This window comes from Coffea arabica, chromosome 7e (assembly GCF_036785885.1).
Source record: "Coffea arabica cultivar ET-39 chromosome 7e, Coffea Arabica ET-39 HiFi, whole genome shotgun sequence".
Taxonomy (NCBI): Eukaryota; Viridiplantae; Streptophyta; class Magnoliopsida; order Gentianales; family Rubiaceae; genus Coffea; species Coffea arabica.
The window spans coordinates 7,224,198-7,363,080 of NC_092323.1; the positions used below are offsets into that span (position 1 = coordinate 7,224,198).

Below are 138,883 nucleotides of genomic sequence, written 5' to 3' on the forward strand. Positions count from 1 at the left end.
CCGACAGAGAAGGTCCCACTCCACATTGAACACGTTAACAGATAAGAAAATGAGAGAGTCTCGAGTAAAAGCAGATAAGAAAATAACTCCACCAGCAAAAATCTCAGGTGCCTCGCGAGAAGCATCAAGCAAAAGAATATAACCCTTTTTGATAGTAGCTGGTCCAATTAAATTTCGTTATAAAAGAGGAACAGATTAAAGGCTTCCTTCTGCAGTTGCAATCACATTAATGCTAAACAGTTGGAGCAACCAAATTTTGCACGGTGGATGTATGAGACACGTTCATTCCGTCCATCGCGTGCACAATTACAATATGATACACAAGGTTCAAAACCATACGATCATGAAGTTTAGACGGAGGGGGAAATAAATAAATAAACCAAAATTAAGTCATAAGTATCAAATAAAACACTGTATAAGCTTCAACGTGGAGGTCTATGTCCTATCTTTCTTTCTTTCTTTCTTTTCTTTGGAAGATTTTGAGCAAAAGACAAAAAGGTAATTAGAAAAGGATAAAAGGGAATTTACACATTTCGGTGGCGGTGTGAGTGTGAGTGGCAAAGAGGCATGAAAGGAGCTCCTCCGCCTCATGGGAGCGGAGGGAGGAGGATGAGGAGAAGTCGGAGCGGGAAGCGATGGGCAGCACAGCATCCGCATCAAGATGAGATTCAGAAGGAATTTGTTTGGGCTTTTTTGGGCTGGGTTTTCTTGGAAGCCAATAAGGATCAATGGCCATCAGAAACAGGCATTTCTTTGGGCCGGGTACACCATCGGTATAATTTGATTTGATTTAGGTAGACCAGCTTGATTTGACACTTTTCCTAATTGCATCGTCCATGGTTCAATGATCGGCTTTAGCGCTGCAATAGTCTCCCGTTGAATCAGGATTTTTTTTCTCCAACTTCATTAAGTTTGAGATTTTTTTTCTTTTTGAAATACTATTAATACAAAAAAGACAAATACGTTTATGGACACAAAAAAAAAAGGAAGAACAAAGGTTTGAGGATGCAAGCACACACTTGGAAGTTGGGACACTGTTCCTTGGTTCCACCACACCACACCGTTTGACATTTTGACTCATTTATTTGGTGTTAGAGATAATTTTTCTTTATCTAGTTTAACCAATCACAAGATCAGACGAGATGAGATGAACGGGGTCCGATTTCTTCTGTTAGAGAAGCTGGAGATGATGAAATAAATCAGTACGTACTACAGAATTCATAGCCAAACATAACAGATCAACTTCACTTGTGATGGCAAAATTTCTACCTACAAGACCATCGTAAGTGGAAATATGCTAAAGGGGTTAGTTTTGAAGTTGCTACCTGCAAAAAGGGGTTAGTTTTGAAGTTGTCTCTCGTCGCTTGTAAATATGCTAAAATGCTCTCTACAAGACCATGATAATGATAATGATAGATAGTTGCCTACGCCAATTTGGTCATTTTGATTTTGTAAGCAATGCGGATATTTGATCATTGGTAAAGCGAAGAAGGTGGAATGAATATTCCCAAGTCAACCCAACATTCAATCCTAACTAACTCTTCACCAGTCAGTGATTGTCCCTCAAATAAACTCTCTCATGAACACTGCTACTGCCTTCTTCTATAATTCCTACCGGTCTCATGATTCATGAACACTTCCCCCTGAGTCCAGCACAAATCCCAACTAATTCTCTCAACCGACACGGAAGAGCCCCCGTGTGGGACCTCCACTTTATCCTTAAAACTTTGGACGCTCCAGATTAAATCCTTACTCCTCAATACTTCTTCATCCGAATTCCCAAACGCTTCCACCTATACCATCAAATCAAAATCTATTCGTAATTGGATCCCACACCGCCAATAATAAATGCAATCTCCAAGGGAAAGAAAACGCCCTCCCAACCCAACACCTGCACTACAACTGCCACCATCCTCCTCCTCCTTTCCATCATCACTTCACGACGGCCATGGAAACAAGAATCAAAGCTGATGGCGGAAACAAGGTGAAGTTAATGTGCAGTTACGGCGGGAAAATTCTGCCGAGGCCTCGGACTTGCAAACTTACCTATGTTGGCGGCGACACAAAGCTCCTGACCGTTGATCGAAACGCTAAATTCTCCGACATTGTCAAGAAGCTCAATTCTCTGTTCAATTTCAAAACCGACGATATCCTGATAAAGTATCAGTTGCCTGGAGAAGACCTCGACGTCTTGATATCTTTGACCGGCCATGATGATCTCGAGAACATGATGGTTGAATACGATCGTTTCCGTTTCCACAGGATTCCTTCTCCGCATAACAAACCAGTAAGGATACGCCTCTTTGTTTTCTCCTCCGCGAGGAACCCCGCGAATCCGACAGGTTCTAAGTCCGGGTCGGGTGCCCCTTTGAATCCGGATTATCTCTTCGGGTTCGATAAGCACTGCGACTTCAACAGTACTACAACTGACATGCAAGCCAGTAACAGTGCCACAAAATCCACACACGACTTGGAGCCTTGGAAGATTCCCTGCACGGTTCATCCCAGGAACATACCATCAAACAGCAGTCTGAACCCTAATTGTCATAATGCGAATGAGGTGCAGAAGGTAACAGCGCGTGATGGGCACGTGGCTGTTAGGGTAGCAAACCAGCTGCAATTATCAGCATACGGTTTTCCGGTGATAAGCGTTGGGTTGGAACAAGCACGGCAGCGAAGCAGAATATTAATGCCGGGAATGATGAAAGTGGGGATGATGAATGGTGATCGCCTGCAACAGCCTATATACAATTTTGTTCCGACGATGCCGTCGGTGCCGGAGTAGATGGACATAGTGGTGACTGCAGTAGATATGTCGTGTCACGATCCAAAGGTTACCACAAGACCCCGTTAACTTTTTTTTTTTTTCAATAATTTTTTGTTTAGTAGTTTTTTTGGACATGGAATGAGCAGATATGTAGTGATGAATGCGTGCATGTTGAACAGTTTTTTGGTAGCTTTAATTTTTCCCATTTGACAAAGTTTCGTACTACAAACTTTGTAATTGATTGATTCATGAACTGCTTTTATTAATGTGTATACCAGCTACATCAACGGGTTAGCAAATTGCAGTTTTACTATACCAAAGGATTTTGTAGTTAAGTAGCTCTCTGGTATAGCAGATGATCAAATTGTAGTATTACTTTCTGAAGAACCCATTAGAAACTCCCGCGGACAAGTATGATTTTGGTTTTCCATAAATTTGGCCAACTTATAATTTGGTCTTCACATGAATAATTGTAAATTAAATGGATGATCACCTGCTGCTGCTCTATCATTGTAGTACTAGTTTTGTATCTTTGGCCCCTTTTTTTTTTGAAAAAAAAAAAAAATGTTTCCGTTTGTTTGTACAGCAACCTACTCGTTATAAACAGTGTAACGTCTTCTTAGTCAAGAAAATCGTCCTTGTGAGAAACTTTGAGTATGAACCTAGAAAGTATTGGTCCATCCAGTATATATTTCAAGAACATAATCCTTTTGCGGTCGGTCGGTCGGTTGCTTGACTTCTTCAGTTTTTGTTTTATCTTTAATTTTTTCTTGCAAAGGAGGGGAAGGACTTAAGATCGGATGAGGTTGGGAGATTTGAATCCAAAAAAGTCTCAAACTTAGATTTGACTTCTTCAGTCTGTTTAAAGGTATAATTTTTCTTTTATTCATGTCAGTTTAGGCAGGTTCATGGTTGATTGATTTATTATGATATGACAGTATACCTCTTTCGAGATTTTGTACCCATAAGGATCGAGCAAGTTATTGCTAGCTAGTTTTCTAGTATACCATTTGGCACCGAAGGTCCTATGAGAAAAAAACGTCACGGGCTAAATAATCAAAGTCCTAATCTACAAGATGCAAAAGAACGTACTATAATCTTTTACTTCTATCAACGAGAATCGCGTCCAACTCTTGCTCCGCGTATACCATTCAACCATGCTCAAAATTTTGACCTCCTTTCCAACTAATCCAAATCCAATCCATAGTCCGCAAAATTTATCATGTTAAAAAAGTAATCGTGAACGTACTATTATGGATAAAATCCTTTTAGGCAGGAAACAGAAAAGAAAAAGGGAAAAAGAGGTCTAATAATAACTGTGAATGTACCATCACAACGCCTACACGCAATTGCCTGCTTGTTATGGCATTTCTACATTACTAATGGATAATTGTGTCACTATACAAACAGCTCATTAGTTTCTTTTACCATTTGCTTTGCTGGGTCTTGATCATAATACAAAGGCAAACTGTACCTAAACAGCATATAACGCAGTGATATGGGATTATGGGTTATGTTTGTCAACAACTCCACTATAGCAATCTAGGTCTAGCTAGCTACATGACGCAAGTAAAACAATAATAATGTATGTATATGAAAGGGCAGTCTTTTCAAGTGAAGTCTATACCTGCCGCATTCTCAAAGAAGAGCCTTCCACAATTTTGCAGTTCTTAATTCATAAACAGAATAAGTTTGAGGAAGCTTTTCAAAATTTGATTGAAGATTCATTTGGTCCACTGGATAGAATAAAAAGACTTTTCTCCATACATTCTTAGAATAACTGCACAAATGCTAGCCTGCTAGGCTTAGTGATTTTCATTCAATACATAGAAACATAAGCCCTTGTTTGGATTGCATTTTCTTGGATTTTTTGTAAAAAAATTATTGTAATTATTTGATGTATGTGAGGAAAAAAGTAATAGAAAAATGTGATCATGGAAAACGACACAATTTTTCGTGAGAAAATGGCTATTCATTCAAATGGGGCCAAACGCGGTAAAAATACTAATCATTTCAAGTATCTACGTTCTTACCTAGTTGACATATAAAGGGACCAAAATTTTCAAAAAAAAAAAAAAAAAAAACTTAAAAAACCAACATCTAAAATTTGCAACAATACAAACTTTCAGGACGAAAATTGTCTCTCTCAAAACTGAAATGACTAAAATTGCAATTATCCCATCGGTGAGTGTAGCAACCGGAGCCCACGCTGTGAGAAGCGTGCATGCACCTTACGGGTTCTGGGGCTTGGCAAGGCTGTCATCAAACTTTAGTGCAAATTTTCTTTGCTTTCCTTCTTTTGGGAACTCGAAAATTTGATTTTATTGCTTTCCCTTTTTGAGCAGGCCCATCTATCTTACCCCTGTTACGAGGATCCGGAAAGAAAGATTCAATTTAATTTGAAGATAGACGTGGTATATTCTATTACTACTAGAATATGATTTAGATTTGAATGAGCTGCGTTACAAAGGGTGAATGAATGAGAGAGTTAGTTGTCAGTACTATTCTTAAGCAGGTCTGGTTCATGTACATCATCATAATTCCCTGCTTTATGTGCATCATTATCTGGGCAAATTTTGCATTAAATTCCCTGCATCGTTATCATGCAGAATTTGCGACAATTGTATTAAGTAGAGATTACTACTATTACAGTGACTAAATGCACGTATTTATCTGGAAAGATTTCGAATGGCCATAGCGGCTTCCAAACTCTAGAGGGCAGAGGCGAAAAGAAAAAAAATGTTACCAGCAAGATGGAATAAAATGATTGAAAAGATACGCAGGATGACAGGAAAAGTAAAAAGGAAATGAGAAAGAAAGAAAGAGCGGAGTCGGAGAAATCATTATTATGCGGTGACGGCTCAAATTGGCGGACGTATTTCTTCTATTGGTCATTGGTCCCACTCCCACCCTATTAATTATTTTCCGTAATTACCACTTTTCTTTTTACGTAATTACTTCTGCGCCAATACCCAATAATATCCTATAAATAAATACAAAATCGGGTTCACTGCTCGTTTCTTGGCCGAAGTTTTCAGTAGTAGTTTCTTGAATCTTATATTATTCTTGGGAAATTGTCTTCATCATTGAATCCTTAACTCAGAGATGAACGAACCACCAAAATATGCTTATCCTTATCCCTCTCAAGGTACTCCCAATCTTTCTCTCTTTGATCTCATCATCTTCTTTCACCCTGGAGAAAATTAAACCCTGTTTCATTTTTATGATGAACTTCCAGATTTCTTTTTCTTATACGTTTTAAGTATTTATTTGTCATTTTATGGGTTTCCCTGAGACCAAGACCAAGGTTTTTTGTTTCATCGTTAACGCTTGCTTATCTATGATTTGATGTATAGGATATTACCAAGGGCCTCCGGTGATGGCACCCCCACAATATCAATATGCAGCACCTCCACCACCCAGAAGGTCACCTGGTTTTCTCGAGGGATGGTATGCTATATGAAAATTTCCCTTCTTTCTCTTTTTCGTGTTCCCTTTTCTACTAAATCTCTCTTTCTTTCTCTTTTTTCCCCCTCCGTGGGATATGTAAAGATTTAATTGTATAATCTTTGGGGGTTTGGCAGTCTTGCGGCGTTGTGTTGCTGTTGTCTCATTGATGAGTGCTGCTGCGATCCCTCCATCATCTTCGTCAGCTGAGCTGATCCAATTTCTAGTGATGTTAATAATTTCGTGTCATCCTTTTCATGATAACTAGGTAAAAACCAAAACAGGCAGGATGATGATTTCAAGTTGTGTTTTTTTTTTTGGGGTTAGCTAGGTATTACTAAAGTGATGTTTGGTTGGAATCCTCGTGTAGTCTTGGACCCTTTGAAGCCAGCTTTCAGTCCATCATCATGGTTGATGGTTGATGGTTGATGGTTGATGGTTGGATGGATGTGTGGCTGGTGGTGATTCCATTTTAATTTAATTTCAGCGGATTTGACTGCTTATAAATCATCTCTCATTTCCTTCACTCTCTTTTTTTCTTCTTCTTCTTCTTCTTTTTGTCTTTTGAGAGTTCAAAGTTAGGATCCTTTTTCCCTTCTAATTTTCCGCGAGCTACGGTCGGACCATGCGCTGCTGATTAACGTCGTCATTATCTGACCACAATCCCAGATTAGTCGTAATTGACAGCCCACTTACCAACAATACACTGCTGAAATTTGTACCCCGATATGGATTATGGTTTTGCCTCAAATCTTTTCTAACTTTAATTTTCGTTTAAATATTAATCTATGTGAACTAATAATGGTTTCTTTAACGTATGTCAAACATCTCCTGTTGTCCAAAAACAAATCAATAAACGTTTCTTGAATTGAGATAAAACGTTTCTTGGCACGGATGGGCACATTTGCTCTGTCTCATCTCTTGTTTGTTCAAAAAAGAAGAAGACAAATCAAATTTCTCTCTTCAGCTGCAGTTCTTCTTCAAATGCCTCTTTCTTCTAGCACAGCGGGCGTGTGATGTCTGGGCACCGCTGGTCCCTGCTGCCGTTGAATTGCGAATAACATGACAAGAATCATAACGTCTAGATCAGGCTAATTGATAACTCATTCTATATATACTCCATATTCAAAACAGTAAGGAAAGAAATTATCCAGTAGATGAAACCCTCATAATTTTGGGCGTGCGCATTCATGATTTGTGAGGCAAAACACTGTACTAGTATACTATGCCCCGAGCATTATGGAAACAATTAACGGCTCGATCTATGTGTAAAGATGTGCTTGCTTTACAGGTCATTCTTCCACTGAATCTTGATCTTGGAGCTTCCTTCCTAAATCAAGCAAGTACATTGCCAGAAAGTTTTAGGCCTTGTTTTGTTTTCTATGTTAAGGGTCACATCCCACCCTAATTAGACACGGTAAAAGGTAAATGTACAGCAGCAACACCACTCGAAGTTGGTAATTAATTACCGCGAGTATAACGTGCTATCAAAAAAGGACTTGGACAATTCTTGAAGTAAGCTTTGAGCATTATTATGTCTTTGGTCGAGAGAAATCCACGAAGTGTCGATTTTAAATTGATAATTGTGTTTGTGGTCTGTATTGTTATTACCTGGAGCTTCTTATCTTGTAGGTTGACTTGGTTAACATATGTGATAGGAGAATGTAACTTCGGTCAATCAAAGCACTTGACAAATCAACATGTGATAGGCGTTTGAACTTAAGATCAACCTGATAAAGTTCTCCACACTTGATTTTGCTAATTTTATGGACTCCTCAAATTGACCTGACAAAAAGAAGATCAATTCTCACGGACAGACTTAAAGAAGGTTTAACTATGTGATATATCATGGGCACAAAAACTAAATATAGAGACCAAAAATTGGAAAAATCCAGGAATATTTGTTTTGACAGGAAATTTCTTTTTGTTACCAAATCAGTTTTTTTTTTTATATGTTTAACTATATATATATTTATTTTACTTCACATACATAAGTCGTGTTACAAATAAAAATAGAGTATTTATTCTGAAAAAAAATTCAAATAATATGGGTTTGTGGTGCTTCACCTTCTTTGTGATCTGAAATACCCTACTCTCTAACTCTTATCACAACTAGCCCATGGTGACTTTGAACTTGATGGGGGTCACAGCTGTGAATCCGAACCCATTACAACCAGCCCGTGTTGAATGTCAAAAGATGGATCAACACTCTCTTAAGTGCATGCATATTTAATTACCGCCGGCCCATGTAACCAGCCCGCGTTGTTGTTATTGGTTGTTTTTTTTTTTTTTTTTTTTTTTTAATGGGAAGTGCAGTCTGCACAGCCCTTGTTGATTTTACACTTACGGCTCAGTAGGTGTTGAACTAGAATTACCACTTTGTCCTTCAAAAAAGAATTACTACTTTGCAGTATCTGGATTTGGTGCGGAAAAAGCACAAGGAAAATAAACAAATAAAAAGAAACAATTTTAGCGATTTAGCATTGTAAGTGTCAAATTTACACCACTTCTAAATTTAATTGGCAAAATAAAATTATGCAAAATTATTCTCTTCTCTTGAAAAACAAAAAAGCACTTTTCTAATGTTAATATACTCCTATTGCTTAATCTCACCTATAAATCACACTACATTATAATACTCCCAAATTCTCAATGATTGATCACTATAGGTTTGGTTATGCCGATCGATCGAGTAGTACTTTGGTAGTCATCCACAAGGGTGTGGGGTGAGCCAACCCCTTATCAGTAGTTTGCGAGTAACTGGGTCAAAGCTTGACTCGAAATTAGTTTGACTGAATTCGAGCTCAAGCTATTTATTTCGTGTAACGAGTCGAGTTTGAGTATCAATAGTAATTATTTGAGTGTTCGATGAGTTTAATTCGAGTATTTATGTTATTTATATATTCTATATTTTAATTATGTAATGAATATTATGGGTTTGTATTTTAATAATTTTACATGAAGTATGTTTAATAAAAAAAAAGTGATAAATGACAAAATAATTATATGATAAATCTAAAATATAAAAAATTAAAAACAAGAAAAGAAAAACTCGAGTTCGATTTTGATAGGGTCAACAGTTTACTCAATCTCAAATAAATTGACTTGAAATTTAAATTTTATTATATTAAATCGAGTTCGAATTCAAATTAATATACTCATTCGAATTTAAAATCGATTAACACGGATAGCGACCGAATTCAAGCACAGTGTAACTTGAATTCGACTCGGCTTAATAGCACTTTACTCATCTAAGATTACTGAAATACAATCAGATAGATATTGCCGGACTGGTACAGTTGTACATCACCAGGCGTCAGCAGAACCAATCAGAGTTGGCCCCCTCCACGTCACCAAACGACCCCACATGGCGTCAATGCAGCAGGATCTTATATCCTTCCATCCCCAGCCCCCAGGAAATTTTCTTCCGCTTCAAACTCAAATAGGTACTAGAGTATTTATTTCGAAATTTTAAGTTCCCACCCAAACACATCATCCACGCATCACATGACGCCACGCACTCCCCCAGGGTCAATCGCAGCCATTGGCACCACCTGGCACTGTCGGGCAATGCGGGCAAACATCAGAAACATGCAGGCCTTGAGATCAAACTTCAACGGCTGAGATTCTGCCCGATCTGCAGACCTGCAGATCTGGCTGCCTTTAAGAAGCGGTGATCCTCCTCCTGCTTTCTTCGTTCAAGCAAGGAGGGTCATAGAAACCCTCGCCTTTTAATAATTTTTTGCCTTTTTTTTGGTTTAAATATCTTTCCATTTTGATTTTCTGAACACATTTCCCTCCAACAAATTACTAGCTTTCGACTTTCCGGCCAGCGGCGGTTAAAATTTCCGGCTTTCTAGCCATGTGTTCCCGCCATTTTTTGGTCGGAGATTGACCGCCAGGGCGAAATTTCTTGAGCGACCCGTTTGATTTGAAATTCAATCCGCTTATTTTTTTTGGCTCCCGCCTCATATGGCTTCCGCCGTCTTGCCCAGCCGAAATGAGTCCTATTGGGCTGAACGCGAGGTTTGTATGAGGCAATTTCCAAACAACCGCACGAATCATCCCCATTTCTACCCGCGGTTGAATCCTAAACCTCATCCTAACCCTAGCAGGTTTCCAAACCCCATTTTCAACTCAAATTTCAACGTTAGCCGGCAAATCATTGATCTTACAGCTAAAACTGGTCTCCGGCAGCGCAATGAACCATCACCCAGGCCTCCTTTCCTGCCACCTTCGGCGTCGATCAATGATCCGCACTCCTTTAACCGGAGTGCAGATGGGCCTCTTCTATCCAAGGATCCGTTTCACCGAGAGTACGTGACATTCAAAGCGTCATCGTACTCGAAAAGAGAGCTGAAAGAGCTGAAAAATCGACTAATCTCCGACCTCGAACGGGTTCGGACCCTATTGACCCGAATACAGACCCGGGAGCTTGAGTTTAGACCCGGTTTTTGTAGGGCCCTATTCAGGCCGCCTGCTGTAGAAACAAATCACATACCAGTGAACCTTACATCAGATGAGAAGCAGAACCAAAAGAACCGGGCATCCGGGTCAGTGACCCGAAAGGGTAAGGGCAAAAAGAACCAAAAACTTTCGGGGCAAAAAAGGGCTCTTGCTTTAGGTGATGCTCGAGAAACAAAGCGGCCGTTTGTGATCCCAACTTCATCAGAGGCCGAGAAGGCGTCGGAAACGGTGATGAAGAAATGTAAGCAGATTTTGATGACACTTATGAAGCAAAAGCACAGTTGGGTTTTTAATAAGCCCGTTGATGTTGTTCGTCTAAGGCTTCATGATTACTTCAAAGTCATAAAGCATCCAATGGATCTTGGGACTATCAAGTCTAATTTCAACAAAAGGGTGTACAAATCACCCCTTGAATTTGCTACGGATGTAAGGCTGACTTTTAACAATGCCATGAGATATAACCCCAAAGGGCAAGATGTCCACGCAATGGCGGAGTCTATGCTTTGGAGTTTTGAAGAAATGTTTGAGCCCGTGTATCAGGAGTATGAAACCGGACATCGAAAACTGGCTGCTGAGAAGATGAACGAAATTACCAACTGGGTTCAGCTGGAACCGGTGATTGCGATGCCACAACCGATATTGTTGAGTTCGCCTTCATGTCAGAATGAGCAGATTCTGTTGTCTCCTGGATTGCAGAGTACAAGCGGGAAATTGCCAAACCCAAAAGCCAAGGATTCGAACAAGAGGCAAATGAGCAATGAGGAGAAGTCTAACTTGGGGTTGAATTTGCAGAATATGCCGCAGGAGAAGATGGAGCGCGTGGTGCAGATTGTCAGGAAGAGGAATCCTCATTTGGTGCCGGACGGAGATGAGATTGAACTTGATTTTGAGGTTCTTGACGATGACACTCTTTGGGATTTGGATAGGTTCGTGAGTAATCACAAGAAAGCTCTGAGCAAGATGAAAAGGCAAGAACTCGTTGACGGTGCCAATTTGATCGAAGAAGGACCCAAGGTAACGAATAAATGCCATAAGTTTGATATAATAAAGATTTTGACTTGTTTTAATTGGCTGATAATTCTTTAGTTATGGTAACAGTCTCCAGTTAGTGAGCCTTGTGAGGTGGATGTTGAACAGAACAACAAAGAAGATGCAGGGGAAGAGGATGTTGATATTGGAGAGGACATTCCAGCATTTGACTTTCCCCCTGTGGAGATTGAGAAGGATGTGGAGGTTGAGAAGGGTAATGCTGCTGCCTCCGTTCTGGAGGTTGAGATTGAGGACTGTGCTGGAGCTAATGGTGGATCCCGCAGCTCTAGTGGCGCAAGTTCTAGTAGTGATGATTCTTCTTCTGATGGTATTCTATTCTGCATTTATGTTTTTCTTTTGGCATATATAGTCCACAGAGACTGATGTTGGTGTTTGATACAATGTGTAGATTCAGATTCAGATTCTGGTAGTTCTTCAGGGAGTGATGATTCTGACGAGGATAGTGTACAGTCGCCTTATGTTGAAGCAAAAGGAGTCCCTGCAGCTTAATTCTGTTAATGGGTATGTGAAGATTTCAAGTAACAATTAATGGAAAAGTGAATGGAATTGAGAGGGTTTGAAGTGTTGGCGTTCTATCTTTGTTGGCTCCCCTTTTTTTTTTTTTCATTTCTGGGTTTGTGCATTTTGGTAATGGAGGAGAATTAAGGTAACTGTGGTTCTGGCTTTGGCATTGCTTGGCTCAAGCTGTAGCATTTTGTAAAAAGGATGGCCAGAATGTTACTTTAGGTTAGGATAACCGAGACATTAGTTAGACGTGACTGAATTAGGGTGTTACAGCGGAGGGGTATAGTCAGAGAAGTTGGGAAGAACTGAACGGTAGAAAGATAGCAGTAGCATTACTGAGTTTGGTAAAACTCTTTTTGATTTCTATACTGAATCACCACACGATTTTTAGTGGTGGAGCAGCAAAAGCAGTAAACATGTACAGGGAGTAGTGTACTCTGACTGGAAATATGCAAATGTAGTTCTCTCTTCAAAGATCTTACAGAAGAACCCTTTTGGCTTCCTTGAATTCTAATTAGCTGTTTTTAATAGCGTTCCAAACTCGTACTTAAATGAAATGAATGCCTTAAACGAGTAGTTTTCTTAAATTGGAACTGTTTGCAATCTCATGATTCAGAATCCAGAAATTATCAAGTCTAGTCTGCTTCTGTGCAAATATTGTTCAGGATGCTGTGTTACACACATGCTTGAATCTTTATCTTGATTAATTATGGTTTCCCTGAGTCAAAGAAGGAAGTCATGAAAGCAAAATGATACAAACATGTTGAGTATCCATATATTTCAAATGTGATGCATGGTATATGTTGGTGACTTTTTAAGTTGAGATACCTCAATAAGAATGTTTAGCTTTGCTCGAATTGTAATCCTTGGCTTCACAAGCAATTGAAGCTTAACCCAACAGTATTCCCTGTCAAGAATTTGTTATTACGTGTTAAAAGTACGCAAGTGAGAGTAAAACATATTATAGTATTATTCTTATTACAGGAGGACAGAAGGCAAAAAAAAAAAAAAAAAAAAAAAGTCGGGGGGGAGGGGGGTGGGGAGCATGAAGGAAATCCAGAACTGCAGATCAGAATTCAACCGGCAACTTTGCACAACTCCGATAGCCACCAACAAAAAGGAAATGCCAAGAAGCACGATGGCCAGCAAGCATGGGCAAGACGTTAAGAGATTCAAGTTGCCATTGATCTACCTTAAATTTTTCATTCAATGGAGAAAAAGGTAGATCAAAGGTACTACTGTCTTGCCACCCAGTTCTCTTCAGCTAAGAAGGGGGGGGGGGGGTTAAGGGTTAGGTTATTAGTTCGTGGCCTCAAGAGTTGTCGGCTTTTGAGGGCTTTTGAGGTTTATCTGGGATTAAGGGTTAGTAATTTAATTCTGAATTTTTCGTTGAAAGTTCTCTTCAGCTAAAGACAGGCAGTTGGATGGGCCATTAAGCCAATTGACGTCCTTCGGCGAGTCTCTTCAAAGAGAAGACACTAATGACAACAATCTCAATTTACATCTATTCCAAATTCATTCGTTTACAGGCATAATCCAATCAATAAAAGCCAACGCGAGTACCCAATCTTTTCAGACAATTCTGATCACCCCATCAATGAACAGAAACGCAGCAACTTCCACTCCTCCAGTTATCTTATTTCAAGGGGTCCAGTATGTGGTAAGAAACATCTAATGCGTAAAACATGATATGACTGAGAAATAAGAGCACCGCACCGCAAACCTGAACTAAACAAAACTCATTTAATAACCAGGACAAGCAACGCCAACTTCAGTTGGGGCTTAACCTACACAATAAAGAGATTGCAAAAACTGCTGTACTTCCTTTAATGAATCTAAAGCACAATACAGAGAGCTAGCTACTTAAGATCAATTGGGGAGGTACATGATGAACTAGCTAGCTGATCACTGTAAAGATAGAAGGAATGAATTGCGAGAGCATGAGAAAAGCGAGCTCTTCAGAAGCAGTCATTCGCAAGCGATGCCATAAATTTTCGCAAGTCTAACTTCCAATGCCAATATGAAAGCTCCTAAAAAAGTTGGTCATAAATTTTCATATTTCACAATGATCCCCTCCACCTTCTGAAAATACATGATGAACGTCCAGGGCATCAGGAACTTATTTCTCCATTACGAAGTCGAAGTACTCTGGAAACCAAACAACACTACCATGTTTGTACTCTTTCCTGAACTATGTCACTCTGATGTTGAAATTCTGCAATTGACTTTGACATTATACTACAACACTTCATCCCCTGCAAAGCTCATCCAGTATATAGACTTCCTAGTTTCAAAGTTGCATTACATCAAATTCTTCATCCCCTGCGTGGTTGCCTGTATCGCATTAGGACCCACAACTTAATTTGGTCCCACGGCGTCAAAGAAAACTTGGCGAAAGAAATAAAGGTAACAGGCGAGTCTTGCACACTGGTGCAGGACAGAAGACTGGTGCAGAAGGATTTTCTTAGAGAGAGCCAAAAGTGCTGGGGAGAGCTAATGCTGCAGCTAAGAACCCGTCATTAAATGGTGGTGATCTGAAAACCGGTCTTGATAAAACTTTTGCCATGTCTTCCTTTAATAAACTCCTCATACCAAGATGCGGAGGAAACTTTTTGTTCCAAGATAATCCATTCTCTGTTTTTGTTAATTGCCCTCTTTAGTAATTTCAAACTCAAAACAGGATTTTAGGGCAGTCAGCTCTCCAGAAGTGTTGCCACTCGATTTATGCTTTATTTTGGTCTTACCAAAATAAATTTAAATAAGAATAATGCTTCTTTAACGTCTGTTAACATCTTTTCAAACCTTTCTTTATCCACTATGGAGTTGCAGAAAGGAATTATCTCGGATGCTGTTATGACCATCTGTGTATTCCACGTAAGAAACAATCAGAAGCTAGTCGGGTCGAATGATTTCTTCAATTGTGAAAACATACTGTTCAATCTCAAGACCCAAATGGTCACGTCAATATCATTTAATGCAGAAGAGTTTAAAGGAATGTTCCCAACACCTGGCAAACTGAAAATAGAGACTGGTGAATGGGAAGCGCTCGTTCACATACTCACACAGTTAACATTACATCAAGATCAGGTTCAAAACCCCATCTGATTATGATAACAAAAAGTTTTCACCTTTTACTTTCACTGTAACCCTCCTATTCTCTCTCTCTCTCTAATTTAGAGCTCGCTTTGGGATCACAATTTCTCAAACTCAGCAAGACTCACTTTTTATCCAATTCTTTCACCAGACTCTGAAATGAAGCTTTCATTGACCCTATTTCAATCAAATTAAGTTTTTAAGTTCGTTAAGTGGTGGGGTGTCCATAGGTGGTGAAACACTTCTAGCGCTGCATCACCTGGTCCAGTTTCTTCACAGGAACTAAAGTACGGGACCCTGTGAAGACCATAACAGAGGCTTCTATTATTACCAAGTATAATTGTACATTTGCACACACAACTATAAATCCTTATCCAGAGAAGGTGTCCGAGGTAAGATTCCCACAATTTCTTGAGAAGTGTGCATATAATTAACTTTGATCATCCATCTTCAAGTTGAATTAATTGGGATTGTAAATTGCAGTTTGCAGTCACATCTGCTGTTGCAGAGGGCCCTGAAAACCAGGCATACAACTCTTTGTGCGTAAGAATTATATATAGACACCCAAGGACTAACGCTCAACCATCCAGAGCATTTTCTCGAAACCCTCTAGAAGGAAATTTCTTCAATTCATTGAGATGAAGTAGGATCACTTGTATAATCACAATAAGTCTGGAAGGACAAAAACTGCCTCTAAATCAATTGGCTAAGTGTACATATTATCCAAGTTACTGGTCTTTCAGTATATTGTTGCTTCCATCAGCCAAAAGAGTAGTACAAGAACTCATTCATGCTCTCAGAAAACCTTTGATAGTTTGGTTCTGCATTCAGGAAACACTTTATTTGTCTTCATAAACAAAGGCGTTTTGGCACTTAATAGCTGCATAGGAGGGCCAAATGCCTCTAATGAAAACTGACTAGCAAAAAGTAAGTAGGCAACAGCATTCCCTAGCGCATTCAGAGAGTGGCTAATTAAACCATCTGAAGAGTGGACGGTCAAGGGATTCTTAGCTTTGACAGAATGATCTCCACTCCTTGGGTGGTACTTGACCAGCTATTTTCCTGACTGACTGTTATCTTTGACTCTTTAACTCATTATTTTGCACAATATGTGCTAGGCTGAGCATTATGCTCCCTTAAGACTATCTCTAGTCCAAAGAACATTCAAAGACCTGCTAACATGGAATACTAACAAGTGATAGATAGTAACTCTAACCGGGGATGTTATACTTGCTAAATATGCTAGTGTGCCAATCCATGACCAAATCTAGCAACAAAGCTAAGCAAACCGCATTTGGAACTGGCTAGATATTGTAAAGATACTACACTTAGCAGCCAGGGAAAAACTGTTTAATCTCCAGTTTTACGGGTAACAAATTGGTTTTCTTCAGGCGGTCCCTTAAATTGTGCACCAAATGCTAAACTTAAAAACTTCAAGTTGCAAGCCATTTACAAATCTATTCTATTCCAAATTCAGCCTGTTCTTAGTCTATGCTTATCCTAATTTACACTGCAATTTTCTACTTCTAATCTGAATTACCCAGTAAATCAAAGATATCATTTTTGTCTAAGTTTTTCAATGATTCCGTTCATGTCGAATGTGGCTTTATAGGTTGCAGAAAAGAGGATGAAATTAAAACAGCAAAGTTAGCACCAACTAACACGACGAAATTCCTAGCACTCCATGAATTTGCCTTTGAGACATATTCAAGCACAGTCCATTAGATTCCAGTTAAAATCACAGGCTAGAGGTGCAGTAGAAAATGCTATGACTTCAGCTGGTTCATGGTTGTGCAGGGCAATTTCTAATAGGTATTTGTTCAGATGAACAAACTAGAAAATCAAGCTTTGGGAGCAGAAAATCTCACATGAATCATAAAATGCATGTGCTGATAGATAAAAGCCGAATAGCAAATTTTAATTGCTACAAGAAAAAAGAAGAGAAAAATCCTACCATTTTTGTTGGGTTGTACTCTTCAAGGACAAAGAGGACACCGGTAACGCGACGCTTGAAGACTACCTGAACCAAAATTACCCATCATTTTCTAGCTCAGAAACAGAAGAAAAACTGAGCGAGGAATCAAGGATTGAACCTGCAAGCACGAGAGTTCTTTTCATCACATCTGAACATAATCAACAAGTTCAGATAGAGATGCGCTGAGAAAAAGGAATCCCATATCTACCATAAGTTAGATAGAGCTGAAAAGGAGATCCAAGATTGCAGTTTGACTGCTTTAACAAGTTAACTACATCTATTTCAACACTAACAGTATAGTCTTGGAACATGTTCACACTGTTTAAGATAAACCCCCTCTGTTTCTAGGACAGAATATAAGGTGGGTATTAATGAGAAAGCTTAATGACAGCTGTTTTCTTCTATGAGATCCAAATCACAGATTTTTGAGGAAGCGCACATCCACAAGAAGGGTCACTTTGTGGGAGCAAATATACGTATGCAGGTGGGAAAGTGGATTCTGATGGATGGCTCACACTTTCACCAAACAAAACAAAAAGAGAAGATGCAGGGGTCCATGGCCTTGAAATCTCCTCATCTTTAGTTTAAATCATAGAGAAGTTTATTTTTGTACTGAGGCAATGAATAATATGTTATTGGAGCATGCTTATTACATCAAGGCATTGATTAGATTCTGGTGCGAGCAAATGTAGGATTGAGTTGGGATCAAAAGCTACGCCCGGGAAATTCAAGATAAAAGTAGAGAAGCTCCCAAAAGCATAACGTAAACGACCCACTTGCTACGTACTCCGGACACTCAGGGCTGCTTTTGTAGTTATCATGGGGGAGGATGGGAATCCATCTAGCCGGCTAGTGCACAATGAATTATAGTTCACTTGGGCCAAAACAGAGAACATACTTTGCCAAGTTGAATTCCCACAGAAGTACTATATCACACCATATATGTTACGTTACAACATACGTTGAAATCATCCCTTCATCTCCCTTTCTAAATTTCACTTCTTCTGGGTTAAAAAAACAAATCATAATATACCTCTAAAAAGCGAATGCAAGTCAATCAAACATAAATTTCAACCATGCAAAAATGGGTTGGATGCAATCACAAATCAAGTTGGATTCACCAGTCACATTCTTCTTTTTTTTTTTTTTTTTTTTCCTTTTGCTTTTATTTAAGGAAATCGACCTTGATCATGTAGCTAATTCTTGGAACATAAGTTGTTATTAATTTTTTAATTATGGTTAAAAAAAAAAAAAAGAAAGACAGAAGGCAAGAGAGAGGGTTTGAGAGTTCACAACTCTATCGTCTTATGCTAACACATTTAGCCCACAGAGGACAACTGTTTGTTTGACCATCGGCTTTAGGCCCTTCTCATTGAAGCCTGAAGGAGAGTTTGTGATCCAGATAGTCGACAAATGCCGTCATCATATCGATTTACATTTGACTAATGGACTTGCAAATTTCAGCACCGTGACCCAGAATAGACCGCCATCAAAATGATACAATCGCCGAATTTGTTGACAAGTTCATGATATGGACGCTCATGGTCATGGATAAGAAAACAACGAGAAGAGAAATCACAGGAGTATTACATACACAATACATGCATACACAATAGGAAGATGGTACTTCTTATCGGTATTGGATAGCTAGTTCGTTCTCACAGTTGATTGCATTCGTACAAATCCAGTCCTTCATTAGACTTCACATGCAGGATCACAGAATAACTCAGCATTTTAGTATAGCACTGTTCTCGAGAACAAGCAGTCTCAAGATATCCAGTAAATTATTTGAGCTAGACTAGAATTTCTCAAGCACAACCTGCCAATCATCTTGCTGGTGTTGATGATGCCCAAATTTCAAACAACTAGGACTTCTTCATGATTGACAATGCAGTCATTACCAGCGTTATATGTGTGTATCTACTAACTCGTTGCCCGAACGACTACCGCAACCACCACAAGCACCAGCCTGGACACCGGCTGCACCCGCAATCTTATTCCCACAATTACCACCACAGCCTCCTCCACAACCACTAGCATTCACGTAGGGCGCACCACTGATCTTATTGCCACAACCGCCACCGCACCCCCCACCACAGCCTCCGCTCTTAATCATATTACCACAACCACCCCCACAACCTCCACCACATCCCCCACCACATCCTCCACCACAACCGCCACTCTTTAGCACATTCCCACAATTAGCACCACATCCTCCACCACATCCCCCACAACCGCCACTCTTTAGCACATTCCCACAATTAGCACCACAACCACCACAAGCCCCACTCCTCACTTCACTGCCACGCCCTCCACTACAGCCACCACCGGATGCTCCTCCTTTCCCCATTGTAATTGCATTTCCTTGCGAGACCTCAACATCTAACTTCCCATCTTCTTGTACTGTAGTTGGAATAGTTTTGCTGACATCCAACGGACATTTGCTAACTTCTTTATCTAAAAATTTGTTTTCCTCCAAATTCTTGCCGCTGGAATTAATGCTGATATATCCCTCTTTTCTCAGTATCTCACCAAGTATGAAAGCCAGTACCAGACCAGGAAACAGCAACCACTCTTCATTAATCTATTTTTTCAACAGAAGATGCCGAGCATGGTAAGGCAAGGCAAGTTGAAAAGTCTTCACCTCAAATCTGTATAAACATTCATAAAGAATATAGTTTACCTTGACAGTTCCAGATTTGAAATCAAACAATGCCAATGCCTTGCCATAGGGGTCTTCCACAGAAAATTCAACTGCTGTCAGAAAGTCACGATCATTCCTTTGCTTCTCACAGTGCTTTGGCTCATATTCCAGCTTTCTACCAGGAAATAGTTTTACCTGTACCAAGCATGGAAAAGGTACGATGGATGCATGGTAAAAACTATAAAAACATCTTTCTGCCACAGGTTGAATTACAAAAGGATGTACCCTAGGTCTTATCTCTTGCTTACCCTCCAATTGTCACGTTTTTCCAAGCGATTCTTAAAGAGATCATATTTCTTAACTCATTCTTATATGAATCCCTAAGAACATTCCAAAAGGCTAAAACATAAAGACATATGGTATTTTTATTTTTCATTTTGGCACAGAGAAGATGGTTGTTTTTCATGGGATTTAGCTTAGCTAAATAGGTAATGGATTCTCTGTTCTTTGTTAATATCTTTGGTGTAGGAAAGAGCAAAAGAAAAAGCAGAGTGAAAAAAAAAGAAACTGGAAAATCTGAGGCTGCAATTTCCCTCAGGTATCATCGAAAAGAGCTAAACATATGAGAAGTTTTAATTTCTAGAAACTTGTATATAATCAACTATGAAGAGAGGCAAATATCATGGTAAAGCAAAGGAAATCACATGATTGTGCAATTCCAATGTATCTGCACTGAAACACCTGGAAAAAGGATAAATGCTTACTCTACGATCACCAATCAGCTCCAGAAGATATCCATCTTCATTGACAGTCCCTGGAAGCTTGACAGACCAGTTGGAATCTATCAGCAACCACTCTGTCCCAGTAAACTCTGCAACCCTGTTTGTGCCACCAGATTTTATGATGCCAATCACCTCTTTTTTCAACATGGAATCATTCTTTTCCTTTGACTTCTTGAAATCCCTAGAATAAAATAATGACTTATTTCAGATTATCTGCAGCACAGTTGAAATTCAATAAATGGAGAAACAAATAGTACTCATACTATCAGGACACCGTAGTTTTGCATCTTTAGTGAAGTTGCAGAATATAATACAAGTAAGAAGAATGAAGATACGCTTATGATAAATCTCAAAGCAAAATCTTCAGGATCTGCCAAGCATAGTATCTGGAAGAATCAGCATTGACAAGCTCAAAAAGTTCCATCAGACAAGTTTAATCAGTCAGTTCCTGGGCCAAAGTTCATGTAAACACATGTTGCAGCACAGTGTATGTCTTTGAATTTATTCTCAGTTAAATGCCAATATGAAGAAGACAATCCATGGGATGAACACAAAATTGGAGGTTAAATGCCAACATGAAAAATATAATTGTATGAGATGAAGTACAAAGCCAAAGAACTTGAATACTTGCAATATGTAATGGCAAATGATTTAAGGAATTTCTAATAATATGTACAAAGTGGAATTCCTTTTTTTAGTGGAGAACCTAGGCCCTTGTGCAGAAAGAAATTGTAGATGCTCCATAAACAGAAGAACTGTCACAAAAACAGCAAATGTTTTAAACTCATACCTCATTTGAAGGCTGATGACTTCTTTGCCATTGTCATCAATGATGCGAGTCCAGCTCTTAGCTAGATGTACCCTTCCTGGCAATGGGAAGAAGCAAGAATTTTTCGAGAATGGTAGTGAACGAATCAAGTGAAAAATGTGAGGTGCATTGGTTGGTACAGTAGTTGAAAGGGCAACTCGTAAGTAGATAGGCTTCGAGCTCAAATAATTAGAACTAGGTAACAACTCCAACCATTTTTCCATGGTAAGATTAGATAATGGGGACAATGAATCTTCCAGAGATATGGAACAGGAACCCAGAGTCTTGGCTGGCTTCGATATCGGTAAGTTGGAAGCTGAGTGGCACATAAGTTCAAAGAACAGATTCCCAGTAGGTTGACATTGAAAACAAGCAACCTGTTTCTCCCCAGCCTGTGACAAAATAGTGAGACTTCTCTTGGCGTTGAAGATTGTGTCAGGCTGAGTCTTACTAAATGAGACAGAAAGGCCTCCCTTATGTCCCTCGCTAAGGTTTTTCACATCCACAAACTCCAGCATTACCTGAAACAATTTAGAGATTTATTTTTCTAGGTCAAAGATTAAGTACAGAAAAACAAAGGCACCATGTGAACGTACAATGACAAATAACCTGGTTAAATGACCGCAAAAGGCCAATCCACCCCCAAGTTGGGAGCTTAGCCGAAGTCAAACTCTAAGGTAAATAACACCCCAAATATGCAAAAGGTGGAAAGATAGTTACACAAACTCAACAAGCTCAAACAGCATACACCACATGCCATTAGAACTATTAGACCACGTGATTAAATCCATACAAGTTAAGCTATCTGCAAGTTGGAGTGCAGGACTACAAGTTGCTCTCTTTCTCTCTCACGTCGGTCTGTGTGAGAATGTGTTTTTGTGAGACTGTTTTGGGTGGGTGGTTGGCTTCCAATGTTGACACCATTTGAATCACAGAATTTTGGGTAACTCCAATTACTGGTTCCTAGCAAGGTGATTCACTTTTACCAAATTCCATATGTTCCTTAAACACCAGACTCCTCACATCCTGCCAGTGCCATCATAGAAATATATCCAATACATACTACACAGATATGATGGCAGGTTGCAATGTGTGTTGTGTATATGCATATGAGTTGATGTATAAACTGTTAAATTAGCATAATCAGGAAGAGAAAAGGTTCATTCAAATTACCTCAACAGCTTTCAATTCAGAGAGATGCATTATTTTCTGATTCTCTTTTGATGGATAGTCCTTCAAATCAAGAGATGGATATGGAGTAGTCCTTAGAGGTAAAGGGGCATTGCCTTTGTGCATTGCCCCTGCTCTCCAATATCTTACACCATACATCTCTTCCCACTGCTCGGTAGTTCCAGAAAATCCAACATCCAACTTCTTCCCTTTTGTTCTGTCTGAATCTGTGTCATCATGCTCTAATACCTTCCCCATTATTTCCACAAGGTCTTTGCAATAAGAAGCTGGATGCAGTTGGTGGGTGTGCCACATAAGGTCAATCTCATAAGTAGGAACTGAGAAGCTCTTTATTGATCTCTCCCTGTTTCTCCTGATTAGATGCAAAAACCCTTTGTATCTAGCCACTGCTCCTTCTAGGTAGAACTCATTGCTCATATGCGGCCTTGCCACCTGGAATTTATACACATAGTAAGGCTGAGACAGACTGACCAATATCTAACTCATCATCTCAATGATGGCAAGATATTCTCCTCAAAATCATATAGTCCAGTAGTACGTCTCAGCCAAACTGATCTAGTGCAAAGAGGAATAGGACCTGACCTTTCAATCCAAATATCTTTTATACAATAGAATGTACATAACATTCAACAGATTGCAGATGTCTCGTTGTCATAGTGGGTAAAACAATAAACCTCATGGTTAGCAAAGTGGCATGTATTTAGTTACTCTATTCAACCCCTGAGTGAAAAGAAAAACCATTTTTGCATGAAACTCCTGTAATAAAACCCAAAACTAAGCAATATCACTTCAAAGTGCCGGTATACATTGGGAAGAATTTCCAATTGAGGCAACGTTATAGCATTATAGGATGTATTTCTGGAACCAAGAACCATGCAATGACTTAGTAAGGGTACAAGATTCTGAAAAGAAAGAGTTATCAAGGTTTTGTGCAATATAGAGGAAAGAGTGGCTACACAGAAATCTCCGGTTGCAAGGTTACAGTTTTATATATATAGTCTCACCCAAACCAAAACTTGTAACAAGGTTTTCCTCAGATTTACCTGGTAAAAAAATGGGCTTTGCCTCTTAACAGCAGCTAGCAGATCATATTTGGTGCAGTTTTCCAATCCAGATATTTCTTCAGAAAAAGTGTCTGAAAGAGCTTTGGCTGAATTGAGTTCAAAGGGCACATCTAGGTACAGATTCTTCCATATCTCTTCAGTTTTAGTTTTTGATGCCCCTCCAACAGTGGATACAACATTATGGTTGTCAAGAACACTTCCATAGAGTTCCTCGCAGTCAGATTTGTATCTAACCTGGAAGTAGGATTGTCAAAATTCCAACACGTTAAATTGGACAAGTAGCTCGGATGAGATAGAGAGTAAATTAAACTATACTCTGACCAAGAAGACATACTGGATTCAGCCTGTGGCAATGCCAAATCCATTCACAATCAAGAGGGACAACCAAAGGTCCTTCAAAGAATGGGGACACCGAATGCTTGGCCAGCAATGGAAGCCAATACGCATTATACCTGTCAAATTAAGTTCTCAAAACTGTCAAGTTGACACTCTTGAGTGGCTAATATTTATTCTCTAATAGATGTAACAAAATCCACAAGACTGTAAATGTAGCTTAAAAATGTATGACCCAGAAAAAGAAAAGGTAGAAAAACTTCTTCTCGCAACTCTCTTAGGCAATTATGGAATAATTTTAAGAACAATATTTTCTATTTGGAACACTTTTAGGACAAATTGTTCCCACGAGTAAAAGGTTATGCACATAACAGCGCGGAAAGGTTAGCACTTATCCTTACTGCAAAGATTTCCTGAACAATCTAGGAAACTTAGTGATTGTTTGGAAAAAATTAATCAAGAACATGGTCTCAAGCATGAAAAATGACACATTAAAACAATTCATTGTGGTAGCCTTTGAGCTCGAATGCGATATTATACCTATGGATGGCCATATCCAGAGCAGGACCTTCATAAAGCCAACGGTTCCTATCAACAGCCGCGAGAAACTCCAGCTGTCTTTTCGCCGCGGCAACAAGGTCTACATTTATCACAATATTCTGCGCTTTCTTCCACTCCATTTCCTGCTCTATCTCCATAGCTCTTCTCCCTGATTATCAAACTGTCAAATCAAATCACAAGCTCATCATCCTCCGCAGAAAATACTATCATAACTATAAAGACATCATCCATTTCGCGAAGATGATAGTTAAAAAGTATCAACACATCGCCCAAAGTTAAAAAAAAAATAAAAAAATGACGCCGGTTGAAATTTTTAGAATATGCCCGGAATACAGTTTGTCCCACCTGGAAAAGTTGAATTGTTGAATTGAATTGAGCAGAAAAAGGTATCGGCGGAAAGTCTCTCTCCTCCGGCGACCGTGAGTTAGAATCAATGGCTCACAAGCGTGATCGTGGCAATAACGTTGACGGTTCTTCCTCAGTGAAGAATGGTGTTTAGGATTTCGGGGTAATTACGGGGATGGTGCGACTTGTGAAAGTTCGGTATTTATAGTTATCCTAGCGTGTACGAACTCTCACACTTGACAAGTACAGGTTTTTATTTCCCGGACGAAATTGTCCTTCAGATTCAGAAACCGCGCCAATCAGAATTTCCAACAGTTCTCTTTTAGTAGTATTTATTATTTTTCAGAGTCAAAATAGTTCTTCTTTTCACTGTAATTTCCTTTACGATGTTCTGACAATTTCTTGGCCAGATTTTACTGGTAAGACCAGCAGAACAAGTTTCTTAAAAAATAAATAAATAAAAAGAGAAAGAAATTTCATTTGTTATCTCCGTTTAAATTAGTTGTTTTTGGATATATTTTTAAAAAACTTTACTGTAGTAATAGTGTCTATGAAAAACTTTTTTTTTGAGATTTTTTTGTTTATGTATTACTGGAGCATTATATTTGAAAAACAGGAAAATCCAAACGAAATTGAAGCGTGAAAAATTAAATGAGTTCTATGATTGATGTTGACCTGCTCGCTCGAACACCATACAATTATTGATTAAATCAGATATATTATATTGAAATTCTTGTGCTTCAATAGAGAATGGATAAGCTTTGAGGGGATATCATTGAGCTCAACTACTTATTCTTGCATTTTTTTTTTAAAGTTTTTGATAGTTCCCTTATTCTCAAGAGAGAGTGAATTAGATCCCACAACTATCCTCTTGATCTTGTGAAAAGAAAAGGTAAGCCGCAAGATAATATGAGGCGCAAGTCAACGCATCGCATTTTTCAAATCAAAAAGCAAATTTTCAATGTAGTTAATTTTACTTCATAACCAAGTGAATAAACACATAGATCATGATTCAGATATCATGATCCCTTACAAGATTTCCCGTCTTAGATACAAAAAACAGAGGTAATAATTTGTTCATTTGCTCCAAAAAAAAAAAAGAGAGGAAAGAATATAATAATCGAAACAACACAAGGAAGTTTGGTGGACGGTGATAATAGTCACCAAATTCATTTTCGGCATCTACCATTGTACTGGAGAAGCAAAGAGCTGTAAAAGGGCAATCATGGTATGTTGTACTGGTGGGTGGTACTACTACTGAACAAGCAAATGCAGTAGTACAATTGCGCAAGCAAACCACCAACAAAACAAACCCCAACAACCCACGATGAAAAAACCAAAAACCCCCGCGGGGGTCCAAAGACTAGCACCAGCATCAGCAAAACAGACTACGCTTGATGTGATGCATCAATCACGATAATCATCGAGGGGGAAGACAGACAAGACTGTTTTCTTCTTTAACCGTCTTCTTTTCTCAAGAAGCTCTCAACTTTTCTGGCGATCATCCGTTTCAGCTTCGACCACTTTTCTCCCTAAATTAAGCGAAGTGCAAAACAAACATGAACCAAGCTTAAACAAGTTGGTCTCATCTCTATATCACGTTCCTCGGACCTGAGGAATTAGTTAGCCAATGACGATTGCATGCCAGATTTGTTGCTTTTCTGCTTGTATCGGGTATCAACCAAAAAAAAAAAAAACAATGCACAGTGAGTACCATTTAAACATTGTATTGAAGAAATTTCGTGACAGATGCCAACAGTGATGTACAAGCAGTCTTAAGACGAAAGAATTCTGCAAATTGTCTAAACCAATAGGTCCAATGTCTTGCATGCTTGCCGCAAAGACTACGACTCAACATCAAATTGATTACCTTCAATTAGGTAAACTAACAAAAAATTCACCTTCTATAATCCTGCTACGTGCATGCCATTGCATGGTTATAACTTGAGACCAACTCACTTCCTGACCTCCTGATATTCTGTTTCTTGGGCTTCATCACCACCCTGAGGGTCAGACCCTCCAGAGGTATTCCCACCGCTACCTCCAGCCATATGCTCTCCAATCTTTGAAACGGCTTTATTTGCAGCTTCCATCTTTGCCTTTATTTCATCAACATTTTCTCCATCCATTGCTTTCCGTAGATCTGAGACTGCAGATTGTATTTGAGTCACCACCTCAGCTGGAACCTTATCCCTAAACTCTGTTAAGCTCTTCTCAATGCTATAAATGGTTGTCTCAGCAGAATTTCTCTGATCAATCAGTTCTTTTTTCTCCAGGTCCTTCTGTGAATGCAGCTCGGCTTCTTTGACCATCTTTTGAATCTCATCCTCAGAAAGCCCTCCGGATGAACGTATTGTTATCTGTTGTTCTTTCCCAGTAGTCTTGTCTTTAGCTGAAACTGTAACAATGCCATTGGCATCAATGTCAAATGTTACTTCAATTTGTGGATTCCCCCTAGGGGCAGGTGGAATTCCTTCAAGATTAAACTCCCCTAGAAGTTTGTTATCTGCTGCAAATTCGCGCTCCCCTTGAAGCACTTTAATATCAACTTGAGTTTGGTTATCAGCAGCTGTGGAGAAGACCTGAGATCAAAATAAACATAGGCTGAATAATTTGATCAAACCATCAAATTGTCCCTCCTGAAACATGTTTTATCTAAAGAGAAGTGCAATAAACCATTTTAATCATGGTACAACAACGGCTAAGCAACTCTAAGATATCTAAAGTTTTAACATTGGTAGGAATATTCTGCAATGGTTATTTCCCGCATAGCCAAGGGCCTAATTATGACCATTACATTGCCATACACAAAACGTGAGTTGATGCATCTCCACGACCAAAACATAGGTGGGAGATGTTGAATGGAACAAGTTTTGGCAATATTAATTCTAAAGATCTACCAATCAGTTATCCTTTTCCTTGCAACAACTAGAATTCAAACGTATGCAAGTAAACTCACCTGGGACTTCTTTGTTGGAATTGTTGTATTTCTGTTAATTAACCTGGTGAAAATGCCACCCATAGTTTCTAAACCAAGTGAGAGAGGAGTTACATCCAATAACAGAAGATCCTTCACATCACCACGTAGAATACCACCCTGAATGGCGGCTCCCATTGCCACAGCCTCGTCAGGATTGACACCCTTGCTTGGGCTCTTACCAAAAATTTCAGCAACTACTTGCTGTACCTTAGGGACACGGGTCATTCCTCCAACCAGAAGAATTTCATCTATATCTGTGGTGGAGACACCGGCATCCTTCAGACAGCTTATACAAGGGGCTTTAGTCCTTTCAATCAAGTGATATACAAGAGTCTCAAACTTTGATCTGGTCAAAGTCACATTAAAATGCTTTGCTCCAGAGGCATCTGCAGTTATGAATGGCAAGTTGATTTCAGTCTGAGATGTTGAAGAGAGTTCTATCTTTGCCTTTTCAGCAGCTTCTCGCAGCCTTTGCAGGGCAAGCTTGTCTTTTGATAGATCAATCCTCTCTGCCTTCTTGAATTCGCTCACCAAGAATTCCAGCATTGTGTTGTCAAAATCCTCTCCTCCCAAAAATGTGTCTCCATTAGTTGCTTTTACCTGTTTGCAGACGTTTAAACAACCAACATAAGACACATAAAGGAGATGCAGATCACATAAAACATGTAAAGAGAGTTTTTCCCCCCTTGGTAATAACATGTAAAGATTGATGATTACCTCAAAGACACCATTTGATATCTCTAGAATGGAAATGTCAAAAGTACCACCTCCTAGATCAAAAACTGCGATTGTCCCTTCCTTGTTGTTGACTCCATAAGAAAGTGCAGCAGCAGTGGGTTCATTAATTATTCTTTCCACAGTAAGACCTGCTATCCTCCCAGCATCCTTTGTAGCTTGTCTTTGAGCATCATTGAAGTAGGCTGGAACCGTAATTACAGCTCTGTTCACACTTTTGTTAAGGTAAGATTCGGCGGTCTCTTTCATCTTAGTAAGTATGAATGCTCCAACCTGGCTGGGAGAGTACGTTTGTCCATTAGCTTCAACCCAAGCATCTCCATTAGGTGCTCTGACTATCTTAAAAGGCACCATTTTCAATTCCTTTTGTGTCTGAGGATCATCAAAACGCCTTCCTATGTAACGTTTAGTGGCGAAAAGTGTATTTTGTGGATTGGTCACAGCTTGACGTTTTGCCGTAGCTCCCACAAGCAAGTCTCCTTTCTGGCTAAAAGCAACTACAGATGGGGTGGTTCGGGTTCCTTCGGCATTCTCAATAACTCTGGCAGTCTACACCAATCATTAGTGAACAATGAGTGAAACTGCTCATGCAAGTTATTCTGCAAGGCTAAAGAAGTATCAAGTCAAATGAGAAAGAAGAACTAAACCTTTCCCTCCATAAGTGCAACACATGAATTTGTGGTACCCAGGTCAATTCCAATGACATCATCAGCTAGTGGCCTTGAACTTAAGATGGAAAAAAGGAAAACGCATTAGCAGACCAGGAAAGTTCAAAAGGCAGAAATCAAGCTGTTGCCAGGTTGTGGTTACCTGAAGTATCTGAGACTAGTCAACATCCTTGACAAAGGAGAGGTAGCAGGGGATGCCTTAACATTTCCCACCAACTGCAATAGCAAAAGTATACATGATAATCTTCAGACAAATGCAAACATCAATTCTTGGAAACTCCTCAGATCTGCTTATTATTACAACCTGTTATTTGAACGGATTATCACGGGAACAATCCCAAGTACCATGCTCAAAAACCAGCACTAGCTTAACAGTAACAGGACAAAAGATTGAGGCCTAAGAGTAACCGAAGAGCATGCAAATAACAACTAATTCATGTAGAACAAACTAGGCTAAACCAATTAGATCTGCCAACCAGCTGATTATTGTTTCTCATAAAGCCTAATTAAACAATCCACTGTTTAAGAATTACAAGTCCCAATAAGCTACATGAAACTTACCACAAAAATTGCAGTCTTTCCCAATTCCGAAAGAGAAAAATTCAAACTTTAGCAAATTATGTTCCATACATTCATCTTTGATACCAACAACAGAGTAGAATCAAAATATAGCTCAGTAACTGAGGGTCTTTATTTCTCGTTTTGGATGCCTCAGAAGAGATATCCTTTTTTCATACAGAAAACATTGTATTAAATATAAAACTTAATTAATTAAAACAAGATTTCAACACTAAAAAAAAAAAAAAAGAAAAAAGAGAAAAAAAGGAACCAGAGCTGTCCGCAATACGCATATATATCATCGTGTGTAAGAAAAAGAAGACAAAGAAATTTAAGACAAATAGAAAGTATTGACAACGGAGGTAAAGACATATGTAGTGATCAAGAAAGAGGGAAGAAACTCACGGATCTCGAAGCAGCTAAAGCAGAAGTATGCAATTCCGGGCGCCTAAGGGCCGACCGCAGGAGTATCGAAGTGGCCATGTTAGCGGAGATTCGGTGTATGTTGTTCCTTGGTAGAAGTAGAACTACGTTCTTTGTTCTGGAGGACGGAAGCTATGTAGGGTTTAAGCCTGAGTTTGGGTATAGGGTTTAAGGCTGCCCATGTCGTCTACGAGGACACCTAAATGCTTGTGTTTTGCTTGGGGGAGAGGCTACTGAAGGTGGGAAAAAAAGAAAAAAAGAAAAAAAAAAGTCAAACCCGTTACTGGTGGCAATGGGTTGGATTCAACCCGAACCACGAGGCTACCCGACCCGATTTCCTATAACGGTAAGGTTACCTACAGCAGCTTTTTACGATTACTTAACAATTTTTTTTTTGGGGTAGCGCTTCAAAATGATCGACACAACCATTCATTACTTATCTCTTTATTAGTACTGTGCTTAAAATTTACAAGGCAAAATTGTGCTTCGTCTTCCATGAACCATCATGACAACCAAGTATTGAATTTTTTATTAACAGCAAGTGTTTCTCCATAGCTTATATATATTTTCTCAAAATCAAAGAGAGTCCAGTAACCCATGACTATACAAACTGCTGCATGTGATTGTAAACAATTTATTGAAGTACCTCAACCCGCGGGACGAAGTTATAGCAAACACTTGGATAGACATGATTTATGTAGACCATGTGATCCCAATATCGTTACGCCAACTCGCTAATCCAAGAATGGAATATGTGATAAAATTTGAGTCACGTGATCTCCAAGACCAGGTCTATCTAAGTTTTTGCCAAAAGTTACTATGATGTGATACATAACACTATAACAGCATTTGGCGGCTACAACATTTAACCAGGTACACTGAGATACAAGAGAAGATTTCAGAATTGCGCTTGACGACTCGACAACATGAGCAGATCTTCTGGCTTAATGTAGGTGTGATGATATCTACAGATGGGATGCTTTCTCACAACTCCTCTGATTTACCATCTCTCTCTCTCTTTTGCCTTCTTGACTTAAATATTCCTCTTCGATTGTTTCCTTTAGGATGAAAAGTCTCTGGATAACAACAGGCTGGTTCATCTGCTGCGCTTCTCTTATTTCAGTCTCTTCCTTGCTCAGATGGTAAGCATCAAGCATGATTTTAATCCACTTATGTAGCTCCTTGGGAGTACTGCCCCACCCCGTCCAAAAAAAAAAGGGAGAAAAAGATAGAAATGCCAAATATTGTCAAACTTAGAAAGAAGCAAAAGATCACGTAATATTATCACAACCTCAAAGAAAGAAATGTAGAGCTCTATTACGTGTATATAGCTTTTGGGTCCTTCATATCATGTTCGTCCCCAGGGGAGAAGGCTGTGGCCAGTGCCGAAAATCGCTCTTCAGGGTCGATGATGTTCAACAAATACTTAAGTAGCTTTATTTCTTTTGGAGCAATACTCCTCAGACTACTTTGAGTGGCCTTGTACAGTCGATACATTATATCTTTCACCTGTATTAGCCAAGACCACGGTCCAAGTCAAGGACGCTGAAATATTGAATAAACACTTAAACAAATAATAGCCAGGAAACACTTGACAAATATGGAGACAAGAAAAGATCTTGGATTACGAACGATTAGGACTGATATCTCCATATATTGCAGGCTTAAACTAGTGACACTTCAAATTAAGCAGGGTAAGACAATCCTAATCCTTTGGGTGTGGTGGGGACAAAATTGGGTTGATAACATCAATCACTGCATGTAAAACTGCAACGAGTGTAAAAATTTACCTCTGGTCTTTTAAATTGCAGTATCTTTATCACATGTGTTAATTCAAGGGAGTTTGGACTTTCAAGTGACTCCCTTGGCAAGATTGGCACAAGGAAGTTTAATTGCCGTTATAAAATCTAAGTGGAAGTCACTTTAAAACCCAGGAATAAGCAGGAGGATGTGCAATTTAAATTTCAAATATCACTGAACTTCGTTTAGCGACCTACTAATGCTCATACCTCATTTTTCATTGTAGGGGACTCCTTTGCCGATGCCCAAGCACTGTTTATCAATAGGATCAATGAAGGGCTAAGTTCTTTTGCCTTGGCAAGACTTTTGATCTTTTCACATGCCGCGTCCACTGACACTGACCCCAAGATGTCATCAAATTTCGCTTGTGCAGAATCTAATGTCTCCACACTCTCCAGGGTGTTATCAAAAGCACTGACAGCTGACAAGCATCTAGCCCCAAGTCTAGCCAATGCTGTTTAACCAATGATATGACAACATCATAGGTTGACAGAAAATTGGCATTATTTTGCTTCTGTTTATACAAGAACAATCCCCATCCCCTCCCACCTCGGCCCGAACACAATGAAACGCATCATGTTAGTTTATGTTGTGATGAAGTATCATGCCACTAAGAATTAACTAATTTAATGATAGATGCTTGCAAGCTAGATGAAATCATTAGTGGGCATTGCACGATATATAAGAATGACTATAGCTGTTCAAACTTGATTGCACTTCTGTTTTGAACAATATACAAACAGAGGTGCCTGGAGACTAGACCAAGCTCAGAAATCTCAAGGGGTTGAAGCTTTTGCACTCTTTACATGGGAAAGTTCCAAGTCAAAAGAATACCAATAAGACGAGAACCAAGGACCTTGTTTTCCATTCAAACTTTACTGAACTTGACATTAATTTTGTATTAGTATATCCCATGGGATTCCTAAGTCAGCATAAATCAATATGAATATGTTTGTCATCTAACAATAGACAAGTTTATCATGACCTAGTAACAGTATGCACAAGTCCATCGTCCATTTTTTGTCAGAATAAAGAACCTAATGACTAGAATTCAGCAATTGAGATGCAGCAACACAAGCAGTCCTAAAATAACCATCAGGTAGCTAAAATGTCAGGAAGTGAGTTACCTATTTGTCTAAATAAACATCTAGCTTATAAGATCATTACAAACCAAACCTTCTAATTTATCCTCTCAAGTCTTAATGATGAATGGAGCAACAAAGAAACATAACTCTTCGCAGTAGGACATGTTTCACAGCTCACTGTTTCATAATAACAATTAACAGATTATTTGAATTGAAAACGACAAATAGATAAATGACACTCCTAAATTTCTGTCAGTTGTTTAGATCATCAAATTATTTCATTCTAGCAACTTAGACGCACAAAATGCAAAACTTTTTACCATCCCGGTCTTCCAAAGTATCACATGTCTCGGAAAGCAGAGTAAGATAGCGGAAAAACTCCCCAGTGAAATCCTTGCGCCTTTTAGAAACGATTGCATTCAAGTCCAAGGGGCTATCTCGAATCTCTTTAAGAAGTTGAGTATGCCTTTCCATTTCATCATCAATCTGTAATACTCAATACCGATTAGTTCCAATACTCAAAACTGATTACAACATGCCTCAATCTCAGTTGAAAAGAAAAAAGAAAAGCATGATGAAATTCATCAAATACCTTCTTCACTTTTCTTGATAAAGTAATCAGCTTTTGCTTCATTTCAGAATCATTTTCAGCATCAGCTCGAGATAAGCACCGACTGTGAAACCTATCCCTGTATTTCTTCCACTCTTCCCTAAATACCAAATACTTCCTCCAATCTTTTGACTTGGGTTTTTCATTCAAGAATAGTTCGATAATCTTGTCACAAAATTGGGTCATTGTCAGGCCATCTGCAACTTCAACGTCAACTACTTCCTGTACGGATTCACTAGACACACTACTCACCAGAGTCCCTGAACCCAAAATGGAAAAAAGGGAAAAAAGAGAAAGACCCATTAATACCGTAAACCCAGAATTTTAAAACCAATAAAAGAGACATCTTTGGTGGAAAGAATGACTTTTTATGTGTGTTTTACTTACTGGTTATGGAAGTGTTTGTTGGTATGAATTTCTTGGATTTGGGAATGTGGGAAAGCTCCCAGGGTAGAAGAAGAAGGGAAGAGGACGTGGTGGAAATTTTGGGGGGATTTAAGGGTAATTCTGGGGCAAATGAGAAGAAGGTGGTGAAGAGGGATGTTTGCAAGCCTAATAGATTGCTCATGCTTTGCTTGGCTTGGTTGCCGGGAATGAAAGATGAGGGAGAGAGTTAGGAACAGTTGGGAAGAGTAGAAACTCGGACGATTAAACCGCCCCTTTGTTACGTCGTCGTGCAGCTGATTTCTACAAAACCCATCTAAACCCCTTACATTTCTGTAGATTCTTGGTTACTTGCTACGCAGCAGGTAGGGAAATCATAGAAGGATGTCGATCCCTCAATCTAAGGTCCCATGGACCGTGGGATGCCCATGCCTAAATGGATTTAACTTTTCTTTTCATAGCCCTTAACTCTTTTTTTTTTTGACACTTCCTTTAATAGCTGTATACGTATTTTTACTTGTGCTGGTGAAATATTTGCAGTTTTTAATTAACATCGTTAACAGTAGAAGAAATAAGCACCTCAGTATGGTAAAAGGCACTACAAAATCATTACTATCATCCAACACTTCTGATTTAAAAGATCAAATAAGGGTAGAGGATCCCCTTTTGAGTACAGGACAAATTGAGTTAAAATATGTTATTTGGATGCATTAGCTCAGGCCGAGCCAGTAGCCACCGAGGGAATCCTATTACATTATCAAAATGTTGGTGGCTTGTCACAACTCACAAACTTCAGTAATCAAAAGTTAACATCACAATCAATTAGCACTATAAATCATTATAGTCAAAACTATCCGATGAAACAAGAGTTTTGGAAACAAGCTCGAAGGGAGGAACCAGGGAGACCTGAGTGTTCCTAGCTAATGGTAACCTGCTAGTGCAACCGAAATTTTGTAGCTCAGGGAACCATGGTAATTTTCACGGTTTAGTCATTGAACAGAGCTCAGTTAATTCAGCTCTATGCAACCACCTAGTGGGTCACGATTGATGCCAGTTCTTTGCTGTTCTACACCACCGCATATGCTCTAGAAGTGTTGCCATAACCGCATTCTGAGAATGACCTTTAGGCGTTGGCGTTTTGGACAGAGACGTTAAAAGTACAGAGCATTAGCCATGAGCTGAATAACTTACAAAATCTAGCTGTAGATAGCTAATCAGCTAATGGACACTCTAATTCTCCGCACATTTTGCTTTAAACTGATAGGGCAGAATTTGCACCAGTAACTATGCCAAAATCACCACTTTTTGTTGGGAGTATAATTATGTTGATTGAAAAGGATGTCTTATGCATGTGCATTTGAGGCCTCATCTTAACTACTTTTTAAGGTAAAATTAATTGAAATGTACTAGAATCCTCAGCGTGGTAATTGGCCAAGTTGCCATTTTGGCAGTTCTATGTTACAAGTATTGCAGAATAGCTTGAATAGTAGTTTACATAAATCGACACAATAGCGTACATTTGTGAGCAAATCATTGAGCATTTCAGTGATCCGTCCATACATCTGCCAACAGAGAAAATTTTATCAAAGAACATCATGAAGTAGAAAGATTTGTCAGGATTGGTAACATAAGATAGATACAAAAGGGATGAAGCAAACAAGATGGCATATTCTCCTTTTTCGATCAAAACGATTAAAACCGGACTACTCAATGCTCAGTTGGAATGTGTAAACTTTGGAATAGCCTCCTCTATTAGGCCCCACCGGCTGTAGAAGTTCTTTTCTCCATCTCTGCGTCCTTTTAATTCCCCCCCGTCAAAGGCATTCTGAATAGTTGGGAGGCCAAAAATAACATAAACAAAAAGGCTCAAAACTAAGCCTTGTCTCAACAATTCTCTCCACATTCATCCAATATATTTCTTGGAGCCAAACAAGCTAAGGTTTACCGATGATGGGAGCTGCAAATAATGGCCATCGTCCTGATATAGCAATCGAAATAGGGAAACCGACCCACTTCACTGGAGGCGTAGAATTCTCAAGCCTTACATACACTATCATAAAGAAGAAGGAGGAGGATGGTAAATGGGTGAGTAAGGAAGTCGACTTATTGCATAAGATCACTGGCTATGCACCAAAAGGATGCATCACAGCAGTTATGGGTCCAAGTGGAGCTGGGAAATCAACACTCTTGGATGGATTGGCCGGAAGAATTGCCAGTGGAAGTCTGAGGGGAAGAGTTTCCTTGGATGGGATGGACACTAGTCCAAGTTTGATCAAAAGAACTTCAGCATATATAATGCAGGATGATAGACTCTTCCCAATGCTGACAGTCTATGAGACACTAATGTTTGCTGCCGATTTCAGACTCGGACCAATCTCAAGGTCAGAGAAAAGACAGCGCGTTGAGCAGCTGATCGAGCAACTTGGTCTATCCGTAAGTTCACCAGCCTCTCTTCCTTGTCTCTTTTGCAAGTTGAAGTAGTAAACGTTTGGACAGTTTTTTGCCTTTCAGTACCAGAATAAAATCATAAGTACGCAATCTAATGCTTGCATTTTTTCCTTGTAGACCACTAGGAACACTTACATAGGGGATGAAGGAACTCGAGGAGTGTCCGGAGGTGAACGTCGTAGGGTCTCAATCGGCGTTGATATCATACATGGACCTACATTACTCTTCTTGGATGAGCCTACTTCAGGACTAGATTCCACCAGTGCTCACAGTGTTATTGAGAAAGTACACGATATCGCACGAACAGGGAGCACTGTAATACTGACAATTCACCAGCCTTCGTCCCGTATCCAGTTGCTTCTTGATCATCTCATAATCCTAGCTCGTGGACAGCTAATGTACCAAGGATCTCCCAAGGATGTGACTCTCCATCTGGGGCGCATGGGGCGCAAAGTCCCAAAAGGGGAAAACTCCATAGAGTACCTGATTGATGTGATCCAAGAGTATGATCAGTCTGAGCTAGGAGTTGAGGCTCTTGCAGCATTTACCCTTACTGGGATGAAACCTCCATCATTATCTGCAGATGGTTTCTCAACTTCTACTGTCCTTCCATCTCCATCTCCAGCTCCACGTTCTGGTCAGCGGGCAAATGAAATGAGAGACAAAAGTGGAAAAAACGTTCGATTACAATCTGGAGCAGATGATGAATTTGATAATAGTGTGAGGAGTCCATGGAACACATCAAGGTCTTGGACCCAAAGTGGAATTATGCAAGCACTGATGTTTACACCAACTAGGCAACACCCGGACCATAGACTTCCAATGAGGTAAACGCCATAGTCTTCAATTCTCAATTTCTTGTTTCCAATTCCAATTTTCAAGCTATCTAAGTCTAAACTAAATTCATCCCAGTAAGAGCTCCACCATTGCTCTTAGCCTCTTACTGATTATGCTTATCTGTACAGTTTCTGACAAAATTTTAACGTCTAATTAGGGTCTCAAATCATTTGGTTTTTATAGTTTTCCCTTAATCTCTCTCTCCGCAATTGTGCAGTTCATCACCAGGCTACTACACCTCCTCCAGTGATATGCTTCAAGGCACTCCAACACCTCATAGCAGCGATTACACTGTGAATGAGAATGACTATCTGACCCCAGATGTTGCTCCAGACAAGAGGGCATACCTCCATCTAGGACCAAAATTTTCGAATTCCTTCTTCCTTGAGACTTGGATACTCATGCGCCGAAACTTCATAACCATCAGGCGGACCCCTGAACTTTTCCTTTCCAGACTAATGGTCCTAATAGTAATGGGCATCATGATGGCAACAATGTTCTGGCACCCTCCAAAAAACATGCAAGGAATTACAGACCGTATTAGTTTCTTCATCTTTACAGTCTGTCTCTTTTTCTTTTCTTCCAATGATGCTGTCCCTGCTTTCATCCAGGAACGTTTCATCTTTGTTCGCGAAACTTCTCATAATGCCTACAGAGCCTCATCATATACCATTGCTGGTCTAATCACTTACCTTCCCTTTCTTGCAATCCAGGCTGCAGCTTATGCTGTCATTGTTTGGTTCGCATTGAAGCTTCGCGGGCCATTCCTTTATTTCTTGCTCGTTCTCTACATGTCCCTTTTGTCCACCAACTCATTTGTGGTGTTCGTTAGCTCAATCGTGCCGAATTACATACTTGGCTATGCAGCAGTAATTGCATTCACTGCTCTGTTCTTCTTGTTCTGCGGGTACTTCTTGAACAGCCATGATATCCCCAAATATTGGAAATGGATGAACTACATTTCAACGATGACATATCCATATGAAGGGCTTCTGATGAATCAATACCAGACTCCAATTAGTTTTGGAAAAAATCCAATAGGACAAGAAGTAACTGGATTTGGGATTTTGAATTCGCTACATATTCGTACAGAGGAATCAAAAAAGTTGGAAAAGGTCTACTTCATGTTGGGATGGGCTGTCCTCTACAGAATTCTTTTTTACGTGGTTCTGCGCTTCTTTTCAAAGAACCAGAGGACATAAACAGTGACATCAATGGAATTAGAAGGATTGATCATCTTCGACATGTTCCAACACAGGATGTTAGCTGTAAACAACCTCCATACGAGGATCTCTCCTAGTTAACTTCCTGTGTTTTGCCCTTGCTATTGCATCCCTGAATTTCATGGTCAAGTCAAAATCAGCAATTGTAGACATGAAACACATTTTATCTGTAGCATTGGAGTGAGATCGTGCTCATGTAATTAGCTGAAATTGGTTTATTTTTGGTAGCCGTCATGGAAAATAAATATCTTTTATGTATACTTAATGTGGAGGTTTTCAGCTACTCGTTTTGTAGGATTGATTAACGATTTCACATAATAACATGCTAAGATTCTTGATCACCTCCGGTGGCAAAAGTGAAGGAATCACCCCACAATCATCTAGCTAAAAAAAGACTGGATAAATTACCTTTTATCCCCTATTGTTTGGTGTTTTCTCACATAATCTCCTATGGTTTAAAAAACCTATATATAATCTTTAATAGTTTGGATTAAAGTGTCACCGTTAGTTTTTTTTTTGTTAAAACTAACGGTCAATAGTAAAAAAATTAAAATTAAAATAATAAATTAACAAATTCATCCTTTCACTACTTTTTTTCTTCTTCTTTCTCTCACTCTCTCTTGGGGAGAGGGGAGGAGAAGAGAAAAGGTGATTTTGAAAACCTACACTTTGGCCTACAAAAGCTTAATTTTCTTTACATACAAAAGAGATGGAAGGAAAATAAAAAAGAAACAAAAAGGATGGAAGGGAAATACAAAAATACAAAAATACCAAATCTTTTTTTAAATACGAATATCATTATAGGTTTTTTAACTAAATCTTTAAGATTTAATCTTTCCTATACTGATATTGTATACACAGTCAGTTTTGGATGAATAATAATTATACAAAATTTGAATTTAAAATTCAATTTTTGCACATACGTCATGGATTCAATAGTGATAGCGTATATAAGATTTATTCAATCTTTAATGGTATTTTCTACTTCATATTTATCTATTTTTAATTTTAATTTCTTCTTTTTACGTTTGGAGGGAAAAAATGAAGTAATGAAAGAGTAAAATTTGTCAATTTATTAGTTTGATTTTCACTCTTTACTATTGAGAGTTGGTTTTAATGAAAAAGTTAACGGTGACATATTAATCTAAACTATGAGGAGTTATATATAGATTTTTAAATATAAAGGATTATATGATAAAACAATAAATCACACGAGAATAAAAGATAATTTACCCAAAAAACTACTAATAACCTGTCTGTCTGTAGACATTTTATCCACTCCTGAATTCTGAAAAAGAGTTACAACAGATGTGCAATTGAAAAGGGAAAATAGATAAAATGAACCAGAAAACTTCTTCTGAGATTGAATGTTACTTGTAAATCCAATATGGCACTGCAAATTACGATAGCAGATAGTTCCACACCCACCCATCATCGGACCACCCCACTTTTACGGACCCTTCACCACAGTCCACCAACTCTCTTCTCTCCTTCCCCACCCCACACACACACACACACACAAAACAACCACAAAAATCCAACCCCAAACACAAACAAACACATTTTTGAGACCAAAGAAACAAAAAAAAAAAAAAAAGGTTCTTAGTTACTCACGTAACAACTGAATAACGTTAAATTGCAAAAGGCTGATAAAAGAACAAGTATGGGAGTCCATGAATATGACATCATTCTGGAAATTGTTTTTTACTCCCATTTCATTTTTGCATCAATTTAAACATATTGACGATGATATTTTCCACGACAAAGAAAGTGAGCTGTGTCCGCACCTTTGCTTCTCTTGTGTCTATGACAAGATGGTGATCAATAATTCGTTGCTAGGGACAAAAACATGCTTAATTTTTCTTGTTCCTTGAGCAGTTCTCGGTTTTTAATGCTGATGAAAACTCAAATGCTGGATTTGGGATCCCCACACAATCCAATTCTTGCATATAACTAGATCAGATCAGGATAGCAGGATGCAATTAGGGGCCTTCGACAAATTTAAGAAGGCTTAAACTATTAAATATTGCTCATTGATGGGATTGTAATCAATTTAAAGGGCCAGAAAACTTAGACCAAAGGTATATTCTTTTTGCATTGAGAAAATGTCAATGCCCGGAATATGCCAAGCCTACGTTAAAAACAATGGTAGCATTATGCCCTTTTTGTTTTCCTCATTAATTTTCGTAAGCAGGATGATGTCCTAATACCTTGTTGAAAATTTAAAATAAAATAAATGTGTAGAACAAAGATATGGAATAAATGGTCTGGAGCTTCTGCACGCTTGGAGCATTTATCAGTAACTTTACTTCAAATTCATCTTAATTACTTACGTGGAATCTACCTCCAATGGAGACTAAGTTTCCTAATTACTCAGAATTTTTGGGACCTTTCTCCCTCCAGAATAACCATAACCAAAACCAAAACCTAGTATCCCGGAGGTTGAGCACACTTTGGAACATGTTTCCTAATTGCCCAAAATTCTCCAGTAGGGATTCATGAAAACAGATTTACTTTCCCGAAGAATGTGAGTTCACATGTTAGCGTGCATTAAAAATCGGCAACAGACATTGAGTTATAGAGTCAATTCACCGTAAAGGAATTATTTTGACCATTAAAAGGGTCGAGAATTTGACTTTTTTTTTTTTTTTTGCTAGGAAGTTTGGTGCTAATCTGATTAGCCCTCCTAACATCATCGTGTCCAAGCACTTTACTACTTTGAGATGTTAGCTAATATTTCGACACCTAGCTTATTGATCATGACGTTATTTAGTAATATAAGCTACCGTCTCTTAATAGTAAGTGTATCGTTTTAGGTTATGTGTCTTGTTTAATTTACCAAAACAAATGGAAGTTAATTGTTCTAAGGGCAACCAGAGTCTCCGGAAGGAAAGCATGCATCACTCATGCATGTATTTCCATTTTCTGAATCAGTCTCTTGCTATTCAAAGTCGGGATTTCCATGCAGAAATTGGCCAAAAAACCTATAAATGAAACCAAGAACCCATGCTTAAACCTCACCAGCAGCCCCCTCTTTCTCCTTTAGTACTGTCTTTTCTCTCTGGTTGAACGCTATGTCAATGTCGAAGGTTATTCTCTTGGCTCTTCTATTTCCGTTGGCAATGGGTTGTTCTGATGCCCTACCAAGTGACTTTGCTTTTAATGCTACCGTGTCTTTGTCAAGACCGGGAGCGTTCAGGAAGGTGATGGACGCCATCGCCGCGGCCCCAAGTGGTAGCGAGTCCAGGTACTACATACATGTTGAGGCGGGTGTCTACCAGGAGATCGTATGCATCTCCAAGGAAAAGACCAATATTGCTTTGATAGGGGATGGTGCAGATGTCACCAAGATCACCATGAACAGAAAGGTCCCTGACTTCGAAACTTGGGAAACAGCCACCTTTTGTAAGTACAAGGGCTTAAGGCTTCCTAGCTTTTCTGATTCATTAGCTTTCCTGAATATTCATAGTAAAGATCTAAAAAAAAAATTTTTTTGCGTCTTTGTGTTTACAGGTATATGGAATCTAAAAATAATATGGTTGTCATCGGATTTTGCATATGCTTTTAACGAATGTATCACGAGATAAGTCTGCCAAAACAATATATACCGGGATTTTGATTCTGGAAATACTTTTTTCAGCAAGCACTTGTCTCGATCGCTGTGCTTTAAGCAAATTGAGGACAATCAGTATATGTAGTCTTAGATCTGTAAGAGTTTGTTGCACGTACGGGATATAGCATGATTTCTAGTCTTTTATTTGTCAGGGTCACTATGCAGAAAACAAAAAAAAAATCTCTCTTTGACGAATAAAATGGAAAGTCAAACAATCAAAAACAGAAAGTCTGCCTTTTTTTTTTTTTTTTGAATATGGAAAGATGGAGGCCATTGGGCATGTTACAATTAGGTTATGAGAAACTACTCATAATACCTAATCACAATTACGATTCTTTTTTTAAAAAAAAAAGAAAAAAGAGGCAATTACGATTCTTAGTTTGTCTAACACGCATGCCTTGACGAGGATAGCAATTCTTAGTTTGATGTTGTGAGTAAATTTTGTTGATCTTGTTTTCATGGTTACATGCATGCACGTAGACGTAGGGGTAGATAAGTTGTAATTTCGCAATACGTAAAATGGTAGATCAATTACATTTATTAAATGAATACATGCAACCACATTTGAGTATATTGACTTTTTTTTTTAAAAAAAAAATATATATATATATATACAACAACTGCATGAATTGTACCAAAAGCCAATTGTGCCCGTTTCAAACCCCAATATTAGACGGGAGTGCTTCCTATCTACGATGTAAGAATGGGTGAATCTTGCTTAATTAAAAAATTAAGCTGAATTTATCAATACATCCGCCTATTTTAGTAATTCTTGTTTTACAGAGAGGTTAATATTCTAAATCTTACCGCATATATTATTCTGACTACTGCAGCGTAACACCTTTTTATTTGTTTCAGCTGTTTATGGTGACGGATTCATGGCCCAGTTTATTGCATTTGAGAACCCCGCAGGAGAGGGCAATCAAGCCGTAGCACTTCTGAGCGAAGCTGACCAGTCATCGTTCTACAGATGCCGGTTCCTTGGGTATCACGACACCTTGTACGCAAAAGCTGGGGCACAATTCTACAGAGAATGCGATATCTATGGAACCGTGGACTTCATCTTTGGTCACGCAGCAGCAGTTTTCCAGCTATGCCACCTTTATGCCCTCCCAGCCGCCAGCGAAATGATCACCTTCACGGCTCAAGGGAACAAGAATGATGGAAAGAAATCTGGATTTGTAATCCATAACTGCACGTTAACAACCGCCCCACGGGCACGGGTACCAGGAAGCAAAAACGAGTTTAACGGTGCATATCTTGGGCGGCCATGGACTTCCTTGTCCACAGTGATTGTGATGCAGTCATTCTTGGACAGCTTCATTAACCCTGCTGGATGGCTTGAGTGGCCCGGCCATTCCACATCCACAGTTACTTATCGTGAGTATCTGAACTCCGGACCGGGCGCAGCCACAGGCGGTCGAGTTCCATGGCCAGGATACAAAGTTCTCAGCCAACCCAGCGATGCTATGCCGTTCACTGTTGGCCAGTTTATTGTAGGGGATTCTTGGCTTCCAGAGACTGGAATCCCTTTTACGAGTGGCCTCTTTTAGTTTGAGCACTGGCGCAAGTTAGTACTATTAATTTATTTAATTATTCTTATCCTGCGAAGCATTCGGCAATAGGTATTTATACTTCTGAAATATGAAGATTAATTAAGGGATATTTGCAATTAAGTTATTAATACTAGCACAGGTTTTATTAGAGAATCGACTTCTTCCTCTTGGAAAGCATATGATCCAAGTTAAACAAATTCTGTTCGCAGTATACATATATATATACCCATGTTGATCATAGAGTCCCTTAAACAAATGCCTTGGACGGGCAAAAACAGATGCTGCTGTGCCTAAATCTGATCGATCATGATTTCGTCAAAGTGAAAGATTGAAGTGCTTTAACTAGTTTTGGGGCTCGTAGATTGGATCTTGAATCCATTGGCTTGGCTGTTTGAAAGGTGGCAGCTGGTTCTGAATCTTAGTTCAGGGTATTTTTTTAAAACTCTGGCCATTACCAAATGTCACGAATCAGAAATATTTAAGTACCGCAATTAATATTTGTCTTTGAATTCAGGGGGGTCAATTTTCATTGACGCAAGCCCAACGACTTTGAGCTTAGTAAGACAAGGAATAACTTTTTGAGACAGCGACCAATATGATTTCCTATGACTAGAGGTTTTTTCATAATCATTTGTCAACTTTCTGATTACCGTTCAGACTTCTTTGAGGAATCTCTAAGTCGTGAAGGAAACACCGTTGATCTCAATTATTAAGTCCGGAGAACAAGTTTGATGGTCTTACTCTTACGCGTAGGTTGCTTGACCAGGTAAAATACGACAATTACAGGACGGGTGCTACAAATTTTTGCACCATAACACATCTTTCAGTAGTGTTTTTTGACTGCATTAATCACTAATATGGTAAGAAGAGGAATTGGTACCACCAGACCAAATGACACTGAGAAGAGGTAGCACAAACATATTCCTTTGGGTAGAGAAGATTGGCCAACCCTTGCTCTCAGATGTTTACTGGTAGAGAAAGTGCACGATATAATTGTTAGACCAAAAAAAAAAAATTTCAGTCGGGCTCAATTTCCAATTTATATGGTTATAAATTGCCTACTCTCAGAAAAGAAATGTACAAAAATGTTTTCAGCAATTTCCAATTTTATGTACGATCATTAGCATAATACAAGAGTAACGCATAACGCTATTATTGTAAACTAAAGGAGAGAAAGAAGATTATTTTTTTTTATGGCAATTGACAATTGACATGAAGCAAAAGGTATTCATCCAGTCCAAGTGGCAATTAACAAGTAGGAATCGAATTTTATTTTATGAGTTAAAAATTGGCAAAGCTGATTTCCGTGACATTGCTTTCCAAGTAACAGACAAGGAAAGAGACGAATTCTCAATGAAAGTTTATGAATGACGGCCAAGGGTGGTTCCGCCCGATTACTTTAAGCCAGATTAATCAAGAATTATAAAATTGCAAATGAACCCGGCAACGTAACGAGCCAATCACAATCATTACCCATAATTCATCATTTTTTAGGTGATTATGTTTTGCGTTATATTCAGTTCAACCTTTCTCACTTACTGTCTTGTTCCCCATGCTTTTGTAGTGTACTGCCCATATTTGAGATTTTGTAGTCAGAGAACAATACCATCCACTCTACTTTCCTCTTCATGAATTCTTGATTTCTGTGCATTGCAAGCCCTTTTGTCTGCAGGCACAGGCAGTACCGTTCCAGGTCATTATTCTTGTCGTATACGTTAACTAGGGCAAAATGAAGACTAGTTCAGGAATGAAGATTTTGGTATGGAGAAAAAGGCTGGTGATCTTATAGCTGTTTTTGTAACAGCTGATCACAGAGATTGGAGATTTTGATTATGAATTTGATGACCCCATGGGGCTATTTCATTTGATGCTAAGAGGATGATGGGAGGGTTGGATAACTGGAATACAAGAAGTTTGGTCAACTGTTGCATTGTCTGCCTCTTCCTGTGTATTCAATCTGTTGTCGCACAACCAGGTATGCTTGTTTTTAATGTATCTGTGCTGTTTGGTTCACTATTGTATACTATATCTGCAGTCTGAATTCATTCTTCAACTCAATCTTTTGTCATTCTCGATTTCATTCTAGACTAAGAAATGTGAGAGGAAAGGGACTTGCTTATCTTTGGTGTTAAGTGAACTGTTGGAGAATCAATAATGAAGGATCTAGTGTTCTTGATGAAAAGCCCGGAAAGAAACTCGTGTCTCCAAGATCTTACAAGTCAGATCCTCTATGAGGCAATTTGGATTCACAACAGATCCGGAACGGGACAAACCCAATGATGGGTTGTGAATTTGATTCCCACATCACAATATTGTCCTTTATGATCACATTAATCAAGGCTATAGAAAAACAAAATAAAATTCGGGCAATGGTCCTGAAGCTAGGAACAGTTTTATATAGTTTCTGAAAATCAGAATGAACAGTTTGTCCTCAATATGCCTAGAAATCCACATCATTTATCCTTTTGGAGTTTCGTACAACAACCAGTGGCATCCAAAGGGAAAAGCAAGGACCAATTTCTTTGCAAAATCATGTGTTGCGCAATGGACTGTTAATTTATTCCCCAAATTGATGGACTAGTTAAAACAATCTGTCAGATCTAGTGTCTTTCAAGACCAACGCGTTTGTTCTTACTAATTATGGGTACTAGACAATTTTTGCTTTAAATCTTTAAGCACTAAAATGTTTAGTTTTCAAAACTTACTGACATGAGCAGCAATTAGCTTGTATGTTACATCAGTAATCACGTGAAAGACAAGAAACCTCCGAAAGGATTCATGGTGCTAATTACGTTTTTGAATGTCTGTAAAACAGGATTTGTGAGCATACATTGCTGTTCTGATAAAGATTTTGTTGAGCCAAATACAAGTATAAACTGGATACCAGATGATTATTGGTACCCTGATAATCGAAGTTGCCAAGACACAACGCCAGTGCAAGACGATACAGGCTACAATAGAGCAAGAGTTTTCGACTCAGGTCTTGGTCATAAATGGTGTTATAACTTGACCACAGAGAGGGATCAAGACTACTCGGTAAGGGGTACATTTCTTTCTGGGGACCATCAAAGGCGACCTTCAGGATCTGGCTTCAATGTCTCCATTGATGCCACGGTGATAGGCGTAGTGAAGTCATCAGGTGAATCGAAGGTTGAAGGGATTTTCAAAGCAACTAAGGACTACGTTAACTTTTGCTTGCTGCAGGGCCAAAGGGTACCTTACATTTCAAAGCTTGAATTGAGACCTCTAACTTCTGATTATCTGAACAGGGATCCCTCTAGTGTGCTCAACCTTATTGATAGAGTAGATGCTGGAAATGAAGGAGGGGATATCAGGTATAACATCATAAAATGTTACAAGCCTGAAACTTTCACCTTATACCCGAGAAAACTCATTCATTAGGAGATGCACACATTGCACGTAATTAAATCCAAGAATTTCAAATTTGGTTCATGTTTCTGTTACTGAACTTTAGTATTTATCGGCTCAAAATTTCAATTTTAGGTACCCTCTTGACCGGTATGATCGAATCTGGAGGGCAGACAAGTACAGTGATCCAATGGCAAACCGCATATCATCATCTAGTGTCAACGTTACCAGGTCTTCTCCCAACCTAACATTTCCTCCAATCGAAGTGTTACAAACAGCTCTTACCCATCCAGAACGACTGGAATTCTCTTACAACAACCTAGACTCGGACTACCACCGTTACGACCTATTACTCTACTTTCTAGAACTCAATGACCAAGTTAAAGTTGGGCAGAGGGTGTTTGATGTGTATGTCAACGATGCAAAGAAGACACAAGTAGATGTAGCGCTTAGTGGCACCTTTAGATTTGTCGTTTTAAATGTCACGGCCAATGGATATCTAAATCTTACCATGGTTAGGCTCTCCAACGGGTCACAATATGGACCTATAATCAGCGCCTATGAGATTTTGCAGGTTCACCCATTGATTCAAGAAACAGGCCGCGAAGAAGGTACAGAAATATGCCCGAATTTACGAGTTCAGATGTCTACCACGAAAACATGGCTAGATGCATTTCATTAGGAATTTATCGGCTTCAAAACCTTTATTTTCTCTCGCCCTTTCGTTTCAGTGGATAATATTATTGATGTGAAAAATGAGTTCTTGAGAGGCAATCCAGACAATGAGCTTCTTGCGAGTTGGTTAGGGGATCCTTGTCTCCCTATTTCATGGCCCGGATTGTCTTGTGAGCTTGCTAATGGTACCTCAGTCATCACCACGATGTAAGACTTTTCGCTTTCATCCACAATCTGGGTTAATCTGATACACAATACGGATTATATTTGCTTTGATTTTGTTGATAATCTACTCAGTCAATTTATTGCATTTCTCCCGCAGGAATCTTTCATCCAGTATGCTAGGCGGACCACTACCACCCAGCCTTACTAAGCTGTTCAATCTGAAGGAATTGTATGTTAATACTTTTTTTCCTTGCGAAGTCCTTTTATCCACCATCATGCCAAAAGCTTGAACATATTTCAATAACACTAAGTTTGTAAAAAAAAATAAAAAAAAAAATAATAATAATAAAGGTCTCAAGAAATCCAGCACGATGAAAGTTAAAGCACAGCGTAATCATATTTTTATTGTATATTAAAACCTTATCTTAGGTGCACGCTGTCATGGAATGATTTGGCATTCAAATGTTTCAGCCTCATTAGTAAAGCATTAAGCATACAGGCCTAGCATATCTGTTTCCATCTCATGGTAATATACAAGCTTCTCACCCAATCTCCCTCGCACAAGAAGCTTAATATACTTCTCCTCCTATTAGATATGGTAGGAATACTTTTAATAGAATTCAGGTTTTTTACTCAGAAAAGCCGCCGTAGAGGCTAATTTCTCTTCCCTAAATAGTCTATGCATATCCACCAACATACTTCTAATTAACAGGAGGACAATCAGCCATGATAAAATGCTTCAATTAGAGAGGCAATCAGCTCAAATGATTTGGAGGATATAAGTACATTGCTTCTCTTTTCATGAGCACCAGATAGGGGAGAGTACTTAGCACAAAACAAGTGACACCCAAACTTTTAAAACCATCAGTAAGAAATCTGCATATTTTCACTTTTAAAAGCAGCTAGGTTTTTATGTGAACAATTTGCATTTCATTTTCTAGGGATACAAGTCACACCAGTCTCGTGGGAAACATTACAGAGTTAGTAACCTCACTGCCAAATTTGACAACGCTGTAAGTTTAGTCGGGAATTGATTTCTTGTGTATTCTATTGTCAATATTAACTAGAAGAACCTTGTGCCTAACCTGAGGTTCTTCTCCTTCTGCCCGCAGACATTATGACAGCAGTCCGTATCTCAGCAATAGGCTTCCAGCCAGCCTTAGAAGATCCAATCTCACCACAGAGTATGATATCTATGCTTGAGAAAGCCAGTGTTAGCTATATAAAATCTTTTATAAGATTTAATTGATATGTATGCATAAGTGATGCTTCAGTGTGTGGTTGTGAAAGATTTCAGTCTCTGTGTGCAAGAGAGTCTGATTCATTTTCCTCCTCATTTCAGTAAGGACAAATGTATCCATCAGGCTTCCAGGCACTCAGCAAGGGGAGTTGTGATAGGCGTGGTTACGGGAGTATGTATCCTAGTTACCATTGCTATAGGGGCAATCTTGGTTTGCAGGAAAAAGGGAAAATTGATTTTCAAGAGGAAGTATGATGCAAACGGGTTATCAATGACAAAAAGTAAGCACATTAACCATCAATGTCGATAATCCAATGCAAAATAAGACTTTCCTCGCTGTAGTTAAAAGAATGCACACTGATTCTGACACATGTAACTTGAACTTTCAAGGCTATAAGCTTTAAGGACTAAGAAATGGTAGTTCCCTATATTCCATGTTTCTAGTGTATTTTAGTATTTCATTTTGGCAAAAAAAAAATAAAAATCAAGTAAATGGTTACGCCCTTACAATCATACTATTAGCTGGTTATAGTTTCATGAAAAGCCACTCAACTTCAATAATTTTTAGCAATTGGATTTCCAATTGAACTTGTAAAATGCAGATGCTGTATATTCAGTACCCAGCACAGATATCATACTGAGGTCCATATCCATCCAGAGTTTCACTCTACAGTACATAGAAGCAGCAACCCAGAAATATAAAACATTAATAGGTGAAGGAGGATTTGGATCTGTTTACCGGGGTACTCTTCCTGATGGCCAAGAAGTGGCTGTGAAGGTCAGATCTGCCACATCAACACAGGGAACACGTGAATTTGACAATGAGGTAACAATCTACTGGTATTACATAATTCCATGAACAACCCTCCTTGGCAATCTTCCAGTTAGTACAAGGCATGAGACCATGTTCACCAGTTGCAATAAGAGTGAATCCCTGTGAAAATCTCAAACTCCAATCACTTGAGTAAATTTCCATATTGCTATAGCTCTCAAGTTACATTGCATAATATTGCAACGCCATATTTAAATTCTTTTTCTTTTCCATCACCTCTTTTGAACTTGCCATGCATAACTGTTTTTTTTCAGATCATGTCTACAAACTCGTACTTATATGATATACTGTTGGCTGCATTTACTGAAAATATCTTACTGTTCTTTTCCTAGATGTCATCTGACAAATCTGAATTACAAATATTTCTACAGCTGAACCTGCTCTCAGCTATCCGTCACGAGAACCTGGTCCCGCTGCTTGGTTACTGCTGTGAAAATGACCAGCAAATTCTTGTTTACCCCTTCATGTCTAATGGCTCCCTACAAGATCGTTTATATGGTACTACCCAATAAAAAATAATAGTGGCAGTTTCAGCTCTTCTTTCTTGAGAACCAGAAAACTATGGCTCACATCCTTCTAATGTTTAACAGGAGAAGCGGCAAAGAGGAAAATCCTAGACTGGCCGACCAGGCTTTCCATAGCTCTAGGAGCTGCACGAGGCAAGTTACATGTAGCATTAGCATTTATTAAGAACTTTATCTTGCCAATCTTCTATCCTGATTCCTGAAGAATATAAAACAAGCAGCTGAAAATTAACGCATTCCAGGGATCATCCTTCAGATTGAACTTAGCCATACATGAACATGACAGCCAAATAAACTGGCTATTTTGTAGCAATTTGACTTTAGACGCCTACATGACACCCAAAAAACTGGCTATTTAATAGCAGTTTGACTTTAGATGTCTACAACACGACATCCTCAGAAGTCACAACTATTCCACAATCTAAACCAGAAGTTTTGACATTGGGCAGTTAGTAAACAACTTTTACCGGAAGATAGAATACAATAAAATGTATGCCTTTTTTTTTTTTTTGTTTGTTGGGGGGGGGGGGGGGGGGGGGGGGATGTGAGGATAGCTCATATGGTCCCTAACAGATATGGCCTATTCCTGGAAGTCTCCTTCAACATCAACATGCATTATATGAGATAAAATATTATTGACTTGTTCTGTTGGATCAGTAACCGATATAGATATGAATGTGCCTGCTGGCTGATTCGAATGTGAATGTGGGAAATGGAGAGTTACAGGAGCACAGTCTTATATGCATTTCACAAAATTCACGAATCCATAACCTTCTCCTTGTGGTCTATTTTTGTGAACTGCACCAGTTGGCCAGGGATCACATAATGACCACTCTGAGTTCTTACAGTTCCATATTCAATTCAGATCTGTGTTAGATCAGATAAAGTTGGCCCCACTTCCCCTTCCCCCTCTTTTCCTGCTTAATATCTCTGTTATTTGGTCTGAAGAATTTACTCTCATTCCAGGTTTAACATACCTTCATACATTCGCTGGACGCTCTGTAATACATAGGGACGTGAAATCAAGTAACATACTCCTGGATCAGAGCATGTGTGCAAAAGTTGCAGACTTTGGTTTTTCAAAATATGCACCTCAGGAAGGAGACAGCGGCACCTCTTTAGAAGTAAGGGGTACAGCAGGATATTTGGATCCAGAGTAAGTAGCAAAGCGACTCTTTATCCATTCTCTGTTTATTCCTAAAGAGCTATTTTGGGTGCGTCACTAACTAAAGAGCTATTTTGGGGTGTGTCACCGATTAAAGAGATTCCAACTTGTGTGCATCAGGTACTACTCAACCCAACATCTGTCAGCTAAAAGTGATGTATTCAGCTTCGGAGTTGTATTATTGGAAATTGTAAGTGGTCGTGAACCTCTCAACATAAACAGACCGCGAAATGAATGGAGCTTGGTTGAATGGGTATGGTTCAATTTCAGTTGACTTGCTGATAAAACCACCATGTTTAACATTGGCACTACCCAGTGAAAATTTAAGATAATCATTAAGGCAACACAGCATGTGAGCTACATCTCTTTGAATAAGGATAAATTCAACCAACTTAGTACAAACATGTGGTCCAGTCAACTTACCACTAGAAACTAAGCAGTCCTGCTAACCCAGACATAGTAGCTACTGAAAAAAGCATATAGCTACAGAGCTTGCTCCGATTGCTAACTCAATAGTCAATGATAGAAGCAGTAGCTTCCCAACCTCTATAAGCTATCCGCTCTAATGAAGTCATACATATCTAGCATCACCATCAATTAGATTGTGTCCCTCAATTATGCAATATTCACAATTGCAGGCCAAACCCCGGATAAGGAACTCAAGAATTGAAGAAATCGTGGATCCAAGCATCAAGGGAGGGTATCATGCAGAGGCAATGTGGAGAGTGGTGGAGGTGGCTTTGGCATGCATTGAACCTTATTCAGCCTATCGACCATGCATGGCCGACATTGTCCGGGAGCTTGAGGATGCGTTGATCATAGAGAACAATGCATCTGAATACATGAAATCAATTGACAGCTTTGGAGGATCAACTCGATATTCCCTAGAGAGGCCAATTGTTATTCTACCCACTCCCAACCAAACAGAAGCATCCCCAATCCTATCACAACCACCTCCTCCACAACCGAGATGACCATAGGATAAACAGGATTCTTCACTCAGAGGCCATTATCAGTGTAGCCATTTCTCTTCATAGTGACAATGGGAAACTGGAGGATGACACCTGAACTCTACTAATGAAGCGCGCTACTGAGTCTTAGCTCCAATCCCCTAAACTTGCAATCAATGTAACATTTGCTTACACTTCCTACCTTATGTATTGCGGGCACCAAGCTACTCCGGATGCTAGTAGACCACAAGACGACAAAAGCTTCATGAAAGTTTATATGGTAACTGACTGCATCTATATGTTACACCAGAAGATGATAGCACTAGTAAACAATTCCTCATCAATTATCCAGGCAACTGAGTAGATATCCTAATAGCAATTAGCACTTGGAAACATCACAAAGCATGATTTATTTATTCAAATACCTTGTCGAATAAGAGAAATTAAGCTGAATTTTCAGTGAATGTTAATTAAAGCAGTTGAATGCTCCAACAACTATGCAATTAATCATTCAAAATTAGACGTTTTTTTTTCAGCTCTAATGTCATCTGCATTGAACCGGAAAAAGTGAGCCATCCAATTTTCATAAATTGCTCAATTAGCAATGCCTATATAACCAAATAATAATAATACATGGATGGATATGCAAATATTGCTAGCAGTATACTCACAGGAGTAAACAGAAAAGTAGCAAGGTAAGCACTTGAAGGAAAGAACCGCATCGAATGAGAAACTGCTTACATACATAGAGGCAAATGCGTAATTTTATGTAGTGTACTGATATACAGATGGAAGAATGATCAATTAGGGGTGAAGAGAGCCGGATTGGCAGTAGCGCTACCAACTTGGACCTCGAGCAATTCGAGACGACGCTCCAGCGTATCAAGCTTCTCATTCAGAGTCGCCAATTTGCTTTTCGTTGTAGCCTCTGGAGAAGAGATGTAATGCAGAGAGAGAGAGAGTGTGTTAAAGCATACTTTAACTCAGATGACGCTGATCAAAAGAGAAAGGAGAAAGGAATAGAAATGAGGCAAGTAGGTAAAGGTAGGGATTGGGTTGTTTAGGTGAAATTGATTACCAAACTGAACGAGGAAGTCAAAAAGGCGACGGACGTTAAGGGAGATGTGGGAAATGAACTCCCGATTCTCCCAATCGGCTTGGACTGCTATCCCCACGTTCACCGCATTCGTGATTCCTCCAGCTCTTGCCATTGTTAATCTAGTTCTACTACTACTACCGCTTCTTCTTCTTCTTCAGTCTTGTCTTTAACTGCTTTCCTTTCTTGAGCTTCTCTCTCTTCTCTCAACTGATGAAATGAGATGAGATCTGCGTTTCCTAATTAATCTCCTGCTGGAAAGGAGACGTCAGCGCAAGGGTTACTTACGGTGGCTGGGCTGACCTTCGCTGGTTTCGTCGCGGTTCCTTTCGGGAGTTTTCTCACCCTTTTTTTTAAATTTTAATAATAAAAAATAACTACTACGCGTGGTAGCACGGATCATGGGTTCCTGACAGTCATGTGCATTTTGCACAGCGCCGTAACTTTGTTTCCCACACATATGTAACTTATTTTCAATAATGTGTAACTTTAAAATAAAATTTTATGTATCCCACACATGTTGTTAAAATCGAGATACAAAATGAAATCTAAACCGTACAAATTTTTTTGATCAAATCTTTACTGTGAACTGCTCAGGGACGGTCATTCTGATGACCGTACCTGCCCCATTTCCTGCTAGCACGCTCCATAAGTAACATACACAGACAAGAGAGAGAAGTTCCAATTTATTCAAAGTTACGACATTGTGATAGTAGGCTTTTCTTTCAAGGGCCGCTTCTCCTTTACATTATTGTTGTTGCTGCGTGTCTTACTTACCTAGGCTATGATCCTCAATGGTTACTGACCACACAATCATCAGGTATATTAGACTTTATTAATACGTACCCTCTTAAGTCTTAACTTGAGCATTCTCGTTCCAGCCAAAAAACCGTAAACAAAGCCACCGCAAAAATTCACCAATAAACTTTGGTAACTATAGTGCTGCCATCTTCCATGAAGATGGACAACGCAAATGCCGAACATTAAGGCAATGCCAAATTTATTGAATGTCCAATAAATCCAGTGACAATTACTCAATTTTTTGAGATGTACTTTTCTATCATAGCCCCGTCAGTTGTTATCCATATATCAAGTCTAGATGACAGAAAACTACCTTAAAAGTACAAATAACAATGCCCCTGGACTTGTAGATATCTTAAACCCCTCAAAAAAAAAAAAAAAAAAAAAAAGGTCCATGGGGTTGTAGATATCTTAAGCCTAGCAATGTTGCGGCAATTGTATTCTTAACCAGACCGACCCAAATAGCCTCCATCTACTATCAAATGACCATCGATCTGATGAACCCAAAAATTTAGCTTATGCAGACGCTGTGACAGGTAGCAAGCCGTTGTGCCTAAGCAGCGCCTCCGGAGAAGGTTCCCGGCCCCGGAATTCCACAAATACCTGAATAACCATAGGAGCATAATAAGAAGACAGATACCGCATCTAGGATGCAAGCTTTCATATGAAAGGGTGAAATATGTAGGATGAGCATTATTTTTCAAATGTCTAACCTCTAGTGGAGCTTTTCCACCTCCAAGAGCAAGTATGGTTTCTCGGAACCTATTCCCTGTTTCTTTTACTGCCTGTTCAAATAAAAAACATGCAAGCAATGAAGCTCCTAAAAGACAACATGAAACGGGACACGCTACCACCTTAAATCTACACTTATATACGGATGCCTTCCAGAAAGAACTCAAGCTCATAGGATATCAAGCCTTCTTAGACAGCAGCAAAAAATTACCTTTCCGTCATGGAGACCAGCATCTTCAAATGCTGAGAAAGCATCTGCAGACAAGACCTCTGCCCACTGCAGAAATTCAAACATTTAAGCCTTGTCAAAGATTTCTAAAGCTCAACAAATCATCACGCCTGCCACAAAGCAAGTCGGTCGATTTTACCCTATAGCCTGCATATTCTTTATGCTTTTAGCACCTCCTAGTAAACTAGTCATTCAAGTATAAGATACCTTATAACTGTAGTATCCAGCTGCATATCCACCAGCAAATATGTGACTAAAACTGCATAGAAATCGATCATCTGGAAGTGGAGGAAGCACTTGAGTTCTTTCTGAGACCCTACGATCAACATCATAGATTGATTCCGAACCACCAGGTACATACTTCGTGTGCAACTCAAGATCAACGGTCGCAAATCTTAACTGCAAAAAACAGAAGAAATATTACTTAAACCGAAATGGCACAAGTTCAAGTTCAAAGTGCACCAAAGGAAAATAAATTAATAAATGAATACATGAAGCTTCACCAGTCAGCTTCAATGGCGTACAAGAACACATCTTAATATCCTAGCAGCAAGAATGGAGTGAAGATGTAACACAACATTACATAGCTATATGCTGACCTGGCGAAGACTTAGAGAACCTGCACGAAAAGTTCTGGCAGCAAGAAGTTTCTTATAAATGTCTTCAGGGAGACTCTCTCCAGTTTCATAATGCTTGGCAATGCCCGTCAATGTATCTCTGCAATAACCATCAATAACACATCAGCAGCAGTGGGAGAGAAAAGGTAATAAAAATTGGCTAATTGCTCCAAAATCAAGAAAATGAGTCTGAAGAAGAAATATTAAGACATAATTGTCTCCCCAAAACCAGCAGACTCAGATGAGTGATTTGCCGGTCATCAAAGTAGAATTCTAACTTTATTCCTAAATAGATTTTCTTAAGGACTCAAAAGGAAGCTCGAAATAATTCTTAAGACTAGTACATATTTGTTATCCAAGAGAGAACTAAATACACATATATATTGAAGGAATGTAAGAGCATACACAGCCAACGTTGATTATTTGCAGAAGTTACAACCCCTGAAATATAACAACAAAAAATTATACCTATGGTAGCACCAATTTTCCATAAATTGGGACGGCAGTTCAACAGCATCCCACTCAATTTTCCGGATACCAGCAACCAAACCCTCATCTTGTTTTGTTAACATATGCTGAAGGGAATGACCAAACTCATGAAAAACAGTCTCAACCTACAAGGATAAGCAGAATCATGCATGAGTTTAAAATTTGTTATCACGATCACCAGATAAGATACTTTTCTAATTCCAAACGCAATCTTTCTGAAACAATACATAAATGAAAATTTACATAAGATTATTTAGCTCCCATAAAAGGAAGCTCTGAACATGTTCTTACAAGGGGTTAAGGGACTTAAATTGAACAAGCACCACAACAATCCATAGGCATATCATAATTGCTCAAGCAATATGACGTTTAAGATAGTGACATGGTCAAAATTGCAGAAGCAATATGGCATTAACTACGGGGTCAATCACTATGCAGAACAGCCACAATCATTCAATAACTTCTGAAAACAAAGTTGACAGCTTAAATTGCACAAAAGGGAAAGGGGAAAAAAAATCATTTCGTTAGAAATATATCGTTTTACAATCAAAATAAGCATGTCTGTGCAGACCTCTACTCTGATTTATCCAATCAATGAATTACTTACCTGGTTATGTACTCTTTCTATTCACTGACAGCTTATCATTTTGTTCTAACATTGCACAACTTAACTATCAACCTATTAAATAATCCATATTTTCCAAAAAATTTCGATAAGATATAATTGGACGGACTGTATCTGTTTGCATGACATTAGCAGTCCAAAAGTATGGCATCCAAAAACATAAAAGAGAAACAAAAAATAAGTAAGTAAATGCATTCCTACTATTAATCCCAATAGTCTAGGCATCTTAAGAAAGCACATGACATAAAACTTTTGACCTTACCTCACGGAAGGTCATTAGGCTAGGCTTGTTCCCTACAGGAGGCATTTGATTGCAAACCATGTGGGCGACAGGCAACCTGGGAGAGACACCATCTCGTGACAATACACGACTTCGCGAAACAACTTCATCCATCCAAGCACCTCCACGCTTTTCAGATGGTCGGGAATATGGATCAAAATAAAAATAAGCAATGGTGCTGCCTGAAGAATCATTGACACAATAAAATCGGACATCGTTGTTCCAAACCTAAAAAATCGTAAAACTGTTAAAACAAAATCTCATCCTGTAAGAATCAATAATGACAAAAGACAAAATCTGTTGTATATATTTACAGGAGCTAAACCATCAGCAGCCTCGATATTGATTCCAAAAAGCATCTTGGCAAGGTTGAAAAGGCCATCCATAACTTTAGGCAAAGAAAAGTAAGGACGAAGTTCTTCCTGTAATGACTCAACAAGATTAGAAATCCAGCTTGCCAAATAGATTTGTAAAACAAGAACACACGACTTCCAGTACAGTACCGAATACCATATTACAATCATATCACACTTGAATAAATTTTATAAATGCGCTCAAAAATAGCCTCAAAGAGCACATAACAGGCCGAAGCTAAAACCTAGCCTTTTTTTCGAAACCAAGGAACTGAACCATAAGTTAAACCCTCTAAATAAGTGATGACCAAGATTGAAACACAAAATTTAAGCATTGAAAATCCACAAGAGAGAGAACCTCATTTATTTCATATTTTGATTCCCGAAGCCTCTCACTCCAGAAGCTGAGATCCCAATGGTTCAGATTGTCAGCTTCTAGAGCACCTTGACTTTTAGAGAATTGCTTGAGGTCTTCCATATCTACGGGAAAAAAAAGGACTATAATCAGTGACTGAATTTAACTCGCCTAGCTATTAGAGTGATAGCAAAAAAGACCACATAAAAGGAAGAAAAGAAAAAGTGCGGCAGGAAAGAAATAGGCCATTAAATTAGATAAAAGCATAGGAGCATGCTAAAATTTGAAAAACCAGGAATATCAGAACTTGCAGAGAACGCTTGGTTACAAATCTAATTTAAATAATGTTGTCAACAAGCTGAAAGCTATAGAAGTAGAATTCTTTACTTACCTTCTACTTCTGTATTCCACTTTGCTTTTAAAAAAGCAAAGCTTGAGGGAATATATGATGGAACTCTACAGTTTTAACCAATATAAATATGTTGAACTAAAAAATAAATGCTAGCAAATCCTGTCAAGTGAAAAAAGTTAAAATATTACATAAGTGGCATCCTAAAGCCATCAGGCACTTTCTTCATGTCAAATTTGAATCAACAGCATACACTTAGTAAGTTTTAACTGGCCAAAAGCAATGAACTAAAAACCATCCTAACTAGATTACCTTTAACTGCAGGATCCCAAGATGCAGCACGTATCTTTTCAAGAAGCTCTAGTGCCTTATCAACAGTCGCCATCTTGGTAGCCATGCTTACCTAAGAAGAACGACAACTACATTAGTATGCCTAAAATTGACTGACATCAATTTGGAAGTAAACACTTAATGGTTGTACCTCTCCATGGTTATTATAGCCAAGAAGCTTAGCCTTTTCCAACCTAAGTTGTAGAATCTGATCAATTATCGGTGTGTTATCCAGATCTCCGCTAGAAGCACGTGTAACATAAGCACGGTAAACTTCCTCCCTCAAGGTTCGATTTCTAGCATGTTGCATCACAGACATAAAACTCGGTGCATCCAATGTGATTATCCATGGTCCATTTTCAGCAGTAGCATTTTCATGCCCCTGTAAGGCTTATAGGATGATGAGTAATGCCATACCAAGCAACAAATGAACTAAAATCATGATGTCATAAGTAATGCCCCTTTCTAAACAGTTTACCTTAGTAACTGCAGTCTGGGCAGCCAATCCAAGTGCTGTAGCAGGCAATCCTTCAATATCTTTCTTGTCCGTAATTACCTTTTCATACTTTTTTGTGGCATCCAAAACATTTTCCTCAAACTTTCGCGATAGTTTTGCTAGCTCCTGCAGAAAAATTGAAAGCAAATGAAAGTATTACTTATCTAGAAAGGTAACACTGAACATCAGAAGTAAATTGCAAGATATACCTGGGCTACATATCATCTTCATATTACGAGGGAAATTTAGTGTTCCTCAACAGAAAAAGAAATATAAGCATCATGCTAGAATTGCTCAAAAATAATCAACAGAAAGAACTCTCTAAGACAACACCCAGGAAAATAAAACAATAAGCATAATGCAATTTATTTGGCACCCTATGTTATAAAAAATAAGCCATCCACCCATGATCAAGGAAAAATAGAAAACACATAGTTACTCAAGATGTCACATTTACATCAAATTCTTGACACCAATAATGAGCAGACAATCAAATTTTAGGCAAAGATACAGATAAAATTGAACATGTTATCTACAGATCAGATAACCACCAAAGGAATCTAAATAATCTGATTATGACGAAATATAGAATTCGACAGAGCAGCATATACCTGTTCAATTTTGTTAAATTGCTCTCTTTTATCATCTTCAAGAGCAATGCCACTCAATATGGCCTCCTCAATTGATGCTGCATAAGTAAGAGAGGTCATGAGAATTTTTAAGCTCAAGCATACCAAATTTTTAGTATGGCACTATTAAGTAACAAAAAGATAGAAAAATATCCTAGTACAGTTGTTGTAACTCCTCGTCAATAAACATGCACAAGTAATACTTAAGCATATAAACCAAATTCCTTTCCTTTTGGTGATTAAGTCTAAATAAGGCGTGTAGGACCTCATTTTTGTCACTTTATTAATCCAACGACTTGCAAGGTGGGAGAATGAGCGTTAAACATGTCTGAAGGCAAATTTTATGCATAGAAAATTCTGATGACAACTTTCTGCAATAACTTGCAAAGTATATAATGAGGAGACTAAAGAGCAATCATGGCGGTCTTTTACCCTTCTATCAAGTGAAAAAGTTGGCAAGAGAATGAACAAATTAACATATAAAACGACACTAAGAATATAAAGAGCAACAGATTCAGATAGTTTCATTCCCTATATTCATTCTGCAGAAAACCTTAAAAGCTAAAACCAATAAATTCAGTGGAATTTTCAGAAATAACTCATACCACAGCATGACTCAAGGCAAAAAGAAAATGACATACTAAAAAGGTTAGGCATAAAAACCAAAGAAAAGGACATAAGGATCAACTAAACACTCATTATATGTAACACTAACTACAGCTAATACAACAATGTATGTATTTGCTAAATCAAACAGGGCAGAGTTCAAAGACGTACTTTCAACTATCCGTTTACGAGCATCACTCAGCGAATCCCAATCAGGAGATTCCCGTATAGCTTTATAAGCATTATAAATTGGCTTACTTTGACTCAGTTTGAGGTCAAACGCAACTTTCTCTGGCTGCAGATCAAGATTCAAAAGACCATATGAGCACCAAAAGCAATACAGTGATATAACTTTTCCCTATCAATTAAGAAAAAAAAAAGGGGAAAAATCTATAGCACGGTTAATAACCAAAAAAATATATATATATAGACCTGCACTTCTTCAATGGCAGCACGAAGCTCAGAGCTGTCCTTAACGGACTTGAGGTGATTGATTGCTCCCCAAACCACAGTAATCCTATCAATTATCTTCTCTAATGGCTCCACCAATTTGGGCCACGTCGGCTCCACCGTCTTCTCCAATTCCTCCAATTCTCCCTCCTGCATATACATGCATTGAATCATCTCGTTTGTTAAATCAAATAAATGAATAAATATGGTGTTAATTTCTTCAAATTTTGAAAGCACGTACGAGTTCCTTCAGCAAAGCGCGGATGCCAGGAAGGACGTGCTCGGCCTCAATCGAATCAAACGGCGGGAAATTGAAGTCCGTTAGAAGAGGATTCTTGTCGCCGACGGAGGTCATTCCGGAAGGAGGTTGGGAGACGGTGGATTTTGACGGTGATGCAGCGGCGAATGATCGGACGGTGGTTGTTGACCTGGTAGAGGTTTTGGCTGACCAGTGGAGACTGTGCAGGCAGAGCAAGAAAGAGGAAGACCAGAGAGGACAGGGCGGGGATTTGGGAAGTTGGGTGGGGTAGTATTTGGGAAGAGAAAGAGAAGAAGCTTTTAAGCAAAATGGCTGGGATCGAAAGTGACGAGCTGCTACTGCTAGCGCCGGATACTGAAGCGAGCAAGAAAGAGTGAAGCGGGTAGCCATGAGGAGTATGCTTAGCGCTATGATAAGGAGAATGGAGCCGTAAAGGGCTCGGCTTGGTCCGGATGATGATGCATATAATACGGGTTTGGGTATTCTAGTCCTGTTTTGACTTATGGGTTTGGATTTGGGGACGGTCATTGCTTTGGTTTCTGAAGCTGCTGGTGCTGGATTGTGTTTAGGGATGGTAACGGGGGCGGGCACCCGCGGGGTACAAATGGGGCGGGGGATGGGGCAGGGCGGGGGCAAAATATTTACCCCCGCCTTAAAACGGGGCGGGGGATGGGGCAACATACATCCGTCCCATCCCCCGTGCCGTCCCCCGCATAAAAAAATATATATATATATATAAATACACAAAATTAATAAAACCCCTAACTGTTCAAGGTATTTTTGGTTAGTGTTTGAGAATTCTTCCTCTCTCCTGTTAGTTCTCAAAAATGCTTGGACATACGAGGAGAGTTTTGCTTTTCATATAGGCTTGCTTCTGATTTTTTTTTGCTTCATGTACTAGGCTTTTGTGTGCATAAATTTCTGAGTTGTTCAATCCTTTTAGATAGCCATGGATATAACTTATTATGGTGGGGGTCATCTTTAGTTGATTAGTTCAGGAGACCTGTGAATGCTATTACTTAATGGGAAAAGCTCTATGTTGTTGTAAAGCTATGCTGTGGCTTTGGATATGAATCTCTAGCATCTTATGTACTAATACTCGTTTTACGGCAATTAAATGGTTTAAGATTTTAGTATTATAAAAAAAAAAAAAAGATAGCCATGAATATATGTATAATGCTGAAATAACTCCAAATGATATATTTTGGTCAGGAGATGGGCTGGTAACTGAAAAGTCAAATATACATAGAGGGGCAATCAAGTGCAACCTAATAAAAAATTCAATGAATTATTGTAAATGAACATTTTATGATAAGTTGATTTCTTTTCTCGCGGGGAACCGCGGGGGATAGGGCGGGGGACGGGGAGAGTTATTTGACAACGGGGCGGGGGATGGGGAAGGAATCTCCGCCCCATTGCCATCCCTAATTGTGTTTCTTTCTTCCGGCCTCAATTACTCTCCTCCTCCCGTCATCTCGTGTTAAATTGCGAGCTTGGACCGTACATAGAGACATTTTTGTTTACTACAAGTGATTTTTTAGTTTATATAGCTTATGGAGTACTACTACTTTTTAATTTTAGTGGAACCACCAATTGTTTTGTTTCCTTGACAGCTATTTTAGGATGGTTACTATTTTTAAATTGTAATTCATTCTCATTTTCCAATTTATTTTGAGGAAGATCTCACTTTATGACTTTATCTTTTATGTAAATGTTGTTTAAGTCAACTTGGTTTTTTTTTTTTTCGATAAGAGTTTATGTCAACTTGGTACGTTCCATTCCATTGCATCGTAGTAATTCAAAGATTGATAATAACTTAGACTATCAAATTATGAGTGTATTTTGGATAGTAGATTATTTTAGATAATTTTTTGAAAAAAACAGTGTAGGAATTTTTTAATATGATATATGTGAAATAAAAGATTAATTGAAAAAAAATGTTGATAATGAAAGCAAATAAATTTTGACAAATAATTCACTCGACAACTACAGGGAAATGTTATTTACATTCCATTTTTTGTTATTTGCACTTCTACTATCATTTTTATTATATAGTTTTCATTTATTAGACTATATGATATAACAAATGATTGGAGTACAAATAACAAAATGATGAGAGTGCAAATAACATTATAAATTTTCTCCTCCTTATCCTTCTTCACATTTTGGGAATTCAAGTTTGTGATGGGGTGTCATTAATTTCTGAATCAGTTCCCAAAACATTCCTCCAAAGAAGAGAACACTGAAGTAAAATATCAACCATGCGTATAACACCAGAGCTAGGAAGAGAATGTACTTAATGTTAAAAACGGTTTTATTCTTTCTCAGCAATAGCTCCGCTAATATACATATACAGTTTGGTCAAGTGGGATTTGCTGGATTTCACGCATGAAAACCCCAAAATAGCTTGTAGCTTGACCTTTATACAGAATATCATCATCTTTATCTTCATCTTGGACATCGGTGCCTGTCCAACTGAAAAGGTGAAAATGTTAAAATAGAGAAAAGAAAGAGAAGAGGAGATAAAAAACAATGCCACGGTAAATGTCAAACAGTTAACAGAACTATTAAACAGACAAAAGCTGTAGCATGCAGTTTGAAAAGGAGAAAAAGATGATCAAGCAAGTTCAAGACAGACCTAAAACATAGACCATCAAGCAGCATCCAGGGAAAGACTCAGATTTGTTACAACTATGTGTGGACAACTTTCTAGTTATGCATTGTGCATGGCTTGCCAAACTCGATGATATATGTTAACTTTTGCACAATTAAAGGGGACATTCAATCACTGAAACTAAAACCAGAAACTCTCAGAAAACTGCACATGCCTGGCTTAGCATGCAGATTCAGTTCCTCAATCTTTGTACTTCATAGTTTCTTTATCAAACCCAATTGTTGGAAATTGTTTGGCATACTCCTCCACATCATGACGGAGTTTTGCTACCTCAGATTGTGCAGCACTGGACTGTAAGGTGGCCAAAAAGTCCTTCAACTTCGTCCCTGAAAATTAAGAGGAGGAAGACAACATTAAAAGGAAGGATAAAAATTCAACAGAGAGTGAAAAGAAAAGAGGGAGTATTGGAAGGGAGGGGGGAGGATGGGGAATACCCCTAGCAATATTACATTACATATATTACTTCTAAAATATTGTTGCACTTTGATAGCACAGTCAAACCAAGAAGTGAGTCACAGAGAACCCAGTAACAAACAAGTCTCCTGGGTTTGAATAAGATAATCATAAAGCTAGCTCCCAATAAGAGAATGAGCACAAGCACCAAACAGTAATTAAACTCAGGTTCTGAAAGAAAAGAAATCATGATACAACAACACACACCTTTGGTTTGGCCCTTTATTTTAACAGCCAACTGCACTGCAGCATCAAAGAACTCTGCAACTTTGACAAAATCCTCTTCTACAAATCCCCTGGAAGTTAGAGCGGGAGTTCCTGAGGCAGAAAAGTTCATCACTTGATTATGCTCAAGAGAATATTAATAGATAGTCACCTCATATTGCAAACTTAAAACAAAGAAAATGGAAAACTCTACCCATCCTGATGCCACCAGGAACCATGGCAGACACATCTCCAGGCACAGTGTTTTTGTTAGCTGCAATATGAACAGCTTCTAATACCTTTTCAACTCTGGAACCATCAATTCCCTGCAGAAATCAGGATTTTGAAAAATTAGTGAACCATAATATAAAGAAAGAAAATCGTGCAAATACATGAAAGTAGCTTATTTCGTAGTATCTTCAAAGAACAATAAAAATTCCTTTCAGAAACTGCTCAAAGCAAGAGAGAGAGAGAGACAGACCCCTGCTAATACTCATAAAATTTTGCAAAAAGAATATTTGGGTAATAATTTCTCTAAAAACTTCAATGGAACATAGAGGAATTGAATGTAAGTTCTCTTCATTACCTTGTTTTTTAGGTTCACCAAGACCAAGTGGTTCTCTGTTCCACCAGATACAAGTTCATAGCCCTTCTCAACCAAAGTCTGCGTAGCTAGACAAGCTTCAGTGCTCAATAATTGCAGCATGTAATAGAATATTGTGACTTGACAATTATGGTTCATTGTATATCTGGAACTGAAATATTAATAATCTCTCGCATCAGTTGCTAGTTCCAAATGCTCATAATCATTACCTGGGCAAACTTTGAGCAGTTACTAAGTACTTGTTCCTGGTAAGCTCTGTATTCTGCAGACTGTGCCTGCATTAGATATAAAACCAGAATATACCAGAGTCATTTCATATTCCAGGGATGATAACCTAAAGTAAATCGGCTTCTTTGAAAGATAACCCACTCATTACCAAGAAGAAGATGTGATAAATAACAAGATTTACTTCAAGAACATTTGGTTTCATTAGTATCTCCTAACTCATTAATGCTTCAATACTATGGCCAATTATGTTCTTTCCTTTTAATGCATCTGAAGTTCAGACATGTTGTTAACCAATCATCAGTACCTGTTTCAGAGCTACAGCCAGGCCTGTAATTGTGTGGTTGTGGGGGCCGCCTTGAAGTCCAGGAAAGACAGCTTGGTTGATTTTGTCTTCATAGTCGTACAAGACCTACATGAAGAACTCAGGTTATCAGTATTTACTTTTTCTCCTCCATGTCAGATATTCAACAAAACTTAAGCATCAGGGGCTTGAGGATGAGAAAGGCAGAGAGCTTGAAGTGTAAAAAGGTCATACAGTGATTTTACATTTTTTTTTCCCATGAAAACTGACCTCTTGTCCTTGTTTGTTGATTTCTTTCACACCCTTTCTGAAGAAAATCATGGCACCACGAGGTCCCCGGAGTGACTTGTGTGTTGTGGTAGTAACAACATCTGCATAATCAAATGGAGATGGAATAACTCCAGCTGCAACTAATCCGCTAATGTGTGCCATATCTGCCAAAAGTATAGCTTTCTGTTTGTCACAAACCTGTCAAATTCAAGAAAAGATGAGTTTCCAAGGTTTTTTATCGCCGTGTCATCCTGCCATAAGGCACTCTGAAATTAAAGTCAAGAAGTTCCCTCATATTAAAATAACCTTTGCTATTCTACCTTGCGAATACGTGCATAATCATAGAGACGGGCATAAGCACTAGCACCAGCAACTATCAGTTTTGGTCTGAACAGTACTGCACTTTTTTCTAGCTGCATTTCAGAGATCAACAGTCAAGTAATGCTTGTATTATAGAGCTTATCCTCCATGATGGTATATTAGAAAAAATCTCAAATTAGCAAATTGAACTAGAGATATTTTGGCATGCTGGCTACACTCCTGTGCTACCAAGTGCAAAAGCAAGAAAAAGAAAGTGAAATTATCTTTCTTCAAAGCAGTCAAAGGTAATGAATAAAGAAGTTTCCAGTATTGCACTTTCCTGTTGCATCAATATAAGCATGAATACCAATCTTAAACTGCACATTTTTAGAGACAATGGTCTGTGAATGTAAAAGTTCCATAATTCTATTAAATCTCACTCGCCGATGACCAGAAGTTTTCATCATTCAATGTAATCAATTGGATCAGCAAGACTAAGTTGCACAATGCTGCATCTTAACAAATATCCAGCGGGATTAAGCAGTGTGGACAATATAAATCAAAAGCCAAAATAAAGATCCATCATAGCAAGAAACAGGAACTTTACCTGGTCATAGTCAATATAGCCAGTGCTCTCTTTCAATCTGTATGGCATGGTCTCAAAAAAGATAGAAACTGCAGATATCTTCTTTGTGTCAGTCTGTGGCCATTCAAGAGATGAAACCATCAATTGCAGATTCATATGATTATAATTGAGTGATGCTATAAATGATGAAGGCATCCTCAAAGCACAGAAGAAAGTCATTAAAAAAAATTCATGCCAATAACCATGTAGATGTGAAAGTATTTTCTAGGAACTACAAAGCCTAGAAAGCCTAGTCTGTCAAATGGAATTTAATGTCTGTCAAATGTTGCATCACAGAGAAGAGGATCATTATCACACAAAAACTTACATTTTAACTTTTGCAACATGAATTGTTATGCACTGAAAGTACTCATATTGTCTTAGCATCTTTTGGCTAAAAACAAAAGTACATCGAGATTGCAAAGTGTTACTCAAAAATCAAAGGTAAAATGGGACGCTTACACTAAGCAAGACATTAGGTCACCAAAAAGTTCCTTTTTCATCTGTTGGACTGACATCATCAAGTTGCAGGTGCGAGTCATGAAGTCATAGTAGCAGATTGTCCAGTAGGCAAAGATTTTGTTACATAGCCAACAGTGATATTTAAGCCAAACATCAACTCAACAAACTATGAAAAGTAGGAAAGGAAAAACAGTTTCTGCAGTACCAACAAAACTGCAGTTGCATTACTAACATAGTATCACCAAGAAAAAAGTTCCAAGAACCACATGTGACTGGCAAAGGATAATGCATCTAGAACTCTGGACTCCATTGAATAAGTACAGGGTAGGAACAAAACTTTGCACTTGGACCCAGACAGACATTTGTAAAGAAAAAGATGTGAGGGAGAGAGAGAGGAACCTGATATCCATGAGAAAGATGCCCACCATGTGGAAGATCAAGTGCCATGATTCTTTCATGAGGTTTCAATAATGCAGTATAAACCTGAAAATTAGACGGAGACCCTGATAGAGGCTGCACGTTAACTGCACCAGAAAATGTAAGCATCAATGGTGTTTGGTTCCACTATTGCAGTAATCATACTTGCTTTTATTTTTCTTGCTAAATGAATGTTTAAAATTCCAAACATTTCAAGTTTCCTTGGATGTTTACAACTCCATAGTGCCATTACTGAAGAGACACCAGAACTACTATCCTTCAAGATGTTATGCAACACGCCATAACTACCTAGAGAAGTTGACATGAACCATCCAGATTGACACTCTAATCTTTTGAAGTTTTTGATAAAGATTAATAGTTGGTTGATGATCTATTTAAAGAAACAGAAGCAACTTCTGAGAGCAAAATAGAATTTCAAATATTTTAGGAATTCTATTGAATTAACGCTGCAATTACCTCCCCATTTAGCTGGATCCAACCTGAACGCTTCAAGAGCACGCTTCTGGCACAAGGTTTCTGCCATGTCAATGTACCTGAAAATAAAGCATCCAGTAAATCTCTAGGAATTGGAATGTTGCTAAAGTCCAGACTCAAACTTGGAAAAGGACTGACAAATTGCAGCAATTATGTTAAAACTAACTAATATCTGCAGGATGGAAATATATGCTCCCCAGCACACAAGAATCCTGGGAGAAAGAAAAAAATAATGGAAGCGCATGGAAGCATTCTGCATACTCATTTCCTCCATAATATCTAGCACCTGGGTATCCTTCACTGTATTTGTTAGTCATGATAGACCCAACTGCTTGCATAACAGAGACAGAAGTGAAATTCTCTGAAGGGATGAGTTCAAGTCCCTGCACATATGAAGTACAAACTCCAGTAAGATATCAAGTTCCATAGAATAGTTGGAACTTTAATTTGAAAGTTTTATTGAGAAACTTAATCTACATCCAAATTTCAAATGTTGATCAAACAAACTAGTTAATTATAAGAAATTAAGGAAGCAGAGACGGAAATAGTGAATCTCTATCAAATTTTTTTCAGGAAGCAAAATGAAAGCACACAACATAGATGCTACTAGCAGTCTATTAGCAAAAGTCTTTTCATCCCACTTCACAACTCTTTGAGCTGTGCACTGCAAGAAATGAAGACAACTTGCAAACTCTTTCTATGGTCTTGCATGCTCAAGTCTCAAACTTTACAGCATGGTTAGACCGCAAAAATCCATCCATTCGTGACCCAAGATTAAATTTTATCTAATACAAAAATCAGAACTTGAATCCATTTACTGGTAAAGCAAGAGATAAATAAGAAATACTATGCAGCCTTTGTAAAGAGGGCATAAAAGCAAACCTTCCATTGCCTGGCTTTCTCGAGCTCAATAATGTCAGTGACTTCTGGATCAACCACGTGTAGGGGAGCATTCAGCTGCTTTGGCCACTGAAGATTTCACAATCTCGTGTCAATATAAACGTATACGGAGTCCCAATTCGTGTTCATCAAAATTTGTTAAACTCTTATCACCAATCCTGGGATAAATAACAAAGCTTACAGTAACGCCAGACTTCTCCTTGTCATAAACGGCTTCATTAGGCAAAGAGGACTGCAGTACAAAACAGAATCATATAAATTCAGCCCTGCAAAAATTTAGCCAGAAGAAAATCGAAAAATGGAAAAAACCAAAACCCGAAGTGACCATGTAATAGAGAGAGCCGCCATTGTAGAGGCGCTTAATGGGTTTGTCGACAACTGAAGAGAGCCTGCGAAGAGCCATCGCCATTGCCATCTTCCTCCTTTGTGTGTCTCTCTCTCTCTCTTCTTACTCTGCTTATCTACTATACATGCAAATTGCAGACGCACGCAGGCATCCACTCACACACACACACACACACACACACACACTCAACTCAGCCCACTGTCTCTGTCTCGTTTTGTTGTGGGATGGGATGGGATGGGGATCATTCATGGGAGATTTGATTTTGGGTGGTGGAAGAAAATTTTGAAATATTTCTGGTGCTTGTCGCGTTATGGGCTTATGGCTGTTGCTGCTACTAGCATTTCCATATTTCTGTTTTTAATTCTAAACCAAAGAGAGATCAGAAAAAATTAGCATTCGAGCAAAAATCAAAACCGGATGAATCTATTTTTACTGCTTGAGATTCCGCCTACGAGTATTAGTTATCCCCTCACCATTTTGTGATGTGAGTGAATTAGTGGTAGGAATAATTCATTGTAATTAATTTGCATTGTCTCAATCGCACTATTACGTGTTGCCCTTTTTACTGACAATGGCGAAAGTAATACAATTAATTCACAAATGGTGAAATTACAACTAAACTCACAAAGGGTAGGAGAAGAAGAAACTAGTGAGACTTGAACGTTTGGATTTTTTGCAACTAAACTCAGGTGATATTAACACATCATCTACCGGATTTTCTCAAAAAGTTTTTTGTCAAAAAACGTAACAGCAAAGGTAAATTATTTCGCCTAAATAACACTAGTAACAACTAGCTAGATTAGTAATTGCCAAAATAAATAAGTATTAATATTATTATATAGAAAACAACTAGTTAGATTATGAAGTGCTGCTTTAATTTGTATGAATATCTGGAATTTCTGTTTCAGAGTTTTTATTTATTTATTTATTTATTTTGGTTTTTCGGGTTAGCGTAGGTAAGCAAGATAATCACACCAAAATCAGCCATGAAAGCCCTATCCAGAATGGAACACTTCTTAGCCACAAACCACAGAGTTCATCCAATTCCAGTTTGCCTTGTTGACTCATTGGTTCTTTGCTCCTGTCAATATAATTTTGAAATGAAACTCACATTTTTGGGCCTAATGGGATGGGCCTCTCATGTATGTAGCTGGACCTAGACCTTCCAAGTAAAAAAATGTCTTTGCATCTAGTGATGAATTTGTTAAGCGTGAAGAGCATTTTGCGGGTTCCAAGCGAGTCCAGCCCTTTCCATGATTCCATCGTTGAGCTCCTAGGCATCTGGCGGCAAAGGCGTGTTGGCCTGAAGAGGCATTCGAAAGGTGCAGTGAGGCCAGCCTTTCCAGTTTCCATGAATGTGGGCTTGATCAAGATTAGTCCACAAAAGCTAGACTAGTAGTCCTATCCCATCGTTGAGTTCTTCGGTTTTAGCGTCTCAACTCTCTCTCTCTCCCTCTCAACCCTCAAGGGTCCGCCTCGTCCCATGGTATTAAGAATGTAAATTTTTTTTTGAGCAAATTACTCTGATAACCACTAAATTTTTTCAATAGTCAAGATTTGATCACTCAATTATTAATAATATGTTTTTACACACTGAACTATCAAAACTGTGAATCTTGAGTTATTCCGTCTCATTCCACCATCAACTCTACCTAAAAATCGGTACGATAATTGGGATGGAGGGAGTAGATATTCTACTGTTGCATGAGTCCTTAATATGAAGCCAATTATGGACGAAGGTGAAAGGGTCTAGCGGTAGGACAGGCGGCAGGGGTATCCGAAGAAGTTTGAGCATTGCAGGGTACAGAAATTGAGACGGATCACGGCAGCGAGAAAGGGACCTAACCGGGGAGCAGGACGGTAAGTCCGTCCAAAATCAAGGGTATTTTCTTGTAAATGACCGATGAGATCCATTTTCCGGTTTGCCCATCCCTTCACAAGATGGAGGTCCAGGACAAGGAACCAAGGACCAAAGTCCCCAGAATATCAATTCTTCTGGCCGGCAGAGATCTTGTTTCAACTTTCAAGATCACATGTTCCCAAAAAAAAAAAAAAAAAGGCTCAAACGGCTATGTCGCGTTTCCTAATTCTCCATTTTAGTTCTTTTTAGTTCATAGTGTGGCTGTATCTACTAGAGGGTTGTAACCTTCGTACGTTTGTCAAAAAAGAAAAACGAAAAAAAAAATTCTTCTTTTTAGTCCCCTTTTTTTTTCCCAGTTTGATCGCCAATAATATTCTAGTCCTTGTTCCGCTTCCATGTGCTTCCACTCACGCCTCATCAAACTAGCAGCGGTCGAGCTCACAAAAAGTCAGTTCCAGACCTATTAACTTAATCAAAAGGAGGTTATTAATATGATTAGATATATATATTTTTTCTTAATCGCCATCTTTATTGCTCTTACACGTTCTGTTAGAATCTTTAACAACATACTTAGGTTAACGTTAATAATTGAGGAAAGAAGGTGAACCTAATTAAGATGGGGATTCATTATTTTGATTAGTGCTTAGATGCTCCTATTTCATAGGAACATGCAAATGCAATTTGTTAAGGAACAAAAAGGTTCAAAATAATCCTTATAAAATTTGATCTTTCAGTTTGCAGCAGCTGATGTTGGTAGGTAATTAAGCACTAACAAAAGCTTCATCTTTCTAATCAACCAACCCTAACAACTTATTCAAATTGTCATTCATATTAATTTTATAGTTCCAACCGAAAAAAAAAATTAATAAGTAACTAATTATTCATTTCTTGTCTTAGCAACTTAATGTTTACAAGTTGCATGGAACCCCATTAAGGCAGTGGCGTGTCAGGTCACTGACAGATATCAGCCAAGTGGCTGAACCACACTTATCTATAGCGTAAGCAAGCATGATAATCTATCATTAATTGGGTCTTTAAGCAAGAAAGGATATTACATTGCTTACGCTTCATTAGACGGCATGCGAATTAGAATGCCAAACACATCATCATTAGCATATCTAACTCCAATTATCTAATCTTAGCAGAAAACAGATGGCCAAAAGGAAAAAAAAAAAAAAAAAAAAGAGAAAAGGAAAGGAAAGGAAAGGAAACATCAATTAGAGGACAAAAACTAAAAGGCGAAGAATATTATAGGCCCACATGACAGAGAACTTGTTCTGATTGGATAAACATTTCACACCCACTGAAAAGCTATTGGTTGCAACAAAGACAGTACAGCGAACGAGGTTCAAGAGCATCTAATACTACCTTCTTTCTCTCCCATGGGTTGTCATTTGTAAAGACTAAAGAGTAAAGACTAGGTAGCTACAGAAACCAACCACATTTTCATTTTCCCGATCAAATTGAGAGACCAATGGGGGGTGATTTTATTCATCAGAAGTCATCTTACTTCTCCGGATGCATGTCTCCCTCGTGCGTTCCTGTACACGAAGAGTACTCCCGCATTGACATTGGCGACCATGGCAGCAATAGAAGAAGCAGCAGGAGATTGAAAAGGCTGATTAAGAAGCTTATGAGTGAGAGCAAGAGCATTTACGGGTCCAAACCTATAAGCTTCCATTATGATGCCGTTAGCTACTCGCAGAATTTTGATGAGGGATGCCACAAAGATGAATATCCAAGGTGCCAGCAAGTGTTTCAAGAATTTAGATGCCATGTACAGCACAAGTAATTTTGATTTCTTCGACTGGATTGCTTAGATATACTACTGTTATTTAATATCCTCTAGGTAGCTAGGAGCCCGGGATAGCTCTGATTGAGTTGGAACTACGAAGCATATGTATTTTCAGTCTAATTATTAGGGTCTGATAATAATTTCCGTTATTTTGTTGGGGTCTCATGCTTACAGTCATAATCTTGTGGACGTTTTACAAAATTTGGGAGAATTCATCTCCCAGAGCGATGAAACTGTTGGTGTACAATATGGAAGATTGCCAAATAAAAAATAAAAAATAAAAGTGAAATGGAAGCCATGCTACTTTTTGCACAACTTTTAGTTCTTGGTATATTCAAAAAGCATTCAGCCATCAAAACTACCAGCTGTTGTCACTTACACTTACACTTGGACTTGCTGTTGAATGGAGTTGGGCCATCCAATTATAAGGCTGGGAGTGGGGCATCATTGGTAGAAATCCCATATCTTTGGTAGACGACTTGGAGAGAAAAGATACAAAGGACTTAAGAGTATAATGGGGCATCATTGGATGGACTATAATTAACGAATTCGAGCACCCTCTACCCTGTCTACGCATGTTGGTCGCTTCCGGATATGATATTTTCTGGAAACCAATAAACTTAATAAAACTAGTTTCTAAGTAGTAGTAATTTTGCAGTATAACGGTATTGTGCTATGGTGGTTGTCATTTGTCAATGGGGAATCAATTGCTGAGTTGCTGCAAGTAGTCTGCCATGAAATCTTAGACTGGTTAATTTCCAACATCAGTACATGTGAGGGTGGTGATTTTGGCATCTAAATTTTGAGGGATGCCACGCAAGGGAAAAAGAAGACTAAACTTGCTTAAGAATAATATTATGTCAGACCTTAAATACTCGTACTTGACGCTTTCCCAATGTATTATTTCGCCTCATACAACATCTTTGGTTGGGTAGTCGATCATTGGCCACAATCTGAATGAACCCTTCATGTGTAATACACGAGCCCTCCTTTTGATCCACGACGTCAAATCAGGTTTCACTTTTTTTTTTCCTTGGACGGTAATACGTCATATACACAAACTCGAATTGTGTGGTTTTTATTTTTCACTATGAGAGTTAAAAAAAAAAAAAAAAGAGGTACGATGTTGGGATTGAAATCATGTGAAGCGTACCGCACCAGTTGGCTCTTTCCACTGCTCTATAAAAGTAACAGTCTTATGCTGAATAAGGACTAATGTGAATATTGATTCTTTTGGGCTGTGAAAAAATTTCTCGATCGTGCATTTTAACATACATCTAATTACCAAGATGTTAAATTTTCAGCTTTCACGACCAAAATATTCACATTAAGTTCAGTCAGGCATATGCAATCTTGCACTTGAATACAGTAGGCAGCGTTGGTTACTAGTATTTGTGGATAACCTTATAAAGAGTTTATATAACCAGTTAAGCACCATGCGAAATGCAAACACATTACAACCCGAGAGAATTGAAGAAAGCTCTGTAAATCATTTGTTAGCATTTTTCTTGTTGGTTGATGTAGTCTAACCGGTCATGCCTCCTTTGGGTCTTGACTCGTGATACGATGAGAATTTACTGCCTTTGTTTAATTACCTGCAAGAAGAGAACGCATTTATATTGACTTCATTTAGGAATCATCGACGAGGAATTTCAACTAATGAATTTAAAGGAAAGTTATTTGTGGGAATTATCTCCATTGTGGTTCTTTTGTTTTCTCCCTTTTTCATTATGGTCCATTCTTTTTAAGAAAATCTTGACTCCTGTCCAATTTAGTAACTTGGATTGGCCGGATTACTTTATCTCATTGTTATCAGGAATCTGCAGATATGTATACAAGAAATCAATTTTCAGACACAGTTTAAGTTAAAGCAAATTCCAGATATCGGCTCTAATACTTACCAGACAAACAAACCAACCAAAAAAAAGGGAAAGAGAGAGATATTGGCTCTAGAATATGAATGAGAATTAACAAAGACACCTGCCATATGGATTGTGCAAATTTATCTCAAGTTGGTTTTCATTTTGGACCACTCTGTCGTTATCGTTAATTCTGTTACGTAGCCCTAGATTTACCTTACTGGAAATATAAAGCTCAGTTCTTTCTCCTTAGACGTGAATGCAAGGGCTTTCTAAGTGGTGTATTTGCCTAGACCAGCGGGTTTTTGTCCATGATCCTGCATAGGAGTGTTCAAGCCAAGATTTGCAGCTTGCTGTTCCATACAAGAACAATACTTGATAAACTTCAACCTAGTTTACCTTGATTCTGAGGTTCCCTCTGACGTCACGAAGTTCTGTGACTCAGGCTGGCTAAGTTGGAGATGGATTGGAGCATGTTGCTCCTCAGTAATTGCAAATCCATATGGAGTTATGGTATTCCCATGTGTGGCATTGGAATTACTCGTGCTATAAGCCTGAGACACAGAGGCTCCTTCAAACATTTAGTTCCCGTGATTAAAACTGTTTGATGCATGAGATTGTGTAACTAATATGATTATAGTACCTTCTTATGCAATGAGATAATTTCTTGTTGATGGAAGTTTACCTTCTTATAAAGTTCCGCGTTTTCTTGATGAATGAGGCAGCCCTGAAAATGTACATTATAGGGAAGCTCATTAACTTCTATAATTTTTGACACTAACTCTTCTATGACGGCCTTGTATTTTGCAACATATAAGTACATGTGGTAATTGGCAAGCATTTGATGTTTACCTTACGATGTAGTTCCCGAATCTCATCAGTCAGTATTTGTTCCTGCCAAGTTGATAAATGATGTAGCAGAAGCTTTAATTAGGAGCATTTCAGCATCAGCAATATACTTGTATAATTGGCTAGAGTTAGAGACTTATACAGCTTTGTTTCAAGGTTTGACGTCTGACCTTTTTCATACGGATGCCCCTTAAACTCATTTCAAGTTGGTTCTCTAGACCTTGTAGGTCTTTAACGCTCAGGCCATACAGTTCTTCTCCCATCAATTGCCTGTCTTGTTTAAAGAATAACGTCAGTCAAATTAATCAGTTTTCAAACTTACATATACTGAACGGCATGCAGTAATGATGTTCGAATCTTTGGAGTCCCCAGATGCCTGGATTAATTACAATCCAACACGTAACCAAACATCCAGTAATACTTTTGCAAGATCTTAATCTTTTGTCGTGTTATCATTATGTCCAAGTTTAGTATATCTTGACATGTCATGGAAGTTCTCCATGTGAGTTGGCTTATGTTCTTTTCAGTACCCAGTGTTCATGGTCGTGATGGGCTTCATGCTTATAGAAATGAAGCTAACATTGGGACCAATAGGAAAGACACCTAACAAGGGACAATACATAATATAAGAAATTCTCCTCCAGTGACAATTCTAACATCATGACTTCATGTCAGTGACCGTACTCCTCTTGACTATTCTTTTTTTTTTTTGTCTTTTTTTTTTCTTTTCGGATAGTGTAAACAATGCATGTTCTGGGCAAATACTTTACCTGTGAATTTCCTGCAAGTTGTGTAATTGTTGCCGGAGGATTGTTGCCTCCCTTTGCCAAAACTAGCCAAGAAAATAACAAAGATTAGAGATATGACTGTCATGTTTGAAGAAAGAAATTAACAAGAAGTGATGCTAATGATAATAACATGGCAGAGCTGGTCAAGATTGTCCAGACTCAACAGGTAAACTAAAACTATCATGGTAACCGTTGTAGAGACAACACGCTTAAAGTTTTTGTAGTTGACCGCTTTCTGAATTTTCAAATAATGTAGTTTTGATAATTAAGTTTTCCCACCAAAGCTCATGAAGTTCCCATGCGTGCTTCCTTTATGGCTTCAGCCATCAAACAAAATACTCCAGGAGAAACCAATTTTCAAGTTTCAAGCAGATTACTAGGACAATCTGGTGATTTTCCTTGTTGCAGTTGCAATCTTTCTAGTTCTATATTGCCGTACCTGCAGCTTTAATCCTTTCGCACTATTGAGTACTCAGTCCTAAACTTGTTTGCAATCACTGACCTCCGTAAATATTCTACATTAATGTACGATTTACCATCTATTTCAGATCATCCAGTCAGATGCACCTATGGTAACACCAAAGATGGGCAAGGCATTTGCAGGAAGTTCATTCCATTGCGAGGTAGAGGAAGGGCCACTGGCTTTCATGCTTTGAATCCATGATGCCCTAGGTCGCAGTGGAATGAACTTCATCACTGCATCATGTTTTGCCCTTTTACATGTTAACTAAAGTACATCATTCTGGCTGATCATGGTTGCCAATAGACAGAAGGCATAGAACTGAATAAGATTGCTCCTTCAACTAATAAAATACCTCCACATTCTAGATATTCTGTACGACCAACACAAACGAACTATCTTGTAATGGAATCAATATCGTATATGGTGTGCCATCAGGAGTTATTTTGCTCTATGGCACAACTCTGGTGAGTGGATTATTTCTTTTTATTGTCTCGACCACAATGACAAGTGCCAATGACGATGGTTGTTTAGCTTATGGTTCTGGCGGAATGGTTGCTGTGGAGCTCCTCTTAATGCTTTCTCCTTTACCATTTTATTTTATATTTTAATTTCTATTAGTAAGGCCAATAATCTAATTCCATGGGAACATTACTCAAGCGAACCATGATGGTTGGATATTATGTGATATGATTCAATAGCCTCATAATGGTTGGAGCTGTACACTGGGAAGTACAATTGGGACCAAGAAATTGTATTACAGTCTACACCAACTATGGCAGGCCTCATTGTTGGTTTTTGAACAATGAAAATTCTCTAAGTAAGATTGTGTAGTCTTCTAATTCCACATTAAACAAGTCTAAGTAAGATTGGGGGATCTCTATTTATCCAATTGACTTTATTTTATTGTTCAAAAATTAACTGCTAAGCTTGCCAAATAGCTGGTCCGGATGGCAATAAAATTTTTCATTGATACCTATTTTCTAAAATGCTTCAATTTAACAAATAAATAAATTTTTTAGTAGCTTAGCAGTGTTGTTCTTTTTTTTTTTTTTAATTCCAATATACACACTTGTTACTGAACTAAAAACATCTAAGATGTACATTATATAGGTGTAAGGGTATATTTAAGGGATAATTTCAGAAACCTCCCCTGAGGTTTCTAACAATTTCATTGAGCTTTCTTGAGGTTTTCAATATTACACTTACCTCCCTTGATGATAAACAATGACTATAATAACCTTCATAATTTTTTCCAAAAACAAGCCATTGATAAAAAAAGATAACAAAAAAAAGGAAAACAATTCTTCTTGGCCAGACCCCATATTGTGACCAAACTATTTTACCCATGCCTATTAAATTATAACCTTCTATCACTCAAAAAAGGAAGAATTTTGGTAATTGAGAGGCTTCGCTGTTTAAGTGGGGAAAAGGTAAGGATTGTGAGTTTTATGATTGACGGTTTGGTAGGCAATATATGGAAGAAACCTATAGAGAGGTAAAGATTAATATAAAGATAAGAATTATGATGGTGGATTTTGGCATCCAAAATAAAGAGTTTATTAGAAAAAAGAAGAAATGATAAGAGTTTGAAAATTTGAGTGGGTGTAGAAAACCATGGGATGGAAAACATCAGAACATTGGCTAAGTAATAAAAATCATAATTTTGTAGTACATAAGTGTATTCTTGATTTTTAAAAAATTTTAATGATTATTCATATTTTGAAAATTAGATGAGGGCAATTTTGGATATTCATATACCTTTTTGGTCTTACATCATCAAGGTGAAACCCAAACCTATGTTCTAAGGGAGGTATGCGTAATTTTTAAAACGTGAGAGGAGCTGTTTGAAATTGTCAGAAACCTCAGGGGAGGTTTCTGAAATTATCCCTATATTTAATACTTCAGAATACACAGTCCTTCAAGAGGCATATAGTGTTTTGCAGTTTTTATTGATAACTGTTCCAGCCCTGAATTCATTGCTAGTGCATTCTACAGTTGATTTTTCCTAAATTTTGATTTCTTCTATTGTGGCACAACACTAGACTTTTTTTTCTTTTCCCTTTTGTGTTATCCTATATTTTTCATATATGTGTTTGGGCTTTACACTTTTCATGTGTACTCATTCTCATTCTTCATTTTGTGAGTTGTCTAATGAAATATCATTGGCACTTGAATGCGAGTGCAGAAATCTAGGTCTGAGAACCTGCTCTCTGGTCCACCACCTTTTTCCATGACATAATTCCATTAAAAGATAGTTCGTTCCTCTTGGACGGGCAGATTCCGAATACTGTGTGTAAAAATACTTTAATAACAAGAGAGCCTTTTGTTTCTACCAGAACTGTCCACGACCATAAATAAGAGAAAGAAAAAAGGTAGTACTAGTAATGAAATGATAATTACAAATGTACCTTGACCTCCGATAGTGGACTAAGGAGTTGATGGCGCTCTTCTTTCGCTTTGCTGTAACGTTCCAGGACGGATTTCATGCTGCCCGGTAAAGGAAAAAACATAATGGTAACTGGAAGATAAGCAAATCTTCATAACCAAATAGTAAAAACCCCTTCCTGATCACCAAGATATGATAAAAATAGATAAACAAATTAACAAAGCTAGTGTCATAACGAGGTGCAAGGAGATTGTCATAACCGGTAATATTCATGAACCTACTTAGTTTTTAACTAATTCACAATGTAGTAATTAGTTCGTTGATTATTAGTGTTCCATCTTAGATTTATACTTGATTGCATTGTGTTTGTCATTTACAACATCATATCATGGACAAAGTCCATTGTCCATATATATATTTTCCGTAATTAATTACATGGAAGTTCATCTCACATTATAATTGCATTCGTGGTAACTAAGAACCTATTTGTTTGTGAAACATAAACTTTAAGAAGTCAGTTCACTCCAGGTTACATGAGAAAGGTGTACTTATAACATTATTTATAGTTGAGGGACTAAATAGTGCAAAAGCAATAGAAGCATCTCCAGTAAACATTTGGGAGGGAAATAGGGAAGACAAAACATCCAAAAACCATGTTCATCTTGGAAAAACTCTGATTTGGCATGAATGCAACCGGGTAATGTTTTTATTAGTATTTTTGATCGCAGATCAGGTATCAAACCGCCGCATATATAGAAACAATGACTTGACCGCCATATCTTTATGACATGCACACAGCTCAAACTTTGTATATCTATGTAATATTTCTATAACTATTTAATCCAAATCCTGAGCAATGGTACAATTATAATTAACCGAATAAGTTATAATATTATACCGAGTTAATAGCAACGTCTCTATACTCAGCTTCTGCTTGCTAAAGAAAGTTGAGCTTGTCCGTGATCCTGGAGCCATAGCTTTCACATAGCTACTTATGATGAGAAGGTAAAATGTTTAACCTTCTTTCTGTATGAAAAGGACACACTCGATTGCTAGAAAACAAACACGATTTAGAGACCTTTCCTAGGAAAACTTGAAGATTTTGCAATGATCAGGTGGTAAATGCACGTCGTTTTTTTTTTTTTTTTAATAAAGATATGTAGAAATATAGTCCTATGTCCGGGATATATAACATCTTATAGCATAGGTGATAGGACCACCAAGTTAATAGTATACTAAAATGTATATCTGTAACTTATTCAGGAATCCTATGGCTAAACGCAAAGCAGCAGCAACACTTCTCATGCCTTAATGATGAGAACAGATGGAGATGCCTTGTTTTCTTTCCAATCTCTGAACAACCGCCAAGGAAGCATATAAAATTTCGTTAGCATGTGCTAAAAAAAGTTTACTATCTAATGCATACTGGAGATGAGCTGACAAGGCGTAGACAATTCTTGTATGCATAATCTGGTTGAGGATTACCTAGTTCTTGCAATATCTACCCAACACTTGATGATTTAAAAAGACAACACAGCCTACAGATACCAAATTTGAGTAAAGACAACCCTAATTAACAATCGAATCTCGATCACAACTTGCTTTCATACCTGGTGTTTGCATATTCATAGAGCTTGCTAGTGCTTGAGAAGATGACAACTCCAACTTCTGCATCACAGAGAACAGCCAGCTCCTTGGCCTTCTTCAACAGCCCATTTCTTCTCTTAGAGAAAGTCACTTGCCTGCTTGTCGAGTTATCGATCCTCCGGATCACAATCTTCCCCCTTCCCATAATATTCCCTGGTCAGAGAAATCGAGGGTTCTCTTCAGCTTAAATATCAAAGGATACTGTTAGATCTAATTGACAAATATACCGTCGTAGCAAATTCATCAAGAGAATCTTAAAGCAGAAAAGGAAAAAAAAAAAAAAGACGATATATATGTATATTAGGTCAAATCGCGAATCTAGGAAAGAGAGTGATCAAAAGCTTACTTGCCTGCTCGATCTTTGATGAGCTTATAGCTGTGATTGCTGAAGAGGGTTATTCAGAAGCTCATTTGCCAGATATCAAAGTCAAGACCTTTTTTATAAGCAAATATGGTGGATAGGGCTATAGCAAGAGTTTGGTTTCCAAAACAGACTCTAGAAATGTGACCAGTTTAAAACTTGAACACTTAACACACTGAGGACGAATCCGTAATTTTATATTCTCGTATTCTAGGAATGGCAGGACCACGTTTGGTTGCGCCGCCACCGTATCAGTCACTGACGCGTGGGGAATCCAAGTCTTTCCTTAATATTTCTAAAACAGGAAAAGCGTAACCCCCGTTTAAGTAACTGTAAACCTTAAATTCCCATGAAAACTTTTGGCCAATGATAGAGGTATTTGGCAACTCTAGGGGCTTTTCACGTGAGCCAAACGTTAAAAGCCATGGGATGCCCTTTTTATGTACGTAAACCATATTCTCTATTTCTATTCTTTCGTTATTTTTCATTTGGCACAACTCTTCTCCTTCACATCTCTTTTTCCTCCAAAATTTACTATGAAACTTCAGTTCTTGCTTTGGAATTTTCCCCCTAAAAAGGTTTTGCTTATCATGAAGCGTCACCGGAGCCTACCCTATCAATAATGTTCGGAGGGTTTCTTGCATATGTATATTTTTTACATCTAACAATATCAAACGACAAGGTCAAATGTGTGGAGATTCTAAAAATTTAAGTCATAATTTGCTTTTTCCTACAGCAGAGCAAAGTCTTAAATTTAAGAGTACCTACATAGTAACTCTAATCTTTATGTGTCAGTTCATGGCCCTTTTGCGTCATTGTTTATTCTAATAGTAATAGCTTATGATTTTTGCTGCACCCACACAGTAAGCTAGTAAGGTATGGGACCGGATGCTTTAGTTGGAATTCACGAAGGAAATTCTTAGTTCATGCAATTAAAGTCCCTTAAAGCCAATGCTAGGACTAGGGCTGCAATCCACTCAAACTGTTTGCGAGCAGTTGAAGTCAGAGTTCGACTCGAATACGGTCAACACCGAACTCGAACGGAGCATTAATATATATGAGTCGAACTCAAGTAGTCATTTGTTAGATTTGATTGCTTGACGAGCCACTCGAAAAGTTCGAATTGATGTGAAATTATCAAGCTCCTCGCCAACCAGAATGCTGAGTGAAACTCGAACTGCTCATGAGCCAGAAATCGAACCAAGATCGTGAGCTAGAAATGAGTCGAGTTCGAACTTTCCTTTTCCAAAATCGAGTTGAGCTCGATTTTCATTTTTTGGTTTAGTGAGCTCGAGAGCTTGAGCTCGTACATTAACAATTCCATCTCGGCTCGATAAATTCAAAACTCGAGTCGACTCAGTTCGTTTATAATCTAACTGAGACAGTGCTTTAGTTGAAACTATCTCTAGTTCTCTACTAATCTAATATTAGCTTAATTGTGGTATGCCCTAAATTTCTTTCAAACAACCTTTTCGCAATAATGAAAGGAAACTAAATTATAAGTCCCAAAGTTCAGTATTGCAACTTGGACCCTATCAAATGTAGTACATCTATATATTGTAGTATGTTTTTTCCCTTGCAGAATTTATACATACATATGTGTGTGTGTGAAGAAGACTGGTTATTTTAATCGTCAAATCCTCCGTAGTTTACTCAATTAGACATGTCAGCAATCAAGAATCCGACAAACACGTGAAAAAAAAATAAAAATCACAGGTCACCATTCGCCAATCGAGAGAACTCTTGGCACGCCTTCATCATTCCTCATCCAATGGGAAACAATCCCCGGTGCAAAGCTGCTTAGATTTGAATATTTGCCCTCCTGGCCAAAAGGGGCCGGATTACTTACTCAGGAACACTGATAAAACAGGCTTCACACATCTTTGATTAAAATGGATCGAGTGCTTGGAAGTTCGGAGCCTACGCAGACAATCACAGTAAAGTTCGTCCTAGTTGTCTGAAAACCTGGTCGCTGATTGGCTAAGTCCACGTGAACGACGTTGTTTGCAAACCAATGAGATTCGTCCTTACTGGAAATCATGATGAGTTTATGGGATTAAGAGCATCCAAAATCAGAGGATTAGACTAAAATACTGAAATTTTTATTCCTTCGAGCACCAGGTAAGACAGGTGTCAATCATCAGCAAATGATATACGTTCAAAGACCAAGAAGAAAGGTCGTCCAAGATTCAAGTTCGTCTACTTTATCATCCCAACAATGGAAATGTCGCTTTTGTGACTCATCAAACTCCTTTACATATTTGCTTCTTTCACGTTTTGATGTCCATTATTCACTTAAAATATGAGAAAGGGAGATTTTCCCTAGATGTAATGTCTCTTTTCACGATCCCCGCCACATGCTTGACGATGTCGTCCTTCACGTACCTCTTGAAAAAATGAAAGATAGAACCCTCTATATATCCTCTATCTGCATTCATTCGTTAAAGCAGGGGCATGGAGTCTGACTAGCGACTGTGGGAGTTTCTTTTTTAATCTTTTTTTCCATTCTTCCTCTCCTCCTCCCCGCCCCCTCCCGGCAAGTAACAGATCCCTAGCTCAATGGTTACCAAATCACAATTAGTATTAGAATGGTCAGCGAGTTGAATCTCTCCTTGTTCAGTTTTTTCTCGTTTTAATAGATTAATTTTGGTAGAACTTTTGTAGTCTCTGTGTATATTAGTCAATGATCGAGCCCCACACAACCCCTTTGTGTGGTAGTCGTCCAGACCCCATTCCCCAGCGCAACCACATGAAGATATAATAAAAGCAACTGGAGGACTTGAAGCTCTAGAGAATGAGAGTCCGAGCCATCAGACAGTTAAACTCTTTGTTTAAGTAACAAATTTTTTGCTTTCTTAAGTAATATAAACAAATATTTATGGGGTTGGTAAGGCCATGATTAACTACAGTCGTGCCACTACTTCCATTAACATATATTTTTTCTTTTAAAAAAAAAGGTACTTTATACGAGTAAAGTATGTAAGAATATATCCTTGTATCGTTCAAGATTGACTGTCCTAGAGTCATGGCTATGATCCACCTAAATGGCGGTGCTGCTGTCTTCATCTGGGGTTCTTTTTGCATCTTCCCTATAGGCAGGAGTAATTCAAGTCGTATACTGCATGATGCCAGGGTTTCGAGTCGTATATAGACAAGAGTAATTCAAGTCGACCTTGTTTTCCCTTTATTTATTAGCACGTACAAATATAAGCGTCTTTGCGTTCTGATACTATGTCACCAAAAAAGTATTTTGTTTCTTTAGAAGCAAAGTGAACAATAAAAGTGTTCTTGATCCATAACAAAAGACCTCAGCAGGACCAGTAATGTTTTTGGCATACTTGGCGTGCCATTGGTTTCTTTATTTTACTATAAACAAGGCAATTAACTTTGTCCGTAAACCATTTCTAGTTTGTACCTTAGAGGGGAAATAATAGTAAAGGTCTAAGAAGTAGACTTCATTATGGCTTAATTTGTAAAATATAGCAACTTTATTTCGTTTCAAAGGCAAGACGACAATGTTATCAATTATCATCATAGTCAAGCAGCCAAACAACCCACAATATCTGCACCGGTAATCTCGTACCCTTTAGGGAATGGGCCAAAAAAAAGAATCAGTGAGTGTAATGTTGAGTGTAAAAGAAACAATGATGACGAGTTGCTGCCTTTATTCTTCTTTTATTTTTCACTTGTTATTTTTGCTCAATTTAACTCGTCTCTTATTCAAAACAATACAGTAATAACACAGAAAGAAGAGACTATATGAGTATAATGTATACCCGTCTTTGAATGAAGTACAAAAGATGCTATATGAGACAAAAATTTATCAAATATTCTAAGAGACAAAATTGTTCATCTATGTATTCATCAATAACTTTTTGTCTATTCAATTCACTTAATTTTTCCTATCTTTAAATAAATTTTAAACGAATGTACAGCTAATAGTAAAGAAAATTCCTAATAACAATTAAAATGCCAAATTTATACGAGTTGTTTAACAGTCCTTGAATGAAGTACTAGATTTTGTGATTTGGAGTCGTCTATTACTTTTAAGTTTGTTTAATACTTTTCAGGTGGGCTTTTACAACTTTAAAGGATGTTAAAATTTTTTTAATTAAAAAATTAAGATAGTCAACCATGTTGAAGTCTCCATCAAAGCAAAGAAAAATAATCACTAAATTATGCCTTAAAGGGTAATTTAGACATCCAAATTATTAGAAAATTTAGATTATGGGTGTTTATATCATTTTAAACAATAATAAATAAGGGTTAAGTGCTTAGAGTTCTTTTTTCAGAATGCTAATATCATTCGCCCATAAACTATATATACCAAGATCACTGCCAATGCATTTTTTTAAAGACAACTCTAGAAGCTACATGCATACATGTATTAAAAAAAATATGATTATTATATCACTTATTTGGTGATATCAAAGTATCAAACTTTTCAAGGAAATATTTCAATTAATCCTTGGTTCGATATTTAAATATATCCCTTAGTGTAGTCCACTAAATAAACATGTTTCGTTTAGAAGGTATAACTTCTAAAGAGGAGGAAATGTTTGTGAGAATATTGTAATTAGAAATAAGCTTGAATTTGCCATTTGCAATCACCTTATTTATGAATCCGTGTAAGCGATTGAAACTAATTTGAAAGGTGCAAACTGTTGCACACTAATCAGTTATCAGTGTAGGAAAATGGGATAGGTACAGTAATTAAACAGTATATAATATCATACTTCTAGTGATCATTTGATTGCCTGTTGGACATATTCACCTAAATAGAATAATGTCTAAAGACAAGAAAGTAAGTTTCTCATCTAAAATAGTAAGTTAACATAATAAATTAGTAACTTTTATGTCTCTAAAAGTAAATTGAAATAAATATGAAACTTACTTTTGAAAGGAATAAATTGCTACTTTATATCCCAAAAACTTACTTTTTAAATAGTAAGTTTAGTTCAAGTAATAGTAAGATAAATAGATAAATAGTAATTTTTATTACTAACATAGTTAATTTAATTAATGATCAAAACTTAGTAATCTATGGCACTAATGTACTGTTTTACTTAAAAAAACTTGTCTCAAACTGGTATTAGAAAGTTTATTTAAAATTATGATGAGATTTTTTTATTAATGATTGAAACTTAAAACTCTAAGTTAGTAAGTATTCATCATATACCTGTATAATACAACGATTCTGGCTCGACCCAGGATGACGCAACCACTGCACTGCACACAAAAGTACTATGGGGTTTAGCATGGACGCTTATATCAACCGGGGTTGTTCATTTTTGTCTTCTGTTCGTTTTGTTCATCTATGAAGGTCGTGCACTTCCACCTAAGGAGTTCGGAAGATTACCAGGGCTGGTTCGTATATTATTGTTTTTATAGTTGTGATTTGGTAGATTAGTGGCAGCGCTAAGTAATTGAGATCAACGACTTAAAGTTCCTGACTGCTTTTTTCTTTTTTTTTTCCTCTTCTCTTCAGACGTTTCTGATCTGTGTTATCGTTGCACGATTTTATCTGGAACACCGGGCCAGGAGCAACGACGGGCTTTTGGTGAGAGTAACGGACGTTAGAGAGTAGAAAAGGGAACCGAAATTGACCATCTAAACTGGGCTTGGTTTTGTTTAATTGATTGTGGTGTGCTGAATTTGTCATCAACTGTTTTAGGGCTCATGTGTATTTGATAGGAGCACTTGCTTTAGATAGTGATTTCTGTGTTTGGGCCTATATGTCGCTTTCATCTATTTCTTGTCAAACATGTTTAGCTTTGGTGGTAGCTTTTTTTTTTTTTTTTTTTTTTTTTTTTCAATGCTCACAACCAGGGATGGATTGAGGAACCAAAGCATAACAAGAAGACTGAAATGGATTTGATTTACGGCACTCTAATAAAGTAGTTTGCTTTTGGGTTGACAAATCACCTCTCAAATAGAACAAAATTACAGAAAGAATAAAGTAAAATCTGATTTCTCACACTAAAATTATCAATGTAATGTAAATTTCGTGAGACAATTATTTAACATCTAACGTATATATGAGTGTAACGGGAAGGTTGCTAGAGAAGAAAATTCCTTCTGTGATTTGGTCAAAAGTTATGAAACCTTCCTATTATTTAAAAATATCCAAAGGACCCTCTTGTGGTTTAGACTAATATAATATAGAAAATGGATAAAATCATCCAAAGTGATGGAAATATGTAAAATTACTATGTTAACCTTATTTTCAAACCATACAAAAAAAAAATTAGTTCCGGGCTTTAATTAAAAATTTGAAAACTTTTTTTTATTTAAGAAGAAAGTAAAATTGAGGGGCTAATTTGCAAATGTTTTAATTCACGGTAGAAGAAATAGCCTATATTACAATAAAAAGGAAAGATTCAGGGAAAAACACAATATCCTTTTTTAAAAAAATCCAGAAAGTTTTTTCGCTTGTAATTCTCAAAACATAAATTGATATATACAACGTCGGGTGGCTGATGAGATCCAATTTTACTCTGTTTTCTAATATCGAAAATTGAAAGAACACCAACCCAAAAGTTTTTGAATTTGTGCATTTGCCATCATCATCACTTCTTTCTTTTGCTGATTCCTATTTGTTTTCTGTACAAGTATGGCTGACATTGACTTTGAGCCGTCAATGGATCATCAATCCATCGTTCATTAGCAATTCATTTCATTCTTTATAGGGTTAATCACATTTTATCCCCTTAAAGAATATCACATTTCTCAGTTTACCTCCTAACCTTTAATTTTACCCACTTAACCCCCTTTAAGACAAAATTGTCCATGCATTATTTTGACTTTTCATTTACCTTGTTTTCCTTTCTTTTATTTCTTTTTCTTTTTCTTCTTTATTTAATTCTTTCTCTTTCCCACAAAAATCTTCACCTTAATGATTGAAATTAAAAAAGAGAAATTGTATAGATCTATCTTCTCCTTAAATAATTAAAAAAATATTCAAATCACTTTCCTAAAATACAATTTTTTTAGTCTTTCAATTCTTTTAATTTTGGGTTTTCCTCTTTCTTTTCTAGTTTCTCATTTTATTCTCAAGAAAATATCACAATTTCACTTAAGATATTTTATTGGGAATAAAATGAGAAACTAGAAAGGAAAGAGGAAAACCCAAAATTAAAAGAATTGAAAGGCTAAAAAAATTGTATTTTAGGAAAGTGATTTGAATATTTTTTTAATCATTTAACGGGAGGAAAGATCTCTGCAATTCCTCTTTTTTAATTTCAATCATTAAGATGAAGATTTTTGTGGGAAAGAGAAAGAATTAAATAAAGAAGAAAGAGAAAAAGAAATAAAAGAAAGGAAAACAAGGTAAATGAAAAGTCAAAATAATGCAAGAACAATTTTGTCCTAAAGGGGGTTAAGTGAGCAAAATTAAAGATTAGGGGGTAAACTGAAAAATATGGTATTATTTAAGGGGATAAAGTGTAATTAACCCTTCTTTATATTGTGCGTCCCTTTCTTGGTTGGTTCTTACGAGGCAAAAAGCAATCTCGGAAAACACAGATGGTAGGATCGTTGAAACTTGAATTCCAAGATTTTGACTAGTTAGTACTTTAGTGCCAGACTAACCCAATAATTGACCCTTCTTTCCATTTAACCACCTGGGATCATGGTGTCGAGTCAGTCAATCATGGCCACCATTTCTGCTCGGTTGACTGATCCATCTTCTTCAATCTTCTTTTCTTGACCTTTCCCCGTAAACGATAGAAACACACACACAATTAGATTAGAAATACTCGAAAGTTAATGTCCATTAAATCTAAACGGGATATGGAACCCACACACAAGCGATGTGGAACGGAAATCCAACCCCCCGTCCCCCCGAGCACACCCTTACCAATTGAATGGCTAGCTTTTTCCCGTAAACGGTAGAAACACACACACATAATTAGATTAAAAACACTCGGAAGTTAACGCCCATTCTCTGCTTGACTAATCCACTCTCTTTTCAGATATCTCGTTTTTGTCCTGATTTAAGCACCATAATGTACGGCGGAGAAGCTGTAGCTTCAGTTGGAGCTATTGAATTCTACAATGTTAATTATCTTGGTCAAGCTATCTATTGACCCAGTAGTGTTTAAGGAGTCGTTTTTTTCTTTTTTTCCGCACTTTTTGGGTGAGAACTAGTTGGACCGAATGCTATCAGGTTACACCTCTATATCTATGTTTTCAGACTCGGACCGGATATCGACTCAGTCAGAATCAGGGGTCAGGGGTCAATAGATTCAATCGGGTTCGATCGGGGGTTAAATTGGATGACGTCATAAATAAAAATTATTTAAAAATTAAAATATTATATTTAAAATACCTAAGATCATGTTAATATTAATAAATTCATATATATTTAATGTTTCAAGTGTATTTAACAATAAAATACAAAGAAATTAGAATAATCAATGAGCAATTTATATTATTCAATGAATATTAATAAGTTTAGAATTAAAATTATGAATTTGATTAAAAAATAACACCAAACTTTAGGATAATATTTATAAAGTATAAAAAATTTGAGGTATATTAATAGCTTTTAACAACCTAAGGGTCAAAACATAACATTAAAAATGCTTTGTCCCTGTATCAGATGAAAGTGCTTTGACCCCACATCACACTTCCCATTTCTTCCTCTATTCCTGACGGTTGACGCATTCCGTAGAGCATTTCATCTTTCTCTTTCTCTGCCATTCTGCAACTCCTTTCTTCTTCTTCTTTTTTTAATTTTATTTTCATTCTTATTTAATTAGTTATTTGTTCTCAAACCCATGAAATATCATGCTTTTATCTGTTTTCTTCAAACTTTTCTCTTTTTCACTCCTTTTTTTGCATTTTTGGGTTTTTTCTTCTTTTGAATACAAGATTTAAGATTATATCTTCTTTAAAAAAAAGATTAAAACATTGATTTTTGATACTTGAATTGAAGTCAAAGAGTGAAAATGGATTTGCAGAGGAGGAGAGAGCTCACAAGGATTTGGAGTTAGAGGTCAAGAAGGGAAAAAAATTTTCAAAAAAGGGAGAAAAAGAAAAATCCGATTTTTACCAGTTCTTCAGGTTTTCGGTCAAATCTGATTTTGACCGGATTTGACCGAGTCTTGACCAATCCGAGTTTTTAATATAGATCAGATCGGATATTTGACCGATTTTCGGTTCAATCGATCGAACCTGTCGATCCGGTTCAAGTTAAAAAACATAGCTCTATACCATATAAGGTTATATCAAGAAATTTTATCTCAGAATCTATGCACCAAAACCAATAGTTGGTGTTTAAAAATGTTTCAAAAAGATCGCCAAATTTATTTACTCTATATCAAATACAATGCAAATAAGATTGTGGTGTTTTTGTTTGTCCAATTAAAAAAAAAATACCAAGTTCATAAATCTACTGAGCTTGTAATTTAGTTGGTCCGGATCAAGTAACAATTACTATACAAGATTTTTTTTTTTTTTTGTCCTTGGGTTAAGGTTACAAAGAAACCAAGTGCTTGCAACTTAGTTGGTCCTGACCAAGTAATAATTACCATGCACGATCTTTCTTTTCTGGGGTAAGATTACAAATAAACTTAATACTACTATTTACGAGATTTGAACAGAAATTATATTTTAATAAATTAGCTCACAAATGGTAAAAATTACAATTTAAATAGTGAGAGAAGGAATTGGACCCAAGACTTTTAATACCATACGAGAATCGACTAGAGACAGTGGTTGAGGAAATCATACTTTAAGACTTTGATTCTTAAAAACTTGCAAAATATGAACCCTGCTACTTGTGAATTTCCTCTTAACTACTCATAGACATGACTCGTATTAGTCATATAGATTAAAACATTAGTTCAATCTTTTATTCTACCACTACGAAATATTCAATCATGATTGTTTGATTAAGAGGCTAGCAGCTAAATTAGAAGATTCTCATTAATTTATCTTTAGCCTGTTACAAGATGGATTTTATGTCGAAAATGGTCTTTACGCATTTGGCGACTATAAAGCTTCCTTGACCCGGAGGAGACGATATTGAGAAAGTACAAGGAATTTTATATGTGATTTTCAAAACATAAGCAGGATACCTAATGTAACCTTGACTCTCGAGGTCGAGGGTGCTGATGAGATCCAATTTTGTTGTCTACTGACGTCCCAAAAAAAAAGGTAAAATAAAATGAAGTAAATTAAAAGTTGAAAATTTTATTCAAACTGTACTTTTGAGGGCATCATCACTACACTTATCGTGTTACTTACTTTTCATAGTATTTTGTTGATTCTGGTAAAAGTTGACTTTGACTCGGCACTCATCATTCGTCAACAATTCAAGTCATTCTTTATATTCTGCTCCCCTTTCTTGTAGGTTCTTGCAGAGGTTTAAAAATATAGATATAATCCAAGAAAATACAGAGAGTTGTGTTGTTGAATCCCAAGATTTTGACTAAGAAATACACTGTCATCACTACAATCATGGACGAATAGAGCTAGCAGTCTAGCACTTTGCTCATTTTGATAAAGTCAATCATTCCCACTGAATTCAATAATAGATTTGCTTTCTTGATCCCTCACTTCCAGGTTCTTTGCTTGGCTAAGCCCATTTCTTTTCAAATAACTCGTTTCAGTCCTGATTTAAGCACCATACTCTATCGAGGAGATGCAATAGCTTCGGTTGGAGCTATCGAATTCACATTTTTCTTTTACTTATTCATTATCTGTTGTAAGTATGGTTGACGTCGAATTTGAGCCGGCAATGGACCATCATTCCTTAGACTTTGCTTCCCTTCCTTGGTTGGTTCTTGGAAAGAATGGTAATTCAAGTCATCGGCAATGGGTCATCAATTCATCATTTATCGGCAATTCAAGTCATTCTTTATATTTTATTCCATTTCTTGGTAGTTTCTTACAGAGGTAAAAGGTAATCCAAGAAAAAGTCAAAAAGTTGGATAGTTGAAACTCGAATCACCAAGATTTTTACTAATTAATACTTTATTGTATCACCATTATGATCATGGACGTTTATAGACAGCAGTCTAGCACCTAACATTGATCCTTCTTGGTAGTTAACCAGCTTTGCTCATACTTTAGAGTGAATCATGGCCACCGAATTCAATAGTTTTGCTTTCTTGATCCCCTGCTTCGGGGTTCTTTGCTTGGCTAACGCCATATCTTTTCAGATAACTCGTTTCAGTCCCGATTTAAGCACCATACTTTACCGCGGAGATGCAATAGCTTCAGTTGGAGCAATTGAATTCAACAATGTTGATTATCTTTATCAGGTTGGTCAAGCTATCTATTCTCAGCCTGTTCCTATCTGGGATTCACACTCCAGGAAAGTGGCTGACTTCACCACTCATTTCTCCTTCACAATTGACACTCAAAATCGTACCCCTTACGGCCACGGGCTTGCTTTCTTTCTTGCTCCTATTGTTTTTCAAATTCCACCGAACTCAGGTGGAGGATTTTTAGGTCTATTCAATACCAGCACAAGTGATTCCTCCCAGAACCAGATAGTTTCGATTGAATTTGATTCATTTGCAAATCCAGAATGGGATCCTCCTTTTGAACATGTTGGTATCAACAAAAACTCAATTGCTTCATCTATAACCACGCCCTGGAATGCCAGCTTGCACAGTGGAGACACTGCTGATGCTTGGATTGTCTACAATTCTTCTACACAAAATCTTAGTGTTTTCTGGAATTATGGATCAAGTCCTAACTCTAGTCTTTCTCTTAAGATAGATTTGAAGGAGATTCTTCCTCAATGGGCTATAATTGGATTTTCAGCTGCCACAGGTTTGCATGTTGAAAGACACACACTCGAATCATGGGAATTCAGTTCAAACCTTGATATGACAAAGACAAGTGGGAGAAAAGCAAAGGAAATTGGGTTAATTGTAGGCTTGACAGCCGCTGGAGCAATCTTAATTGCAGGTGGAGTAATAGCGATTGTAGTTTTAAGGAGAAAAATACAATCTGCAAAGTGGAACCCAGAGATGGCTGCCAACTTGACAAGTTCTATGAACGATGATTTTGAAAGGAGGACAGGACCAAAAAGGTTTTCTTACAAAGATCTTGCTTCAGCTACTAATAATTTCTCAAACGAGAGAAAGTTGGGTGAGGGAGGATTTGGAAAGGTTTACAAAGGTGAACTCATTGATCTGAATATTGCAGTGGCTGTGAAGAAGTTCTCAAGGGGTTCTAAGCAGGGGAAAAAGCAGTACGTAACTGAAGTAAAGATCATAAGTAGTTTGAGGCATCGAAATTTGGTCCAGCTAATCGGCTGGTGCCATGATCAAAATGAGTTCTTGCTTGTCTATGAATTCATGCCAAATGGAAGCCTGGATACTCATCTATTTGGCAGGAAAAATCTTCTGAGTTGGAGTGTGAGATACAAAATAGCAATTGGGTTGGCATCTGCTTTGCTGTATCTTCATGAAGAATGGGAACAATGTGTGATACATAGGGATATCAAATCAAGTAACGTAATGCTAGATTCAAATTTTAATGCCAAGCTTGGAGATTTTGGTTTGGCTAGACTTATGGACCATGAACTAGGACCACAAACGACAGGCGTGGCTGGAACGTTTGGCTACTTAGCCCCTGAATATGTGAGCACAGGCAGGCCTAGCAAGGAGTCCGATGTATATAGCTTTGGGGTGGTTGCTTTAGAAATTGCCAGTGGAAGGAAGTCAACCGATCCAATGCCAACACACGAAAAATCCGAAACAGGGCTCCTGGAGTGGGTTTGGGACTTGTATGGATCGGGGAAACTTTCTTCAGCTATGGACGGGAGGTTAAACAACGATTTTGATCTTAAACAATTTGAGTGTTTGTTGACAGTAGGTTTGTGGTGTGCTCATCCGGACCGCAGCCTAAGGCCAACCATAAAACAAGCAATTCAAGCCCTCAACTTTGAGGCAACACTTCCCAATCTTCCAACCAAAATGCCTGTGCCCATCTACGATGTTCCAAATATTATTAGTTCTTCAGCGGAGCCTTTAATAACCTGCACAAGCATTGATGTGGGCCGTTGAAGAAGATTGAGATGATGATAGCCCTTTCATCGTAATTATTGGGAATTTCCAATGAACTAGTATTTTAACTCATTGTGTACGTGTGTACCTCAATAGAAGTATCCTTGCATCTAGTTATGACTCTCAACATTCTGCTAGGATTTCCAACACCCTTTCAATGGATGTTTAACAGTCTATTAATTCATACAAATGGCCCGGACATAGTGAATTTCTCTTCTATTTTCTTCATTTCCCTTAAAAATTCTTGCTGAATTTCCACTTAGAATTTCATGTTATTGTGCAGCACTCTCTTAAAAAATAGTGGGAAAAAAAAGTTCAGAAAGAATTGACTAGTTTCTATTTTGTAGCTTAACGAAATGTTTGATCCTTTTCTTCGAAGTGTGATTCTAAATTTCATTAACGCATTTTGTACGATTAATATTTCATAATTCATTCGACATTTTGCAAGATGATAAACCATTTTAGAAGCCTCAACAATAGATTAGCAAATTCAACTTACAGTCTTAACCATAAACAAAAAGAAAAGCTATATGAGAAATTTTCAACGCAGCTACATATATAGTGTAATATTAGGGTAAAAGCTCGTGCTTTTAACTGTCATTAAATATTTTTGGGACTCACTTTTTCTAAGAATATAATGTATTTCAGGAAAATTAGAATAAAAGTTGAGATTATGCAATTTTTGGAACATATAAGACAATTGACATAAAAGTTGTGTATGAAAGCAAAATTGTATACCATGCTAGCCGAAAGTAGGAAACATTTTAAAGGCATATGATACTTCTTTTACATAAAATTGACCAAAAATATCGAAGGAACGGTGGATAACATGTAATTATTGGTATCTAATATAATTCTCCAAGCTCGAGATTTCAGCAATAGTCAGGTTATTATCTAACCATACACTACTATTCTTATTAAAGTATCGATTGTAGCCGTCACGCAATGAACATATAATGCCATACCCACAAAAGAAGAACAACGAAAATGGAATTTGATATATTATTGAACAGGCAAATCACCGTTGCTTTTGGTACTCTTTTTAACTCATTTCTTCTTGTTCGACTTAACTCCTCTCGGTTTTATTAGTTGTATATCCAACTTACTCTAATATACTATTCCTTACCTTTGCAAAATTAGCAAGTGATATGAGCGTGGAAACTATCTTAGGATCTTATAGGACACGTTGCAAGATCGATGGAGCCGAATCCAAACTTGGACCACTCAAAGACGGATTCAACGGTAGAGGACGCCACAATCAGGTGTGTGTGCTTGATTGATAAGTCAAGAAAACCACTTAGGATCAACTCTAGGAAGTTCAAACTAGCTTTCACGAGCTAAAGGAATTTGCTTCAATGGAAGACGAAATTCTAGAATTTTATTAATAATATCGCAAAAACTGAATGTAAACAATGACTTGGGGCTATTTATAGCCTTGTCTAGACCTAATAAGACTTGGAAAATAACAAAGGAAATTCGGCCAACCCATGGGCCTTCTCTTGGCCGAAACTATCCCAACTATCCCAGCTCAGCGGAGGGACCAACTAATTAACTAACTAAAGTACTATTGGACCTAAGGCCTACATGGCGGACACTAGGCTCAACATGAGCTAATCAATCTAACCCAATCTGCCCTTGGAAGCTTGCTCATTCGCATCAATAAGATTAAAACGAGAGCAATGGTCATCATTTGTTGTTTTGTAAACCATAGCGAGATTAATATGTTTTTGCTAATCACCTACCTAGCTATTTATCTAAAATTAGTTTCTTTACCAATGACAAGATATAAATTAAATGGTGGATCCAGGTCAAAAACCCGTCCTGCGAGATGCATATTTAACGTGGCAATTTGTGCGTTAACAACAGCCTATACAAAACAAATACTTGTCAAAACATCTGCTCCGGATGCATAAAAATAATTGCAAATGAGCTTAAACAAACAAATGTTCATGACTTCATTCATTGTACGCATACACAATTATATTATACTACATGATATCAATTTAGAGGGAAGTAGGTTATTTGAGATAAATGTTGCTGCTTGTTTCAATATCATTAGAAAGTCTAGAGCTACTTTAAAAAAAAAGGTAAAAATTGGATAAGCTTAACGGTAATAAAGAAATAAAGCACACACAGATTTTAATTGAAAGAACATAAGCCATTGATTCTTTCTATTTCGCTTTTCCTTTTAGTTGTGTACGATAAAAGAAGGGTTCATGCAAAGATGGTGGAAATGTTCGTTACCACTAACCTCAGAGATGACATATTAGGGGTGGCATAGGTATAGAGGCTAGAGCTATATGCGTTGTTTTGAAAATCAAACTAAATCGGCCGGTTCGACTGGTTGGACAGCGAATCGTTCATAACTCCCATCCAGTTCATACTTTAGGTTGATTAGATTTAAAAATCGGTAAGAATTGTTTGAATCGGATTGAACCGTTGAACCAACAGTTTTTTGGTTTTTGTCTATTAAATTGAAAAAAAAAAAAAAATTTTCCTTAACCCTAAAGACAAATTATTAAATACAACATTCACTCACTTTCTTCTCATATTTTGTCTCTTATTAAGTTTGCATCTCTATTTTCTATTTTCTTGATTTCTTCCAAACTCCAAACTTTTTTTTTTAAATTGCAATTTCTAAATCCTAGAAATGTGAATTAAAATTTAAACTCATAATGTCTAATTCCCATAGACATAAATTTTGTATAATTGAAGAATATTGTGGTATTTTTGGGTTGAATTTAAGACTATTTTTTGGTAGATATAATTGAAATTGAAATGAAATTTATTTGTTTCAACTTATAATTTAATATTTTTATTTGTGAAAATCCAATTTCTTTGAAAATATTAAACTTTTGATCATATAAAGTCTTAAATTAGTCCATTGCATGTCTTATTTTGTACATATATATTTATATAAATTATTTTTAAAAAAATTTATTGAACCAAGGTTGAACCGATCCGACCGATTGAATCTCGACCCGAACACCTCTCCGATTCAATTTGCCATTGCCTCTAGTAGAGATGCTCTACGCAATATTGTAATTAATCTACTATTGACCATTTCAGGCCTTGGTCAAAATTCCAGAGTTTGCACTATGTAGCATATATTGACATTACGCATAAAAATAATAATAAGGCGTTAACTGTAATTTAACATTTGTTAGTTTTTTTCAAATTAAATCAACCAGAAAATATTTGAAAAACCAACATGTTGAGTAACTTAACGCTAACTGAAATGGATCATTTGATTTTCTTAATGTTCTTACTTTACCCATTATTCTTCTCATGGTCAACCATTCCAATGAAGTTTTTTCTTTTTTAAAGATTGAATAGGAAAAAAATTGGATTGTTCACTTGCTTGGTGACTGGTGACATGACAGGTGTCGAGCCTGTGCAATAATAAATACCTACTCGAGAAAAATGAATTTTTTGTGTATAGTAGTGAGTAGGGTCGAATCCACAGGGACTGGGAAAAATTCGATTCTTTTCAAGTTCGGGACACGGGGGATTTTTATCAGAAATAAACTAAAAATAATTAAACAATTTAACCAAAAATAATTAATTAATTAATACAATTGTAAATAGCAATTAAATAAATGATAAATAAATTCTAGCCAAGGATACAACTACGCAGACACAGTCCATTCATCCGATCATTGATGCAAAGAAGGTTCACTTAATTTTATTAATAGGCTAGTTATAGTCGCCGATAAACTCTAACGACCAGCTTTTCCTTAATTTATTGATAACCAAGGTACGACCGTTGATTACCTCTAACCAGGAAATACTCCTAGGTACGACCGTAGGAATTAATTTCCTAATTGCATTAAAAACTAGAAAAGCCTAACCCAAATTAATAACACGCTACGAGGGTTATTTAAATCAGATTGCATGTTCTCCTAGTATGTGAAAATACTAGTTGTCACTAAAATTAACCAACTAAACAATTACGGATTTAATTGATTAATTTGACAAGAGATTAATAAGTCAAATTGCACATCGGACCCTTGATATCCAATTAACAAAATAATCCCATGGAAATTAAAATAGAAAACATGCAAATATTAATAAATTAAGGAACACGTAAAATTAATTAGATCTCACAGATATTTGGGACTGCGTCTTCGCGTTGATCCTTGACTAGAGGAGAAAATTAGCCACGCCTCATAAGAAAATTCCCACGCAATTTAATTGAATTTAAAGACATCATCTTTCTTCGATAATTGAGAGAGTGAATAACAAAGCTCTCGGAAGAAAATAAGAAAATTGCACAATAGAATTCCACAAACCAAAACAACTCCCTATTCTCTCTTCTGGAACATCCCTCGGAGAGAAAAAACTAAAAAACTCCTCTATCCTCCTACGGAGCTTATATTGAGAGAAAACTCCAAAACTAGTCTCATTCCCCCTTTCACGTCTAATGTCTTCATATATAAAAAAAACCAGCCAAATGGAGACATCACCCCACGTCCACCAAAGAGGTCATCATTTCTCTACACAATCAATTCCACTCTACTCAAATAAAAGCAATTGTCGGTTCTCTTTTTGACCAAGTGCACACGTTCACCGACAAGAAAGCAAAACCACAAATGTGCAAAGAAAGCACACTTTAGACAATACAACTTATTTGCGGTCCCTACCAACTTTGACATGTTGTCTAGCCAAATTGAATTCCCAAATGCAATTCCATTCTTCTTCGTTGGTTTGCACCAAAATTGTGTAAAGCTTCATAATAATCTTCTCAAGAGGTTTCTGCTCCAATTTCTGAAAGTATATCCAAATACCAAATATAAATATATATTGACAATTAAAGCAATATTTGGCAGGATAAAGAGGAGAATTAACAATAAAATTACTAACAATTAACACCCTATCATGACATTATCAATATTGAAACAGAGCGCTTTTTTAGGTTCATCTTCCTTCATTTGAATCTTGTAATTTTTACATTAGCGAAGTTAATGATGAATAAAGTTCAACTCCGCCAGATTAAATTGAGTTATTATTGTTATTAGCTATTGTGAGTCGTGACGTTGCAATGGTTTCGTTAACCCTAAAATTAGCCTATGCACAATTAACTAACGTTCTTAACAAATTAATGCAATTCCTCATATGCCTTCTTCTTGGGGATAGAGCTACCTCAGATTATCTAAGTTGCCATAAACATCAACTAAACTAAAGACTTTCCTTTTTTTTTTTTTTCTTTTCATAGACCTTACAAAGAAACCAAGCGGGGTTTCTATGCTGAGATCATCCTCCCCACGTCCCGTTGCATACCTGCAGGTAGGCATGGCCACGGTTCCAGAACCAACGGTTCTGGTTCCAGAACCGCCGGTTCTGGTTCTTCAAAGAGGTAGAACCAGAACCGCACCATATAAGATGGTTCTGGTTCTGGTTCCAGAACCGGCGGTTCTGGTTCTTCAAAAAGGTAGAACCAGAACCGCATAGTTCTGATTTCGATTCCTTATGGTTCTGGTTCCGGTTCCGGTTCCGTATGGTTATATGCAATTTTATTTAATTTCTTATCCTTACCAATTTTAATACAAATATAACAATATATTTAAAATTTTAAATAAAATGTAAAAAAAAATACAAAATAAATATTATATTTTAATTTTATTATTATTCTACAAAGTACGAAATAATAAATAGATAATACAAATTTTATGAAAAGTACATTACATTGTCAAATTACATTACACTATCAAATGGTAATCATTTTAAATGGAAAAGAAAATATTTGATTTTTTCATTGAAATTGAGATGAAATATCAAAACAAACATTAATTATTTAATCATCTTCATTGCTTGCGACGGCACTAGAATCAGTTGTATAATTGAATTCTTCTTCTTCATTTTTTTCCATTTCTTGTTGTCTATATTCTGATCTAGTCCAATCATCCACGCATGCTTGAATTTCTAGTGATTCTGGGCTTAATCTCGATCTTGTCTCATCCAAAATGCTTCCACCGGCACTAAAAGCTTGTTCCACTGCTACTGTTGATGCTGGAGTTGCTAAAATTTGCTTAGCAATAAGGGAGAGGATAGGATAATTCTCTGATTTTCGCTTCCACCAGTCAAGGACTTTAAACTGTTTAGTTAAGCTGCTATCATCATGCTCAAACTTGGTAGTTAGATATGATTCGAGTTCCGTATTAGTATTAGGTGAACCCTTTTGTCGTTTTGACCTTTCAAGAAGTATTCTATCACCAATCTTGACAGCCCTTTTAAGACTATTATCAGTGTTACTAGAGGGTTCCAAAATACTAGTAGGAAATCGATCACCATAAGTAATAAAAAATTCATTATATAAAGAACAAATAAGCTCTTTAACTTCAAACACTTTTTTACTAACATCGTGGGCATAATTTTCGCTACTATATATTTGTTCATAATATGATGACAAATACTCATGCAAACCATCTAATCTAACACGAGGATCAAAAACAGAAGCAACTAAATATATATGTGGAATATGTTCATAATAGTTAGTCCATTTCCTAAACATTTCCCTAATAGGTTGCTTCAGAAAATCATCATTTTTAGCTTCATTTAGACAACCAACAATATTACACGCCTCGGTAAGGAATAAATGAGTAGTAGGATAATATACACCAGACAAAGTATAAGTAGCATCATTAAAAACTGATAAAATTTCTAAAATTTTATTACAAACAATCCAATTATTTTCATGCAACAATATTTCGGTCATGTTAGTTGCAAAGAATGCAATTAATAATTCACTATAATTGTGTGATTCTTTGAGTAATTCAAATGTTGAATTCCAACGAGTAGGAACATCTCTTGAAAATCTTTTTGGATTTTTTCCATTGACTTTACAAAAAGTGCTCCACTTTTTCATTAATTTAGGGTGTGCCCATAAATAAGAAATTGCTTTTCTAATAGGTTTTATATGATTTTCAAGTGCTCGTAAACCATCTTGTACGGCTAAATTTAAAATATGGCATGCACATCTAATATGAAAAAATTTACCACCTAATCCAGGTTGGCAAAGATCTCGCAACTCTCCAATAGAAGCGGTATTTGCGGATGCATTATCAAAACCAATTGAAAAAACTTTTTTACATAGACCATATTCTCCCAAAATAATACTAATCATTTTAAAAATGTTTAGAGCATTGTGAGATTCATCAAAAATACGAAAAGCTAGCACTCTTTTTTGTATATTCCACTCATTATCAATCCAATGACAAGTTATGGCCATATAAGAATGTACTTGCCAATGGTCACTCCAAATATCGGAACATATAGATACACGACTATCTAAATTTGAGAATAATTGAATTAACTCTTTTTTTCCTTGATTATAAATATTTTTAAGTGTTCGTCTAAGAGTGGTTCTAGGAACATTTTTAAATTGAGGATTTAAAGAATTTTGACAATATTTCTTAAAACCCAACTTTTCTCCAAAACTAAAAGATAAATGTTCAATAGCTATCATTTTTGCTAATTCATTCCTATGTCTTTCTTCACTAAATCGAAATAGAGAAAGGTTAGAAGTAGCAAACCCGGTAATTTGTGTTTGTTTGTTGTCGATGCCCAATTCTTGAGGATGAAACTTTCTCAAATGCTTGTGATACTTTCCATAGCCATCTCCCATTTTGTATTGATAACTTTTTGGACAATAATTGCACTTTGCTTGACTTTTGCCATTGACGTCAATTTCTTTGGTGAAGTGCTTTGTGAAGATTTCAGATTTAGGAGTTTTGCTTCCACTTCTTTCCTCGGCTTCAATTGTTTGATCTTCAAGGATGGTTGTCATATGCTGACTTTCTTGAGTTGGACAATCATCAAAGTTGAAGACTTCATTTGAAGGAATATTTTGCTTACTTGATTTTGAAGATGAGCTACTGCCATCAAAACTTGCCATTTGATAGCAAATAAGCAAAAAAAAATTGTAAGTAATAATTTAATACTTACAAATTATAATGATAGATATTAGATGAATAAAAAGAATTAAGTAATTAGTAAAATATATAAATAAGTGAACAGGAGCAAAATAGAATAAAAGTGAAAAAATTAGGAAATAGATGAAGAAATTGAGAGTAGTTTAGAGATGGAAAAGAGAAGATTGATTTTGGTGTAGTAGAAAATAAAATTTCAAGTCTTATTTATAGGACAAAATGAAATTAAAAATTTGGAACGTTGTATTGTAACGTTTCAAATTTGTAACGTTGTATTGAAAGTTTGGACAAAATTACAACGTTGAATTGTAACGTTGTAAACTTGCCAATTTGTCAAATTTAGCAGGCAGCCACCTTTCTTGTTTTTTTTCTATCCTTTGCTTTGTTTCTTTCTTCCGTTGAGAGCCTGAGGACCTTTGTGCAAGTCAGGAGGAGCCCCAAGAGCAAAAATTGAGAGCAAAAATTGTGGTGGCATCATGATGACCAAGGTCATCATGATGTCTCTACTTTTATTATTTTTTATATTAATTATTTTTAAATTTTTTAACGGTTCTGGAACCGGCGGTTCTGGTTCTGGTTCTATTTTTTAGAGAACCAGAACCGGAACCTTTATCCATGGTTCTACTACGGTTCTGGTTCCACGGTTCTGGTTCCGGTTCTGGTCCGGTTCCAAACGGTTCGGTTCCGGTCCGGTTCCCGGTTCCAAGTGGAACCGTGGCCATGCCTACCTGCAGGCAACCCCACCGGCCACCGGGGCATGGAACGGGGCAGCCACAAGTTGTGTTGCACGCAGATTGCCTAGTTAATTTAGCAGCAAAAGTACACGCGTCCAGTGCACGTTTCAATATCGGTATTGGACCCCAAGTGTTACCCGTCAGTGGCGTCAAATTATTCTCATTTGCTACTGCGTTCATATTGGCATGTGCTTAATGACATAAGAAGTTTCGCAAAGAAATATGTAGATTATTTTTCCAGCAAACTCTTATCTGAAATGTCGGAACATGGCAAGCTACCTGATGGCTGGCTAGATTTGTTATTTGATCATCACTTCCCACGTTCACAGTAAACTTGGAACTTCATAGATAGATATCCACCTTAAAATTTATCTACCTGATGCTGCTGAGTTAATGTTATTATCAAGGCCGCTTTATACTAGTGCTAGCTGCATCAGTACTTTAGCAAGAGTTGGGACTTCGGACGTGCTTTTTGCAATCTAGAGTGTTTCCCTTCATTTTTACGAATATTAAGCTCATCGTTGGCTTGGCCAATCTTAATTACTACTTTGTAGTTCCACTCAAATTTCATGAGCAAACCAGACGGATGCAGAAATTGTGCAGGGATGTCTGGTTTGGTACCAAATTTTCGATACGTTCAAGCCTAAACGAAAACTAAAATGAAGAACAGAACATCTCACTGGTCTAAGATATGCGTATCTAAGTGGGATTTAATTACCATATGTCATGATGATCCACAAACAAATGCATAAATCAAAACGTTTCAACTATGCAGTCTTGACGTGCATAAGGACAAATTAACCAGTCGATCGCCTCAATATAATATTGCCAGAGGTTGCATTATTCAAATAATGACGGAAAAAAAAATTCGGAGAGATGCATTGTCGAAAACGTTGACATGTTAATTTTTTGGCAGTAGTTATTGCACGAATTGACGCCATCAAATGTTCGAAGACGAGGTTCCTGCCGGGGGCGATAGTACAAAAAGCTGCACGCGAGTTCACGGTGATAAGATATAAATAATACCTCGGAGTATAAAATTTATCATATGAATGCACACACATTCATTGCCTCCTGCATTTAGATATTTAGACACACCGCATTCTCTCATCTCTAACAAACGTAACATAGCCTCCGCGTGAATGGTCCAGCGGTAGCCTCCTCCCACAGGGACCGAGAGGTCCCGAGTTTGAGTCTCAACTCTGCTGGATTCCTCCGCGCACTTAACGTGCTAGGATCGGGTTGGGCGCCGGGCCGGGGCCGCAGGGGATTAGTCGGGCCCCGTAAGGATTGACTCGGACACCCCTGTGTCGACAAAAAAAAAAAAAAACAAACAAACGTAACATAAAAGATCTAAGACATACAAGAATAAAAAAAAACATAAAGATCTAAGACATCAATAAACCATTATATTCAACCTGTAATTGAAGTTTCTATCTATCTAAGAATACAAAATCAGTAGTAAATTACCAAAGCCAACCTCCGAATCCTAGCTAGTGTTTTACCCCTGTTGGGAGGAGAATCCTAGGTATTTAACGATGTGATTGATTACCATTAACTTTTAAATGTGAACAAACTTGGACTAGATATGGTTGAGATTCAAGACTTTTAATTTATTTTTTTGACCATATGTTTATACACTAGAAGAAATTGTGACTTTGTTGTGACTTGTCAAATAGTTCCAAGTCCCATAAAACTTATTTCTTATGACTTGTCAAATTGTGACTTTGTTGTAATTTGAAAGATCAGCTAGCTGTGACTATGTAATTGCTGATCCTCATTTACAAGTCACAAGATCGACTTATGACTTAAAATCATTCATTTTATGACTTAAACCAACTTATTGCTACATTTCCTAGTTTCATGTCATAAAAAATAAGTTTTTTACGACTTGCATTAAACTGACGAGTCACGAAAAGTTTAAATTTCTTGTAGTGATATACAATCAAGGACAATATTTGTTGGACGAATCCCAATTTTGATTTTTTTTTTTTTGTTTTTTGGTCTAATGATATTGAGACTTTTTAATTTTAGTCAGTTCTCCACTTGTTTCTAGGTGAGTCTCAGTGCGTTTTAAGCATCAAACGATTTATGAATGTGGCAGTTGGACATATGCTACCTTTCAACGCGAGCCTCTGCTTTAACAAAGTCATTGTGCACTTAATCTTTAAGCAAAGCCATATTCAGGTATCAAATTTGGCAACGAAGTTGGTATCTGATCCGTTTCCCATCTCCAGTTAATCACTAGTTATCAAATCCATCTTTATACTGATATCCTCAATTATGCTCCATCTCTCTCTCTCTCTTTGTCTCTCTCTCTTTTTTTCTTTTTTTTTTTTGGCTACCACTCCATTATGACTCGCAGAATTTTGTTTAAGCGCTCAAAAGTTGAAGAGCGCAATAATTAAAAAACTTAACAGCGATAGTGAATTTCATTTTGGGTTAATCACAGTTTGCAACCCCCCTCCAAATTTAAAAAAAAAAAAAAAGAATCCTAGCTTTGGGAATATTCACTTTACCCCCGTCGAGTTAACATCCTTGCTACTTTTTTAACTCTGACTCCACGCAACATTTCTCTTCCAAAATAAATTCTGGTGTAAATCCTTCAGTGCAACAAAAAAAAAATGAAGCCAAATTTTCTGCACTATAACTTCAACAAATGAACACCAATTCTAAACTTTTTGCATTCTAACTTCAACAATTAAATAACAGCAACTGCTCCTCAAATAGCTCAACCACGTCAAGGTATGAAGTAAGTGAAGATGCAAGGTGCAAGTATGGGATAAAAAGAATACCATTATGCACCACATGATCCTATAAGAGAGTTCGTAGGATGCTGCAATTATAACTCTCTCTTCTTTTTTTTTTTTGTAAGTAAGTTGCAATTATAACATAAGATCAACCTAGCACAAAATATGATAGCTTTGGTCTTACGTTTGGTAACGAATATAATTTCACTTCAGCAATAACAACTTCTTTTTTTTTTCTTTTTTGCCTCTTCTAGTTCATGTGCGTGCCATGGCTTTCCCACTTACTCCCAACACAGGGGTATAGTTGTCCCTTCACTAACAATTCATGGCTATTTAAGCCTTTTCAGCCTTTTTTTTTTTTTCCTCTTGTGACGGTGTTAAGCTTTATAACGTTGGTCAAGTAGTGGGGGATAAAGTGTATACTACAGAAGTTGGGTGTGATAGAATGTGACTACTCTACCCTTTTGGGGCAAAGAGTGATTAACCGTTTCTTTTTAGCCCGAAATGCCAAACGAGAATAGTCCACACGAGTCTAGTTGGCAAGGCTGCAAACGAGTCGAGACGAGTCGAGTTTTGGCCTTTGAATCGAGTCTTGACTTAATTTTATTGAACTCGAGCTCAAGCTCGAGATCGACGAGCTGACAATTTAAAACTTGAGCTCAAGATCGAAAAAAATAAAAAATAATTTATTTTATTTTTTAAAAAATAAATAATATAATTTTTTTCTTAATAAATAATAAAATATTAAGGATATATATGTAATTTTACTATTTAAATAAAAAATAAAAAATATATATACTTAAAAAAAAAATAAAAAATATATATATATACTTAAAATTATACATATATATATATATATATACGAGCTTAATATTTTGCGTTCGAGCTCGAGTCGAGCTGCTCGGTTCGTTTGCAGTCCTAAGTTGGCTCCATAGTCATTGCAAAAGTCTCTAATATAGGTAGCAAATAAATTCATTTAACCGAATTTATCCGTACCCTTGCATAAATAGATGGATATAGGTATCTTAAATTTTTACATATGGGTATAAATGGATTACCTAATTAACCCATCAAATCCAATTAACTCATTTAAAATTGTCTTCCCTCAAGTCTCCTCTCTTCCCCCACCTTTTTTTTTTCAAATTCTTCATTTTGTCATGATGTTAACTACTTTTGTTTTATTATTATTATTATTTGTTATTTTATCTTATCATTTTATTTTCTCTTAGTTTGTTAACTTACTCATTTTTCAGCATTACCACTTTATGACAAGTTTTAACATCTTTTCCTACCTTTTCAAAATGAAATTTTAAATTTACACACGAAAAAATTCTAGGGGTTCAAAATTTTTGAATTAAATTTTTATATTAACTATTATAGTATTTAGTTCAAATGTTATATTCTTATTGTTTAATTATTAAATAATATATAATTTTGCGAAATAGAGTATGGATGAAAAAAAATTGTTAATTAAGTTTAATAAACATTATAAGTAAATATTTAAAACTAATGATGGGAGTTTATAAAAAGTTAAAATAAATGGTTTATAAATGGGTAATTGGGTTACTCAATTCATTTTTTGACTTATCCATTTATACTCATCTAATTAAATGGATATAAATGGGTTGACTCACTTATACTCATTATCTATTTTAACCAACCCAAACCCGCTCAAGTCACCCATTTTGACACCTTTAGTCTCTAGTTTACTCACTACTCGCAAGACTTCGAAATTCGTGCGGAGCTAGAGCATCAACATTCAACACATGGTGGCATTTGGATCTCTATCACAAGCTAATTAAAATAGAATGCAGATCTGGTCAGTGATAATCCTCATGAAATTATTCAGATGCGTGTGCAAGACTGCCAGCCAGGTTGATGAAACTTCTGACCTCAAGTGACTGGGCCAGCCAAATTCTGTTTGCAAATATTTTATGATGATTTACAAAATCTGCAATTGGAAATAGAACACACATGATCATACGTGTGTATACAACTACACAACCCAACAAGAAAGCGATCATGAAACACAAGCATATACATGGCATTATGAAATGTCAACACACAACCACAGTTCATTGTAACGACTTGTGTAACTGGGGATGCCCATTTATTTCCAATTCTGAAAGCATGAATATCAGTGCGATAACGTCTTGGAGCTCAGGGACTTGTTAAACCACGCCTTCACCCAACTGCCACTCCTCTTACGAGAAATCATCTCCGACCTTGCCTCTGTCATCTGTGGCCGCCTCTGCTTCTTGCAGAGGACAAAGTTCCTCACTCCCTGCAATCCTATTGACTCTGATAGGTTGAGAGCTGCAACAATTGGCACGTGCATTAGTCTGTCTTCGAAGGTTGAGGACTAAGTTCAGTGCCGATTTGCTAAAGCTTGATAAATTTTTTTTTTTTTTTAAGATACTAGAAAGAGTATGCCAAAATTTAGCAGTAATACAAATAAGGACCAAGGGCCAAAACAAGAATTTGAACATAAAATCTTGAAAACTGGATTGACAAGATCCCTACCGTCCAATCCTGCATTGGCTGGATAGAGAAGGAAACTGTTGACATCAGAACCAAGAACGGGAAGGCGATCCTGGCGGGCATAAAGTTTTAGGGCTGCATCGATCACTTCTGAGACAGTCTCATTCTCGTTCACCACAAACCTTACGGGTCCAGCGCTACCAAGGACGTTTATTGTAATCAAGAACTTATTGTTACTATTATTCTTTCCATTCTTCTTCTCGTCATTCTTTTTCTTGGGCTTTGGCAGCAACATCTTGTCAGATATACTTTTCTTCAACACCCTGACATCCATAGGTTTGTGGTTTGTTTCACTCATAAAATCAGGAGATGGTTTGATCTGTCCCATTGGAAATGTGTAAAACCGTCTCGAATAAACAAACTCAAATATGTATCTATTGACCGACCGAGATAAATGAAAGAGGGTTGGATAAGAGCTTCAAGGATCAAGTCCTAGGCAGCGATAATACCAGGCTTCTTTGCTGGACCGGAAGGATGGAAAAAGAAATGGGAAAAGAGGAGAGAAAAAGAGAAGAGAACAGGAAGAGGAAGAGAGCCGCGCTTTGTGTGAATGCGCAGAACATGGGAGAGAGGAAAAGAGGGAGAGCATCAAAACTCTGAGTGTGGTTATGCAAAGCAGAGAACAGGGGAGCAAAAGATGATCAAGAGGAAAATTTACTCCTAAGTTTTGAGAGAGAGAGAAAGGGTTTGTTCTTGTTATGGAGTTGATTCTTCTGCGGTGTTGGAGGGACTGTTAGACTGCAGCGATATATATATTACTAGTAACTTTCAGGTACAGGGGTGACCTTATGCAGTTGGCTTCATGGTTTGTAGCGTCCGGGGCAGTTCTTCATGTTGGTTGCCTCAGCTAACCATTAACTCATTGGACGAAATTAATAATAATACTAATAAAATGTTTTTTTTGGGTTCTACCGATGTCACAGTTCACAAATCGAGTGTTCAAATCATCGTGTCAGCATGTGCAAGTTCCTGTTTGGTAAAAGTCCATGAAGCAAAAGTTGTTTGCCCTCTTGAAACTTTCTAATACATGCTTCTTCCAAAGCAAAGACTCCACCACTCAACCTTCCGAGGTACTATTTGCAGTTTGCCTCGTGTAGAATTTCCTCAGCTAAAACGTAAGCAAACATGCTAATATTGTTAGACCCGACTATAGCTCACAGGGAACCAACTATTCTATAGAGTAGTTGGTTACCGGATAGAATTTTAAAATTTTTTTCGAGTGTAGATCAAAATATTAAGGTCCTTAACCTCCATTATTATTATTCAAGATTTTCTAAAAATTTCACCGCCGATTGCAGTGCCGATGCACCCCATTTGATCCGGTGACAATTCGATCAAATATGTGAAAAGGAAAAAAAAAACTATAGCTCATAGTGGACGTCTCAAAATCTCTGGAATACACGTTAATAGAATACACCCAACCAAAGCGGTTGCCAGTATAGCTATTTACAATAACAATCGGGGGAAAAAAATGGCCTACAGCCAGTAGGGAATAACAGTCGAGAGAAAAGATCGCCTACCAGATGAAGTGGGTAAGAACATATGCTACTTCCCCAGAAATAGTTCACACAAATCAAAGGTTTACGTGCGCAGTATCTTCGGGGGTACATTGATAGAGAACAAAATCTTGAAATGTAAGCTAGGGAAGTTAATACTCACGGGCGTGCGTTTATAAACCACAGAATTCATTGAACCAAAAAAAAAAAAAAGAGAATCAGATTCGGAGAATTTAATAATTGGTCACCCGAAGGACCCTGTTCCCAACGTAAATGATGAGTCGAATCGAAGTAACAGATGCTCCCTCTGTCGTAAACCAGTCCTTACTTGAGGTGAAACGTGCCGGGTGCAGGTGACAAACTCCACTGACTTCGCAAGATGGAATTACAAAATTTTCAAAATTCAATTTTCCGACAGCAATTTTTCAATCATCTTTTTATCTCACATATGTCAAATCGTTACAGTAATTTTTCTAAAAAAAATCCAGAAAAATACAATCCAATCAAGGAAGTTAACCAAAAAAAAGGGTTTACCACAAGCTTCCAAGGAATTCAAATGGAAGGAACCAACGTATGAGCAAGCCCTCGCACATACGCATCCAAATACTCCTTGGAGCTTGATGGGGCACCAGTTCGGAAGACAATGACAGTGAACTCTTGGCTTCACCAAAAGCGAACGTCAAACAGCCACTCAAATAAACCTAAATGCGCCAATCAACCCTTGAATTCATGAGTTTAAAGAGTATATAATTAACTATATCTGTTCCACATATAATGGTTATCGTCTTAATAAATACAAGAACTGTAGGATCCATAGAATCAGCTGCTCCACTTTTTTCCAACGTCTTTACAAGATTTTTAACTGGGCAGGAGATGATAAGGTCTTATTAACTGTGCAACTAACATTAATCAACTAGAATTCTATATTGCAAGATGTTCTTCCCCATGTAAAATTAGTTACTAGCTTGACACCGTCTCGAGTTGACCAACATAATTACACTTGTTTGTTTGGACGCCAAAGCCAAAAGCCTCTACCTCAAGTTTAGTTAGTTACCCAGGGGAGTTCAGTTAATCTACCTAGAGCAGCTGAAAACATAGGGCAGACATGGAGAAGCGAATAAAAATGCGAAGGCAAATACAGTAATCTCAGGCAGTTAAGGAAAATGGGAATACAGGACTGGACGGTCATTGACCCGAATATTGATATGTATACTACAAATTAAAGAAATAGCGTCGTCTTTATTACTATTCCCAAGATAGGGAAATCACAGTTCTGAAAAACAACTTCAGAGTTATTTGCCTAAAAATGGCCTTCTTCCTATTTTTCTTTTGCCGTTGTTCCTTAGTTTGCTAGTATTATTATTCTTCTTTTCCTGAGCTAAGCCAAAAGGAAACATATGACACCAAGCAAATGGAGTCCAGAGGCATTTTGCATCCGCAGTTTGGTGAAGCAAATAGAGTAAGTTTTCTAAGAAGATCATTTGATTACAATTTTCTAGGCAAAAGAGTTTCGCACTTAACACATCTAATACGGCCAAGTCGGCAAATTGAAGCTATTTCACGATTAACAAGTTGTTTTGCATCAACCCTTCACCAATAGTAGGGAATTCTGGCGACAAGTTCCATTCTCCATCAACCAAGAATTTAATTTCATACCTTCATGATATAAGAGATGGATCAGAGGAGGACAACATGGATTAAGATCGAGAATGCAAGCAACATACGAGAGCATACCTTCCAGGTCTCAGCATCAATGTCGTGGAGAATTTCGTGTAAGAACCAGTGTACTCTGGTGATAGGTGCTCACCTTGACTCCATCCATCAAAGGAACCCATTACTTGTACACTCTGACACAAATGAAATGTAAGTGGGTCATTTGATCGTTACATTTTTAAGTAATATCAAATCAAAGCCAAGTGAGGCCTTATACCCGTGAGGAAAATTGTTCAATGACATTACTAAAATTCCCCCCAAAACACTGGAAAAAGGTATTTACAATGGTGTATTAGAGTTCAAACCCATAAATTGATGATGCAGGAGTAGTTTATATCAGCATGTCTAAAGTACCCTAAATGCAGATTCACGAAACTCGACTCAACTTGCAATTTTTGAGTTATTCAGAAAGTTGTAAATCTTCTTTCTCAAGCTAAACCTTAATTAAGGGCGCTTAGTATTGTAGGGCAAATGGATTGAGCGGCCTGTGAGCTACTTGAACTAAACTTGGCTCGATGTTTCTCAAGCTCAATGGCTCGATGTTTCTCAAGCTCAAACTCAAGTTTGAGCTCGATGATGCACTGGAGTCAAGCGCACACATTATTTTATTTTTCTCAAAGGCTAGTCAAGACTTGGTGAGCTTTATATATTATACATCCATATCATATACATACATACATAGAAAACCCATGGTTGTAGATGTGTGTCTGTATCTGGATAACCACTCAATATTTCTGGCTCTGCTTTGGCTTTTTGGATGTTGAGGATTTTGAATTTGAAGTTTTTTAAGGTTTAGATTAAGGAATTGTGTTTTAGGTTGAGGTTTTAAGACTGTTCTTTCAGTTGGGAGTTGAGTTTGGGGGCTAGTTGTGCTTTCAGTAATTATCTCTTCTAATATTCTCAACAAAAGGCAGAACGTTTTCAATAATAGTATTCCTTTAAAGGAACTAACCTAACCATTCCTCTCTCAATTTACCGTACAGTTTTTCAATGCAATTTATCTACCGAGAAAAAATTGGAAGGGAAAAGCAAAAAAGGCAGAAGTTTTTCAACAAAGTGTTTGTGGCAACATTCAGACAGAATGGTGTTTCATGCAATTGGTTATATAATAGATAAACCGTTTAGTCTTTCTACACAAAAGAGGAAAACATGTAGAAACAAACAATTGCAACTAGCAGGTCCATGAAACCTCTTGATGGTATGAAATTTATGGTAAGTTCTCTCAATGATTAGGTGTGTAGCCAGATTATACAGTCCAAACAGCATAAGAGAAACTAAATAAGCGAAAATCCTTACTGGCAAAAGTCATGATTCAATCAGAGAATAACACGGTTTTTTGCTAACTCACCTCCGCCACTCCATACCAATATAAAGGAACCTCTTTGGATTGAGCAGCATCCACATCCTTTGTCTGTTCCCTCAATTTTTCTTGTACAGCTTTTGCAACAGCGAAAAGATCCATCAGAGCCACCAAAAAGAGAAAAGAAAAAAGTTTTCAAGTACAAATAAGGAAGATTTGCCAAGGCTTTGTCAGACTCACAGAATTCTATTGTATTACATAATAGGTGAACCACTCTAACAGGCCAGAAATCAGCTTAATAAACAACTTAAAGCATCTAGACACCATTTTGCTTCCTCCATGCTAAAGCCACATCTTGTACAAATCTCAGTATTGATAGCACAAGTGATTCATGCGCAAAAAGTTTGGGTTCGAGTGAAGGGGCATCATTCAGCCTTCACCCTTGATAAACACAAGTCCTTTTAATACTCAAGATACTTCTTGTACTTCAGAAGATCCTGATATTTGTTCCATTTAAGCCTGAGCACAGGCCTGATGACCTCCACCAAATACTACGAGACCAGACACGAAAAACTAGAAGGCTCCACACAAGAAAGAAAGTATTTAGTTTCAGACAGTATGAGAATATACCTTCTAGCCTTGAAAGGAGGTGAGACTGAATGTACCTCCCATGTATCTTCCTCGAACCTTCTGGAATTTCATAATTAGCAATTTCTTCAGCTAAACTGACCAATGCCTGCAAATCAATAGAGATGTATGGTGAATGCCAATTATGCTGCCAGGAAGACCAGAATCCGATTTCTTGGTTGATATCAAGCTAATTGAGAAAAGTAACTAGCTCCCAAATGGTCATGTTCTAGAGAGGAAATTGGGTTATAAACAGAATACCAGTTGTGAATGTTTTAACGATTATTGGAATATATTACCACTTTGCAACATAGAACTCCAATAACGTTCCTCCTAATGTAAGGGAAGTACTTGTTAAGAAAATTGGAATTGTCATATGATACACTAGGAGAGCAGTTATACTAGAGGCAAACCTGAATCTCCAGCTCCAGAACAGCAAGTTCACTTTTAAAATTAACCAACGAATCCTCCTTGCTTTGCAACTGCAAGCATTAACGCAACTATGCCTTTACATGATAAAACAATTCGGACTACTCAAAAAAAAAAAAAAATGGGGACTACACAACAAACCTGTCGTTTCAGAACTCGATTGTACTGATTAGCATCACTAAGTTTCTTGATGATCTTTGATCTTTCAGAATCAAGAAGCAATGCCTTCAACTGATACAGGAATACATAAACCTTAGCACTGTCAGAAGAAGTTCTAACTTCCAATCAACTGCTTTCGGAGGCATAATTGCATATAAAGTGGCTTGTATGATGCTCAAACATAAATTGAAAAAAAAATTAGCAAGTACCTTTCAAAGAAGAAAATGCCTTGACTTGAGAATGAAGATTACACAACTAACATCATTCAAATGGAAAAATAGAAGGAGAAAAGAAAAAGGAAATATCTTGTATAATAACGTCAAAACTTCTTTTCCAAGTAGCCGAAAAATAGATAGAATCTAGCCAAATCAATTAGAGATGTAATTCCGACAATAAACAAATGATGAGCCCAGTGGAGTTTAATGCACTATTAAGGAGTTTAAATAATAAACCTTTTATGTATTTTCCTCTTTCATGACTGGCCCAGGTCAGAGAAATTTTCAGTAACGAATATTAATTTGCATTTACAAGGCCATACTTTACAAGCATGTCTTTCATGGAATAACGGCGAAGCATGTAAGAGAGACTGAAAAGGACAGGTTACATTCACAGGAGGATTTTTAAAATCAAGCTCACCTCCTCACTACTCAAAGGTTTTGGAGAAGCTTCATCAGACAAGTCTTCCACGTCAGTCTCATCATCCTCTGTAAACTCCTGTGACTGCAATGCTGAAAATTCCTCTTCCAAACTAGCTGGCGTGCAACGTAATTTCCAGGATATTTTATTTGCTGCGTTTTCCCGAATAGAAGCTTGATTCAGCCTCACCAACTTCTTGAGACCTTTGTTTGAGTTCCATCTAGGCCAAATTACCATGAACTCTATCAATACTCATCTTAAATCTCTGATTTGGCAGGCTCAAATAGGCTAATGCGGTTTAAAATGTGTCCTAAAAGCGAGTAGACCTCATATAAACACCTTCCAACAAAAATTTAAATATGAATGCTTGAGGTCAGCCACGGATTTAAGGGGGGGCTGGTGGGGGCTTAAGCCCCCCCCAACTTGTAAAGTTGTTCCTATTGACAAATTTGCCTCTAACTTGTTTTCTCGTAAAACCAGTATTATACCATAGACCTACAACATATACATTAGGCTAACCAAGAGAGTTTATACACGAAGAGAATAGACACCAATTCAAGCCAAACATGCAATCCATACACGTATGTGCATGTACAGAGTTGCCTACAATGATGGAGCCAAGGAGGGACAGAGGGGGCCATGAGTTTTGAAAATTTTAATTCATAATATGTAAATATGTGTAAAATAAAATTGGCCCCCTCTAAATTTTTACAATTTTAGTTTATATTATGAGAGTTGAGATATATATATATATATATATATATATATATATATATATATATATATGAATTAGTCATCTTTGAATTACCTTTTTTCTTCAGAAAAAGTTATTTATTTTTTATTGTACTAATTATTTAACTTTCAAAAATTAAACATATAATTTGATGTTCCATAGTAAATTGACCCAATGTGATGTATTAGAATAAAAAGACCCAATTCATAATTGTTAATGGGCTAAATAGACCCAATTCATAATTGTTAAAAGCAAGAACTAGTACGTCTAAGAATAGAACTTCAATATTTTGAATTCGACATTCCAAATCATCATCAATTGCAAGAATTATCTGGTATTCATGAGTTATGTCAAGACTTGGTGAAGATAAGAAAATCAGTGATATATCCTCTTATTGACAGATTTATTAGACTTGTTCTTACTCTTCCTATATCAACTGCAACTACAGAGCGGGCATTTTCAATTATGAAAATAATCAAGATAAAGCTCCGAAACAAGATGGAAGATAATTTCTTGAATGATTGTCTAACTGTGTATATAGAAAAGGAAGTTGTTGAAAAATTTAGCAGTGATTCAATCATAGATGAATTTAGTTCTATGAAAGAACGTAGAGCTCAATTTACTTCTAAGAAAAGATGTTGAAATTTCAAATTATGTTAACATAACTTTTATCTTTTTTCAATTGAAAATAGTTACATTTATATTACATGGTTATATATATATATATATATATATATATATTGCATAGGTGACATATTGGAGAGCATCTTCTCATAACGTGCAAATTGGATGGTTTGTGATGTTATAAGATATTTAATCAAAAGTTATCTTTTTTGTTAATTTTTGTTATGACTATACCGCATATTTATGAATAGACATACCTTTATAATTAAATTTAATATTTGATATTTTTAGATGTCATATATTTAAATAGAAGAAAGTTATTTTGAACATAATATATTAAAATAATTTTATTAGGAAAAAATTTTGGCCCCCCCTAAAAAAAAAATCCTGGCTCCGTCACTGCTTGAGGTAGGTTACAAAAGGTGGTGCCTACGTAGAAGAATTTATAAGCATATTTGTGGTGCTGAGCAAAATATATCTGGCATTCACCTTGCTAAGAATGGTCGCACTCCAGTACTTATTAGTATCTGGCATTCCATACTTCAAGATTTTGAACTGCAAAACAGGAATGATTATGGGTAGTGATCAGAATCAGAGTTCAACGTATTATCTTGGCGGCAGCAGCAGCAGCAAAATGAGTTGTTACGAATTGCAAAAACAAGAAGATAACTACTTACTCCACAGTCTCGGCACCTAAAATTGCCCAGCTTCAGAGCAAAATATCCAGAATTATACTTTACCCAACTCTACACAGCTAATATCGGGTTTCTCAAAAATACACCAAGCCCACATGCATTTTCTTTGTCAGCAACAAAATTTGACATTAAAACAATCAATCACATGACCAACCTGGAACAATCTTGTGCAAGGCGAATAAGAAGTTTTACCGGATAAAGACGTGTTTCAACTGTGGAGTTAAATATTCTCTCAAATGAAGGCAATCAGAGACGAACTATGAGCAGGGTTCGCCATCAAACTAGCAGTAGAAAAGCCTACTTGTCGAAAACTAGCAGGACAGATAGAGACCCGTAAATCAGGCCATTTATATCAAGAAGAAGATGGAGAGAATTCAAGATTTCAATCAATCAAAAACCCATAATTAAAATGACTTGCTGGGATACGACACGACAAGCGAGTAGAGCTGGAATCCATAATCAAACCGAAGCCGCACACAGAACTAGGCACAATCATCTCTGTATACGTGGTTGGACAGCTCATTGCCACGTTTAAAGTAACTGGGCTAGGATTTTTTTTTTTTGCTTGTAGTTTTCACTTTCTTGGAAGCCCAGATTCCTTGTGCTGTTGAAAGGAAGCCCAGCTTGACGCGGGCTTATCTTTTAAACAACTTGGCAGTTTCAAGGTGGTGGTGGTGGTGAGTTCGACGAGTCCAACCCAACTTGGTGGTATGTCATTTTGTGTTGTGGCATCATCAGTCGTCCGGCTTCAAATCCTCTCCTTAAACTTTTTAACTAGGCTAGAAATAGTTAATCAATTTTGCCTGACCCATGCATTTAAATAGATACAGATTTTGGTGAAATTATTCTTTTCTTTCACGTTGCTGCACTCCCAATAATCGAAGGTTTTGTAAGCATTCCCCAGTATCAATAGTGATGACATGAGTGCCAAATGAACAATTATTTATTAAGTACCAGTTCAAAATATATACAATTGTTTCAAAGAAATTAACAACACAATTAAGTTCGGTCCATGTTTTCTTGTTTCAACGTAACCTGCTGGTTTGCCGAATCAACATGAATTTTTCAACCAAATCTGTTGGACTCTGTCGTGCCAAACTTCCATTAAATTACAAGTTGGACTCTGGGTAGATCAACCATAAGTCAGGACACCATTAAATTCTGTAGGAAACAGTTATGTGGAAAACTCCGGTGCTCATTCAGATCAACCTTGCTGACCCCTAAATTCAACCATGGATCAACTTCCAACTAAAACGTTATTCTTTTTTTTTTTTTCCTTTTCCTTGAGCAACAGGAAAATTTTATAAGTGTGTTTGTAGCAAAGAAAAATTGCTACATTTTTTATGAACAAATTTTTTAATCGCCCTTTTATCTCACATATGTCAAATTACTATAGTGATTTTTCTAAAAAAAAAAAAAAAAATTCCAGAAAAATACAATCCAAACAATGCAAATTCACTATAACTAATGCTAAAGCAAATGTGAAACAAACCAAGCTAACATCGCCTTGCCTTAAGCTCACCACCATCATCTAGTGCTATTTCAGTAAACATCTACCCGGACTGACGTCATTATCCAATACATGTCAATAATGGGTTCTGTAGTTCTCCTTTTTTAAAAATCAGAATGAGGACCCCAGAAGTATATTTATTCTTGATTGATTGCCTAAAACAAATTCAAAGAATTGAAGATGAAGGGCGGGGACGGAGATTTTCCTGCAAAGTAGGCGGAATGAACGTCTAGAGTTGCTTGCTTCTTAATTCTTCTTTACTCAGTGCTCAATTTCAAAATCAAATAATCACTCCTCCGTCATTCTTGCATTTAAAAAAGGTCCAGCAGAAAGTCGACAAGATCATCCGCTAGTCTGGAACTTTTTGTCAATGGATGACGTCATCGGAAACCAACTTCTGAATGGTCAACTTTTTATTTTATACTCCCTCCCTTTTTTTTTTATAACTGACGTTTAAGATTTTACACACCAATTAAGAAAAGTTTTTCATTGCTTAAATCTATACACTACTTTCCTTTTGTACCCTCATTAATTGTCCAATTCACCCATATTTTCTCTCACTAGAGTACTAAATGGTGCTGTTTTACTAGGACAAAAGCAATGCAATTACTAGGGTTGTTACAAAAAAAGAAGCAATAATTACTAGGAGTAGTAATTAAGAACCCTGTATTGGAAAAGAGAGATAAATGGGTAAAATTGTGAAAAAATAATTAATATTGTATGGGGATAATAAAACGACAGATAAAAGTACACTAGAGCAAATATCTTTAACGTCAGTTATAAAAAAAGGGAGGGAGTAGTATATACAAACCAATTCAAGGCTCGTTCCATCAAATATCAACTGAACTAAAAGAGGCCTCTAATTAGTTGTCGTTTTTAAGTGAATTTCTTTAGAGTGCGCGCCTGATATCAGAAGCTAATTAGGTCCCTCAGGATTTTAAAATCAATTTACTAGCAATTGGAATTAGACGGTTGAAGTGTGTACACACATGCTCCTTACAGATTGACGCAGTTTAAAGTTTTAAAACTTCACAGTCTTTGCTTTGTAGTTTGACTTCCACAATGGTGCATATATCGTTTAGACAGATGGTTATTTTTAGTCGCTTTTTTATAAGTGAATTCATTTGATTATTAATTTTTTTTTTTTTTTAGTAAACTAAATAGTTTCATGGCCGCTACGCGAAACTCTTATACAAACCTTTGATTTAGAGGTGGGTTTTTTCACTCTCTCTTCCATGGCTTTGGAGTCTAGCTTTGTTAATATTGGATCACTTTACGAGATGTAAGCTGGTAATAATAAAATAATGTATCACTAGACAGTGGTTCTTTTTTACACTCCATTATTCAATCTAGTAGGATAGGAGGATTTCATTGGTGGGTGCATTCTTTTTGTTGGTTTCTTTTCTTTTATAAACGTGTAACTCAGCCACCTCTTCGATTCCAGAAAGTTGTCTGACCCTCTGAGGACGTTAAAGAACGTCGTCATAGATAGGCCTGTTATTAACTGTTTTTTTTGTAGTAGTAGTGTATTTTTCCGAATACGACGATTATTCAAAAGTTGCCGTCTGGTGTTTTAGCTTCTCTCCCACTAAATTGCTAAAATGACGCACATTTATTTATCCCTTGACTGACTACATAAAGACATTTCTTTACTGGTATTAATTGACTATGCCTTGAGGAGATCCAATCTTCTGTCGAAGCTCGCCAACCCCTTTTTTTTTTTTTAACGATAACTATTGTTTAGCTTCTTCTCGTACAGAAACAAACAAAACCGTAGCTTATGAGCCCACGTCACGAAACGGCACAGTAGACTGGAAATACGTAGTAATTTAATCACAAATTACTGTATAAAAATATGTTTCGTGTACAACTTCTTTGGGGAAATTCCAGTTGATTTTTGCTATTGGTGCAAATTAATAATTGATGTTCTTTCATTTATGTTACATGATTGGATTTATTATTGACATTATTAGTACAGAGTCTCTCTCTTATTATGATGGAACCCACTAATTGACTCGGTTATCTTTTCAATAATAAAAAAAAAACTGTATTATTATTGGAAAGCATTAAGCTTAAACTCGTTAGATTAACAGTCAACGAGTTGCAAGGTAGCTTTATAGTTAGACAGATATTTGTTTGGTGGAGGAAAACCCATCATCCAAGCCGAAGAGGAAGAATAACTAACTGTGAACAAGAAAAGCCACGTGCCAACAGTAGGCAAGGAATAATAAAGAAAAAATAAATAAATCCAGATCCCGGAAAGATGCCCGAGGCATTATGTGGTGAGGGCAACATAGAATAGAACCTGACTAAGGACTCTCAAGAGTGGGATGAGGGGTCAGCCAACCGTTCTCAAGCCTGGTCAAAGGTTGAAAGGACCGCCCCCTACCAGAACTTATTTGCACCTCGGAGATCGCCGCCGGCCGGTTTTTCTTCTCCCTTCTTTTCTGTTGTCTTTGTCTCTCCAAAATCGATACAGAAACCCAACATAAATTATTTAACAAAAATCATGTGTTTGAGTTATATTGTTGATGTGAGAACCGCATTAGTGAATGATTTTTAAAATCGTTGCTAGAGAGATCTATGATTCTGATTTGTAATATTAATCGGAGCAAAACTCACTCAAACTATTTTCATTATCGATTGGTTTAGCTACATCTGATTTAATCATCCCATGTATAAAATTGGTGCAAGACAAATTGATCTGCAATTTCAGAAATTTCAATTTGCACTCATCTTTAAATTTACCAGGTTTTCAAAGAATTACCCATACAGCGCGATTTAACTCAGTAATATTAACAAGTCAAGAAATATTATTGATGTCATCTCCTAGTAATTCATAAATACATCACATCTTTCCAAGAATAAACACCATACATGTTAATAATAATACTTTTCTTATTATATTTTATAATCATTATTTGTATACTATTCCAGCATTTATAGATCCTTTTTTACCCTTGGCTAGACAAGATCCATATAGATGAAAGTAGAAATTTTCTAACAATGATTAAGATATACTAGAATCACAGTTAACCTATTTTATGGATGTACATATTAATGATGTTTTATTTTAAAAAATACTAATAATTAATTATTACTTTATTTTTCATTTATAAATTTTCTTTACTCAACTTTATAATTTTGCTTGAATTAAATTTTAATGAATGACTAATGGACAGATAGACAGACTCGTGAAAGTAATTTGACCCAAGACAATTTCTCACACAATTTTTCCGAAAAATGGACGTCAAGAGGGGCAACAAATATCATCAATTACTACTCCCAACATTAATCATGCAACAAAAGTCGACGCAAAATTTTCTTTGGATCCTCAATTTTCTACTACCCCACTGTTCAGTGTCCAGTCAACGCTACAGTGCATTGTAGAATTGGCTTCCCCAAGTCCAGCCCATAGTGCGAAGATGTCATGAATGCGAGACTAGGAACGAGTCTAATCCGATGGAGCGCGTGATGCTCATTCCTCATTGAAACAGAGCAATTAATTATTCATTAAATGCCGTTACCAGAATATTCAGACCTTAACAAAAATAAAAAGATCTTGATTTTGTATTGGTCCCTGCGGCCTACTAAAGTTCCTCTCGATAACACATTAGCCCTGCGAATCAATTATCCCATCTCTCTTTTTCTCAGTACTCTCTCTCCCTCCCTCCCTTCAATTTCAAGCTGACCCCGATTTTCCCTTGTCTTCCACGATCAATCAAGTCTGATCATCTTTTTCCCCTATTGATTCATTTTAGTAGTAGTTTCCTGGCTTATGCAACGGAAAAGATGGAGAACTTACTGGGACTTTTGAGAATTCATGTCATCCGAGGTGTTAACCTTGCCATAAGAGACGTTAGAAGCAGTGATCCTTATATTATCGTCAGGATGGGCAAACAGGTCAGTAGTATTAACTATTAATCTCTCCGTTACAACTTATATTTCATTGACTTTGCCTTGCTTGACATGCTTTCCAATGTTTCTAGTGTTTTCTAGTCATATCATTCCTAGGATATCTCAAACTCTTCTCCGATTACTTCCTTCAAGTGTGAGATTAGCATTGTATTCGATTTAAAATGAAAAAATCCCTGTACTTCTTGAGGTTCAGCTTTTGAAATTTTAGCAATATTTCAACTCCTTAATAAACTCACTCGTAATTGAGAGACGTTGTTGACTTCTGGTTTGTATATGCTTGCCTAACTCTTAGCAATTGGAAAATGGCCCAGAAAGATCGGTTGTTCAAACATCAAATATTGGTGTTAGTTACCTAGCCAGCTAGTTGTACGATTCGTCTCTGTTGTTGGAATTAGAGTTGCCAAAACGCCGAAATCATATCTAAAAGAGAAGGAAAAAGTCGAAATCTTGTAATGGGCTCGTCTGTAGTGTAACGGAGGTGACAAATTAATTGTAAATTCAAGAGGTTGACTGCCATTTTTTGTGTTTTTTTTTTTTTTGCCCCCGGCGGGGTGGGGGTGGGGGTGTTACAACTACTTCTGGTCCTGCTTGAGCACTGAGGGTGTTTAATTTCTTGACAAAAGGAAGCAGACCAGCTGTATATGAGGACTAAATTTCTGGATATGACTTTCAGTCTATATAATAGATTATTATTTCAACTTACACGTAGTTCGAACTTTCTACTGATTTTTTCTGAACTGTACATGTGAAGCAGAAATTGAAGACGCGTGTGGTGAGGAAAAATGTAAATCCTGAGTGGAATGAAGACCTTACACTATCAATTGCAGATCCAAGCATCCCAATCAAGCTAGTAAGTATCATACTTTTTTATAAGTATGTTATAGTGGTGCTTTTTGAGTAAGGTGCAGTTATGAACTGTAAAGTTTTTTGCCTTTTAGGGAATTGAGAAACATTAGGTTCGTTCGCAATACAAAATGAATTGTATGAGGAGAGTTTTTGCACCACTGATGCTCAAGTAGGAACAAAGTCTTCTGTTTGAAAATAACTTACGTTGGATTAGTGTTTGCAGTCGTCGAAAAGTTTAGGCCTTGCTTGGATTGCTGTTTTCCGTAGAAAAATTTCATCATTTTCCGTGAACACATTTCCCTATTACCTTTTTTCCTCACATACATCAAATCGCTATAGTATTTTTTCCATGAAAAATGACGGAAAATGCAATCCAAACGGGACCTTAGTTTCTTGTTGCGAAGGCTGAAAAGTAAAATCTACATTTATGTTCTGTGAAGGATCAAGGCATATTGACCATTGATTGATTCTATCCCCGTATGCATAGCTCCAATTAGATAATTGGGTTCCTGTCATCTAGGTGGTCAAGGTTCAAATTCATGCTGATGCATTATTTGCTTAATTTTCTTACCATGTTGAAGCTAATTCAATGAGCTTAGATACTAAGCCTCGCTCTTAATGGCGTGCGATGCAGCAAGTTTTTGACAAGGATACATTCAGTCTTGATGACAAAATGGGAGATGCAGAGTTTGACATTGGACCGTTCATTGAGGCTGTAAGGATGCGGTTAGAGAACATCCCCAGTGGAACTGTTATCACCAATGTAAAACCAAGTAGGCAAAATTGCCTTGCTGAAGACAGCAGTATTGTTTGGGAAAATGGAAAAGTTAAGCAACATATGTTTCTTAGACTGCGAAATGTTGAGCGGGGTGAAGTGGAGCTTCAGTTGGAGTGGATAGATGTTCCTGGCTCCAGAGGTCTGTAATTGCCTGGCTGTGTCACGTCCCGTGGTGTACAGTCAAGAGTTGTGGTGTCGTAAAATGATGCAAAAATAAGATCCTCATTTTACTCCTGTTGTTCATTCGCTTTTGTAAAATGGAGCCAGAAAATTTTGTGATATATACCTGGTATTTTATGATTTTAATGAAGTATGTGAGAAAGCAATATCATTGAAAGCTTGTATGCGAATTACAACCCATTTATGAATTAATCCATCCGTATTACTAGAAACTTTGCATTCACCACGTACGTGCTGAGGCCTTGTTTGGAAAGCAATTAAATTATTACGTTTTTCGTGAATATATTTTTCAATGACTTTTTTATCTCACATATATCAAATTGTTACAGTAATTTTTTTACAAAAAATCTAGAAAAATGCAATCCAAACATAACCTAAGAAACTGGGAATCAATTGGTTCGAATTTACAAGGCTGTGTTGTGTTGTTGCCTTCACTTGTTTGTTTATTAAATTAACTTTTGTATATATTGGGCTTCTCTTCTTACCTGCATTTCTGCTTTCTAGGGGCTTTAGTTTTGTGCTGGGGCCTCTAATTTTAGTCTAATGGTATGTACCTATATGGGCAGCCGAATAAAAGGATGCTAGTTTCGTTGCTAGTCGGATTAGGGCCCTCTTTGACCAGAAAAAAGATGCTACAAAGCATATGTCATAGTCAGTCGGGTAGCTTAATTTATTTGAAAGTAAAACTGAAGGCGTGCAGTCAGCTCAGGGGAACATATTGATGTCGTGATCAATAGTTCACGTTTTAAGGTCCACCTGCGTTGCGTGGCGCCGGGCATCTGGGGGCTCAGAAAGGACACTTGGCGGAGTTTTATTAGTTCATGCCATCACCATCCCCTCCTCCATCGTCACTTTTACAGACTTTTTTTTTTTTTTTTTTTTCCGATGACTGAGAAACTCAGACTTTTTCGTTACTAAAGTTGACCTGCGAGAAACCTTCAAAAGCCGGCAACTTTTGAAGGCTCCCGCAGACCTTAATAAACCCAAACCCCAAACCCCCCCGAACCGATGTGGGATAGAAACCCCACAGGGGTGCCCCGCTGCTAAGAAGTAAAGACCCCCCAGACACCCACTGAAATGGAGAGATCACCTCCCCGAGGTTTCTGTCTTTTTCCGATGACTGAGAAACTCAGACTTTTTCGTTACTAAAGTTGACCTGCGAGAAACCTTCAAAAGCCGGCAACTTTTGAAGGCTCCCGCAGACCTTAATAAACCCAAACCCCAAACCCCCCGTCACTTTTACAGACAAGACATCGTACATTTGTTTTATAGGTCGCTTGGACAACGAAATGGTGCTTTTAACTGGTTCTCTGAACTGACCAATTAATATGATGAGATTTTTACAGAATCAATCGCAATATAAATGGCAAACTAGGAGAGGATCACCGCACGATGCGCGGTGGTTAATTGTAGAGTTTGCTCGATGGTTCCTAGTAGCATATAATGAAAGATAAAACAATAAAATAAATAAAATGACATAAAAATGTTACATTAAAATTGGCTCTATGAATGTCAATTTCAATCTTTTTCAAAGGAAATAAGACATAGAACTAAAGTTAACATTGATCCAAAAGTACATTAATAATGTAAATTTCAGTAATGTCTGGAGGAAACAAGACATACATTAAGCATTACATTGATCCAAAAGTACTCTGAAAAATTTTACTATAAAAATTATTTGAAATATTTGATAAATTATATGGATGAAATGTTTTTTGAATTATTGTGTATTACTGTAGCATTATATTTGAAAAACTTGTTTTTGAATGAATGTTTGATTATTGATTTTACGGGAAAAGAGATATACAAAGGACAAATCATTGCTGATAATGACAAGAAAATAAGGAGCTGAACAGGGGAAAGAATCCCATAACAATAAACTTAAAAATAAACATACGGAAAAAATATCATGATAGCATCCATGGAAATGCATAATTGAGTTTTCTCTTCATCGTTTTACTTTATTCACCTCTTATTGATTCTAACGATAAGAGTTTTGAGAGAATTATCGGTGGAGAATGGAAGAGGAGCAATTTTGATCGGAAAAGAGAAAAGAAAGGAAGTGGTTCCTCGAACCACTCGAGTAGACAGGTGAGCTGTCGATTTCTAATGGAAGCAGAAGGACAACAGATGACATAAGCACCAGCAACTCTTTTGTTAGTTTCCAAAATAGTCCTCAAAGAATTATGTTGGAGCAAGAAATAGAACAAACATAGCAGAAGCATTTGAATTTTAGCAAGGGTGCATGAGTCATTTAAAAAATTTATGAGTAAAAATAATTTTTTTCCTAAGGCTAACCTAGAGCTACATGCCCATTTCTTTCCTTTCATTTTTTCCTGCCAAGTCAAAAGAAAAGAAACAGAGGCTCTGGAAAAAAAGGGGGAGTGAGAAGACCACCATCACCTCACATGCAAGGGAGGTGGTGTGGGAGGACGTCCAAACAATGTGGGAAATCCACAAGCCACTTTTACTATAAGCACTTAATTGCAAAGAAAGGTAATTAAAGCTAGTTGCTGAGCAACCGCATGCCAAAAAAACCCAAAAAAAATTAACAATTGATTGCAAAAGTTGGTAATCAGATGTGGTTCATTTGGCAACCCAAAAAAAAGTGTTAATAATTGCAAAAAGCTAGTAATTAAATGTGATTTATTAGGCAATAGAAACTGAAATTGTTAATTAATTGCAAAAAATTTGATAATTAAGCGTAATTTGTTAGACAACCCAAAATAAAAGAGGACACTTTTTGATAACATTTGAAAAAATTTGATAATTAAATGTATTTTTTGTGCAACCACAAAAAAGAAGCCAATTTTTTAATAATTGTAAAAAATTGTTAATTAAACATGATTTGTTAGACGACCAAAACATGACATTATTAATTAGTTATTAACAATTAATTGTGAACAACTGATAATTAGATATGATTTGTTGGACAACAAGAAAAAAATTGATAATTACATACGATTTTCTGGGCAACCACAAAAAAGAAGTCAATTTTTTTAATAATTAAAAAATTGTTAATTAAAGATGATTTGTTGGATGACCAAAAACATGATATTATTAATTAGTTATTAACAATTAATTGCAGAGAATTGGTAATTAGAGGTGATTTGGTGGACAACAAAAAAAAAAAGAGGCCAAATTTTTGTTAATATGATTTGTTGGGTAAAAAAAATAATAAAAAAGAGGCCAAATTTTAGCACAATCCAATTACCACCTCTCATCCAATCAAAACTCGCCACATCACTGTTTTCTTATGCAATTGGGAGGACTATCACCAATTGACCAATCACAAGGCGACACCTCTTCAACTTGGAATCAATTGGACTACCACCAATTAGCCAATGAAGCAACGCCACCTCAGTAATTGAACTCAATTGGGAAGTCTTGCATTCCCAATAGACTAGATATGTTAAAGAGCAAATACCAGTGTTGCCTAATCTCCTATTCTAATTAGGACAAAATGCAGTAGATAATATATCTTCTTTTTATTATTATTTTAACATCATTCTCCTCAAAAGATTCCAAGCGCAGCTAATGGGCTCATCAAAGTAATCAGAGTGTTACATTTATCGCGATCGATATGCTGAAGAATTGGAACATTTAGAGCGTAAAATTGGATATCCTAGTCAAGTAGTTAAGCGACTACCCCTTTTCTGTTTGGATATCCTAGTCAAGTTTAAATTTTATTGGCTAAAATTTTCTTAATTGATGGGCGGATGATAATGTTTGAAATTTATAATGAACCTACCTCTTATATTTTGTATGCTTCAATCTTTTTAAAACTGCTTCAAATACCTCAGTTGAGGTAGAGATTTTAGTATTCATTTCCCTTTTGCCTTTATACCAAACAGATTGATAGGTGTTAAACCAACAAAATTAAAATTCCTACTCTAAAAACTTAGATTCGAGTATTGCGACCAGTAGGGTCGTTTCCTCAGACAATGAATGATTTATTTCCTTTTAAACAATAATTAAATGGGGGTTTTGAAAAATTAAAATAAAAAATCAATTTAACTAAAAGCAATCAAACGAAAGAAAATTTAAATTAATTCAATAATAAGCAAACTCCACCCAAAGAGAAAACTTTAAAAGTGGTTTATACAACTGTTCATTAATGCAATAATAATCTTATTTATTTGTTAATAAATAGGTTATAATTACCAAACACGCAATAATAATAAGCTTTTCCTTACCGTATGATAGTTAAAGTATATCTGTTAACTATTTCTCTAATCAAAAAACAACTCTAAGTACGCCCGTAAAATTTTATTTCTTGATTGCATTAAAAATTAGAAAAATACACTATTAAGATTTATTAAATACATTATTAGAAAAATACACTATTAGAAAAATGCTATTCTAATCAATAAATACACTATTAAGATTTATTTAAATTAGACCATATGTCTCCTTAATATGAAACCAATCATACTAGTCGTCACTAATTTAAAACAATTAAACAAGTACAAATTTAACTGTCATAACTGGCATTAGATTGTTAGGTTGAATTAAATATCAGGAGTCCATCATAATATTCAAACAACAAAATAACCACGAGAAATTAAACAAAAAAACATAAAAATGTTAACGAATAAAAGAAATTAATAAAAACAATTAGATTTCACAGTTGTAGTTACAACTGAATCAAATTCTTTGTTTTTCCTTGATTAGAAAATAAAATTTAGCTACTCCCCATTGAAAGTAAACCACAAAATTTCATTGATTAATATAACCTCCATGGTCGACAATAGGCAAACAAAAGAAAAAGACAAGTGATGAGACGGCCGCCTCCCGTTTACTTCTCCTGGTGCCGAGACTGTCCGTTAGCCAAAAACTCTCGGACAAAACAAAAGTCATTGCCCTTCCAAAATACTAATGGTCAACTGTGCCCCCCTTCTATTTTGTAGCTTTCTAAGTAAAATATACTTCCTAATTTATCTCAGAAAAAGAAATCCCCAGATTGATAACAGATAATTTAAATCGTTTCCCAATATAATTTGAAAACATGTTTCGTAGGTCTTTAATTTGAACTGAAAAATCGTCACGCGTGTAAATCTCAGTGGTTTCAGACTTGCAAGCTAACTTTAGACGTGAACATACGGAACGGGTTAAAAATGTTTTTTAAACCACTTTGTACTTCTTTTCTTGTCAAATTCTTACAATCAGTATCAATTGCCAAATATGAATAGAATCCGTTCAATAATGCAATATTTGACAAATATTGAGGGAAAATATTCACAAATTTAACCCATTTGTGCATCTGATCAATTTTTCTCACATTTAAGTCATGTTTGTTCTCAAGTATGAAAACAACTAATCAAAATTGAATTGAAACAACTATCGTCCCAAATCACTTATCGTCAAAATATAATTAAACACACGGCAAGTATTAGTGGCTAATTTCTAAGAAATATCTCTTCGATTGACTTTTAAAATCAATGACTCTTTCAATTTTTGATTAACTAATCTAAAAATATAAAATATTCAATCAGTATTCGTCAGCAAGTAGTTCGACTATTAAACAAAATCTCAATATTAAAATTCATAGATCATCAAGTTAACATAATAATTCACACACTTCCACAATTTTCACTATTAGCATACCTTTTTCTTTTCTTTTGTTTTTAAATGCTCCCCACATTTGAGTCTTTTTTTCAAATTTTAAATATTCACCAGTGAGACACGTTTAGATCTTACCACATCATACTTAACATATTAGCACATAAAAATTTAACAATAGTCAAATTTGAGAATCTAACTCTCATTTGTCAAGAATAATCACAAAAATGCACAAGAAGTGGTAAAAATTGAATAAAATTTAAAATATTAAATAAAAATTTTCAACAAAAATGCCTACACTTACACTTTTTTTAATATACTATCCTCCATATCTAAATCTTACTTTGTTCTCAATATAAGAAATAAAGAACAAAATAAAAAAAAGGGACAACGAAACTTTTTTGAACATGGAGGAGGATATCGCACTGCTAAGAATGTGGAGCACAAGTGGGGGTGAAACCAATAGAATAAAAGTAGTCACCAAATTCTTAAATCATTTTAGACGCGGACATACCTAAAACATCACACGGGATCCTCAGTGCCACTTTTCCAGTGACAATTCAGTGCCACTTCTATATTTATGCCAAGTGTCCTATTTATTTTATTTGTCATGTATTGTTTATTTAAATTTCTTCTACCATCACGTGATAAATGGGATTGACACTGGATTTGATACCGAGTAGTGGCATAGAGAATCCCAACTGCTAAAACATATGGAGTCTTCTAGTCAAAAATTTTTAACTCGCCAATTTCAGCGCGACTCATAGACGTAAGCATGCCTTATCAATTAGTAGTCTTATGAAATTTTTAAACTTGTCAGCTAGGGCTGTCAACGGGCCGGGTCCGGCCCGGAATTCATTTTTCCGGACCCGGATCCGACCCGTTTACCCGACGGGTCTTTTATTCTATGTTCCGGATCCGGATCCGGATCCGAGTCGGGTCTACCCGAACAAATTTAGCAAAATTTATAATTTTTAATAAAAATGAGAAAAAAATATATTTGTAAACTAATTTCTAACTAATGCAAAGAAAAAATCAAATAAGAAAAGAAATCAAATTGACTTTACTCAAATACATCACCCTAATCAAATTATATTGATAAATATATTTTTTAAATTATTAATTCATTTATATCCGGATCCGGGTCTAATACGGGTCGGAATACTATATTCCGTATCCGACCCGTTTTTTTTGTTTGACAAAACGGATCCGGGAAACGGAATTAAATCCCTACCCATACTCGCAATAATTTCACGGATCCGGGTCTAGACCCGACCCGTTGACAGGCCTATTGTCAGCTACTTAAATTAAAATTTGATGGGCGTTATAAAAACAATGCCAAAATTTGATGGGTGTCAAACCATTAAAAATAAAATTTCTATTCTAAAAACTTAAATTCAAGTAAAGCGGTGAGTAGTGTTATCTTCTCAAGAACTAGATGATTTATTTCTTTTCAAACAAGAATTAAGTAGGAATTTTGAAAAATTAAAATAAAAAATCAATTTAACTAAAAGCAATCAAATGAAAAAAAATTAAATTAATTCAATAATAATCAAACTCTAGCCAAGGAAAAAACTCTGGAAGTGGTTCATACAACTGCTCATTAATACAATAATAATCTTATTTATTTGTTAATATATAGGTTATAACTACCAACCATGCGATGACAATCACTTTTCCTTATCGCATTGATAGTTAAGGTACGCTTATAGAATTTAATTTTTTGATTGTATTAAAAATTAGAAAAATTCTGTTCTAATCAATAAACACACTATCAAGATTTATTTAAATTAGACCATATGTCTCCTTAACATGAAATCAATTGTGCTTGTCACTGCTAATTTAAAACAATTAAATAAGTACGGATTTAACTGTTTTAACTGGCATTAGATTGTTAGATTGAATTAAATATTGAGCGCCCATGCTATTCAAATAATAAAACAATCATAAGAAATTAAACCAATAAACATACAAATACTAACAAATAAAAGAAATTAATAAAAATAATTAGATCTCACAGTTGTACCTAAATCAAATTCTTCGTTATTCCTTGACTAGAAAAGAAAATTTAGTTACTGTCCGTTGAGAGCAAACCAAAAAATTTCACTGATTAAGATAACCTCCACATTCAACAATAGGCAAACAAAAGAAGAAAACAAGTGAAGAGACGGCCACCTCCCGTTTTCTTCTCCTAGTGTCGAGACTAGTAGTTAGCCAAAAACTCCTAGACAAAACAAAGTTGTTGCCTTTCTGAAGTAGTAATAGTCAGCCGCGTCTCCCTCCTATTCGGCAGTATACTTCCTAATTTCCCTCGGAAAAGGATATCCCAAATTGACAAAAGATAATTTAAATCGTTTCTCAATTCAATTTGGAAACAAGTTTCGTAGGTCTTCAAATTGAACTGGAAAACCGCCACGCACATAGATCTCGACTTTTTCAACTTGCAGACTAGCTTTAGACGCGACCACACGAACGGGCTAATATCATCTCTAAACTCCTTTGTTTTTCCTTTCAAATTCATCCCAAAAAGGTATCATATTTGAAAATCTAGCTGAACTTTATGAGAAAAGTTGAAGAGGAAAAATTTTCTATGTTGATTATTTAACGTGAAAGAGTAAATGCCCATATTTATAGGTATTCAGGTACAAGGAATTTAAACAGTGCAATGAATTAGATAATGTAATGAACTAAATACTGCATCACAGGAACTAATAGAGGTATAGTACATCTAGGCAATCCAATGAATTTAGACACTACAATATAGAAGATTAGATAATTGAGATACAAATAAACTTGGGCAATTCAAAGAATTTAGACACTATTAACTAAGTACTAATCAAGAAGAAAAGTCAATAAATGGAAATCGAGAGAGTTCTAAAACTTGGTGCAAACGTGGGTGAGCACGCAAGGCCTTTACAAATTACAAAACAAACAATTTAGAAGTCCAGCTTTTAAGATGGTACTTGAGCTGCACCGTATCATGCCAATGGTCTAATTCAAGTATAATGTAAGCAACTGACGTTAATATCCCCAAAAGGAATGAACCAAAGCAACAAAATTGCAGAAGTTGAATTGAGTTGGAGTTCTTTGTAGGGTTTTCTTTTACGACAACCAGGAACATGGACATGTCTGAAAACGCAGTTAAGAGGGAGGTGATATTTTCTCACAGCGTAGTTTGATTAAGGGGAATTTGGTTTTCCAAGATACAGATTTTGACGGTTTGTAATTGACTAATTGTTGTTGGACAAATACGTAGTTAATACATGCATGCGGTTGATAAGGACTGCTCCTACATCTATGGAACTTCTATCGGGGAAATTAAATGGTTGTGGATGGCAAATCTGCACGTCAGGAAGCCAAGATATAACGCTTTACCCTTGCCCTGAGTGCGACTGAAGTTACATATATGGTAAAAAGATGGTCGTATAAAAGCAAGAGGGGTGGCGTGGGACAAATGTGAAGCATAGAAAGTTCATCCATTTCAAGTGCTTATTCTAGTGTGGTACGTGTAGCAGTACTATAGTATGCGTAACACTGACGGACTAAGAAAAGGTGCATGGACTGAAGAAGAAGACATCCTTTTAAGAAAGTGCATGGAGAAGTATGGTGAAGGAAAGTGGCATCAAGTTCCAGTTCGGGCAGGTAATTCAACACTCCCTACAGCCTTGTAGTATTCGAATCTATTTGTTTCCATCTCTGCTGCATTAGAGATACAGAGGCGGATATACACATGCATCCTCAGGGATACAGTAAAACCTATTTACTAGGGCGAAGGAGTAAAGTATGGTGAGAATCGAACTCGTGAAAAAAAGGTTTTAACATCTGAAATTTATCGTTTTGTTTCGACAGGGTTAAATAGGTGCCGCAAAAGTTGTAGACTACGGTGGCTCAACTATCTCAGGCCAGATATAAAGCGAGGAGACTTCGCTTCTGATGAAGTCGATCTTCTCATCAGGCTTCAAAAGCTGTTGGGCAACAGGCCAGTTCTTTTTTCTTTTTCTTTTTTTTTTTTGGTATTTTAAGCAGTAGTGTTTCACTTTTTTTTCCCCTTTTCTATAATTAGAATAATGAAGTTGAAGGATTCGCTCGTCCCAGAAAGCTATACAAATCTTCAAAAGAATTGCCATACGTACCTAGTATTTTGATATACATGATTTTAAAAAGATTTTATGAAACAAGTAGACTTTGCATGCAAATTTTGGTCAACATGGTACGTTGGTTAGAACAGAAGCACTTTTTTTTTTGGATAGAGTATCATTTGAAAAAATTATTGTAATATTTTTGTGATGTAAAATATGTGAGATAAAAAATGATTAGAATTATAAAAAGATGAATTCGAAAATATATTTATGATGCAACAAGGTATGTTAGTCAGAACTGAAGCACTATTACTTATTAAATTTTTAAAATGATATATACTTGACTAGTCAACCTTGAACACTATAAAATTTTGCCACTCAACTCGCAAACGTATATATTTCCGGTCATTTCGTTTGTTTTTACCGTCAAATCTACTACATCTAAAGACTTGTATCAATCAGCAAACATAATTGAGAGGTATTTGACAGTAAAAATGAATAGAATAACCTAATATATATGAGTTTTTTGCTAAAATAATACTCTTTCTAACAAATATTCTCAATATGATTCACTTTCAAACTTTATTCCCATAATGATGTTATTATTGCCACCTTATTATCCTGATTGCCAGGTAGGATAACAAGAAAGGAAAGTTTTGATTAGTTTATAGTTTCCAATATGAGTTAAAATTTTTAATTTTTTTTAATCATAGAGACACAATAAGATTGCATAACTTTGATAATTTTCTTATAATTATTTAAAATAAATTCTACCATTATTGACCTTACTATGATTGGTCTCTACATTTTTCTTGAAATGAATCAAACTATTGCATATATTTTTTCAAAAATTAAATTTGAAAAATTCAAAAATTGCAACAAAAATTGTAAGCAATAACAAGAAAAAGTTACAAAAACTTCAAGGTTATCATATTTGTTTATATTATCCTTCTTACTCTTTGAAAAAAGCTTTTACAAGATGTAATAAAACTGAAATTTTCAAGTTTTCAATTGCAAACTAAAAACTGCTATATTATTTTCTCCTAGACATTTTATCAAACACACGGTGTGAGAAATCATTTGTTATACAATTAATATTAAAATTTTTTTGAACGCCATAACAATGTTTCAAAAATTGCACAATAGAAAAGATAAGAGAATAATCTTTGTTTACCTTGATATTATCAAGGATGATAATGAATTTTTATATACTGTTAATATAAATATTGACTTCTCAAAATTACATTTGACAAGGAAAAGACAATGAAAGGAAAAAATACACGAGAGAGAGAATCAGGAAAGATATTAAATGAAAAAAAGAAATAAAGTGTGCCTCTATCTCTGTCCAGACACATGTGCAACCTATATGGCAAAAAAAAGATTATAAAGGTAATAAATTTTAAAATTAGGTTACTTTGGGTATATTTTTTAGAAGGAGAGTTATTTTGGCAATAAACTCTAATATATATACACGTTTGGGAGTTGAATGGTTAATTTCTAGCCTTAAAATAGTTGAGTAAATAAAACTATACCATTTCAAAAGTACAGTGGATAACTGGTAATGTGCTCTAATTTCTATGTGTGTTTATTGAGTAACTCTTGTTTAAGGGAAACGACGATCAGTGCTTTTTGATCGTTGCATCCAGTAGTTGTTTTCAAGTATTGATCTTTTAAGTAACTAGGCACCTCAGTTCGCTAATTGCAAGAATGATTGAGGTTAGAAGAATTAATAGCAGCAGTTACCTTTATTACGACATCGACTTTGCTTTGACTTTTATCGGCCGTATGCTTCTTATAATTTCTATAGATGGTCACTAATTGCCGGTAGACTTCCTGGAAGAACTGCAAATGATGTGAAAAATTACTGGAACACCCATTTAATAAAGAAGATGGCTTTCAGAAGACAACCAGATGAAAAGGGCCAGGCCGGTAACACAAACTACACCACAAAACCTAGGGCAAGCAACATAGTGAAGCCTCGTCCTTGGACCTTCTCCAAAAATGCATCTTGGTTGAGGGGAAAAGCAACAACAACGACGACAACGACAGCATCAAGCAGCACAGAAATTCCTACTATACGGACAACAACGAATGCTCAGGGTCTCAAGGATTCACCTCCGACTTCACACCCAACAATAGAGAAGGATGATGACAACAACATGCAGTGGTGGGACAACTTGTTTCTTGACGAAGAGGGAGGTGAAGGAACCCCGTTGGGATTTGATGCCTCGGGGGAGGACAACGTAACTAGTTTATGGTTCGAAGAATTGTCCCAGATGGTATTTAAGGAGGGTGATATTTGGACGCAGGAAAATCAAAATGGCTCGGGTTACAGCTCTACTGATGCAGACTTGTGGGATTTTCAAATTTCTGATCACCAAACCATGCAATAGATTATTGCAGTACTGATCTTTTGCTGTCGAATGTGTTTTATACCATTTATTGGATGCATGATTACGTAGCTACGAATAATGTTAGATCTAAGGTTTGTATTAGTATATGTACCGATGCCAATGATTCAGTGTTGTGTACTACTTCCTGCTGGGAACTAGATATCTTTCTCATTTATTTTGACAAATAAATTAGTGGAAAATTACCAAAATGTGAATGCTTAATTCTCATCATTTGCACTGAATCATTGGTAATTACTCGTGTCCGACTACTAAACTAGAATACGGTGTTCCTGCTTTATAGCAACGATGTGAATTTTTTGTAGGCTGAATTTATAAACGGAAAAGAACTATTCGATCCCGCTTCTTCAAGAGGATAAAACAACGAAACAGATACGAGGACACGGGTAAATGTGTAGGAATGTGATAACTCTTTTAATAGGTAATTTAATAGTGAAGGAAGTGTTTGTGAAATTAAATGTTTGGTGGAAGCTTAAAGTCACTTTCTTTTTTCAATAAATAAGAATATTTTATTGTGATTAGATTAGATTAGTAAGAAATTTAAATTCCTCCTATTGATACATGCCAAAAATTGAATTTGAATACATGCCAAAATTTGTTACAAGGATAAAAAATGACGATAATGACAATTTTATTATTTATTGTCATGACTTTTTGCTTGCTAAATTTTACATTTTTTTTAACACTTTTAGTTAATAAATTAGGGATGTCCAGCAAGGTAGTATCATCTGTCTTTAACCTAAAAGGGACTCTTATTTTATTAGCATGATGAGAGAGGCAAGAGAAATTTTTGAAACTATAATAAGAATGGTAGGTATATATTGCAACGTGATATCAAGGCAAATCTTAGAAAGGCACTAAAAAAGGTTGACCGCTTTCAGGAACCGTTAATTATATATTCATTGGAAGGCGCAAAGAAAATTGACCGCACTCCATATCTGCAACTTCATCCACAGCCAAAAGTGACCTCCTATTATAATTTAGAGTTATTATCGCTCTACCCCTTAAACTATATTAATACTATCAATTTATCCTTTAACATTATCTTTTAGTCACTTCATTCCTATAAGTAATTCAACTCAACATATTAAAAAATTTTGGACAAAAATACCCTTTTATTCTATAGCATTACTACACTGTTATTATTACTTTATTTCTTTAAATTATAGTGATATAATTTATTTAATACCTAACATTATTTTCTTGATATTTTACTTCATCGTTAATCTAACTACTATGGTAAAATATGTTTAAATATATTTACCCTTATATATATATAATTAAAAATAAAAAATTTAGAATGATTATTCTTCTTCTTTTTTCACTTTAAGAGATCCAAAAATATAAAAATTAAAGAATTTTCTCAAATTTCTTTTGTCACACTTATTAATACTATAAAAAGAAAGAGAGATAGGAAAGAAGGAGACAGAAAATTAAATTTTTCAAAGAAAAAAAAAGTCTAACATTGTCGTATTAATTTAAGGTTGTTGGAATTAGAATTGAAATTTGGTGATAAATAGTAAAGTGAAATAATTTTAAAATAATAATAGTATTTAATTCTTCTTATTTGTATTTTCTAAAAAAAGAATTGAACTCTCTCTCTCTCTCTATCTCTCTCTCCTCCTCTCCTTCCCCTTCTGATCTTTTTATTTTTTTAATATTAATAAGATTGCCAAGAAGAAAGAAATTAATACTTTGACTTTTTTTCTTAATACTAAAGAGGAGAAGAGCCACTCTAAGTGTTTTATTATTTTTATTATACAAACAGAAGGGTACTTTCTTCTAAAGTTTTCTAACTTGCTAAATTGGTTTAACGGTGGGATAAATTACCTAAAAAATAACTCTATAGGGTAAATTGATAACGAGAATATAGTTTATGGGGGTAAAATGATAATAAGTTTAAGGGCTAAACTTGTTTTTTTACTTTAATTAACAAACTCTGTTAAGTTTGGCCGTTAGTTTTGAGATAAAGTGACAAAAGATAACGTTAAGGGGAAATTAATAGTGACACCGGACGTTAAGGTGATACAGTGATAATAACCCTTGCGAGCCGTCGTTGCTTGCATATAAATTCACCACCCAACCAACCAACCAACCAAAATCATAAATTTGCATGTAAATTCAGCTACGGAGAGAAATCGGCGAAACCGGACACGAAACTGATCTTCCTCTCCTTTCTTCTTCCTAACCTCCTAAATCTAACCATTTGCCAACAACGGCAACAACTACTTGTGCTATCTTTTCATTGATTTTGGGTGGTCGTATCGTATTTAGGACGAAGCGTTGTTAATACCAAAACTTTCAGTCACGGCTTTTATCGAACACCTCGGCTACAGTCTTCTTCGCCATCT

At 36.8% G+C, this 138,883-nt stretch overlaps 17 protein-coding genes and 2 long non-coding RNA genes across 40 annotated transcripts in view; 9 read left to right on the forward strand and 10 right to left on the reverse strand.

The window, feature by feature from the left end:
• Positions 1–5,757: 5,757 nt before the first annotated feature.
• LOC113706387 (uncharacterized) lies at positions 5,758–6,740 on the forward strand. Its single transcript, XR_003452001.2, has 3 exons — positions 5,758–5,915; positions 6,124–6,217; positions 6,352–6,740. It is a non-coding gene; the product is annotated as an uncharacterized lncRNA (long non-coding RNA).
• A 2,949-nt stretch (positions 6,741–9,689) lies between these two features.
• On the forward strand, positions 9,690–12,743 carry LOC113706725 (transcription factor GTE7-like). Of its 3 annotated transcripts, none has more exons than XR_003452083.2 (3): positions 9,690–11,695; positions 11,768–12,038; positions 12,120–12,743. XR_003452083.2 is itself a non-coding variant. In XM_072058720.1 (3 exons), the coding sequence occupies exons 1-3, from the start codon at positions 10,187–10,189 to the stop codon at positions 12,218–12,220; spliced, it is 1,863 nt and encodes a 620-aa protein (XP_071914821.1). In that variant the 5' UTR covers positions 9,692–10,186; the 3' UTR covers positions 12,221–12,743. The 3 variants fall into 3 exon arrangements, 2 of the variants coding, with proteins under 2 accessions (XP_071914821.1, XP_027084479.1); XM_072058720.1 differs by having other exon boundaries at positions 9,692–11,695; positions 11,780–12,038; positions 12,126–12,743; XM_027228678.2 differs by having other exon boundaries at positions 9,699–11,695; positions 11,780–12,038.
• A 175-nt stretch (positions 12,744–12,918) lies between these two features.
• LOC113706726 (uncharacterized) lies at positions 12,919–18,314 on the reverse strand. Of its 3 annotated transcripts, none has more exons than XR_003452084.2 (3): positions 17,422–18,302; positions 17,283–17,348; positions 12,919–13,142 (listed from the first exon to the last, which is right to left on the reverse strand). It is a non-coding gene; the product is annotated as an uncharacterized lncRNA (long non-coding RNA). The 3 variants fall into 3 exon arrangements; XR_003452085.2 differs by lacking the exon at positions 12,919–13,142 and adding an exon at positions 13,965–15,625 and having other exon boundaries at positions 17,422–18,314; XR_011818188.1 differs by lacking the exon at positions 12,919–13,142 and adding an exon at positions 13,965–16,149 and having other exon boundaries at positions 17,422–18,313.
• A 554-nt stretch (positions 18,315–18,868) lies between these two features.
• Positions 18,869–25,221, reverse strand: LOC113706946 (glycine-rich domain-containing protein 2-like). 2 transcript variants are annotated; one of them, XM_027229039.2, is made up of 9 exons: positions 25,032–25,221; positions 24,666–24,834; positions 24,127–24,244; positions 23,772–24,026; positions 22,711–23,160; positions 21,520–22,058; positions 20,712–20,910; positions 19,987–20,142; positions 18,869–19,887 (listed from the first exon to the last, which is right to left on the reverse strand). In XM_027229039.2, the coding sequence occupies exons 2-9, from the start codon at positions 24,821–24,823 to the stop codon at positions 19,210–19,212; spliced, it is 2,553 nt and encodes an 850-aa protein (XP_027084840.1). In that variant the 5' UTR covers positions 24,824–24,834; positions 25,032–25,221; the 3' UTR covers positions 18,869–19,209. The 2 variants fall into 2 exon arrangements, with proteins under 2 accessions (XP_027084840.1, XP_027084839.1); XM_027229038.2 differs by having other exon boundaries at positions 24,666–24,846.
• A 1,517-nt stretch (positions 25,222–26,738) lies between these two features.
• LOC113707372 (heat shock 70 kDa protein, mitochondrial) lies at positions 26,739–30,588 on the reverse strand. The gene is made up of 6 exons (XM_027229666.2): positions 30,378–30,588; positions 29,557–29,630; positions 29,394–29,472; positions 28,729–29,295; positions 27,991–28,611; positions 26,739–27,613 (listed from the first exon to the last, which is right to left on the reverse strand). Exons 1-6 carry the CDS (start codon positions 30,453–30,455, stop codon positions 26,987–26,989), a joined length of 2,046 nt encoding a protein of 681 aa, XP_027085467.2. The 5' UTR covers positions 30,456–30,588; the 3' UTR covers positions 26,739–26,986.
• A 409-nt stretch (positions 30,589–30,997) lies between these two features.
• LOC113706030 (uncharacterized protein At4g37920-like) lies at positions 30,998–34,587 on the reverse strand. The gene is made up of 6 exons (XM_027227926.2): positions 34,278–34,587; positions 33,873–34,150; positions 33,601–33,766; positions 32,405–32,649; positions 31,717–31,904; positions 30,998–31,586 (listed from the first exon to the last, which is right to left on the reverse strand). Exons 1-6 carry the CDS (start codon positions 34,456–34,458, stop codon positions 31,361–31,363), a joined length of 1,284 nt encoding a protein of 427 aa, XP_027083727.2. The 5' UTR covers positions 34,459–34,587; the 3' UTR covers positions 30,998–31,360.
• A 1,533-nt stretch (positions 34,588–36,120) lies between these two features.
• On the forward strand, positions 36,121–39,042 carry LOC113701973 (ABC transporter G family member STR2-like). The gene is made up of 3 exons (XM_027222899.2): positions 36,121–36,707; positions 36,840–37,549; positions 37,777–39,042. Exons 1-3 carry the CDS (start codon positions 36,222–36,224, stop codon positions 38,759–38,761), a joined length of 2,181 nt encoding a protein of 726 aa, XP_027078700.2. The 5' UTR covers positions 36,121–36,221; the 3' UTR covers positions 38,762–39,042.
• Positions 39,043–41,862: 2,820 nt separating this feature from the next.
• On the forward strand, positions 41,863–43,948 carry LOC113701974 (pectinesterase-like). The gene is made up of 3 exons (XM_027222900.1): positions 41,863–42,187; positions 42,296–42,355; positions 43,254–43,948. Exons 1-3 carry the CDS (start codon positions 41,863–41,865, stop codon positions 43,946–43,948), a joined length of 1,080 nt encoding a protein of 359 aa, XP_027078701.1.
• Positions 43,949–45,484: 1,536 nt separating this feature from the next.
• Positions 45,485–53,366, forward strand: LOC113700399 (nodulation receptor kinase). Its single transcript, XM_027220837.2, has 14 exons — positions 45,485–45,926; positions 46,767–47,286; positions 47,456–47,931; positions 48,052–48,202; positions 48,318–48,389; positions 49,102–49,173; positions 49,273–49,344; positions 49,503–49,681; positions 50,003–50,226; positions 50,604–50,730; positions 50,823–50,891; positions 51,723–51,912; positions 52,042–52,174; positions 52,560–53,366. The coding sequence occupies exons 1-14, from the start codon at positions 45,830–45,832 to the stop codon at positions 52,893–52,895; spliced, it is 2,718 nt and encodes a 905-aa protein (XP_027076638.1). The 5' UTR covers positions 45,485–45,829; the 3' UTR covers positions 52,896–53,366.
• An 85-nt stretch (positions 53,367–53,451) lies between these two features.
• Positions 53,452–54,291, reverse strand: LOC113700402 (protein BRICK 1). The gene is made up of 2 exons (XM_027220839.2): positions 53,950–54,291; positions 53,452–53,799 (listed from the first exon to the last, which is right to left on the reverse strand). Exons 1-2 carry the CDS (start codon positions 54,080–54,082, stop codon positions 53,672–53,674), a joined length of 261 nt encoding a protein of 86 aa, XP_027076640.1. The 5' UTR covers positions 54,083–54,291; the 3' UTR covers positions 53,452–53,671.
• A 659-nt stretch (positions 54,292–54,950) lies between these two features.
• Positions 54,951–62,014, reverse strand: LOC113700400 (probable cytosolic oligopeptidase A). The gene is made up of 16 exons (XM_027220838.2): positions 61,550–62,014; positions 61,291–61,458; positions 61,030–61,153; positions 60,235–60,311; positions 59,606–59,749; positions 59,279–59,509; positions 59,110–59,200; positions 58,452–58,573; positions 58,055–58,162; positions 57,723–57,968; positions 56,815–56,960; positions 56,329–56,446; positions 55,937–56,128; positions 55,712–55,777; positions 55,482–55,553; positions 54,951–55,371 (listed from the first exon to the last, which is right to left on the reverse strand). The coding sequence occupies exons 1-16, from the start codon at positions 61,955–61,957 to the stop codon at positions 55,285–55,287; spliced, it is 2,400 nt and encodes a 799-aa protein (XP_027076639.1). The 5' UTR covers positions 61,958–62,014; the 3' UTR covers positions 54,951–55,284.
• Positions 62,015–63,730: 1,716 nt separating this feature from the next.
• LOC113701851 (serine hydroxymethyltransferase, mitochondrial) lies at positions 63,731–70,041 on the reverse strand. 2 transcript variants are annotated; one of them, XM_027222705.2, is made up of 16 exons: positions 69,826–70,040; positions 69,682–69,732; positions 69,483–69,569; positions 68,862–68,983; positions 68,583–68,659; positions 68,088–68,212; positions 67,209–67,301; positions 66,622–66,714; positions 66,302–66,499; positions 66,035–66,139; positions 65,712–65,777; positions 65,485–65,562; positions 65,113–65,224; positions 64,902–65,012; positions 64,396–64,567; positions 63,731–64,042 (listed from the first exon to the last, which is right to left on the reverse strand). In XM_027222705.2, exons 1-15 carry the CDS (start codon positions 69,913–69,915, stop codon positions 64,422–64,424), a joined length of 1,554 nt encoding a protein of 517 aa, XP_027078506.1. In that variant the 5' UTR covers positions 69,916–70,040; the 3' UTR covers positions 63,731–64,042; positions 64,396–64,421. The 2 variants fall into 2 exon arrangements, with proteins under 2 accessions (XP_027078506.1, XP_027078507.1); XM_027222706.2 differs by having other exon boundaries at positions 63,811–64,034; positions 69,826–70,041.
• A 4,758-nt stretch (positions 70,042–74,799) lies between these two features.
• On the reverse strand, positions 74,800–81,992 carry LOC113701579 (MADS-box transcription factor 27). 11 transcript variants are annotated; one of them, XR_011818131.1, is made up of 10 exons: positions 81,841–81,992; positions 81,458–81,647; positions 79,870–79,948; positions 76,981–77,042; positions 76,381–76,480; positions 76,214–76,255; positions 76,047–76,088; positions 75,761–75,915; positions 75,578–75,678; positions 74,800–75,097 (listed from the first exon to the last, which is right to left on the reverse strand). XR_011818131.1 is itself a non-coding variant. In XM_027222305.2 (9 exons), the coding sequence occupies exons 2-9, from the start codon at positions 81,637–81,639 to the stop codon at positions 75,094–75,096; spliced, it is 666 nt and encodes a 221-aa protein (XP_027078106.1). In that variant the 5' UTR covers positions 81,640–81,677; positions 81,841–81,992; the 3' UTR covers positions 74,800–75,093. The 11 variants fall into 11 exon arrangements, 3 of the variants coding, with proteins under 3 accessions (XP_027078106.1, XP_027078107.1, XP_071914695.1); XR_011818134.1 differs by having other exon boundaries at positions 79,870–79,979; XR_011818130.1 differs by having other exon boundaries at positions 81,458–81,677.
• Positions 81,993–92,894: 10,902 nt separating this feature from the next.
• On the forward strand, positions 92,895–94,996 carry LOC113701975 (L-type lectin-domain containing receptor kinase IX.1-like). Its single transcript, XM_027222901.2, has one exon. It carries the CDS (start codon positions 92,943–92,945, stop codon positions 94,881–94,883), a length of 1,941 nt encoding a protein of 646 aa, XP_027078702.2. The 5' UTR covers positions 92,895–92,942; the 3' UTR covers positions 94,884–94,996.
• A 13,174-nt stretch (positions 94,997–108,170) lies between these two features.
• LOC113701525 (uncharacterized) lies at positions 108,171–109,551 on the reverse strand. The gene is made up of 2 exons (XM_027222235.2): positions 108,819–109,551; positions 108,171–108,611 (listed from the first exon to the last, which is right to left on the reverse strand). Exons 1-2 carry the CDS (start codon positions 109,162–109,164, stop codon positions 108,433–108,435), a joined length of 525 nt encoding a protein of 174 aa, XP_027078036.1. The 5' UTR covers positions 109,165–109,551; the 3' UTR covers positions 108,171–108,432.
• Positions 109,552–111,551: 2,000 nt separating this feature from the next.
• LOC113702128 (protein PTST, chloroplastic) lies at positions 111,552–117,677 on the reverse strand. 5 transcript variants are annotated; one of them, XM_027223134.2, is made up of 10 exons: positions 117,441–117,676; positions 117,231–117,352; positions 117,043–117,108; positions 115,197–115,416; positions 114,543–114,632; positions 114,386–114,454; positions 113,976–114,081; positions 113,394–113,482; positions 112,067–112,179; positions 111,552–111,988 (listed from the first exon to the last, which is right to left on the reverse strand). In XM_027223134.2, exons 3-10 carry the CDS (start codon positions 117,090–117,092, stop codon positions 111,886–111,888), a joined length of 840 nt encoding a protein of 279 aa, XP_027078935.1. In that variant the 5' UTR covers positions 117,093–117,108; positions 117,231–117,352; positions 117,441–117,676; the 3' UTR covers positions 111,552–111,885. The 5 variants fall into 5 exon arrangements, with proteins under 5 accessions (XP_027078935.1, XP_027078937.1, XP_027078936.1 ...); XM_027223136.2 differs by having other exon boundaries at positions 117,231–117,260; positions 117,441–117,581; XM_027223135.2 differs by having other exon boundaries at positions 117,231–117,260; positions 117,403–117,560.
• Positions 117,678–122,288: 4,611 nt separating this feature from the next.
• Positions 122,289–124,637, forward strand: LOC113701401 (protein C2-DOMAIN ABA-RELATED 2-like). Of its 2 annotated transcripts, none has more exons than XM_072060444.1 (3): positions 122,289–122,661; positions 123,428–123,526; positions 124,157–124,637. In XM_072060444.1, the coding sequence occupies exons 1-3, from the start codon at positions 122,551–122,553 to the stop codon at positions 124,445–124,447; spliced, it is 501 nt and encodes a 166-aa protein (XP_071916545.1). In that variant the 5' UTR covers positions 122,289–122,550; the 3' UTR covers positions 124,448–124,637. The 2 variants fall into 2 exon arrangements, with proteins under 2 accessions (XP_071916545.1, XP_027077830.2); XM_027222029.2 differs by having other exon boundaries at positions 122,297–122,661; positions 123,431–123,526.
• An 8,853-nt stretch (positions 124,638–133,490) lies between these two features.
• LOC113702503 (transcription factor MYB1) lies at positions 133,491–136,723 on the forward strand. Its single transcript, XM_027223738.2, has 3 exons — positions 133,491–133,684; positions 133,892–134,021; positions 135,929–136,723. The coding sequence occupies exons 1-3, from the start codon at positions 133,567–133,569 to the stop codon at positions 136,512–136,514; spliced, it is 834 nt and encodes a 277-aa protein (XP_027079539.1). The 5' UTR covers positions 133,491–133,566; the 3' UTR covers positions 136,515–136,723.
• Positions 136,724–138,616: 1,893 nt separating this feature from the next.
• Positions 138,617–138,883, forward strand: part of LOC113701391 (GDP-L-galactose phosphorylase 1-like) — a 3,512-nt gene continuing 3,245 nt past the window's right edge. The window contains exon 1 of the mRNA XM_027222017.2: positions 138,617–138,883. This exon is cut by the window's right edge and continues 396 nt beyond it. The gene's annotated coding sequence lies outside the window, so the exon portion shown is untranslated.

Coding starts and splice junctions, on each gene's coding strand:
- LOC113706725 (XM_027228678.2), top strand. CDS start 10,187: ATGGCTTCCGCCGTCTTGCCCAGCCGAAATGAGTCCTATTGGGCTGAA. Junction 11,696..11,779: donor TGATCGAAGAAGGACCCAAG/GTAACGAATAAA, acceptor TTATGGTAACAG/TCTCCAGTTAGTGAGCCTTG. Junction 12,039..12,119: donor TGATGATTCTTCTTCTGATG/GTATTCTATTCT, acceptor TACAATGTGTAG/ATTCAGATTCAGATTCTGGT.
- LOC113706946 (XM_027229039.2), bottom strand. CDS start 24,823: ATGGAGATAGAGCAGGAAATGGAGTGGAAGAAAGCGCAGAATATTGTG. Junction 22,059..22,710: donor CTGAATTGAAAGCTGTTGAG/GTAATTTGAATG, acceptor AAATTGTTTCAG/GTAATGCTGGAGTTTGTGGA. Junction 20,143..20,711: donor AGCTGATTGGTGATCGTAGA/GTAAGCATTTAT, acceptor TGCTTGGTACAG/GTAAAACTATTTCCTGGTAG.
- LOC113707372 (XM_027229666.2), bottom strand. CDS start 30,455: ATGGCCACTTCGATACTCCTGCGGTCGGCCCTTAGGCGCCCGGAATTG. Junction 29,296..29,393: donor TTGCACTTATGGAGGGAAAG/GTTTAGTTCTTC, acceptor TGATTGGTGTAG/ACTGCCAGAGTTATTGAGAA. Junction 27,614..27,990: donor TTCCAACAAAGAAGTCCCAG/GTGAGTTTACTT, acceptor TTTTGATCTCAG/GTCTTCTCCACAGCTGCTGA.
- LOC113706030 (XM_027227926.2), bottom strand. CDS start 34,458: ATGAGCAATCTATTAGGCTTGCAAACATCCCTCTTCACCACCTTCTTC. Junction 32,650..33,600: donor TACTTTGGAAGACCGGGATG/GTAAAAAGTTTT, acceptor TTGGTTAAACAG/CATTGGCTAGACTTGGGGCT. Junction 31,905..32,404: donor CCCCTACAATGAAAAATGAG/GTATGAGCATTA, acceptor TGGCTAATACAG/GTGAAAGATATAATGTATCG.
- LOC113701973 (XM_027222899.2), top strand. CDS start 36,222: ATGATGGGAGCTGCAAATAATGGCCATCGTCCTGATATAGCAATCGAA. Junction 36,708..36,839: donor TCGAGCAACTTGGTCTATCC/GTAAGTTCACCA, acceptor TTTTCCTTGTAG/ACCACTAGGAACACTTACAT. Junction 37,550..37,776: donor GACCATAGACTTCCAATGAG/GTAAACGCCATA, acceptor GCAATTGTGCAG/TTCATCACCAGGCTACTACA.
- LOC113701974 (XM_027222900.1), top strand. CDS start 41,863: ATGTCGAAGGTTATTCTCTTGGCTCTTCTATTTCCGTTGGCAATGGGT. Junction 42,188..42,295: donor TTGGGAAACAGCCACCTTTT/GTAAGTACAAGG, acceptor TTGTGTTTACAG/GTATATGGAATCTAAAAATA. Junction 42,356..43,253: donor TGCATATGCTTTTAACGAAT/GTATCACGAGAT, acceptor TATTTGTTTCAG/CTGTTTATGGTGACGGATTC.
- LOC113700399 (XM_027220837.2), top strand. CDS start 45,830: ATGATGGGAGGGTTGGATAACTGGAATACAAGAAGTTTGGTCAACTGT. Junction 49,174..49,272: donor CTGCCAAATTTGACAACGCT/GTAAGTTTAGTC, acceptor TTCTGCCCGCAG/ACATTATGACAGCAGTCCGT. Junction 49,345..49,502: donor AGATCCAATCTCACCACAGA/GTATGATATCTA, acceptor TCCTCATTTCAG/TAAGGACAAATGTATCCATC.
- LOC113700402 (XM_027220839.2), bottom strand. CDS start 54,082: ATGGCAAGAGCTGGAGGAATCACGAATGCGGTGAACGTGGGGATAGCA. Junction 53,800..53,949: donor TGACTTCCTCGTTCAGTTTG/GTAATCAATTTC, acceptor TCTCTTCTCCAG/AGGCTACAACGAAAAGCAAA.
- LOC113700400 (XM_027220838.2), bottom strand. CDS start 61,957: ATGGCTACCCGCTTCACTCTTTCTTGCTCGCTTCAGTATCCGGCGCTA. Junction 61,459..61,549: donor GCGCTTTGCTGAAGGAACTC/GTACGTGCTTTC, acceptor ATGTATATGCAG/GAGGGAGAATTGGAGGAATT. Junction 60,312..61,029: donor TCGTAAACGGATAGTTGAAA/GTACGTCTTTGA, acceptor TTACTTATGCAG/CATCAATTGAGGAGGCCATA.
- LOC113701851 (XM_027222705.2), bottom strand. CDS start 69,915: ATGGCAATGGCGATGGCTCTTCGCAGGCTCTCTTCAGTTGTCGACAAA. Junction 66,715..67,208: donor GCTATATTGACTATGACCAG/GTAAAGTTCCTG, acceptor TCTGAAATGCAG/CTAGAAAAAAGTGCAGTACT. Junction 65,778..66,034: donor TGGCTGTAGCTCTGAAACAG/GTACTGATGATT, acceptor TATCTAATGCAG/GCACAGTCTGCAGAATACAG.
- LOC113701579 (XM_027222305.2), bottom strand. CDS start 81,639: ATGGGAAGGGGGAAGATTGTGATCCGGAGGATCGATAACTCGACAAGC. Junction 77,043..79,869: donor GTCCACTATCGGAGGTCAAG/GTACATTTGTAA, acceptor TTTCTTGGCTAG/TTTTGGCAAAGGGAGGCAAC. Junction 76,089..76,213: donor TTCGGGAACTACATCGTAAG/GTAAACATCAAA, acceptor GTACATTTTCAG/GGCTGCCTCATTCATCAAGA.
- LOC113701975 (XM_027222901.2), top strand. CDS start 92,943: ATGGCCACCGAATTCAATAGTTTTGCTTTCTTGATCCCCTGCTTCGGG.
- LOC113701525 (XM_027222235.2), bottom strand. CDS start 109,164: ATGGGACAGATCAAACCATCTCCTGATTTTATGAGTGAAACAAACCAC. Junction 108,612..108,818: donor AGCCAATGCAGGATTGGACG/GTAGGGATCTTG, acceptor CAATTGTTGCAG/CTCTCAACCTATCAGAGTCA.
- LOC113702128 (XM_027223137.2), bottom strand. CDS start 117,092: ATGGAATGCCAGATACTAATAAGTACTGGAGTGCGACCATTCTTAGCA. Junction 115,417..117,042: donor GTGCGACCATTCTTAGCAAG/GTGAATGCCAGA, acceptor AATTTGGCCTAG/ATGGAACTCAAACAAAGGTC. Junction 114,633..115,196: donor AACCTTTGAGTAGTGAGGAG/GTGAGCTTGATT, acceptor TTCCTGTATCAG/TTGAAGGCATTGCTTCTTGA.
- LOC113701401 (XM_072060444.1), top strand. CDS start 122,551: ATGGAGAACTTACTGGGACTTTTGAGAATTCATGTCATCCGAGGTGTT. Junction 122,662..123,427: donor TCGTCAGGATGGGCAAACAG/GTCAGTAGTATT, acceptor GTACATGTGAAG/CAGAAATTGAAGACGCGTGT. Junction 123,527..124,156: donor CAAGCATCCCAATCAAGCTA/GTAAGTATCATA, acceptor CGTGCGATGCAG/CAAGTTTTTGACAAGGATAC.
- LOC113702503 (XM_027223738.2), top strand. CDS start 133,567: ATGCGTAACACTGACGGACTAAGAAAAGGTGCATGGACTGAAGAAGAA. Junction 133,685..133,891: donor TCAAGTTCCAGTTCGGGCAG/GTAATTCAACAC, acceptor TTGTTTCGACAG/GGTTAAATAGGTGCCGCAAA. Junction 134,022..135,928: donor CAAAAGCTGTTGGGCAACAG/GCCAGTTCTTTT, acceptor TAATTTCTATAG/ATGGTCACTAATTGCCGGTA.